The sequence below is a fragment of the Watersipora subatra genome, chromosome 1 (genome assembly GCF_963576615.1).
Source record: "Watersipora subatra chromosome 1, tzWatSuba1.1, whole genome shotgun sequence".
Taxonomy (NCBI): Eukaryota; Metazoa; Bryozoa; class Gymnolaemata; order Cheilostomatida; family Watersiporidae; genus Watersipora; species Watersipora subatra.
The window spans coordinates 70,593,803-70,712,715 of NC_088708.1; the positions used below are offsets into that span (position 1 = coordinate 70,593,803).

General features: G+C 38.3%; 2 protein-coding genes across 2 annotated transcripts; one reads left to right on the top strand and one right to left on the bottom strand.

The window, feature by feature from the left end:
* Positions 1-13,117: 13,117 nt before the first annotated feature.
* On the bottom strand, positions 13,118-13,933 carry LOC137390992 (uncharacterized). The gene has a single exon (XM_068077310.1). The coding sequence runs from the start codon at positions 13,931-13,933 to the stop codon at positions 13,118-13,120; it is 816 nt and encodes a 271-aa protein (XP_067933411.1).
* Positions 13,934-26,118: 12,185 nt separating this feature from the next.
* Positions 26,119-116,986, top strand: LOC137391010 (uncharacterized). The gene is made up of 9 exons (XM_068077346.1): positions 26,119-26,245; positions 27,735-27,899; positions 49,332-49,501; positions 81,904-82,111; positions 93,838-94,022; positions 94,234-94,333; positions 102,555-102,707; positions 107,079-107,150; positions 116,925-116,986. Exons 1-9 carry the CDS (start codon positions 26,119-26,121, stop codon positions 116,975-116,977), a joined length of 1,233 nt encoding a protein of 410 aa, XP_067933447.1. The 3' UTR covers positions 116,978-116,986.
* The last annotated feature ends 1,927 nt before the right edge of the window (positions 116,987-118,913 follow it).

The following is a 118,913-nucleotide window of genomic DNA, read 5'->3' on the forward strand; positions in this document are numbered from 1 at the left end:
TGTTACATTGCACTCACTTTTCGCTGGACCTGTACTGATTATTGGTCGACTGAGATATATGTTAACCTTCAGTCTTGATAAATCTGTGCAGTCAATCGAAAGTTGGCCACCGCAATCAACCTATCACACAACGAGCAATAATATTAACAAGGAAAAAGAGGGGTGGGTGTTTGGGATGTTGACAAAAATGTTTTGTAATATAATAACTAATTCTTATGATAACTAATTCTTATGATAACTAATTCTTATGATAACTAATTCTTATGATAACTAAAAACTAATAAACAAGAACACTACAAAGAAATCAGCTCACCAAAGAAGGAGAACATGAAGGTCACTAACATTTGTTGCTGAACTTTGTGTTCTCATTCTATGATATGATGGACTAGCCTGTATGCAAACCATGCAAGGGCTATGATACAGCCTAGCGATGCACTAATTGTTGTTGTTTCATCAATTTACAACAATGCTCCACCCAACAACTACTTATCTCAGGCTGGTGGCAAAATGATTATATAACTATACGCCACTCTATGTCAACAAAACACCAATCAAAGTTAACAATTTCCCAGTCAAAGTTAATAATGCACCACTGAAAGTTACCAATACACCACTCCAATGTCAACAATGCACCACTCAACATTGACAATACATCACTCAACGTTAACATTACACTACTCAACGTTAACAATATACCACTTAACGATAACAATATACCACTCAATGTTAACAATATACCACTCAAAGTTAACAATATACCGCTCAACGTTAACAATATACCGCTCAACGTTAACAATATATCACTTTTGATTATCAATGAAGATGATGCACTGGGTATTCTGAGTATTCCCAGTAAATGATCATTAGTTAGTTTTGTCTCAATCAAGTACCCGCAAGATAGCAACAAGAAAGAATTTTGTGAATTGTAGAAAGCGGAAAAGAGACTTTTAGGATGACAACGAAAATCTTCTACCGTATAAAAACTAAAATAAAACTCCCTGAAACTATTGGAATAGCAACTAGAAGTTTCCATAAAATAAACTACGTATGTATTGGCGGTAACGACACTATTGTAGTGAGGTTTTGCGCTTGCCTTTTGCTAGTATAGCGACTTACGGCACTTGCAATCACTACTATGTGGGATCTATTACAAGTTGGCTCATCTTACCAAGTGTGATAAAATAAATTTGGCAGTATTAGTGTACTATGTGCTTTGGTCAATGAATAGGTAACACCTATTATAAGATGTGAGTGCAAGAGTAAACCGAGCTGTGCACTGGGATGGATTTACTAAGCTGAGCAGCTTTAATTACCGTAAGTGTTCAGCTATTCTAAAATTAGCCCTGTAATTTAAAAGCCAGCTTGCGGGGAAAGCCGTAGATTAACACTAAGCCCTTACTATATAAGAAAATGTGCTCCAGTGTTAATGGGGTGGGGGAACAAAGAGCACAGAGCAAGTGATACAGACTACGAACAACAAAACTAAGGACTTAGAATTACGAAGAGTTACAAATCATTAAAACAGTGTGGTAACATTAACTTATCTCTGTGCAGCTTTGTGTATACATATAAATCTTGAAATTCTTACATTTACAAGAGTTACTGTTTGAGTATTTATTACTTGTGAACTCAATTCAGCATAACGCTTGATTGTATTAAATTGCATTTTAATTGTTTGTCTTTTCATGCTTATAGAGCATGTGTAATAAAGACCACAATTATTCACCAGTCACCTTGCTTGCAACAATTACAGTTGCGCATGAGAGAAATTATTCATTCGGTGTAAGACAACTTGTATGCACCGCCCACTTGCAAGTGGCTAGTCAGCACAGACTTTAACGACATTGGTGGCAGCAGTGGAATATCTGTAATCCTGTTGCTAGTGAAAGTTTAGCTGTACGCACAACCTAGTAATTGTTCTCTGGAACAGCTTTCTGGAAAGAGATGGCTCAGGGCAGAGACTCCTGAATGTCTATTAATCCATTTCTGCCGATCAGTAACCCATTTTTGGATGCAACTAATCCAGTTACTGATACTGCTGAGAAACGACCAAAGCAAGTTATGCACTCCGATACATCTGTACACATTGATGGGGCAACCTTCATTGACAATATGTACCGGAAATATGTGTTGGAACTGCAGGATAGAGTCTGCCAGCAATCGCATATCCTCTCCAGCAAATGATGGACTCAACGATTTGGCACGTTTTACTGTCTCCTCTCCCCGACCAATAGAGCAGCTGCATTCAACCAGGTTGGTCGAGCCTGCTTCAGAGAAGTGTGATAGTTGTTGGTCTACCCAAGATTTGTTGCGCACACTCACAAAACGACTAGACCAAGTCTCTAATAAGAAAGCTGAGATTCCAAACTCTACACTCAGTGGTCGAGTGGATCTCAGGTTACCACACTTTGGTGGGCATGGAGATGTAAACTTATTTATACAATTTACTGAAATTTGTGAAGTTAGCCGATGGGATGACCGAGCCGCACTAATACAGCTAAGATGCTGCTTAGAGCAAACAGCCAAAAACTGAGAGCTGACATGGTTGCTGAAGTAAATAGGAAGCTGCAACAGATGTTCGAACTGTCTGCGTCTGAAGCAAGAGAACAGCTGCACTATTATCTATCATTGGTTACAATGCTTAGTTGTAACCTACGGTTACAACAGGGTTGTCAACATTGGAGCTGGATCCATAATATATCTTTTATCGACGCTTGTGAGCCAATGATACAATACTGGCACTGCATCTAGGAGTGGAGAAGTGATGGATTCACTAAACTGAGCTGCTTTGATTACCATAAGTGTTCAGCTATTCTCAGATTAGCCCTGTAATTTAAAAGCCAACTTGAGGGGAACGCCCATAGATTTAACACTCAGCCCTTACTATATAAGCAAAGGTGCTCCAGTGTTAATGGGAGGGAGGGCGGAACAAAGAGTACAGAGTAAGCGATACAGACTACGAACGGCAAAACTAAAGACTGAGAATTATGAAGAGTAAAGAATCATTAAAGGTTGACTTGCAATAAAATTCACATTACAGTTATTTGGTATCAAAAGTGTTGTGTGTGTGCTCATTGTTGGTTGCTCGTAAGTATAGATTGGAAAAAAAGGAACACGCAGCGAGAAGAAATGGAACTTTATTAAACTTGTAACCGGAAGCAGGAGACAGGAAACTTTCAGTGTAATAATAACACGAATAGAAAATATTGCCGCATTACTTTTATGCAAATATAATATTGTAAACATAATATATTTTTGGATTATTATTCAACAGCCCCCTCAATCCAACATATATTTTCATGGCCATTATGTCGGTGAGGGTAGCATTGGTGTATCGAACATCTGTATTTTGTGTCAGGATACTGGTTTGGTCATAGAGTCCGCTGGATTACACTGGGTCGCAATATATTTGTAGGTGATATTCGTCTGTTCCTTTACGAAATGATAGCGTACATCTATGTGTTTTGTTCTCGAGTGTTTAGCACCGTCCTTTGTGAGTGCAATGGCTCCTTGGTTGTCGGTGTAGAGTGTTGTCTGTGCCGAGTGTCCGATACCTAGTGATGCACATAAACCTCGTAGAAATAGTGTTTCTTTAGTTGCTTCAGCTAGTCCCAAGTATTCTGCTTCACAAGAAGTTAGTGCTACTGTGTGCTGTTTTCTTGTCTTCCAGCTGATAGGTGCGCTTCCGAGGTCGAATACATATCCGGTTGTTGATCGTCTGTCGTTGATGTCTCCAGTCCAGTCCGAGTCCATATATCCTGTTAGCGTTCCAGATGTCTTGGTGAAATGAAGGTTGTGTGTGAGAGTTCCTTTGATGTATCTGAAAACCGGTTTAACAGCTGTGGTGTGTGCAGGTCCAGGGCGTTCCAGGAATTGTGACAATTTAGATACTACCCAACTTATATCGGGACGTGTTGCAGTCATCAAGTATATCAGGCTTTCTAGGGCTTGTCTGTAGAGGAATTTCGTGTCCAGGAAAGCGTTATGTTCCTCGTCGGTCGGGTTGGTAAGTTGAAGTCCCATTGCAGCTGGTGTTTCTGCTGGCTTACAGTCTCCCATTTTGAATCTTTGTAGGATAGATCTTGCATATCTTTCTTGGCTCATCTGATAAGTACCATCTGAGTGTCTAGTGAAGTCAATTCTCAGAAACCATGGTAATGGTCTTCGGTCGTCCATTTTGAATCGTGAGTTTAGCTTCTCCTTTACCTGTGCTATTGTGTCCTGATTGTCACTTGCAATGATTATGTCATCTACCCAAAATAGAATGAGTCGCTTGTCTGGTTTTGTGTAGGTGTAGATACACGGGTAAAGTTTGTTTGGTGTGAGTGGTCCTAGTGTTTCCAGATAGTCAGTCAGTGTTGTGCCAGTTTTTACCGCTCTGTTTAAGTCCATATAGTGACTTGTGAAGTCGGCATACCAGTTTCTTACTGTCTTGTTGTGTCTGTTCATATTCTGGGTGTTGTAGAATGTAGATCTCTTTGTCAATGTATGCGTTCAGGTAGGCTCCTTTGACATCCATTTGGTGCAGGAATAGTCCGTTGTTGCTAGCTTCCTGTAGAAGTGTTCTGATTGAGGTGAAGCGGGTAGTTGGTGAGAAGGTGTCTTCATAGTTTAGTCCGTGTATTTGAGAATACCCCTTTGCTACATATCGCGCTTTGTATTGGTTGTTGTTCTGGTCTTTGGATTGTTTGAGTGTGTATACCCATTTTCCTCCTATTGCCATCCTGTCATCTGGTAAGGTGGTGAGTTCCCATGTGTTGTTGTCGAGAAGTGTTGATATTTCTTTGTCCATAGCAGTACGCCATTTATCGGAGTCCTCCGAGTTTATTGCTTCATTGTATGTAGTGGGTATCTGCTGCGTTATGCTGTAGGCGTATTCCACAGTTGCTGTCTTAGTGTGGTAATCAGCTAGGTAGCTGGGTGGTCGAGTTACCCGCTTGGGTCTGCCTTGTGATATAGGTTGTAGCAGAGATGGTGTAGTGAGTGGAAATGATTCAGTTGAACCGTGAGTTGGCTCAGTTGAGTCAGTCTGTGGCTCAGTTGAACCGTGTGTGGCGTCAGTCGAGTCAGTCTGTGGCTCAGTTGAACCGTGTGTGGCCTCAGTTGAGTCAGTCTGTGTCTCAGTATTGTAGGAAAGCTCAGTAGTTTCGCAGTCATAATCAGGGTTGGTTGCAGTGTCGTGTACAATAATGTTTCTTGTGGTGACAACGCTGTGGTTTAGATTGTTCATTACGTAGAATCCTTTATTACGCAGGTTTACACCTAGGTAGGTGTCAAGTTGGCCTCGATTGTTAAGTTTAGATTTGTGACCTTCGATGTAGAATGTGCATTGTGATCCGAAACGATGTACGTTTCTCATGTCTGGTTGCTCGTCAGTGAACAGTTGATGAGCTGTGCTGTTGGTTCTGCGCTGGTATGCTGTTTCTAAGGTATTGAGGGTGTCTAACAGCGTAAGTCCAATAGTTCTTTGGTAATCCTGCGTCAGTGTTGAGACATCTGGCCATTTTCATGAGCATTCTCCATGAACTTTCAACTTTACCGTTTTGGTAAGGTGTGTATGGAGTGGATGTAGTGTGTTTTATTTCTCTTGCAAGTAGAATGTCCTGGAAACCCTTGCTCAGGTACTCTGTGCCATTGTCAGTGTGGATCTCCTTTACTTGTCCTATTGGTGCAATGTCACCCAGAAATGTTTGTAGTGTAAGAACAGTGCCGTCTTTGTTTCTCATGAAGTATGTAAATATCATGCTAGAATATTCGTCGATGTAATTGATGACATAGCGGTGTCCTTCGCGTGATTGTGGTTGCATGGGTCCGCATATATCAGAGTGAATCCTTTCTAGTGGCGTCGTGGCTAGTATTGCCCGTGTGTCTTGTGATTTTGGTTGTCTAGTTATCTTGTTTTGTGTACAGGTCGTGCATGTTGGTGGTGTAGAGTCCTTCTGTGTAATTGTCATTCCAGCCGTAACAGTCTCGAGTTTACGTATGTCCTCCGTAGTTCATGTGTCCTAGTCAGATATGCCAGTCTTGTAGTGTCTTGCTCATGTAAGAGCCCGTCTTCGTAGCATGTCCAGTTGGAGGTTTGGTAGTGCTGGATGTGGTAGTTGTTGTGGGTTGATGTAGGTAGTATAGCTGTCCTTCTTTGATGATGTTGAAGTGAACGCCGTGTGAAATGAGTTCGGAGTGTTTAGGTGTGAATGTGATCTTGGCGCCCGAGTCAGTTGCTGCCCATACAGAAAAGAGATTAGTAGGAAATGTCGGAGCAAGTAGGGTGTCTTTGAGTTTGATCTGTCGTTCAGTACCGTGGTTGTCAGTGACTGTGAACACAGCCACTCCTCGTGCAGTAGCCAGTTGGTTGCTCCTTCGTCCATCGGCTAGTTCGAGGTAGTGTTTGTCTGGTACAAAGTTGGTGTCAAATGTGATGAATTTGTCAGGATCGTTGACAATGTGTGAGGTTGTGCCACAGTTGACCAGTAGTTTGTCTGTCATGTGACTGGTCTTGTCAGTAGCAGTGCAGGTCTTAGTAATGAATGTGAAGTCAGGTTGATTGAATTGTGCATTAGCCGTTTTGTGATCAGTAGTAGGTTTGGAGTTGTCCCGCTTTTTTTTGAAGCAAACTTTAGCAATGTGCCCTATTAGATGGCAGTAGTTGCAGTGCAGTTTAGTCTTAGAGTAGCAGTCTTTTGTTGTGTGAGTAGTGTTGCCACAGGCCAAACACATTTTGTTGTTGTTGTTGTTGTTTGATGTAGGTCTGTTTGGTGGATGATGAGGTTGATGTCTTCTAGTATGAGATGTTGCTGTCTTTATGGCGGTAGTAGTAGTAGGTCGTAGATTGTCTGTATTGGCAAAGTTGTGTAGCGCTGCTTTAAAGTCCGATAGAGATTTGTGTTGGTTCAGTTGAGTGTGTACGACTACGAATGGTTTGAATGAGTCTGGTAGTCCTTTTAAAATCATAGCTATTAATAAGTTGTCAGAGATTTTCTCGCCTGCTGTTTTGAGTCCAGTTGATGCTCTTTCGGCCCTAATAATATAGTCAGTAATGTGTTCAGTCTAAGTCATTCTTAGTGTAGTCAGTTCTTCATATAGAGTTAGTACACATGGTGTTTCAGTGCTTACGTAGTGTCGTCGGAGTGTGGCCAGGGCAGCTCTGCCATTATTCTTTTTGTCATTCATTATTAGTTCTAGCGATTTTTCGTCTAGTACCTGAGTAAGTTCGGCATATGCTCTTCGGTTCCTGCTGGCGAAGTCCGTGTTGTCTTCTTCATTCTCTTCTTTTGGCTCGATGGTTTTAACCAGCTTTTCGTCTATGGTGTATAGGTAGTTGATGAATCTTGTCTCCCATACGTTGTATGAGTCACTATTACTGTCGAAAATTGCCCTCCTGGACCCATAACCTGTTGTGTGTGTGCTCATTGTTGGTTGCTCGTAAGTACAGATCGGAAAAAGGAAAGGGAACACGCAGCGAGAAAAAATGGAACTTTATTAAATTTGTAACCGGAAGCAGGAGACAGGAAACTTTCAGTGTAATAATAACACGAATAGAAAATATTGCCGCATTACTTCTACGCAAATATAATATTGTAAACATAATATATTTTTGGATTGTTATTCAGCAAAAAGATTCACCATGTCTTACTCTGTTGTGTTGTAGGCGCCAAATATGTGGAAATGTGGTTACAAGCTCTTAAAAGCTCAAAAATGAAAAGCCGCCGTAGATTGGAATCTTTTTATTTCTCTGACGTAACCATGAAATTTATTTATCGTCTTGTCCCGTGATGTTCTTTCGTGAACTGAAAGGGCAATAAAAAGCTCGATATAAAGGTGAAATTTATAAACAATAGACTTCGGCATAAATGACGTTTGGACGGCCTATTATTAAACAGAAAACAGTCATGTTGTTACTAGTGGCAAGTGATCCCAATATGATTTTCTGATTTAATTACTCTTCATTCCTTTGGTGTTGTGCAATAAAAAGTGACAGAAAGGATAAAATAATTGAAATAATGAAAGGCGATGTTTATTTTTGTATCAAGTAAAACTAAAATGCAATATCATAAATTAAATGCTTGATCATGTTTACTGATTAATCCACATATTATTATTATTATTATATATTATGTTATCATATTATTGATTATCAGTAGTAGCAGTGATGTCAGACTTTTTGCCCTACAGCCCATGAGATCGGGTCGTTTGTTGTTAGGATGATAAATGACATTGAAATTTACAACGCCCTGTGATTGGATGCCAAAATCTATTGTTTATAAATTTCACCCGATATAAAACTTGTAGCACTTGTTTACGACAAACACTTCGGGTTTTACCGAAGACCCCGTATCAAATATAGTTGCTTGCTACTTTACAGTTTGGTTTCGGTTGGGTCTAATCGACAAGTCGTAATCTGATCATGCAACCCAATAGGTCCCAATACTTCGCAAATAATTTCTGCAGCACTTTTCGATTATCACAAGTGACCAACAGACTCGTCATGATTATCAGACAATGATATGTACTCTTTCAATCTAAGGCTAGAAAATTAAACAAATTTTTATGGTAAGTTATAAGATATCAGTGCTTAAAGTGACAGCATTACAATGGCGATAAAACAGACACGTAAGAACAATAGACATGGTTTTATTGAATGAGTGAAGTATATATGTAAAAATATTTCGACGAATAAGGTTGCATGAAAGTGTAAACAGAAACCATCTCTCACAACTACGTCACATTTGAGCCGTTTTGGAAAGAGAATCCAAACTACGGCGGTCTTGTGTGGCTGCGATTAACTGTTCGTTTTTTAGCTTTTAAGAGCTTGTAATCACATTTCTACATATTTTGCACCTACAACACAACAGAGTAATATGGTGAACCTTTTCATATCAAATAACTGTAATGTGAATTTTGTTGCAAGTCAACCTTAAATTAAGAACAGCGTGGTAACATTAACTTATCTCTGTGCAGCTTTATGTATACATATTTATCTTAACATTCTTACATTTACAAGAGTAACTGCTTGAGTATTTATTTTTTGTGAACTCAATTCTGCGTTACGCTTGATTGTATTGAATTGCATTTTAACTGTTATTTTTTCATGCTTATAGAGTTTGTGTAATAAAGAACCACACTCATTCACCAGTCACCTTGCTTGCAACAATTACAGTTGAGCATAAGAGCTATTACTCATTCGGTGTAAGACAACTTATAAGTGAACCCACTTGCAAGTGGCTAGTCAGTGCTGAGTTCCACAACAGCACAAACAAGAGACCGTGTGCAGATTAATACAACGACAATATATTATCTAGCAAACTAATACTTGCCAAAATAAGTTAAGACAAACTCACGTAGTCAAACAATAATGTACTCAAAGAAACTTATCGACTATCAATCTCGATAACAATGATCAAAATAGCTGCTACAGTCTGTCGTATAAATCAACCGAATGACGAGACATGTCCAGTAAGATTTCTCTCTTTTTAACGTCTCTGCTTTTCCTAAAGAAGGAGAAAAGCAAGCAATTTTCTAGCCGGTATTCATAGAGAATAATGGTAACTTCATTGCTGAGTTTACGAATAAGAGTTTAGGCAATTATGTCATAGCTCGTTAGCTGTGGCAGCGGAAATGCCACCCATCCAATTGATAACGTATTACCGAGACTCTAACTTTAGCCCTCCAAAAACCTATTTCAAAAGTAGCTAGGGTTACTTGACCGCAACAATTCTACTTCTTCATTCTTTACTTTGTTGGTGACTACTATGTATTAGAAATTTTCCTTTCCTAGATGTTTAAAAAGATAACTCTAAAATTATATATAATATAATTGGTAAAACCCATTTATAAATAATAACTATTATTTTAATTATTATTAAAATTTAAAGTGTTTTTCTGTAGTTTAGACAGATATAAAAGTCCTCCAGTCGATATTTATTTTCAGCACTAGTTGTAATCTTTAAAAAGCGTAAAAAAAATTCAGCCCGGTGCAAATGTATGCAAATTTTCTGAACGCATGCCGCCACCAGAAGTGAGGCTCTGCATAAAACAATGCTTACACCATTGTTTATACTCTTCTAAGTTTTACTAAGGAGTAAGCGTTTCTGATAGTCCAAACTCAGGTAGAAGCTGAGTAGAAGAGTGACAACGATAGCCAATGCTAATGACAACGTGCATTTGGATTTTAAGCATAAAATCATTGCTCAGGTTCTAACATGTATTTAATAGAAATATAACTGTTCTGTAGCCAGGCTAGTACTTGCTGAAAGGTTAGGTTTTAATGTGGAGGTAGATAAAAAAATATAACTGTTTTGTAGTCCCTTTGTAGTCAGGCTGATACAGACCTGCTAACCCTGGAGTGGGGAAAGGAGTGAGTCTATTTTGGGAGCAATGAAAACGCGAGGATTTAATAAGTGGGGTAAATTTTCATAGCTTATACAAACACCACAACGAAAGATAGTACCTATAACTCCATATGGAAACCACATGTCGTGTAGGTTATTGATAGGTGAGAATACCACAAATAGGTTTATACATAGTTGTTTATTAGTAGTAAGTATATGATAACTACTTGAAGAATGGAGAAAAAACAGGTTTGCTTGGGTAAAAGGTGCAATTGCGTGACACGGGCGTGAGATGTGTGAGGCATGGAGCGATTGTGTGAGTCTCACGCTCAATGCGTGAGAGTTGGCAGGTATGGGCTGATTCTTGCTGCCAAGTCACAGACCTGCCAACCCTGGAGTGGGGAAAGGAGTGAGAGTCTATTTTGGGGGCAATGAAAACGTGAGGATTTGATGTGGGGTAAGTTTTCATAGCGTATAAAACACCACAGCGAAAGATAATATAACTCAATATGGAAACTACATGTCGTGGAGGTTATTGATAGATGAGAATGTTTCAAATAGGTTTATACATAGTTGTTTATTAGTAGTAAGTATATGATTATTACTTGAAGATTGGGGCAAAAAACAGGTTTGCTTGGGTAAAAGGGGCAATTGCGTGACAAGGGCGTGAGAAGCGTGAGGCAATTGCGTGAGTCTCACGCCCAATGCGTGAGAGTCGGAAGGTATGCCAAGTCAGGTACTAATTTGTATTGCAATTAGAAGAAAAAGTATAACTGTTTTGTAGGCAAGTTAAAACCTGCTGTAGTCCTATAAAATAACCGTTTTGTAATGTAGTACATACATAATAATTTGTAATAATAATTGTGAAGTAAATTCTGGTCATTGAGGATAGCCAACTCCCAACTCAAGAGCGAGTTCACGCAAACTCAATGAGTTGATGAACAGACTCGTGGGCGAGCCGATAAACAGACTCATGGGTGAGCTGATAAACAGACTCGATGGCGAGCCGATAAACAGACTCGTGGGTGAGCCGATAAACAGACTCATGGGTGAGCCGATAAACAGACTCGATGGCGAGCCGATAAACAGACTCGAGAGTGAGCCGATAAACAGACTCGTGGGTGAGCCGATAAACAGACTCGAGAGCGAGCCGATAAACAGACTCGTGGGTGAGCCGATAAACAGACTCAATGGCGAGCCGATAAACAGACTCGAGAGTGAGCCGATAAACAGACTCGTGGGTGAGCCGATAAACAGACTCGAGAGCAAGCCGATAAACAGACTCGTGGGTGAGCCGATAAACAGACTCAATGGCGAGCCGATAAACAGACTCGATGGTGAGCCGATAAACAGACTCGATGGCGAGCCGATAAACAGACTCGTGGGTGAGCCGATAAACAGACTCGAGGGCGAGCCGATAAACAGACTCGATGGTGAGCCGATAAGCAGACTTGATGGGGGAGCCAATAAACAGACTCGGGAGTGAGCCGATAAACAGACTCGATAGTGAGCCGATAAACAGACTCGATGGTGAGCCCATGAACAGACTCGATGGCGAGCCGATAAACAGACTCGTGGGTGAGCCGATAAACAGACTCGGGAGTGAGCCGATAAACAGACTCGATGGTGAGCCGATAAACAGACTCTATGGTGACTTCTCTCAACTGTTACACCCTAACAAGCCAAGCGCAATAATTCTTGATGTTCGGTCAATAGCATTTATTGTGAAAGCAGCTATAATACGCTGGCTAATATCACAATGCTAAAGGCAGAAACAGTGACAAGAATTTTATACCCTATTTGCTTTTGAAAATCAAGCAGAGCTTATTATAAAGAACGCAGTATCGTTATTGGTGTTATATCTCTCAGTACCAAGCAGTAACACACCAGCAATGATAAAACTGACAGGTTATATAGCAATTCCAAGAAAAAATCTACAGTTGATTGGCTGCACAGTAATTAGGTCAACCAATTCCACAATAACATATTTCGAATACAAAAACGATAACATTTGTCCCTAACTAATCACGCAATACGAGTATTAATAATTTTTAGTGTTTGTATAGTAACATACAAATCTTAGAACAATATGGTAATAAATGATTAACATAAAAAAATTGCTAGTATAACCCATACATATACACTACATTGGACAAGTGTTAAGCGTGCGCCTTATAAATGACTATTCAAATTTGTCTGAATTGCGACGAACGTAATATAGATCCATTGAGTCAGCAATTTGAAGCTGCCGGATTATAGGCTTAAAAAAGACGTCATCAATTCTCTTACGCATGCTGACTGTCTATAAATACGGGTACACACTGATTTACAGTTCATTCGCTTTTACAAGCATGAAGCACTCGTGCACCTTTTGCGATTTTTCTTGCCACAAGGAGCATGACCTACAGAGGCACGCTCGTGTACACAGACACCGCTGCTCCTCCTGTGATGAGGTGTTCACCACTCAGCCTCTCCTGCATGCGCACGTCTCTGCTGAGCACCGGAGAACACAGTCTACCCAGACTGAATCCCAGAGACCGAGGGCGTGTTCACCTCATCACCAACACTATCACCGAGGGCAACGCTACCAAAGGCCACGGCAGGACCGAAGGCCGTACTGGAGGCCAGCCCGTGATGCTTGCCCTACTCCACGGCATGAAGTGGAGTCCAAGTCGTCCGCCCATCGGTAGACTCCATCGGGGATGATAGTGACCCTCTCGGGCTACTGGACTCACCAGTCAAAATTGACTTCTGAGTGCCAGTAGTCCCACCAACCACCTCGGCCCTTCTCAGGGCCACCATTTCCATTTTAAGGGTTTTGTGCTGCGTCGACAATGGCGGAAACTCGGTGTCGTACTTATCATCCATTTTTTTATTACACTGTCCCCTCCTAAGACAGAACTCTGTCCCAGAATTGGTCTATCTGGTGGCGAAACACGCTTCATCCGATTTAGCCAATAATCAGAGAGATGTGCAGGCTGTTTGACATTCCGGCCAGAACGCCGTGCGGCCAAAGTTGCCCTCTCATCTACCGTTACTGGAGGGTTATTCTCCTCAGGGAGAGGATCCTGTTTGTCTTGCACTGATCCAGACACTGGCTCATTCAAGTCTCCTCGATAAAGCTTAATCCTGCCCTCGTGCTGAACTGTCAGTTTGCCTCTTCGCTCCATCTGGTAGGTCTGGAATGAGAGTACCTTAGTTATGGAATAGGGCCCAACATATTTAGGCTGTAACTTGGCTCCCCGACCCTTTCCTTCAAAGTATGACTTGAGCCAGACTCTGTTGCCAATCACAAACTTAGACTCTTCTTCACTGTCATCAGTTCTAGGGGCACGGAATTGTTGCTGTCGTAGTCTCTCATGCACTGTCTGTAGATCATTCTGCAGACGAACTGCGTACTCATTTTCAGAGCAGTCTACACCAGTCGGATAGTTGAGGAGTAGATCATGGGGCAGGCGTGTCTCTCTACCAAGCATGAGGTAGTTTGGAGTCTCACCAGTACTCGAATGGGGGGTGGCGCGCACTGCACGCATAATCTGGGGAACCAGTTGATCCCATTCCAAGTGTTCTGATTCGGCGAGCATAGCTCTCAGAGAGTTTCCCATTGTTCGGTTCAACCTCTCGACCACCGAGTTTCCTTGAGGGTGGTATGGAGCGGACTGTGTCTTGTCACAATTCCACAGCTTACAACATTCAGCAAGCAACTCCGATTAAACTGTGACCCCTGGTCTGTGTGGATGATTTCTGGTATGCAAAATAGCTGAAAATCCGCTCATCCAACACACGAGCCACTGTCCTGGCCTGTCCATCGGGAATGGAGATAGCATCATACCATCTTGTAAAGTGATCAGCCAGCACCAAAATTTCTGTATTCCCTCGTGTAATCTCCGGTAGCGGACCACACAGGTCTACAGCGATAATCTGCCAGGGTCTTCCTGCCCAGAGTTTGTTCCTGGTATTGTGGCTCTTATGAGAGACAGGCTTGGACTTCTGATATGGTAGGCAGGCTTGGATCCACTGCCTCACTTGACTTGTCATGCCTGGCCAATACCACCTTTGACACACTACCGCCAATGTTTTGTTGAAACCTAGATGAGCTTCTGCATGAGTGGCCTGTATAACTTCAGCCCTCATGCTCATAGGGCAGACTGTCCACGTCCGCGAGCTTCTCTGAGGCAGATTTACCTGTAGCACACCCTCCTCAGTCAATCTCAAATGCTCCCAAAGTCTGAGCAGCTTTTGTGCATGCCAACCAAGCTCTCTACCAGAAATGGTAGCCTGTTCCCTCACAGCCTGATAACCCTCTTTGATTTGCTCATCTATCTTCTGCGCCTGAGCAATATCAACGACATCAATCTTCCCCTGAGTAGCACACGCAGCTGTGGAACAATCCAAAGGTTGGCTGTCAACCTGTAGTTGTTGCATCATCGGTTTCTGATCGGGGAACATTCTTTGGCACTGCTGGCAATCATGGCAGACTTGCCGGCTGAGTCCATCAGCATTGCAGTGTTTCAAACCTTTGCGGTGCAGCAGTTGGAAGTTATACTCCGTCAATATCTCCAGCCACCGTGCTAGCTGACCTGCAGGATTGGGCATCCGGAGAAGCCAGGGTAGTGAGGCATGGTCGGTACGAATGGTGAATTCCCTTCCAAACAAAAGAGAACGAAAATGCTTCACAGCGTTAATGATGGCCAGAAGCTCCTGACGCGTGACACAGTAGTTCCTTTGTTCTTTAGTATACATTTTAGAAAAAATAGGCAATGACTCGCTTGTGGCCATCCTGGATTTGCGACAGTACTGCTCCAGTGCCAACCCCACTGGCATCTGTGTCCAAGAGAAAGGGCAGTGAATGGTTCGGGTAAGCAAGGATGGGTGCAGAGGTGAGTCTCTCCTTAAGCTCTTGGAACGCCAGCTTACATTTCTCTGTCCATTCAAACCTTGCATGTTTCGAACTGAGCTGGCTCAATGGTCGGCTGATGTCAAAGTAATTGTGGATAAACCTCCGATAATATCTGCAAGTGCCCAAAAAGGCCCTCACGTCCTTTTTGTGACGAGGTACTGGCCATTCCTTTACAGCAGTAACCTTGCTCTCTTCAGTCTCCACCCCGCTAGCACTTACTACATGCCCTAGGTAGTGGACTTTATCAGCAAACAATCTGCACTTTGCGGGCTTTAGCTTCAGCCCAGCTTCTTGTAGCCTTACAAATACCTCTTTTAGACGCTCCAAATGGCTATCTAAATCATTGGAGAACACAATAATGTCATCAAGGTAGATTAATAGTGTCTTCCAATGCAATCCTCTTAATACAGTCTCCATCAGCCTTTCAAAGGTAGACGGAGCTGAGGTCAAACCGAATGGGAGGACTTGCCACTCCCATAACCCTGATCGTGTGGCGAAGGCAGCCTTTTCCTTTGCATCATCTTCCATTTCGACTTGCCAGTAGCCGCTAGTGAGGTCCAGGGTGCTGAAAAGACGGCTGCTCCCCAAAGCATCAAGGGTGTCATCTATTCGGAGTAGCGGGTAGGCATCCTTGTGAGTGACCTCATTAAGCTTACGGTAGTCAACGCAAAATCGCCAGCTACCGTCCTTTTTTTGCACTAACACCACTGGGGAGCTCCAGGCACCATGCCCTTCCTGGATCAGGCCCTGCCCTTGCAATTCCTTGACTTGCTTTTCTATCTCGGCTTCCTGAGCCGTCCCATGTCGATAAGGTCGCTGTTTTAGTGGTTTTGCTCCTGGCACTAGCGGAATACCATGTTTAATCACATTAGTCTTGCCTAAGTCATATTGGGAGCTACTGAACGCACTCTGATGCTCTGTTATCAGTGCCTGAACTTTCTGCTTCTCCTCAAGGCTAAACCCTTGACAACTCTCTTCTACTAGCGTCTTGAGGTGTTCAGGCAGCTGGCCACGGCTAGCTGATTCCGTAGGGGCCGGTCTAGTTAGACTAGCAGCCATACACGTAGCCACTATTTTCCCCGCTGGAATTCGTATTTCCCGATCTGTGTAATTCATCAGTCTCAGGTGAACTTGTTGCTCATCAGGATCTTGAACAGTGGTGGCGACAAGCACCCCTGGAACCCTATCGGCTGATTCAATGCAAGCAGTCCATTGAACCCACTTAGTGCTAAGCCGTGCCATGCTAAACTTCTCTGTGCGGGGAGGCAACACTGGGTCCTGGCGGACCTGAACATTCACTTTCAATAGGTTTCCCTGGCTGTCACAGCACCTGACCGCTGAATCTCTGATCTTCAGCTGAGCATTTTGAAAATCTGAAAGGCACTGATAGTGCTCGAAGAAGTCCGTTCCAAGCAGAATAGCATTGTCGATATCCGCTATGACAAACTGGTGACTTATTTTCTGAGGTCCCAACTGAAACTGTATATAGCTTAAGCCCTGCAGTTGAATCTCGGTACCATCTGCCAAAATACCTTGCCTGAGTACGGGCTGGAGTTTGGTGCAGCTCTGGGCCAAAAGTTTTTGGAACTCTTTAAGTGGAAAGGCGGACTGGGTGCACCCGCTGTCCAACAGCATAACGTTCTTTCCCTGACCTATAGTGACAGGCACATAATAGGCAGTGGTCATATGGCCTCCATGTAATTGGCATTTGCCCAGGTTTAAAGGTATCTGTCCAGAGGGCTCTGGGCCTATGACCCCTGGACCTTGGAGTTTCCCTCTATTGAAGCCTTGTTGGAGCTTTTGGTAGGACAATTCCGAGCAATATGACCAATCTCCTGGCAAGTGTAGCACTTCCTATTATAAGGCTCTGAACGATTATTAGGGGGCCCATGTCGCTGCCTTTGTTGTACCAACATTTCCAGCATCTGCTTTTGCCCTTCAGCAATTTGCTTCTGTCCCTCTGCAAGTTGCTGCTCTAGGGTTTGCATGCTGGCCTGTGTGCCCTGCATCACGGCCATCATTTTGTCAGAAAGGTTCGACGATGACTCAGTCACTTCCAGTTGATTTATCTTTCGCTCAACGCTTGGATTAGCTTCATGAATCCTACGGACAGCCTCTTCCAAACTATGAGGTGGTTGCGCTTTAAACAGCCAAGCTTTTTGAGAGCTTGGAGGTAGCATAGCAATTAACTCTCTCATGGCATGTCGGTCCACCGACTCACGTTCCATTTCAGGGAATGCCTTACTTACGAGTTTACAAAGTTTGTCTGAGAAAGAGATTACATTATCCCCCGGCCTCAGCCGCAGCGTTTTAAGCGCAGCTATTGCGTTTTCCATGCTAATAGAGTGGTTGGCCACTAGTTTGTCCCTCAACTCTAAGTAGTTACTACCATGTAAATTTATACCGGCTGAGCCCATCACTGACAGACGGAGACGAATAGCCATTTCCCCAACAGACCAGCCATTATGCATGGCTATGTTCTCAAATAGCTCCAAAAAATCTTCCACATCAGTAGAGCCATCAAAAACAGGTGGAGCAATTGCCGGGGCGTGCCTGGTGTGCACTAATTCAGTCATGCCTCTGACTTCATTCATCATATGCCTCATGTCATCATTTTGAGGGCGCATGGCTGGGTGCCGCATGGCTACATCCTCCTGAGCAGCCATCCCAGCCTCTGCATCATTTAAGTTTGTCGCATATGGTGCTACAGGTGTGTTATCCTCCATGTTCGCTCTGATTTTGGACCAGAATATCCCACTGCTGCCACCAGTGAAGTAAATTCTGGTCGTTGAGGATAGCCAACTCCCAACTCAAGAGCGAGTTCACGCAAACTCAATGAGTTGATGAACAGACTCGTGGGCGAGCCGATAAACAGACTCGATGGCGAGCCGATAAACAGACTCAATGGTGAGCCGATAAACAGACTCGATGGCGAGCCGATAAACAGACTCGTGGGTGAGCCGATAAACAGACTCGGAAGTGAGCCGATAAACAGACTCGATGGCGAGCCGATAAACAGACTCGGGGGTAAGCCAGTGACATTGTGATGTGTCAATGTTGCCACCTTTCTATCATAAAACATCGAATACAAATACATTTTTGGAAGCAATAACTCTGTGAAAATGGTTTATGATAAGCATCTGCACGGTGTCATATGTTTGCAAGAGTTTGCAAAGAAACTGGTTGTCCAAGTCGTCTTTTCCAAGCCAGCAAGCTTTCATCTATAGATATGAATTTACCAGGCAGCGAAACAGAATATAACTGGTCGCATATCATGGCAAAAAGATCTTCTAACTTGAAAAATCTATTGCTAGCAGGCTGTTCAAAATTGTCAGCAAAATGCACAGTAGAAGATAAACTTGCTTCTATTTTTAATTTTATTAAAAATCAGCGTAGATAATAAAGGATTGTGGACCAGTAAGACAACAGAGTAGGCTTTTTGAAAATACTTATATGCAAAACTAAATAAATAACTCCCCAAATATCTTTACCATCAATAGGCTCCGAAGCATCGCAATGTTTTTGGAGGCCATATTTATTCGTTTCGTTAAATATGACATTTATAATGGCCGATGTTATAAAAAGCTTCAAATATTAAAAATACTTACCTGTTTAAAAATTCAAACTTACTCCTGCCAAGCTGTCAGCAAAATGTAATTTTTTTTGTTTCAAGTCAGCTCCTCTTTGAAATCCGTAAATACTTCCGGTTTCATCGCCGGCCGTTTCACTCTCACTTTCGCAATCCAATTCACCCTGTTGATCTTATTTTTCACTTTCATTGTCTACCCCACATTATTCCGACCTGATATCCTTTTCTTCATTTCCAAACCAGTCGATGTCTTCCTCTAAACAAACTTTTTTAGCAGAGCTTGAACAACCGCGTGCGTTCATAATGAATAGATTTCCATAAAAGATCACATCTTTGCAAAGTGTATTGCTTGCACATGCGTATTAGGTATTATTTATAACCTTAAAACAGTATTACAAAGCCAACGGAAATTGATCAAATTACTCATTTTAATGCTGTTTTTTTAATAAATAATATATTTTAAAAAAGGTCTATCGAAGGCCGAATTATTTCGAGAACCGTACGCTGAGACAATGCTCGTATTCCGGGCTTTTACGGATTTTGTAAGCAAAGGGTTAACTAGATCAAAACTTTGTGGAGTAGTCTGTAACGTTTTCTATTTATTTATTTGTGTAATAGCCAAGGAAGAATCCACCAGAGAAGGAGCAGTGAAATGTTTCACAACAACAGAAGATCATGAAGCTACCAACTGGAATGGCAAGGAGCTTACAGAAAACCCTGTGGAATTTCCTGCTATCTCACTAGATGCTCAGCTTATGTATTATAAAATCAAGTACCTGAAGTGCTATAAAACACATCATACTAGTTATGGTGTATTTAATGTAGTTCCAGCTGAAGATTACAAACATTGTCGACAGGATCATATATCTGGAACATATTATGGTATTCAGATGGTAAATGAGACCATTTTATATTATCTTAAAGAGAGTAGCTCTGACTATCAGGTCATTAGTCGGCAACTTATTAGACTGAGTCCAGCTGTGCTAGAAGCTTACGAGTCATGGTGTAAGAAGTTGACTCCAGAAGATGACAATAGTAGGCCATCTCCAGCATATAATGGTATGGAAAAATCCATTACGCATAGCTAAACATATGTTTTCCTGTTATGCTTTCCAATGTACACATGTATGCGGCTAACTGGCATATCTTCAATATGTTTTAAAACAAAATTTTATTGTTTGTTCACACCGGACTATTATCGTGTATTACCTGTTATTTGATGCCCTGATTCAGTAGTAACTACTGTTTTATTGACTTTTATGTTGCATACATTTATATAGTTTAGCCATCCTGTATTTCTAGTCAGTTTGTTTGCATTAGTGGAATATGCATCAAGGCAGTGTGTACTCAGCTGTACTCAGTGTGTACTTTTTCTTTATACAATTTTGCAACTTGGTGTATTCAAATTTTTCAACGGTTTTTCTATTTGGTACATATTATATTTCGTTGAGAGATGCGATGTAAACCTAAATAATATATAACTTTTACTTACAACATACAATGATAATACCTTCTCGTAACTCTAAGCTTAAGTTTGTATGAAGTCATAAAACTTTTATGTAGCCAGGCTAATACTTGCTGTTCAAGCCCACGAAGTTGAAATAAGATAACTGTTATGTAGCTAGGCTAAAATTTGCTGAAAAGTCAGGCTCCAATATGTATTTAATAGAAATCTAACTGTTTTGTAGCTGGGCTAATAATTGCTGAAAAGTCAGGTTCTAACATGTATTTAATAGAAATATAACTGTTTTGTAGCTGGGCTAATAATTGCTGAAAAGTCAGGTTCTAGCATGTATTTAATAGAAAAATAACTGTTTTGTGGCTAGGCTAATATTTGCTGAAAAGTCAGGTTCCAATATGTATTTAATAGAAATACAACTGTTTTGTAGCTAGGCTTATAATTGCTGAAAAGTCAGGTTCTAATCTGTATTGTAATTAGAAGAAAAAGTATAACTGTTTTGTGGGCAAGCCAAAACCTGCTGTAGTCATATAAAATAACCGCTTTGCAATGTAGTACATACGTAATAGTTTGCAATAATATTATCAATGTACAAACTCTATTCAAGAGTATACTAAAAACCATTTACAACAACGGCCTACTACAACTACGCTGTACAACTAGCATTAGCAGTTTGTAGTTCCGTAGAAACGACCTTGTCAACGTGCAGTTATATTGTAGGCGCCAAAATTTATTTCTGTGTACATTCCGCAACCGAGTTAGGAATTGCAGCTAGAAACTCACAAATCGTTATTTTTTTTAGATCTGACCGAATCCCAGAGACCGAGGGCGTGTTCGCCACGTCGCCAACACCATCACCGAGGGCAACGCTACCAAAGGCCACGGCAGGACCGAAGGCCGTACTGGAGACCAGCCCGTGATGCTTGCCCTACTCCACGGCATGAAGTGGAGTCCAAGATCGTCCGCCCATCGGTAGACTCCATCGGGAATGATAGTGGCCCTCTCGGGCTACTGGACTCACCAGTCAAAATTGACTTCTGAGTGCCAGTAGTCCCACCAACCACCTCGGCCCTTCTCAGGGCCACCATTTCCATTTTAAGGGTTTTGTGCTGCGTCGACAATGGCGGAAACTCAGTGTCGTACTTATCATCCATTTTTTATTACAATTGTATCAATGAACAAGCCCTATTCAAGAGTATACAAAATAAACATTTACAACAACAGCATACTACAACTACCATCGTTTTTAGGTCATCAAGACGTTTGCACAAGCGCTCGTTCACGAAAAAACCGCCCTATTTGTATAGAATGATCGTTATTCTTTTATTTAATAGTACTTTTGGTGCGGTTTTGATACTACAATGAAAATTGCAAACAAACTCATCGTTTTCAAAAGTTCATTGCAAAAGCTTCGTGTTTTTAACGATGAAATTGTCAATAAATATGTCGATAAAATGACGTCACGAAAAAATAGGGTACAACTAGCATAAGTAGTTCCCGTAGAAACGACATTGTCAACATGCAGTTATATTTTAGGCGCCAAAATTTATTTTTGTGTACATTCCGCAACGGCGTTAAGAACTGCGATCTAGAAATTCACAAATCGTTATCTTTTTTAGATCTGACCACGTTGGACAAACAGCGTTATACCGATATTAAAGACTCGCTAATGCAAAGCCTGACAGCGTAATTTCAACACACTATTGTCCCATGAGTTGTTTGTTCTTGAAAGTATTTTATCGAAAATTTTATTCTCGTGACTTCATTCTATCGCTTTAACAAACGTGTGCTGTGCGTTTATTATATCAAGAGTTTGAAGTCTATGGTTTCCTTGTAACCAGGCTCGAGTAATGTTTCGTGTTGTTTTTTTTACTTTGGGCAGTTCAGTTATGTTAACCGACGTCATGTGAAATGTTCGCTCTCAGTCTAGCAGACGCATCTCTTCTAGTTGGTTTGTTAACGCGTTAGCTTTACCATTCATCAGTTTAAAATATTAGGGCCATGGAAAAAATAATGCGTTTTCAGCTCCTAACGAGACTGGTGTTGTTTTATCTACTACATGTTTTCATTATTGGCAAGTACTCAATACTCTCTTTACATTCTGTTTGTCAATCTTACTTAGTGAAGAGGATAAGCATTCAGCACTGAACAGTTCATACGACCAACTTACCCTATTAACCAATCCGAACCTCACATTCAAACTCGAGCAAACAGTAAAAGACTACCATCATCTGTACATGCAACTAAAGTGAATACTTTAACAGCTTTCTACATAGAACCATAAAAGACATTAAAAATCTTACAAATAAGCACTCAGCTAAAGCACTATAATATTATATAGCAAGTTAAGCCTGCACTACTCACTAACAGTAAACTCAATGACACGAAAATTGAAAACTACTGACAAAATAAACTAAATCATACGAGGCACACCACTTCCACGTTAAATGGTCTAATGTGAAGACAACTACGGGGTATTACGAGGTTATGGCGACACTGAACTACCGACGTCATCTTTAATATAAACGTCAATACTGCCGCAGTGTAATGTAGATGTTGATCATTATTTAGTGCTCCATGCCACTGCAAGATCTTGACCAACATGTTATCAACTTTACATAATCAACATTAACAAGTGTAATAAAAAAGGTTGGTGGTAATTATGACACGGAATTCCCACCATTGTCACCACAGGACAGAGCTTTTTAGATGGAATGGTGGCCCCGAGGAGAGCTGAGGTGGAAGAGGGGTACTAATGAAGTGACTATCAGTCGATACTCATATTTATAGGCTGCTAGCGTGTGTAATAGAGTTCTCTAAATTTATCGCCGTTTATTCAAATCTGAACAGTCAATTATAATGCGCTCGCTTAATACATGTTTGTTGTAGTATAATATTATATGTATATGTTTTATATTGGCAAATTTTTATGTTAACCATTTATTACCATATTGTTTTAAGATTTGCATGTTACTATATAAATATTCAAAAAATTATTAATACTCGTATTGCGTGATTAGTAGTAACAAATACTATCGTTTTTGTATCCGAAATATTTTATTGTGGAACGGTTGACCTAATTATTGTGCAGCCAATCAACTTTAGATTTTTCCTCTAGTTTGCGATATAACCTTTGAGTTTTGTCATTGCTGTTGTGTTACTGCTTGGTACTGTGAGATATAACACCAATAAAGATACTGCGTTCTTTACCATAGCTCTGCTTGATTCTTTCAAGCAAATAGTGTATAAAATTCTTGTCACTGTTTCTGACTTTAGCATTGTGATATTAGCCAGCGTATCATAGCTGCATTCACTATAAGTGCTATTGACCGAACATCAAGAATTATTGCGCTTGGCTTACTAGGGTGTGGTAGTTGAGAAAAGACACCATTGAGCCTGTTTATCGGCTTGCCCTTGAGTCTGTTTATCGGCTCACCATCGAGTCTGTTTATCAGCTCACCCACGAGTCTGTTTATCGGCTCACCCACGAGTCTGTTTATCGGCTCACTCTCGAGTCTGTTTATCGGCTCACCCACGGAGTCTGTTTATCGGCTCACAATCGAGGCTGCTTATCGGCTCACCCTCGAGTCTGTTTATCGGCTCACCCACGAGTCAGTTAATCGGCTCGCTCACGAGTCTGTTTATCGGCTCACCATTGAGTTTGTTTATCGGCTCACCCACGAGTCTGTTTATCGGCTCACCCACGAGCCTGTTCATCGACTCATCGAGTTTGCGTGAGCTCGCTCTTGAGTTGGGAGTCATCTATCCTTGTCTAGTACAATTTACTTCGCAACAGTTATTCTGAAATATTTTTTTTATATTACCAAGTTCAATTCTATGAATACTTAGCATAGATGTCAGCATCTTTTCATATATTTGAGCAGCTCTTGCATGATCGTAAAGGTCAAAATCGTCAAACAGTTTCAATCGTACGCTGACAAAGTGTCATATGAGAAATATTTTTAAAGGTTTGTTTTTTGATTTTATAGATAATTATTTAACTGGTTGAAGTAGGACATATTTATAATTAACTGTGAAAACGGCTCTACCCAATGTACGCCGTGCAGTATCATAAGGCTCGTTATAAATTTCATTGAGTCAAGCTACCAAGATACATGTCTATCGAAATTAGTTAGACAAAGTTTTCTCAAAAGCATTGCTTTTCTGATTAATTATAATTCTGCATATCATTAACATTCGTTTTGCTAAGCATAATGCTGTTGTTTAATTTGAGTTGTAAGCGTACCTTTACAAAAAGTTTTGTTGAATACTATTTGATTGTCCTATCCGAATTATATATAAGCAAAAAAATAGAAGCCTGTTGAAATGAGCGCTTCAAATTTTCCTTATCCTAAAGAATAGTTACTCGCTCTTTTGAAAACTGCAGCATGGAGCATAAATTGCTGAGGTTCCATTAACCTAGGAAACCTTTTTAAAGTTTGCTAGTTTTTTGTTTGTTTAGCTTTTGCTCAGTAATGATTACTTTTAGTGATCGGGGAAGATATCTCAATCACTGCTCGACATACCAGTGGAGAGCCTGTTTATGGTGGTAGCGTAAGAAAAGGGGACAACGTGATACTTATGTGTCAATTTGATTTGGAGCCAGTTTATTGTTCAATTAGTGTATTCGGAAAAAGGACTAATACATGGCTTCCTCAGGTAAGATTCCTTTATAATTTTGATGGTAAGTTCCCCTGGTCATTTTGTACATGAGTATGAAAAAAAACATTTTTTTGTTATCCCCTGACCGTCTGAGTTGCAGTTTTAAGCTCATATTAACGACTGACTTGCAACAAAATTCACATTACAGTTATTTGATAGTTATCTTATGATACATTACAATGGTATCATAAGATTCACCATGTCTTACTCTGCTGTGTTGTAGGTGTCAAATATGTGGAAATGTGATTACAAGCTCTTAAAAGCTAAAAAACGAACAGTTAATAGCTGCTATCACGAAACCGCCGTAGATTGGAATCAACTTATTTCTCTGACGTAATCAATCCATTTGGTTATTGTTTTGACACGTGATGTTTTTACGTGAATTAAAAAGTCAATAAAAGGCTCAATATAACACTTCGAGTCTTACGGAAGAGCCTGTAGCGGATATAGATGCTCGCTACATTACAGTTTTGTTTCGGTTTGGTCTAATGGTCTAGTTGCAATCTGATCATGTGACTCATACTTCCTGCTAAACAGCGCGAATAGTTTTTGCAGCATTTTTCTACTATTACAGGTGACCAACAGGCTTGTCATGTTTGTCAGTGAATGATATGCACTCCTTCGAGCTAAGGTTAAAAAATTAAACACATTTTTACGGTAGGTTTTAAGATATCAGTGCTTAAAGTGACAGCATTAAAATGATGATGAAGCAGGCGCGTAAGGACAGAAGACATGGTTTTATTGAATGCGTGAAGTATATTTGTGAAAATATTTTGACGAACGAGGTTGCATGAAAGTGTAAACAGAAGCCATCTTGTTCAATTACATCCCGTTTAAGCCGTTCTGGAAAGAGATCCTAATCTACGGCGGTTTCATGATAGCTGCTATTAACTGTTCGTTTTTGAGCTTTCAAGAGCCGGTAATCACATTTCCACATATTTTGCACCTACAACACAGCAGAGTAAGATATGGTGAATCTTTTGATACCAAATAGCTGTAATGTGAATTTTGTTGCAAGTCCACCTTTAAAGCCAAATACTTGACTGTCTTTTCATAAATACTTATCAGTTGATATAGTAAATAGTTAAAATGATTCACTGAAAAAGAGAAGATTTACACAAATTCCACTATTTTGAATTATACGGAATACAATTTAAGAGGTGCAATTGACCTCACCTAAATGAAGCAATGGAGTGAGCGATTGTCAAGACTAAATCGGGGTCACAGAGAGAAGCCGAATCCGAGGCGACCGACGACTGAGCTAAACCTCGACTCGGCAGACGTCATGGTCTTGAGTGATACTTCCGGTCAGCTGAGGGTCGGCTGCCAAGTAAACCATGCTACTGAAAGGCGGAGCCAAGCCCAAGTCAGGAGCTATAAAAGATGCCACAGAAATGACTAAAAGCAGAGCACCTGGAAGTCTGACTATATACATTTGCTTATAGAGTGCACCCTCGGGATATGATTACCTTATTATAAAATATTATTGCCTTACAAAGTCGAACATTTTGATTTTGCCATCTCACCATACAAATCTCATTTCACCATTCAAATTCAAGAAAATTGTTGTCCGAGTTCAAATTTAGCAGTCGATGTGGTTATTACGTTCGCCGAAAACATTTTACAAGGCATGAACGAGACACGATGACCAGTTGTTCTCAGTTCAGCATCTCAGTAGCAAAGTCAGAGTTGCGTTCTTTTCCGACATAAGGTCTGTGGTCAGACAACTTCTCTTGACCTGCTAACAAAAATCTACTTTATTACGTTTTAAACAGAACATTTTCGAGAACAGCATTGATCAGGCTTTCCTGGCGAATTAGGATGAAAAAGGTTGTAATGAGGTCGGCTAGAAGTCATTAAAAATGTCGCTGAAAACTGATAGCTGATAAAAATTTTAGCGATACAAAGTTGTAGTTCAGTGAAATAAATAAAGATACATGTATATACAAAAACTTACCTTTAAGTGTGTTTTTAGTAAGCTAAATTAATTTAAGTTTAATTAAAAGTCCAAGTTATACGTCTCTTAAAGGTAAGAACGTTCTACGGTATGTACTGCACATAGCACATTGTAATGTTACGTTTTAATGTGGATCATAGCCAATAAGTACTCTGAATGCACTTGGGTTACTGTAGGTAACTATAGTTACCAAGGTTAGCATACTATTTCGTTCCTAATTTTTAATATGTACATGTACATTACTTATGTAAAAGATGATTTTTTTTTCAAACAGGGGATGTTTGCGTTATACATGTATAATTGCTATGGTTTCTATACCCTTCCACACAATTTTTCCATCATACGATACCAACCCTGGAATGTATTAAAATTGTATCTCAAGGGTGCCTGTGCTTTTATGGCATATTTTACCGTATCATTATATATTTGCTAAGAAATACATACATTTTCCGTTTCAAACCTGAGATGCGGCTGTCTAGCCTATTAACAAAGAACAGGCAAAGAGTCTTGTAGTAGTGCAGGACTAGATCACCAGTCAGCTGGCGCTACTTATACAGTAGCTGATGAAGCAGTTTTGGCAACAACAGCAAGAAAAAAACAGGCCTAGGGAAGTCACACACAAATTGCTGGCTCGTGTGGAGGCCAGGGACAAGTCAGCAAGGACTGCAGTTACCAAAAGCTACTGAACTGGGAAATGAAAAAGGCCGCCACAATAGTACCAACTGCTAGTTGCACTGAGGCTCTGAACCGATCTGACAAAAGGCTTCAATAGACATTCTGGCAAGAGGAACTTCAGCCCTGAAGAGCCCGAGGAGGATTGGTGAGATGACACTGAGTAGGTCTGCCCTACCACTCCAGACAAGGTGGGGTGAAAAAGCCTTTGGCCATAGCTCTCCAAACTTACTGTGAGAGCTTTGAGAAGCTGGAGACCAGATACCTGGAGGATGGCACGGATGGAGTACAACTTGAGCCAGAGCGGGTCACACCAGACAGCGCTCCCATGAGTGCACTCTTAAACCAGCCTAAATGACCCTGATCAGCGCACAGTTGCACGCCTCCTTTAAAAACAGCAAAGCTTTCTCACTTTCCCCTCCCCCATGTTCTGGGTTGAAACAACACACCAAGATCTCACTCCAGGAGTGCTTCCCTAATGTCGTATGTTTTTCTCAAAAATTTGTGTTTTCTGAGGAACCGAGTCCCAAGGTTCAATGCCAGAGGTTCATTGCTGGTGGATAGTCAAATACCTGCCTTAAAATCGGAGTGGCTGACTCACTTTACCCCTCTATTTCGGTCTCAATAAACACCCCAGAAGGCTGCCTAGCATTTTTAGTTCAGTTTCAGAGGTCTTGACACTTGGCAAAGGTAGTAATGAGCCAATCAGGACAGAAGCTCTGGACCGGTCCCACTCTAGGAGGTACTTCCTCCCCTGGCAACTAAATAGGTGGTCCATTCAGTTCTTGATCGACACCGGGTGTACCATGAACTTACTTAAAGATTTGGTTGCGTCAAATTTGAGTTGATTTTGAAAAAGCATTTATTTTATTTATCAGTTGGTATGTTGTTTGTTGTGTTAGGCGATCTCATTCTCAAGATATTTGAAGATTAAAATCGAAAAAAGTTGATTGCGATTAAAACGCTCAGGCCAAAAAAACATGCCCAGACTTGCCCAAAATGATGTCACGCATGATTTATCTGTCAATAAATCTCGTATTCACATCGGCTATTTGCGATAAAAGTCTAGTCCTACGTGGCTCTATTGGCATATATTTTATTTTGTATTTGCTCATGTTGGTTAGAATTAAATTTTAAATCTAGTTACATATACATTATTATGAATGTCCCAAACGCCTCAAATAAGGAAAATTAAAAACTTGTCAGATTAGCTTTCTCTAAATGCTGTGTAAACATCTGAGTACCGACAACGATTCTGCCGGTCTATGGTAATTAGGTCGTCGAATTAACTTATTTCATCGCGGCCTTTGTATCAGCTAAGTTCTCAGTTACTACTCACACCGGAATCTAGCTACTACACAAAATAAGCACGTCACCATTTTTGAAAATGATATGTCCGAATATATGGCGAAACCAACTGCATCCCAAAAAGTCATGTGTAGTCAGCGTTATCTGGTCATTATCATCTGGTATCATTATAAATTTGTAAAAAAAATTTGTTAGTCACATTCGATTAGTTAATTCAAGTACAAAACGAATGGCTTTATGAGTTGACCGAAATAATGAATGCAAAACATCGTCAATTTCGTTGAAATAGATTAACCCACCTATTCTGGCAAAGGATTACCAAAGCCATTCTTGCACCTGGTTGGCGGTTTGTTGACTCACCTGTTTTCACTCAGTAGGGTGGAGCATAAACTTTTTTGAACTTAATATTTAATTTGTTGCAATTGAGTCGAGCTATGCAAAAGTACCTGCCAGTACAACTCGGATTACTTTTCATAAATATATCCATCAGAGAAGATTTAAGCACAGATGGCAACAGGGCTATGATGTATTCAATATGTTCTGCAAATCATATTTTGCATTGTCTTCAACAATATTATTTTATTACATTATTTTTACAAACCAAAACGTTTTGTCGCAGCATAAAGTTTTTATTAAACCATCCATCTAAGTCATGGCCATTCACATAGTTTCATCTCATTTAATAGGTCAATTTAATCTACTGCAGCAAACTCAAACAAAACATCATGGTTTGTGCAGCACATTCGTGTCTCTCATTCCCATTTATGGCAGTTTCCAGACCGACACGACTGCTCCCCTAGTGAACCACATGAACATCCTGTAACAATAAAACAAATTTCATTTGTATATACATCGTTCTAACACATATCTACTGAAAGCTTTCAATTTGAGAGTTAGATTGTGACTGTAATTTTCAAAATGAATAAATGTTTAACAAAAGCATAAATATGCAAAGCCAACAATTCGAAGCTTTGTTTGTGAGAGTTGAAGATGAGTATTGATCAATCGATGTTCCTCACTTTCTACAATTGGGAAATGAACATAAATTTTAATCATAAATCTAGTTTACTAGCTACAAATGCCAAAGAAATTTTAAGCAAATGTTATAGCTAGATGAAACGATAAAAAGTTGTGAAACGATGTTTCGTGATAGTAAAAAGTTATAATTCTATTTATTAGTAGGTAGATGGTATGCATGAGTAATAAAATTATTACCGTTAGTTTAGAATATATGCAAAGGATACTCATAGTTAAAGATAAACTTACCTCCATTCTCCTATCTTTCTCTGCAGCATAAGACTGTTGACGCCTGTCAGCTCTAACCATAACCTGTCTGCCCCAATCTTTAAGCACCTGACGCTCAGAAAACTTTGAGTCACCTTCGCTGAACTAAGCATTGTTACAATTCTGTTGTTCGTCAACACTTTTAAAAAGCTCACTTTCCAGCAGGTGGTTCATTCGTGACGTAACTAGTGATACATCTGAAAAGAGTTAACGAGCGATAAATACCCTACATGATGAATTTATTCGCGGAGTTATATTTCGCGAAAATTGCCATTTCATGCATATTCGCGGATTAATTTATTCGCGGCTGAAAACTGTCACTCTCTATGAAGAGTTAACTCTATTGCGTCTAGCAATAGAATTAACCCTACGCATGCGCGCATTGCGTGTTTTGTTTTCTATATAGCTTACAACTATGGGTCGATCATGCTAAGCTATAAATTTTTTGCTGCGTTCAAAGGTTTTCACAAATATTCATAGATTTGGAGGCCTTTGATGAACCAACAATTTGTGGTAAGTAATGAGTTTTTTCAAAACCATTCACTAAATTGATTGAATTTTACTTTGGTTCTTCGGTAAAACGCAATATTTATTTTTCCATCCCTACCGCTTCCTTGTTTGTTTTATTGTGAAAGAGATTTTTCATCATACACGCAAGCACATTGACTGCAAGGGTGGTATATGTCATTCTTAGAAGATCACCAATCATTCAGGGAGGTCTGAAAATTGAGGTAGAAGTGACCGCAGCTACTTACGAGGAGAATATATCTGTTTTTAAAAAGGGAACAAAAACGCTTTTACGAGCACAAATCTTTGGCCAACCGGCAGAACTTTGCAATAGTAAGCCACAAGGAGAGTTCTGATGATAACTTCCTTACCAGCCATGTAGTAGCGAGAGAATCGCCTTCAACATCTACCCAAGACAGTGACAGCAATATAGAGCTGCTATTACCAAAATAACTAGTCAGAGAGCACCATTACACTCTAGTATTCACTTATCAAGAGTCAGTTTAATTTTATTGCTTTAGACAAACTGCCATATAAACTAAAGTGTTTATATTTACACCATTGTTTGTAAAATTTTATTTGTATTTGAAATATTTTATTTGTACACTCAAGTTTGTAATAAATTATAATATATCTATACATGAAATAAAATATATAATTTTATCATGTTTGCTGCAGCGATATCAAGGAATTGTTGTCGATGAAGGGGTCTAAGTTGACTGGTTGCTTCTTTGCCAATATTTCTGCCTTGATGAATATTACTACTTGTCTCTAGTTTTCGTAATCGGGAGTAGGTTGTTTCATTCTCAATCTGCAGTAAACACAAAAAAGAAAAAAATATTAACAAGTGTCAAGGAAGTACAAAAACAATAGCTGAAGTATTTAATGAAAGCGATCGATTTTTAAACAAAAGAATTAACTAATGCAGTTAATTATGGAAAAGCGTATCTGCACTGCAAATCAAATACATACCATAATGTCCAGATCAGAATCATGATCGTCCTCAACTTCGGTATTAGAAATTGATGGAGTTGACTTCAATATAAAAAGATTAGGAGAGCTTTTTGCGATGATGAAGCCAAGCCGAACAACTTGTAAAAGCCTTGAATAATTTTGTAAAGTTTACTGCATTAGCAATAAAACTCGAAGCCTGGCGACGATTTTAAAGAAGTTTTGGAACTCGGCTACGTTTAGTACTTCTGCCTAGTGGCTTTTTTCGCTATGACGCCGTTCTGCATATCTTGCGACAACCTTGAATAATTTTGTAAATAAATGTGATGCAATGGTGTTAGCTCAAAGCCCAGGCAATGATTTTAAAAATGTTTTGAAACTCAACTACGTTTAGTATTTATATTAAAAACTAGCCAAGCGATTAGTTTTTCATTTGATGCACTAGTTATTCTCCCTTGTGATTAAAAATAGAACTAACTATTCACGGAATTTAATAATTCGCGGAATTGACTGTTCGCGAAATTGCAAATTTTATAACCAACGAATATTTTCATCCTGTAGGGTATAGGATTGCTTCATTAGCCAATCATCAGCACAAAATTTTTATATAGGTCGTAATAAATGTTATCACTCGTAAAACGCGTTGTCTGTGATCTCAACTAGAACTATCAGGATAGGCACGTGTTAGGATGTGTTAGGCAATCTCATTGTCAAGATATTTGAAGATTAAAATCGAAAAAAGTTGATCGCAGTAAAAACGCTCAGGCCAAAAAAATGCCCAGACTTGCCCAAAATGATGTAACGCGTGATACGATGTGTATTTTGTATTTGATCATATTGACTAAAATAAAATTTTTAATCCAGCTACAGATACATTATTATAAATGTTCCAAATGCCTCAAATAAGGAAACATTTTAACTTCCTCTAAATGCTGTGTAAACATTCGAGTACCGACTACCAATTCTACCGGTCTACGGTAATTAGGTCGTCGAGTTAGCTTATTTAATCACGGCCTTTGTATCAGCTAAGTTCTCAGTTGCTACACGCACACCGCAAACTAGCTAATAAACAAAATAAGCACGCCGCCATCTTTGGAAATAATATGTTAGAATATATGGCGAAACCAACTGTATCACAAAAAGTCATGTATAGTCTACGTTATTTAGTCATTATTAGTACCAATTTGTAAAAAATTTTACTGGCCCATTCGATTAGCTAATTCAAGTACAAAACGAATGGTTTTATGAGTTGACCAAAATAGTGAATGCAAAATGTCAAGTTCGTTGAAATCAATTAACCCACCGAGTCTGCCAAAGGATTGCTGAGGCCATTATTGCACCTTGTTGGCGGTTTGTGGTCTCACCTGTTTTTACTTAATAGGGTAGGGTGGAGCATAACATTTTCTAATTTAATATTTGGTTCGTTGGAATTGAGTCGAGTTATTCAAAGGTATCTGTCAATACAGCTCTGATCACACTTCATAAGTCCATTTATCAGAGAAGATTTCAGCACAGATGATAACAAGGCTATAATGTATTCCATATGTTCTGCAAATCATGTTTTGCATTATCTTCAACAATATTATTTTATTATACTGGAAATTCCCTTGTCATACAGCCCACGACCTGACATACCTCTGAACATGTCCTGTCTGACAGTACATTTTCTGATATGAATTCAAATTGGCCACCACGTGGAAGATGGAATATTGACATTGTAAAATTAACCTGAGCAATGAGTAACTGTTTTACATGTATAAGGGTAAAAGAAGATAAAAATTCAACAGATGGACCTTGGTCCATATTGTTGGCTGCACTGAATTTATTAACAGTGTCAGGTCTAACTTGTTGGCATGTATGACATAGTTGTATTTGAGCGTTGTATGTAACGAAATGTTTCTCATTACATCCAGTCCACGTGAGCTGTGATATGTTGTTATCAAGTCTGCCTAGAAAGTTGTTACGCAGTTCTTGAAAATCAGAACAATCTAAAGAATAAAAATGAGGAATGTGATGAACGGGGCAGCATTGGGAGGAGCAATATTGTTTTGTGCAATATTTTCTTGGTCAACAATGTCCATAAAATCATGATCATCTTCTGGAAACAAAGGGGCTGCCAAGTCCATGTCATTTACATCGCCTACGACATCTACTAAAGAATTCTCTAAATCAGATGAGTTGTTATTAATTTGAGTAGCGTGTTGTTGAACATTAGCATTTGATGTTGATGGTTGCTATGATGTTATGCAAAACAAAAGGTTGTAAAAAAATCACACCTAATCTACAGTCATTTGCAAAAGTTTAAGACCACCCTTGATTTTTCCAAAAAATTAAGATTTTTGGTATTACACCAAATTTTTGCTTTTTTGTTTACGCTATGATACAAGTTGGAGAATACATAGTCTATACTGTGCTTCAGTTACTCCAAATGCTGCTAATGTCAATAATTTGTATGTCGTCCCTCGTTTTCTATTACAGCTTTAAGTCTCCTTGGCGTGCTCTCAATAAGTTTTTTACAATAGTCATCGGTGATCTCAGTTATCAAACCGTCCTAACTGCTTCATGTACAGCTTAAGCATTTGGGGCTGCTCTTTTGTTACTTTGTCCTTGACTTTGTATCACAGATTCTCAACTAGGTTGAGATCTGGGCTGTTACCTGGCCAAGTAAGAACTTTGACTTTCATCTTTTTCAGATAAACTATCACCTTGTTCAATTTGTGGCAAGGTGCTCCATCGTGCATAAAGACAATGCATTCATGTACCTCATATATAAAGCTATATTGTGTTCAAAGAGTGTTTTTTCTTTTTCACCATTCATGGTGATGTTTTTATCTAAAAAGTACCAGCCTGCAGTCCTTTTGACGAACATTGTCTTCCATACCATATGACTCGGTGAGTGTTTTATTCTTATGACAGCTTTATCTGTCATCAAAGCAAGTTACTACTGGTCTACAAACGTGTCTCTTGCGTAATTTAAGCTACAACAAATTAGACTTACATGTATCTTAGAATAACACGTTTGACCAGTCTTGAATGGTCCAGTGGCTATACCTCTTGGTGACAAATATTTTGGCTCTAGCAGTCGGTGCCAAGGCCTGTTTTAACCCATTTTCACCATGTTGTTTAAACTAATATTTGCCACAAAACTGAGCCAAAAATTGAGTAAAGCATTAATCTTTATGCTCGACAATAATGAACCGACTTAAGGAGCGACTGATAGGGTTACAAGAACAACTGAGGAGATTAACTGAAGCCAGAAGCTAGTAACATTATTTGATAGAAAATTTCTTCAAATTTACCATGTGGTCTTAAACTTTTGCAAATGACTGTACTACTATCTCAAACCTATGTTTTACAACACTAAAATAAATATTAATTAAAGCTGTAGGCCTAACCTACTGTAATTTATGTAATTTAACAACAGCAATAACGAAATATGTTTATTATAACTCTAAAATGCAATATTAGAAGTAAAATGGCAAGCAGCTGTGTAATATCCACAGTTTGAAAGTTGGTTGTGTTGAATGTAGAATGGTTTTGATAGCGATCTTTAACAGAAAGCAAGTATGAGCGTTCACAGGTCTGGAAGTCTTTTGCAAACTGGAGCAAAATAAAGAAATGGGTCATGTCACAGAAATCATGGTTAAGTTGGGTGCGTGGGATTTAGAGTTATCTACACTAGCAGAAAGAGAAAACTCTGTTATTTTGCAAAAAAAGTTTGATTCCAGCTTAATTACAGCAGATTTTATGGTCAATAAACTGAATGCATGTTTACTATTAGTGCGAAAACATAGCTTTGAGAAAACTGGTGTTAAAGTTTGAGAAACGAAAACCAATGCACAATTTTGTTTACATTTCAAAACGTCATAGCAACCAATATCAAGAAGTTGTGATATTTATCTAGGTTTCTGTATTTATATCCAAAAGATTATGCTGAATTTAAAAATCTAAACAGATTTTAGCTGTTTGTCATAGAAATAGCTGTATATTTATGAGAAAACGCAGGCCTATTACTTAATTTTGCAAATATTAAAAATGGCTTGGCAGTACCGCGATATTGGGCACAGCCGTACTATCATCAACAAAATCTTTACAAAATAATAACAGTAACATATTGCACATCATCGGCCACTATATACTTCGATTTTGTAAATCTGAATGATTATTCTTATAACTAAATCTTATAATAGTCTTATAAAATCAAATAATTATTCTTATAATTAAATATTGTAATAATCTTATAAGAATCGTTAGAAAATTATATTCGTCATTTCCTTTACTTTTACTGCTTTGGAAATCAGTTGGAATACCAAAGTACTCATTATATGTGTCCAAAATGTCAGAGTTATCTTTAAAATTTGCAAAAGAGAAGCAATTACTTTTCAGTACTTCTACGTTTATTACATAAATCTTCGGCAATTGGACAATGCCCTAGACTGGTGAAATGTGCACGGTTTTCTCGTGAAATGCGCGCGGCTTTATGGTTCTATCATCTGTCGCATGCCGTTATGGGCGTTTTGTTGGCCGGCCTCAATTTTGATTAAAAAAGGCTTGTCAGGTTTTAATGGCAATTTTAGGCCAAATTAACCTTTTTATTTATGTATAACCCAATCAGATGGGTATGTTTTAGGATATTGTCGACACTTTTCAAAGACTTGGCAGCATATTTAAATAGGTTTATATGTGTTTTGTATTATTATGATACTTCAACGATTCCACAGAAAAATGGTTAAATTTTTTGATGGGATTTTGGTACAAGGGTTTGGGTATGGCCCATGATGGATAATTTTCGGGAGATGTGTGCACATATGCATTTATCATAAAGCTCCCAAACACTTGCTTCGCTCGTGTTTGATCGTGGGATTAGTAAGTGTATTCATGAGCACTAAATCTAATATCTTTAGTGTATTCATCAATCTAATCCATTGTATTGCTATATGTTATGGATTAAAAAGAAGCCGTCAAGAACTCATTGTGCATCCGTATCTCGCACACGCGCGCAGGAAATTACATTATAGCCTCAAACAGGGAAATATAATCTGAATGTAAACGCAACAGTATATTTATAGGAGACTCAAAGTAAAAGATAAATTTACCTCAATTCTCCTATCTTCCTCTGTAGCATAACGGTGCTGATGCCTGTCAGCTTTAAATATAAGCTGCCTGCCACAAACGTTGACCACTTGATGCTCAGAAAATTCAGAGTCACCTTCGCAGGAACTGGAAGCATTTTTGCAATTCTGTTGTTCGTCAATAAAATGTGTTGATCGAGTAATTCATTAGAGTAACGATGTTAATTATTTTAGTAGATATCGATGTCGATGCGATCTAATAATAGAGTAAAATCCTTAAATTTGAGATCACAGACAACCCGTTTACGAGTTATAACATTTATTATGACCTATAAAAAAATTCGTGCTGATGATTGGCTAATAACGCGATCTTATATTTATCATTCGTGGATTCTTTTCATATGTATCAATTGTTACGTCACGAATGAAGCACCCGCTGGAATATGTCATAAAAATGACGTCTGAGCTTTTTAAGAGATGGCCTCATTCAAACGCCTATATCTCTGGACAGGGTTAGTCTACAAAGACAAAAATGAAATCAAATTGTAGCTGATGTTTTAGCCTTTTATAGGTCTTAATTTTATTAAATCGACCTTTTTGATGCAACCACATCTTTAAATAGTTATTTTCAACCTCAATCATCTTATTTGAATATAGTTACCGGTACTCATAAATACAGCTAGTCTTATCTAAATAGAGATACTCATATACAACTTTACAATGGGAAAGGTATGATCTAATTGTCTTTCATCAACGCTTGGTCGCTAAGAGCCAGTCAGGCATACAAACATTAGTTAACATTTTTGGTTGTTTGATTTGTGACACCTCACTCGCATAACCTTCACCAACCGCAATTGTATAACAAGATGAATTGCTACTCAGCTACAGTGCAAGATACTCTACTGCAAACAAATATGCAGATCATAAAATTGTAATGAAAACACCAGCCATTTGTAATCCTTAAAGCTACTTCCCTCTATCTCAGTAATATTAAGTTGATGTTCTGCCAAAATATAGATTATTGAATCTAGCGAGTGACGTAGTGATTTACTCTGTACATTATTATTATTGTAGCAAGTAATAAAAACATAAGGTTTACTCTAACTTACACTAATTATAGTTTGAATGAATTAAATATATATTTCTATTAATTCTTTGTTATAATTGTAATTTTTAGCAGCGGTTTTTATTTTTATCTACTCGCATAAGTGCTTATCTTTATGATCATAATCTACTATATAAACGGCAATCATTGTCTTTCTATCTGTCTGTCCGCTTTATAGAGTATCGTACTTTTCGGACGATTACCCGCTACTAGGTATCTAGGGCGCATTAATGGGAATCGACGGTTAATACACGCCTCTATACATAACCTATTCATCGGTTTTACACAAAAACACGTCATCTCCGGTTAGCGCACACCTTTTTACGGCGCCACATGACACTGGTGCGTTTGAAACAGAAAAATTGTTGCCGTGTTAAAAAGCACCGTCCTCAGTTCGGCAGCCTATACAGCTATACAAATGTACTAATCATTAAATAAAATAAATTAATGAATAGTAATTTGCATGCGATTAATTTTTACTGCCAACGTGTACCGAGAAGGTCACGCGAACGTTGGTTTCTTGCGGTCACTGGAAAACGCAGTTCTCTCCTACTAAATTTCTACATAAAAAAGGTAAGTATTTCTTAATCAATGTTGTATTGTCTATGAATTGCCACACTTCCACTACATAACCCTTTCACTTGCGTTCGTGTACAAATTTAGCTATCGACCTACTGCCAGCCATTTTGCCAATATTGCTTAATATGTATACATTATTTTTTCAATTTCAAACTCGATCTAGAACGTTTGTTTTGGTTATATATTTCATTTTGCCAACATGTTAACAAACACTGCTATACAAAAAATTCGTTGTGTCTATACTTTGTGCGTTTAATTATCTGTGTAATCACAAAAATCTGAATCGTCTATAATTTCATCAACATAAGTAGTGATTTGTTTTTTTAACTCCGACGCATTTAATGAACTCGCACAAAAATCTTCATTTTTAAGTTGGAAATTCTCAAACGGAGATTTAAAATTAAATTTTGGGATAATTTTATAGAGAAATCTTTGGACAACGCTGTCACTACTATAGAAGTCTTAAAGATTGTTGGTTATGTTATCAACGAATAATAAAATTCAGTTGCTAGCAATTGCTGGGAAAGTCGCAAATATGCGTCTACGGCGGTCGACCATAGAAAACGCATAAATGAGTCTACTTCGGTGAAAGGGTTAAAAACGTTGGATTTGCCACTGTTTGTGATAGTAAACATGTTGATTTCCTTCCGCCGCTGAGTTACTTTTACTTATTTTCTAGCTACGAGTACTACAGAACTACAGCTACTACAGAACTTGCACGGGCACTCCTAGCGTTGCGCTAGGCAACGGTGAGAAGAAAGCGAGCAGTGTATATTGCAAAAAAAGCACACCATCTCATTCAATTTTGAAATGCTTGAAGCAGTGCAATGCCTTCCAAAAAGCCTACTGCCCAAACGCAAGAACAGATTGATTCCCGTAGAGAAAGAGACCGAATTCGCAAAGCAGCAGCTAGACGAGCAGAAACTGCAGAGCAAACACAGCTACGCCCACAACGAAGCGGAACTGCTACTGCAGCTGCTAGAAGTGCAGAAACTGCAGAGCAAACACAGCTACGCCTGCAACGAAACAGAATAGCTACTGCATCTGCTAGAAGTGCAGAAACTGCAGAGCAAACACAGCTACGCCTACAACGAAACAGGATAGCAGCTGCTAGAAGAGCAGAAACCGCTGAACAAACACAGGTACATCGATAGCAGGCCAGAATAGATGCTGCAGCCGCTAGAAGTGCAGAGACTACTGAACCGACCCAGCAGTGACTCAAACGGCTCAGAGCAGCCGCTACTTCGGCCAGACGTGCAGAAACCTCCGAGCAGATGCAGCGGCGACAAGAACATGATCACTAGCTACAACAGCTGCTCGGCGAGCTGCATTTTCTGAGCAGATGAAACGGCGACAACAGCGAGCTGCACTAACTACAACAGCTGCTACCAGGCGCCGCGTATGGACAGAACACTTCGCACTTGACTACAGTCCTGCAACGCAGTATAGGGCTGAATTTTTCTATGGGACGAATGTCCAAAAATGCTCCAGATGTAATGCCTTACGTTGGAAAGGCGAGAGGCCATGTATGTAGTTTATATAATAGATTTTATTGATAATAAATTTTATCAACAACCGCATTACTGCTGCACAGTTTGTATATACCATGTCAAAACACAGGCTATACACGAAGAACTGGTGAGTCATGATTAGTTTTTCAAGCATGTAGAAGTCTCAATTCAATAAATTCTGGTGATAGCTAAGCAGTGCAATAGCAAAATATTTTCTAGAATTTCTTAAAATATGTAAAACTTTTCAATACTGCCAGTTTGAAGAACCTCAGTTTGCCTAGCAATGTCAATTTCATTATTAGTTCTGTGTACAAAATTAGGACAATTCCGATTTGATTGGTTCGAGACTGATGCATTGTAGATTAGCTGTAAAACCCATTGCATATTTCCATTGGTCTTTCCAACATTATTGACATGTACAACTGCATATGTGTATGCAGTCAGATCAGCACAAAAATTTCAGTAGGTTGCAGATTTGGAGTTGTTTTACAGTGTGAAAGACAACTCTCAATAAAACTATTGCTTTACGTAAATCTGTTCCCGAACACGGGTAATGCAGCTAGTATTCATATAAATGGCTGTTGGTTTATCATAAGATTACACATCAGTTATTGTCTACGCTTAAAGTAACCCTAAATTCAAGTTCAGACAAAATAATCATATACCTATGTTAAGTGTATCACTACACTGTGTGTTTGTAGGTTGTTTGTTATAACCAAGTGATCAGTAATGAACATGAACCTGACGATGAAATAATTTTCTCTAAGCAAGATGCTGTCTGCACTGCAGAAGTGTTTGAAGTTACTTTTACTGTTACCCCAAGCTCTCCCGCTCTATACCGGTGCTCAGCTCGCTTCATCGGAAGAGGAGGAAACACACATTTTGTAGAGTACCCACTACACATTTACAATAGTAAGTAAAGGGCTAGTGTATATAAGTTCCTTACTATTTTAATGATATATATTTTCTGAGTCTTTTCAGCATATTTATGCTATGCACACATTTCCACACATTTGCCACCCTTAGTTGTATCAGAAAATTAAAAGCGTTTTTAAGGTATTCATGCTAAATAGCATTTCAATGCCTTGTCAACAAGTCTAAATGCTCCCAGATTATAACATACCGTGAAACCTCTAAATGAACGCAATGGCATTCTATTTTTCAACCTTTCCTCTTTGGTGGCAGTCAATTGGAGGCGACGTTCAAAGAGAGGCTGGTGGTCTATTTTTTAAATGGCTCATCAGAATTTCCGGAGGATAAATTTAGCCCTATTACGGGCGAAGCGGATGTTGCCTATATTTTGCCCCCTTTTTCCCGTGGACCAATATTAAACATTTTGAATGCAATAAATCTGCCAATTTACCTCTAACTTGTCAAAGATCCCTTAATAAATGTGCATCAAGAAACTGAGAAATAGCTTTACCAGTTGATATCTATTGCTTGCAATCGACCTGCGATTATATTATAACCTCTGTACTTTGCAATTTGTTGGCATTCTCAATTTTTATTTCATTCTCAAGTTGAAGATATATTTTTATTTTGTATCTATATTAAACTAGAAATTCTCTTGTCATATTGGCCACGACCTGATAATGGAATAAGTGATAATGGAAAAAAAGGTAGTGCTGGTTGTTGAAAAAGTAGTTGTCAGCAGGAATTGACAGAGTATAGTGTAAATGAGAGTTGTTCGAGATGATATAAAATAAATTTGAGAGAGCACGATTTCAAAAAGGAAATTCTAGTAATCTAGGAATTTGACAGGGGAACTTTTTGGCACATATGACATAAATGTAGTTGTATTTGAGCATTGTATGTAATGGAATGTTTCTCATTACATCCAGTACATGTGAGCTGTGATATTTTGTTGTCAAGTCTGCCTAGAAAGTTGTTACGCAGTTCTTGAACATCAGGACAATCTAAAGATTGAAAATGAGGAATGTGATGAAGGGGGGCAGCATTAGGAGGAGCAATATTGTTTTGTGCAATATTTTCATGGTCAATGATGTCCATAAAATCATGATCATCATCTGGAAACAAATGGGCTGCCAAGTCCATATCATTTACATCGCCTACAACATCTACTAAAGAATTCTCTGAATCAGATGATTTGTTGTTATTAATTTGTGTAGCGTGTTGTTGAACATTAGCATTTGATGTTGATGGTTGCTGAGAGGACCTTCTATTTATTCTCCTATTGAGCTGTAATAATTGAGAGACATGTAGACGGCCACTGCGTCGGCCACGACATGGTGTTCTGGAAAGTTTTATGTCCATGGTAGTTGTCAAGTTGTTTTGAAATAAAATTCAAAAAGCCAATTATGCCAAACAAAAGGTTGTAAAAAATTCACACATAATCTACTACTATCTCAAACCTATGTTTTACAACACTAAAATAAATATTAATTAAAGCTGTACGCCTAACCTACTGTAATGTATGTAATTTAACAACAGCAATGAGAAAATATGTTTATTATAACTCTGAAATGCAATATTAGAAGTAAAATGGCAAGCTGCAGTGTAATATACACAGTTTGAAAGTTGATTGTGTTGAATGTAGAATGGTTTTGATAGCAATCTAGCAAAAAGCAAGTATGAGCATTCACACATCTGGAAGTTTTCTGCAAACTGGAGCAAAATAAAAAAATGTTTTCGTCATAAAGGGGCGTTGTAGTTCGGCCCTAGCTTGTACATGAGATGTAAAGAATTTTGGCTAACGTTTTAAATAATTTAAGCCACTCATTTTTTATTTTTAGGTTCACAGATTTTTTAAACACATTTTAGAGTATGTCGGTCGAAATACAAATAAAAATAAAAGTGTCAATGTCTGTTGTTTCTTTTTTTTAATGGCAAATTTTCGGTCGAAATTAAAAAATAAAATAGACATACACACGCACACACACACACACATATATATATATATATGTGTGTGTGTGCGTGTGTGTGTGTGCACACACGCACAGATATATAGTGAATGTTTTTGATTTGATATACTGATTAGAATCTAGCATTCCAATGCAGTACTTTCTTCTGTGGAGGCAGGTGGTTGTATGAGCGTGATGCTGTCATGAGCACATCGAGTGCTGACGGGTGTCTGACGTCCGGTTCACATTTGATAGCGTCTGTGCTGTATCCGTCTTCAAGCTCAACAATGATATAGTGGCAGTCAAAGTCTCTGACTATGGTTACCACTGGCATGTCGAGCACTGGTCTAGTACCGGATCGACCCTCCTTCATGAAAGCGAACACAGATTTTATATTTTCTTTGTCCACATTTAGTTCTTGCGATATATAGTCGCCGATGTTCTGTGAATTTGAAAAACCGACTCCATGAAATGATTACTTACCGCTGCAAGAAATGTTGACATAACAGTCCAAAGCCATTTTGCCATCACGGCGGATTCGTTTGTGGTTTATGTTGAGGTAAAGCGGTCGCAATCACATGGAATGTCGTAAAAGATTTCCGTGGTTGAAAGTCAACATGAGTACACACTCAATCGTTTGCATTTACGTTTTTCCTTGACAGATAAGTTGGTGAATTGGATAAGCAACTTCTCAATGGTAATTGCCAGTATCCCAGTCGGAAATTTACAACAAACAGTGTTTACGACATGTTATTCCCCAGTGTTAACTGGGAAAGTCATTTTTTCCGATACCAAGTTTGACCCTTTGTAAATCATCTGTGGTTAGATTGTTGCACATCGTGACCAAACGCAAATGTATACTCGTAATACCAGTGGGAATTTCCTAACCGAATTCGACCGAATGCAGTAGATCTGTTTAATAGTACTGTGTATATAATGCTGTTACAAGCAGGGCTGTATTGTTCATTTTTAGGATGCCTCTGCCAATATCTTGAGCGGCCCCCTTAGGCGACTTGTGAGAGCTGCAGGCCTACGCGGCCGGCGGGGTGGGTTCGGGAGGGGTGCAACGTCCTCCCGAATATTGAAAAAAATTTACAGAACACACACAAGAAACCCTATCTGAGTGCAGTTTTTATTGTATTATTGCAACTTATACAAGCAAGCATACTACTAAAAAAATTTCTTAAAAATCATGAAGATTGCTGTGTATCACCTTCTGTACGAATTATTGAATACATGTCATGTGGTATGTAAACTTGTGCCAGGGGTAAGAAAGAAAAATTTTATGATTATTGATTAAGATTTGATAATAAACTCTAAACAGCAAATCTATAAATAAAAGACTAAAGATTATTTAAAATTGAACATTAGAAGGTTTGTAATTCTGCTGAGAAAAAATAACGGTAGAACAATGAAACTAACTTAAGCTATTTAAATCTACATTATAATAAGAGCACCAGTCACTGAGTGACTCAAAGTTCAATGTGATATCAGAGTTTATTCCTAAAGATTATTTAAATTTGAATATGGTAAATTTTGAGTTTAAAAAAGTTAGAGATTCCCTTACCCTTACCCATGGATAAACAGGGTCAACGAGTGAGCATAAAATAAAAACTATACAAAAAATATTTCCATGCAAATATAGATAATAACATAGCTCACTAAACAAACAAATTATAGACATATACTACGTGACTAGAGCTTGTCAAGCAGATATTAAAAAAGAAACACAAAATTACAAAAAGTTTAAACCAGCTGTTACATGTATGCAGCCCCAGAAAATCCTGAGTTGATTTCCTTGCAATGAAGTAGATGTTTTTTTCACGTAAAGATAGTGTGAAGAAATTAGCAAGCATACTCGATATATGAGCAATAAGAAGAAAGCTCGCAACAAATTTCTTTTTTTCTTGAAAGTTTCAAGATAGTTCTAAACATGGCTGCTTCGCGCAGCGTCGATATAACAATAATAGTAATGATAACGAAAACATTTCAAATACACTTTGCAAATTGTAATCAGTCAAGTGACTATCGTCAGAATAATTCGTCAAACTGCAATAAGGCTAGTAAAGCCAACCAAGAATTATTCTACATTATCCCGTAATTGGCTTCCCATAATTATCAAAATATTCATCTTAAGTGGAAGTAAATGTTTTAAAAGTCCAGAATTTATGGCAGTCGTTAAAATCAAAACTCTTCGTCAGTTCAACAGCGTCTAGCACATTTAAACTTAATCATTATCATTAAATATGTGAATCCAGAACAGACAAAACCGAAAAGTCCGTTTTCCACTCCTTTCTTAGCAGTAAAAATAGTGTCGAAATGGATTCGCTAGGTTTGCAACCACTAGTAATATCCTGAAAACGGGCTCTGCACGATACCTTCACACCTTTCGTCCGAGCATTGTCGACACTAAACAACAAGAAAATCACCGTTTGGCCGTTCTGGGTGCTGAAATTTTGCCTCTGCACAGCAGAGGCCGCCTCATAGAACAATACGGCCCTGGTTACAAGAAAGCTAACGTTACGTTTTCAAAAAAAACATTAATCAGCAAATTGCAAGTTTCGGCAGTTCAAATAAAAATAAAAGTACACATACACTTTTTTTTCAGCGGTAGTTTTTATCTCGCGTCGGCGGATCCGTGAACCTAATAATCAAAAATGAGTGGCCTAATGAAACCTTCGGTAATTGGGAAAAACCTATAGGCTGATCAAACATCAATATGGGTTTCAAAAAAGGAAAGGCACACATCAAGCTCTAATACATTTTTCAAATCAGTCTTTTTCTGCTTTAAATGGAAAAAACATTGTCCTAGGTATTTTTATTGACTTCTTAAAAGCTTTCGACACCATAAATCACTCTAATTTGCTTCAACAACTCACAGCTTATAATTTTTCATGTAGCACTGTCGAACTATTTAAAGTCGTTTGCTGATGATACAAATCTGTTTTTTACTGACAAAAAATTAAATGATAATATCCATGAAATCAGTTCAGCTTTAGGTAGAGCTCAAAATTTGTGTACTGCAAACAAACTAACTTTTAACATTGATAAAACAAATTTTATAGTAATCAAAAATCATCAAAATAAATTCGAACTTAGCCAAAATATAAGTATCAACGGTAATCCAATAAATAATGTGACAAATGTGAAATTCTTAAAAGTAGTTATTAACAACTCATTAAACTGGTCTTCTCATATTGATTATTTAAGAAGTCAACTGCATAAAAGTTTCGGTATAATTTTCAAAGCCTCAGAAATTTTTCTAACTGACATTTTGATATTGCTTTATAGCAGTTTAATAAACAGTAAACTAATTTATTGTTTAGAAGCATTCGGCAATGCTGCAGAGTATCATTTGAATAAAATATTTCTGATTCAGAAGCGTCTAATGCGAATAATCCTCCATAAAAAATTCAAAGACCACACAGTTGATCTGTTCAAAAAGGCTAATGTTCTTCCAATTAAAGAGTTATACAAACTCTGTTTAGGTATTCTCGCTCATTCATCATTCTACTCTGACACTCATGTTCTGCAACACTCTTATGCTACTCGTTATTGTTCCTATGCCTTACTTTACCTTAAGTCTACATCTACAGCTGTACATCGACAGGTAACTTACCAGTTGTCCAGTATTTGGAATGACTTACCAATATCGACCAGGTACATTGAAAATTCAAATAGTTTTAGGATTGCTTTAAAAAGGCATCTGATTGACTCATTGGGATGGCTTTAGGTCTTAATATGTTAACATTTTTACATTAAGAAAATTGTCAACTCGGCCCTGCACATTGATTAGCCCTGCTACTGTGCACATGGGCCTTCATCACTCCCTATTGTATTATGATTGCTTATTCATTATATGTATATTTATTTAGTTTATGTCTCTGTGTGCATCTATTTTTATGACGAAAATAAACTATAACAACAGAAACAACAATAATTATGGAAGAACATACCTGCACTGCAAATCAACTCCATACCATAATGTCCAGATCAGAATCATTATCGTTATCAACTTTGGTATTTGATGTTGATGGAGTTGATGTCAATGTAAAAAGACTGTAGGAGAGATTTGTGCGATGACGACGCCATGCCGAATAACTGGTGAAAACCTTGAATAATTTTGTAAAAAAGTGTGATGCATTGACAATGGAGTTAACTCGAAGCCCTGGCGATGATTTTTAAAAAGTTTTGGAACTCTGCTATGTTTAATATTTCTGCTTAGTGACTAGTTTTTAATTTGAGGCAGTAGTTATTCTTCTTTGTGTTTAAAAATATAACTAATTATTCACGGATTTTATAGTTCGCGAATTTAATTATTCGCGGAATTGACTGTTCACGAAATTGCGAATTTCTACATCCGTTGTATATTTTCATTCTGTAGGGTATTTCTACGGCGTTGCTTTTCAAGTTCCACCTACTAACGTAAATTTAAACCGTTTTTTATATATGTAGGCTACTTCAAAGTAGAAAGACCACGTTAAACAGAGAGCTACTACTAGCCTGAGACCGTTATTGATTATTGCTCGGGGTTGCTTTCCAAGTTTCAACGAAAAAAATGAAAAGCTTTGGAATTCGACAACGGGAGAATTAACTGTTAATGATATAAATGATTCATTATTAATAATTAATGATAATATGTGCTCGAAAAGATCAAATAATGTCAAAGTAGAGGTCAATTGGAGGTGACGTTCAATTGGAGAGTGGTGCTCTATGATTGGAGGTGGCGTTCAAATAGAGGTGGCGTTCAAATTGAGGTTTTACGGTAATTGTTCATTGCCCGGGATTTCTTTCATTATCAATTGGATAGCCCTCAGGTGAGTGTTTAAGAGGCTGGTTCACAGGAGCCAGATGAAGTTTTGAAACCCAATACTTTTAGCGACCTGACAGGATCCACGGAGCATATGTGTGTGAAGTTTGAATAAAATCGCCCAGAAAATGTTGAAATGCGTCACATTCAGGCAGACTAGCAGAAAGGCACGAGACAAAGTGGGATATATTAATCTAGATTTTAATTTAATGGATCAATGCCTTTCGAATACAGGGGAAGTAGCATTCTCGTACGCTTCGGTTCTCGAACGCTTCGGTTTGACCGACTCGGTTTTCAACAAAAAATTTGAAATTTGTTCGTCTCGGATCTCTAACATAAATTCAGTTCTTGACCAAAGCATGCGCATTGGATTTAAACGTTCGGAGCAGCTCCGTAAACAGCATGGAAACATTTGTTTTCATAGAAAACATGGAATCATATGCTTCATAAATTCTTTACAAAAAGGAAGGAACCATCTGGGATGACGTTTACTCTACCGTAAAGATCTGTTAGGGAGACAACTCCTCCAATCGAGTTGCCGTAAATTGCTTTGGAAAAAGATTATTCTTCAAAGATGTAAAGTAAGCCCGCCATTGCTGCTTACATTTTCTTTTTTTACATGTTTTTGATGTAACTGATCTGTTGCATTTTTTGCTGTTTCATTATCAATTTCCGCAGTTTTTGGTATTGCATCTTAATCTTTAATGTTTTTGATGATTTAAGAGCAAAACATACGAAATGTACATTTTTTGTTTTCTATTTTTATCATCATAGATAGAAAATATTCTACTAAAGTTCAACACAATCTTTATCTACCCGTTTTTATCTATAGCTTGCAGTATGCAGTACAGTTTATGGTTAAAAATGTTCAAAATTACTTTACCGAAATTGTTTTCTTGACTTGGAACAGGTTAAAACTTACATACGTTAATTCTAATGGGAAAAGTTGTTTCAAATCTCGAACAACTCCGTTTTCAAAAAACCTTCGGGAACCGATTATCAACATGTGATCAACATTGCAAACAGCTATCTTGAAATACTTTTTATATCACCGGGTTCAATTTTATGAGTACTTAGCATAGATGTCCTTAAGTCAGCAGCTTTTCGTCTATCCGAGCTGTTCTTGCATGATCGTAAAGATCAAAATTGTCAAACAGTATCCATCCTACGCTGACAAAGTGTCATACAAGGAATACTCTAGAAGCTTTGTGTTTTGATTTTGTAGATAACTATTAAACTGGTTGAAGTTGCACATATTTATAATTAACTATGAAAACGGCTCCACCCAATGTACACAGTGCAGTATCATAAGGCTCGTTACAAATTTTATAGAGCTAAGCTACCAAGATACCTATCTATCAAAATTAGTTAGACTAAGTACTGTCAAAAACATTGGCTTTTATAATGCCTATAATTCTGCATGTCATTAACATCCATTTTGCTAAGCATAATGCTGTTGTTTAATTTGAGTCGTAAGCGTACCTTTACAAAATGTTTTGTTGAAGACTATTTGATTGCCCTATTCGAATTACAGATAAGCAGCGCTTTTTTGTAAAGCAAAAACAAAATACAATGGCGCTTTCTTTCAGTGAAATGTGTAGGGCCCGTTGAAATGAACGCTTCAAGTTTTGCTTATCCCAAAGAATAGTTACTCCGCTATTTTGAACACTGCAGCATGGAGCATTGATTGCTGAGGTTCCATTAACCTAGAGAACCTGTTTAAGGTTTGTTAACTTATCTTTTGCTTACCTTTTGCTCAGTGATGATTACTTTTAGCAATCGGGGAAGAACTCTCAATAACTGCTCGACATACCAGTGGAGAGCCTGTTATTGATGGTAGCGTGAAAGAAGGGGAAGACGTGATACTTATGTGTCAATTCAATTCGGAGCCAGTTTATTGTTCAATTAGTGTCTTCCAAGAAAGAACTGATGCATGGAATCCTCAGGTAAGGTTCTTTTACTGTTTCGATGGTAAGTTCCACTGGTCATTTTGTACATAAGCATAAAAAAGCATTTTTTTCTTGTTATCACTCGACTGAGTTGCAGTTTGTGAGCTCATATAAAATCCAAATACAGTCAAACTCGGATAACTCGCATTCGTATAGCTCGAACACATGGTTAACTCGAATTGATTTGTTTGGTTCATTTCCACGCAATGATAAATTGCTTTAGATAACTCGACCTCAACTTCATTAACTCAAATATTTTTTGCCCAACGGCTACCGAGACGGTTTTTATCGCTTTAGAATATCACTTTATTCCAAGCCATAGAGAGAAACCTCAACTTTTAGTACTTCTTCGGCATTGTTATTTGTTGTTATATTGTTGTATATTTTCTTTAACCACTTTTCTAAAAGTTTGCAAAACATCAAATTTTACCAAACATCCGCTTAGTGATAGCTCTTTGGAAGCAAGGAAAAGCGAGGTAACCTTCAGATAAACTAAAAGATAAATCGGCAAAATTGATCTTGGTTAAAACGTTCCAAAAAAGATATCTTTTCTTCTGAGCATTTTAACAGCGATCAAGTTTTGCCAATTTTAATCAGAAAACGTCCTAGCAGTCACATCACCTAAAACAACCAACAAATTTCAAGTGATAAAAAAGTATCTATACTTTGGGATGAAATCTTTTTAAAGTTTACATTAAAAGCATTTTATTTGCAACAAGCCATCTACGCTTGTGACTTATATAAAGTTTGTATATGTACATGTATCTACTAATAAATATATGGACTTGGGACAGTCCTCTGGTAACTTGAACACTCTGATAACTCGAACACTTTCGCTCGGTCCCGTGAAGTTTGAGTTTGCCTGTACTTGACTGCCTCTCCATAAATACTCATCAGTTCATATAGTAATTAGAATAGATCACTGAAAAAGAGAAGACATGAACAATTTTCTTTATTCTGAATAATCCGCAATAAAACTTGAGAGGTGCAACTGACCTCACTCAAATTAAGCAGCGTGGGGAACGATTGGTCTCCAATCTAGACCTTGGGAGAGAGCTTATGGTAGCCACTCGGCAGACCTCCTCCTCTCAGGGTTCTGTGCAGGTCCTCATCATCTGTTTCGGAGACAGCTTCTTTGGGGCAGCTCGTGCTGGCCTCGACAGTCGCCTCCTCCTGATCTCTCTTGGGCGCTGCCACAACTACTGGCTCCGGTGCACCCAGTGCTTCTCCAGCTTCTTTCAAGCTAGTTGTGACCAAAGTCAATAAATCCTGTAAGGAGGTGTTACCTTCGCAGTCCATCTTCTCGAGTGCTCTAACATCGTCCAGAGAAAATGAGTTTTTTAAAAGGAACGCTTTGGTCGCGTCCGTGAGGACCGTTATGCTGCCTTCCTGTACGACCTCCTGACCGTTTTCCGACAATTCCATGGAGTAGCATACCCCATCCCCGTTCCGGCTTCCTGGTGGTCCGGGCCGGCCTCGAATTGTGCCGGACCGGAGTTGATTGGATTGCGGGGTTGATAGGATCTGGTATTGTAGTCTCTTCGGTCTCCACCGGGCTTGCTTCAGGTTCTCCCGGAACTTATTCCTGTGTGTCCGGATTGATTTCCTCGGAACTTGGAGGGCGTTTTTAGCTTTCTCCTTCCTCCGGTCTGGCCTGATTTTCTCCCACAGTTATCTCCTGCCCTCGTTTTTCTGCAGCCTCTAGCAGCAACTTCTCCCAGCTGGGAGCGGCATTAAGGGTACAGAGTTTATTTTGACATCTTCCTGACTCCTCTCCCGCCTGTTGGGTCGAGCGTCTTTCATGTTAAGACCTCTCCTTGGCTCCAGGGTGGCCGGGGCATGCCCCAACCTTTCTGGGCAAGCATGATAAGGTTTCAGCCTTCCTTCGCTCTGAATGGAAAACTGGCCCTGTCGTTCCACCAGATCTGTGTGGTTTCCCCAGGCTTTCAGGACCTGGTATGGTCCCACGAACTTCACCTGTGGCTTGGGGTTTTCTCCCCGTCTCCAGTGTTTATTTGTGAGCCATACCCAGTGGCCTGGGGCGTACAGCGGTGGCTCTTCCCGGGCTTCTTGTCTCACCTCCATTTGAGTTTGTCGTAGCACCTCGTGCACCATCTACAGCCTCCGCTACACCTTAAGGGCGTGCTCGTGAGCAGGAAAGAACTCGGTCGGTGGTGGGTGGCTTTCCAGCTGGTCCGGCAACCTCAGCTCCTGTCCCAACATCCACATGTTGGCTGTCTCTCTGGTTGCGGAGGGGGGGGGGGTGCCTCGGTATGCCTCCATCAGCTGGGGCAGCAACAGGTCCCACTCGTCCTGTCCCTGGGCCAAGAGTAGTGCCCTCAAGAAGTCTCTGATTCCCCGATTGTTCCGTTCAACGATTCCGTTGGCCTGTGGGTAATAAAGAGTCGTATGGGTTTTCTCCACGTTCCAGAGTGTGCACAGTTCGACCATCAGTTGGCTCTCAAACTGCGCCCCTGGTTGGTGTGGATCTGCTCGGGTAACCCCAGGTAGCAGAAGACCCGCTCATCCAGTGCGTTTGCGACCACTGAGGCTGTGGCGTCAGGTAGCGCCAGTGCATCCTGCTATCGGGTGAAGTTGTCGGTGAGGACCAGCACCCACTTGCTCCCCTAGGCTTGACCGGAAATGGCCTCACCAGGTCCACGGCCTCTTTCTGCCAAAGTCGTTCGGCGTAGAGCCTTTTCCCTCCGACCGCCTTTGTTCCTCCATGCTTTGCAGCCTGGCACACCTCACAACTCTTGATGAGCCGTCTGACTGTGGCTGTCAGTCCGGGCTAGTACCAAGTCAGCTGGAGGCGGCTTATCGTTCTTCCCACCCCAGAGTGAGCCAGGGCGTGCGTTTGCCACACCATGGTCTCACGCGTGGCCGGGGAATAGATGGCGCACCATCTGGCGTGGCCCTGCGGGGCCACGCGTGCTTCTAGCACGCCATCCTGTCATATGCGCAGAGAGCCTCAGATGTGATTCAGGATATCCAGCTCCCTGTTCCTGACTTCCAGGTGTTCCGCTAGCACCTCTTCCCCTGTGGCGATGGCACGATACATGATGGCCACTGGTCCTTGTCCGGTGGCCTGTGTCCTTGCCAGCTCGCCCTTTTATCCTGTTATCCCTATCCCTTGTCCTGTTGTCCTGTTGTCCTTATCCCTGGCAACCTGACACCTTAAGACCCTTTTTCGCTAAAAATAGACATAGAGAGCTGAAATTTTGCACACTGTTTGGAAGCTAGGTACTTATTAACCACACAAAAAATCATTGTGTTTGATGCAGTAGTTTTAGAGATATGGCCATCAATAAAAAATTTTAGAGGTCTACCCATTCAGATTTTGTGAATCAGCTGCTACACCAAAATGCTTTTTCTTGGTGTCAAATTGAAGCTCAGAATGTGCTTCTAAAAGTCATCGAAACAGAATTTTGATATCGATTACAAAACTAATTTTTGAGCAAAAAAAATTATACCGATCGATATGACACAACTGCGACAGATGATTTACAGAATAACAAGACGGGTAATGGTTTTAGCCAAAATCTGTTTTGACCACTTTTTTCTACACAAGATTTTAAATATGCAAGCAAAATCTCATGACAATATATCATTTCTTCTTCTTTTTATCGTCTTGTGTAGCACCAGGAATCCCAGAAAAGGCCATTCTGAGAAAAACGACTTTGAAAGTCGGTCATCCAGTCTAAAACCTCTTTTGGCTCAAAATGGACATAGAGAGCTGAAATTTTGCACACTGTTTAGAAGATAGGTGCTTATTAACCACACAAAGAATCATTGTGTTTGATGCAGTAGTTTTCAAGATTAACCACCTAAAAATCATTGTGTTTGATGCAGCAGTTTTAGAGATATGGCCATCAATAAAAAGTTTTAGACCTCCACCCATTTAGATTTTGTGAATCAGCTGCTACACCAAAATGCTTGTTCTTGGTGTCAAATTGAAGCTCAGAATGTGCTTCTAAAAGTCATCTAAACAGAATTTTGATATCGATTACAAAACTAATTTTTGAGCAAAAAAAATGATACCGATCGATATGACAACGAACCGATGACCAACGGTGAGCTGTGACCGATGAATTACAGAATAACACGACGGGTAATGGTTTTAACCAAAATCTGTTTCTATGACTTTTTTCTACACAAAATTCTGAATATACAAGCAAAATCTCATGACAATATGTCGTTTCTTCTTTTCATATTCTTGTGTAGCACCTGAAATCCCAGAAAAAGCCATTCTGAGAAAAACGACTTTGCAAGTCTGTCATCCAATCTAAAACTGCTAAACAGCTGCTACACCAAAATGCTTGTTCTTGGTGTCAAATTGAAGCTCAGAATGAGCTTCTAAAAGTCATCGAAACAGAATTTTGATATCGATTACAAAACTAATTTTTGAGCAAAAAAATGATACCGATCGATATGACAAAACTGCGACAGATGATTTACAGAATAACAAAAAAGGTACTGATTTCAAGCAAGCAAGCAAAGTTTCTCAACTCTTTCTAGAGAATGTTCCCAACCAGCTGCAAGAGAAAGTCAACCTTACCAATCCTATCCTCAACTGCTTGTTTGTAGTTGCTGTTGACTTACTTCAGCAGTGAGCTAATTCGCTACTCAACCTTTTCAAGAGTATGAAACTGAGCCACTGCGAAAGAAAGTAAACCTTACCGATTCCCTCTTCAACTTCTGCTCTTTATGCCGCTGTCTCTGTTGCTCAGTAGTTCTGCGACATGCTGTTGACTTACTGCTACAAGCAATTGGCTTTTTCCTCGAATCTTTCAAAAGGAAAAAGCTAATGACTTGCAGGAAAAAGTAAACTTTACCACGATGTTGACTTATTCTGTATTTACTGATGCTCCTCTTCAATCTCTGCTCATCTTGCATGCAACTATTTCTTCTTACCTACAACCAAACCAAAATATGTTTGCATTCTAAATACTTCTGTCTAACTACTATTGAATACTACTATGTATAATACTCTAACTAACATTTCGCTATACCTCTGAATTGGGCACCAAATCTTCTAGCCGCATAGGTTACCCCTTTATGTCGCTGTCTTTGTTGTTCAGTAGTTCTGCGACGTACTTTCGACTTCCTCTGGCTGCTACTGACAATCTTTCTCTTCAATCTGTCCTCATCTTTGGCTTTTGCATGATGTAATGACTTCTCGCCTACAAGCAAACCAAAATACTTTTGTACCCTAAATACTTCAGTTCTACCACCATTGAAGACCATCACAGCCATCGTCGCACCCACTGTCACAACACGTTTACCACACCACTGTGTCTTCGAGCAACGTCGCCAGATTTCTCCATTCAAGCATTCATTCGCATTCTGCGTAGTCACATTCGCACACCGCTCCAACAATCGCTCATCTGACAATCGCTCGTACACCGGCAAGATCATACTCAACATCGCATTCGGCAAGTCAGGTTTCGAAGGCAACATGCTGGGATCTTTAAACCAGCACCAGCTATCACGATGGCAATAATCATGCTGCGGATGCGTGTCATCAGACGTGATGTGATACGGCGCGGCCAAAATTGCTTTTTTCATGCCATCAATGTCGCCCCGATTCTGAGTAATGGCGTTGCGATAATAAGACTGCAAATCTCGCATCAAGGCTTCTGTAAGCTTGCCTTTACCGGAAATAGGCGTCGACGTCTTGCTATAGGAAGCTTTGAGGTTTTTCAAGTGAGTCGTCAAACGCTTAGCAACATGATTTATACACTCTTCCTTCTTGACACTGACATCACCGTACACGTTCAGCCTACGCACCGCATCATACGCTACACTGTCACCATTACCAAGAAAAACAGTATATTGTAAAGGCCCTGTTGTAGCTCTCTGCCAGATGATCTTTGCTGCGTCTCTCTCCATAGCACCGCTCGAGCCGTCATGGTTCTTCTGGCAATCATCTTGGTGTTTCTTCCAGAACTCGTTGTAATCGCTGTCCTCTTTCTTTGGTCCTTTCTCACACACCTGGCAGTAGTTTGACATCACTTCAAAATCTACAACATATCCAGTAAGAACATCTATAGCAACAAATACACCATTGTGTGCACTATGTCCACGCTTCTGCCATGCACCGTCATAACTTACAGCTATATCTACAGTATCTACATTAACATCAGTCCTACGTTCCGCAAGCTTCAGGTGCTCTTCCTTTACAATATTCCTAATGATTCTAAAGTGATCCTCTAAAGCTGTAGTGCATGTAGTAGCTAACTTATCTAACTTAGTGTAGTATGCACGAGAAGCAATAGGCTGAGGTAAATTTAGATCTGCAATAAAACTACACGCCTGTTCGTATCCTACCCCGTTACTTTTACAGGAATAAACAAACCTATCATTGATATCGTATGCCCTACCATTTACCACACCCGGGGATGTGTGCTGCGACATAATCGTGGTCTCACAATCACGACAAACTACTTCAAATAAACTAGACATACCATAGACATTAGCGCTCTCAACTAACCCTACATTCCTACTAGAACAGGCGTAACAAACTATACAAGATACTAAGCTATTTAAAAATTCCAAACTAACTACCCTATAGCCTGCACAGACACTGCTTGCGGCAGCATCATCAGAAGGAATGTCGGCACCAGCAAAAATAGGGTCGCTAGCAGAATACTTCCTGAATGTCTCCAGCTTGCGCTTGGACGCAGAAACTGGAACAGCAACAGAAACTGGAACAGCAACAGAATCTGTAGCAGCAGCAGAATCTGAAGCAGCAGCAGAATCTGCATCAGATGAGATGTTGATGGTGCTGATGTAAGAAGAGATGAGCTCGGCGGTGTTGTGGCAGCATCAATTTTCTACAAATAAAAAATAATTTATGATGCTTAGGAATTATTGGTTACAGATAATTATTTGCTGAGACTTCATATTTATCTTGGGTTCATATTCTGCGATGCATACAACATAAACAGCATACTGAAGCACCATAGCTAACTTTACCACTGATAGAAGGGCTAATAGGAAATCTTCAACACGAATGCTTCGCAGCGAATAGCATAACACCAACTAGGTATTATCGATACATGACCAACATTTTATAATTGATACTGTTGAATTTTTTGGTTTAGCCTAATGAAATAAATAGAAGCTGAAAAGATATTTGGTAATTAATTAAAACTAGTCATAGCGACTAAAAATTGAGTCGAAATAAATCAAAAATAGCGAGACGATAATACTAACATCATCAGCAGTCTTTTTAGATTGAAAGAATCCTTTCCTTTTCTTCTTGCCGTATGAACTGGGTGTATATCTCGTTGCCATCTTGTAATAATGTGAGAGTGAGTAATAAGTGAGTGAGAAGAGAGAGTGAATAATGTGTGAAAGTTTTTGAAACGCGTGTGGTTGAGTCTTCGGTCAGAGACAAAAGGAATGAGCTCAACAATCGCTTCGCAATGTTTACAATCTTTACAACCGCGGCATTTCATTGGTCAATTTCAATTATGCGTTGATTTCATTTGATAAGAAAAAAGCAGCTCCGACGCAAATCAAACCAGCAGGTTTTATTTGCTTCAAGGTTATCCTTTTGGCGGGAATAAAAAGGCTCTCACTCGTTATTGGTTGATTGAAAGTGAATATTATCAGTACGATTGAAAAGATCACGTGTTGAGCTTTTGCTTGGTATATAGATTTCAGTTGATATCGGCCGACAAGGAGCCATTTATTATGCAAATAAAGAGGTCGTAAGGGTTGCATTCTTGCGGTTTTCTTGCGGTTTGGTTTATTACAGGGTCGCAATAAAAGGCTCATTTGTATAGTTTACATTAGTTTCTTTCAATAAAAGCATACCTGTTGAAAGAGCACGTTCTACTGCTTACAGTGCTTCATAAATCTGCAATTTAGAAAAATTTGACAAAAATTCAAAATTTTTGTACATCATGGCCTTATCCCTGGTGTGGCCAGTAGCCCCTTAGAAGAACCTCTAGCTCTCAGGTTCAATCCCGCCACTGTGGGGGCAGAAGTCCCGTGCGAGTTGCCGGCCGGCCCTCCGGGGTATGCGACGTTGCCCGGGGTCGATCTTGCCCTGTCGAGAGCGGGAGTCCCATCCAGGCAACTGGTCAGTACCCACGCGGCTAACGGCCCTTGTTCCCTTGCCAACTTCTTCCGTGAGGGCCCCCGTCCCTCTGCTCAATGCTCGCGCATTGCCGGCAGTCCTCACAGGTTTGCCTGCCCAACCCATATGCGTTCTCGTGGCAAGTCTTTGACCAATGCTCTAGAACGTAGCGGAACTCAGCCAGGATCTTTAGCCAAGTTAGAAGGTTCCCTCCTCCTGCATAGCCACCGCAGTGACGTGTGACAGGCCTTAGGAGGAACTCCTGGCCATACAAATACGGTCGAAAGTGCTTCACCGCAAACAGCTCCCGTCGAGTGACGCAGTAATTGCGTTCCGACGGAGTGAGGATCTTGCTGTAGTAGGCAATGACTCTCTCGCAGCCCTCCTGTACTTGAGACAGCATGGCCCCCACTCCACATCCGCTGGCGTCTGTGTCCAGGATGTACTGCCTCGGGGGATCCGGGTAGCCCAAGATCGGGGCGGTGCTGATACTATCCTTCAGTGCATTGAAGGCGATCTTTTCCCCTTCTGTCCATCTCTAGGGCTCTCCTTTCGCAGTCAGTCGATGCAAGGGGTGCGCTTTAGTGGCAAACTCCGGGATATGTTGTGGGTAGTAGCCGACCGTCCCGAGGAATCCTTGGAGTTCTTTCACTCTACTTGGGTTCAGCCATTCCGTGACTGCCTTCACCTTGTCGGGGTCTGTAGAGACTCCATTCTGGCTTACTATGTGACCCAGGTAGCGGACCTGGGGTTGCAATAGTTTACACTTAGACTGCTTTAACTTCAGTTCGGCCTTGTGGAGTCTCTGGAAGACCTCCTCTAGCCAATGCAGATGTGTATCGAAGTCTGGGGCGATGACTATAATATCATCTAGATATAGTAGCAGCGTTCTCCAGTGGAGGCCGTGTAGCACACACTTTATGAGTCTTTGGAAGGTGGTGGGGGCGGTTGGCAGTCCGAAAGGCAACACCTTCCATTTCTATAATCCAGACCGTGTCAAGAAGGCCGACATATCCTGCGCTTCTGTATCCAGGGGTACCTGCCAGTACCCGCTCACCAGGTCGAGCGTGCTGAAATAGCGGCTGCCGGACAGAGCGTCCAGGCTGCCGTTGATCCGGGTTAGAGGGTAGGAACCCTTCTCGGTGACGGCGTTTAGACGCCAGTAGTCAATGCAGAAGCGCCACTTCCCATCCTTTTTCCAGACTAACACCATGGGGGAGCTCCTCCGGCTGGATTGATAAGCCCCTGCTTGAGCAGATCCTGGACCTGTCTTTCGGCCTCCTTCTCCAGTCCGAGTTTGTGGGGTGGTTGCCGGATTGGCAGGGTGCCCTCCTTAAACGGAATGAAATGTTCCACCTCGGTGGTCCTTCCTACATCGTCGTCACCCGCACCGACCAGGGTGGCATATCGACTCAACAAGGAAGCCAACCTTGCCGTTTGACCCATCCCCTCACAGTTTGGCCGAGCCGCCTGGAACAATTCCTTAAGGTGAGCTGGCACTCCATTGATTGAAGTCGGACTGGTTTCACACAGTAAGGGGTCATCCTCTTTGACCTGCGGGGTCTCCACTCCCGTGTAAGTGCCGATAGTGGTTCCGGACCGGAAAGTAAATGGCCGCTCTGTAGCATCCATGCAACGGGTGATGACCTGCCTTTTGGGTCTCGGCCGATTCAAGCTACTTGCTATCGGAGGTTCGTCGGGAACTCCTTCGATCAGTCCCATGGGGCAGTAATTTTGCGTGGTGATGTGCCAGTGCATTGCCATCTCTGTCCGGGCGGAAACCACTACCCTTATCACCTGTATTTTGCTCTGAAGCAACCGCCCATGTCAATCCGTGCAGACTAGCTGTCTGCCATCCACTCAGACCACCAGTTGCTCAAATTCGAGAGAGCACTGATGGGCCATGAAAAATGGCATTCCGAGTATGGCATCCTCGCTCAGGCGGCTAACCAAACAGACTTCCTCTGTATTCACATCCCTCAGGCGGATGGCCAGACGGATTATCCTGTAGAAGGGGAGCCGTGTTCCGTCAGCCAATAGTCCATGGCTGTCACTCTCCTCGAGTTGGTCCCGTAAGCCTCCTGGCAATCGGTCAAAGACCTACTTATTGATCAGGTTTCTGGTGCATCCTGTGTCTAAAAGAAACTGGATGGACTGCCCCTCCACTTTTCTTCGAAGGAAATAGCTGGTGGAGTGAGGTCGGCTGAGGCCTGGGAGCTTTCCTTTCTGCTGTGGGGCGGGGTCGGTCTTTCGGGCTGTCCCACATCCAGAGTAGACCCGCGGCTCCTGTGATTGCCATCCTCAAGGCGGAGAAGGGGTCGGCCCTGCCGCCTTTAAGGCAGGCTTCCAACCATCCGGTCCAGTGGGGATGATTCTTGCTGTCTAGGGTGGAGAGGATTTGGGGGTCACCCTCCTTCGTTTCGGGCTACATCCCTGCCATTCGCACAAAGGGACGTAGGCTGTATTCGGGACAGTGGGAATGTCCAGATTGGCTTCACTCAAAGACTGGTAGTAGTTTCGTTTTTCCACAGGCCTTTCCTGCGCACGAATTTTTCTTGACCTATTCCTTGCTGGTTGAGACCAACCGTCGGCTGTCACTGAGTCTCGTGTAATCCTATTGTGTTTCCGGGGTTGTTTGTCCTTGGTACAGCCAGTAGTCGGAGCTACTGCTGTGGCCGTTCTTCGTTTCCCAAAGCCGGTTTTGTGTAGCGAGGGCAATTTTTCCGTACGAGCCTCGGTTGCCCACATCCTCAGCAAAGGGTGGCTGGCTGGCTCCTCCTTTTGGTTGGAGTGCAAACCTGGAGCTGTTCCACCTTTTCCGTGAGGGTTTCGACTAGCCGGGCTAGTCGTCCTATAACAACGGTTTTGTCAGAGTTCACCTGGTCGGAGGTTCTTCCCTCCAGGGTTCGTACCAAAGATCCGGTGGATTTACACTCGCCTCCTTGGATCTGGAGGTAGTCGTTTCCGGCCCATACAGCATCAGCCAGCATGGGCGTATGTACGGCCAACAGCCAACAGATGTCGCTGCAGGGCAGCGTCCCTTAGTGAGCTGCAGAAGGTCTCCATAGCCATACTATCTCAGTGTCGATTTGGCAGGTCCCCGTACGCAATGCGTACCAACCTCTCGACCTCCATAGCATGTTCCTGAGGTGTCGTCCTTTCCTCTCACTTAAGGGCGTTGAGCTGGCTTAGCGCCTGCCTGGCGGATAGCCTGAATCTTGCTCGGAGGGCATTGAAAATGGCCTCCTGGTCCTCGGTCCGTCCGCAGTCTTCAGCCTGTTCACCCAGTGCTTCCCGAAGGTGCAATAGGGTTGCTCTTTTCGTCCACTGGTTGGCATCGGTTACCTCCGTGAAGCGAACAATGAAGTACTCCACATCTCCCTTTTCAGTGTACTGGGTAGTCCTACAACGTGGTGCCGGTTCCTGAGCCCTTGGCATCAGTAGTACCCGTTCTAGTGCCTCGACAAGTCAGTCGGGTCTCGGGTCAGCACTTCTTGCTCTCCTATTGGCCATGTCTGCCCTTCAGTAGGTTTCTGCTCTCCTCCCAGAGAAGTGCCTGTACTGTGTCCGTGGCTGTCGGCTCCTTTCCGGGTTTCTTCCTGCAGGAAGTTCTTCCCATCGGAGCTCGCTGCCTTCTCAGGCAAGTCCTGTCGGAGCCTTTCTATTAGGTTTCTGCTCTCGGAGCAGTGCATCTACTGGGTCCGATACCGCAGGGCTTTCCACAGCTCTCTCTGGGTTTCTTCCTGTTGTCTGAAGTTCTTCCAGTAGGAGCAATGTTGCCGTTTTTCAGGCAGCCCAGCTCATCCAGAGTTCAGTAATCCTCCCAGTGTCCAGTGATCCTGATGTGAGTCCTGTGGTAGAGTTCTTGGATCGTCAGTGATCCCACTGCTGCCACCAGGGCAAAGGTTTTATGCGACCTTCACTTTCTTCCACTAGTACAAGACTCGATGCATGAGTTTATACATATATTTTGTGCTTAGCTCGTAAGTTGTACAATAATGCTCAAGTAACAGGCAATGAACAGGCCCAGAACAGCTCCGCTGTTCTACACAGATGTTCGAGCTTATATAACTAGTAAGCTCCGCCTCCATTCTACTTGGCTGGACCCGGCACGACTCGGTCTTGACTTGGCTTGACTTGGTTTTGGCTTGGCTAAACTCTGACCTCGTTATTCTGTCTGATTGAGCACAGCCCGGCTCGGCTTAGTTCAGCTCTAGGCTCAGCTCTCAGTGGATCACATTCCACAACAATATATGTTCATTGCCTTGCGCTAGAGTGGTTTGTTTCCTTGTGGAGCAAGTGAAGGAACTCGGAAGGTCTCACATCATTGGTGGCAGTGGTGGTATCGCGAGTACATACTCCACTGGAAGTAGCAGACCTTTACATTTTTTGATCGAGGCTATACTAGTGGTAATTAAAAGAGAACTCAAAAGAAAATGAGTGCTCCGAGTCAAGACTGCCTTCTGTCACGGAGAGCCTTAGCTGCCCAAAGGGCACTTTGCCTCCAAGGGCCTAAGTGGTACTTTCGTAAGAGTTGGCAACAAGATGGCTTCCAGATGCGGTCAAAACGCGGACAGTGATACGGATCAACTTGCTGAGGTACTGGAGAAGATGATGGTACCCCGGCTTGTTAGTTCTGATCACCTCAGTTTTCCAACTGGCGAAATTTGGAGTACTTCATCAGCCGAATCTAGAAAGTGGCATAGGCAGAAGCATAGACCGAAGCCACCAGCCTATTCCACTTTCAAGAAGCTTTGCAAGAGGTAGCAGAAAACTGGTCAAGCTGACCAAGTGGAAGTCATCTTTGAGCTCGGTTCAGTCTCTACCTTACGCATCAGTCACACCGAACCTAGTCTGTGATCAGTTCAATGGGATGGACTAGTCATTGACCAGGTCTAATGTGACTGATGCAGATGCTTTAGTCTCAGTGACTAGATCATCTTCATCACAAGAGAAGGTGGCATTTGCAAATCGCTCCGGCCTGTGGAAGGTCTTGCCATCCGGGCTCACCTCCATACCGACAACTTTCCAAAAGCTGATGGGCACATGATGTACGTCTTGCACCAGGAGACGCCGCTGCTTTACCTGGATGACATAATCTTCATTGCTCCCAACTACAACAAACCTACGTACATTTATTGGAAGAGACATTCCACCAACTGAAAGGCACTGGACTTATGTTGAAACTAATCAAGTGTAAGTTGTTCCAGTCACAGGTGCGCTAACTAAAGCCTGGTTCCCATATACGTCGCAAAGCAACGGCGGTAATATCTCGCAGCAAAACACTTGCGGTGCTCGGCGCAGTTTAATGTTCACATAAAAGCAACATCGTTAATAATATCGTAAACATAATTGCGTAATTAAATAAAATGTTCGCTCGCCATGCCGTTCTTATAATGGTGACCTTTACCCGTACAGTGCATTTCGGGAAGGTTTTGCCTGCGGCCGTTTGCGAAATTTGAACAGCGCTAAACTATTGCGATGCCACCGGCGACCCTCGGCGCATACGTTCCCATTTCATCGCTAATATCCTGCGGCGTGTCGCCGGTGCTTTGTGACGTATATGGGAACCCGGCTTTAGCCATGTGGTCAGCGTTGAAGGGGTAGCTACTGACCATGGAAAAACAAGAGCTGTCCGAGAATGGCCAACTCCAAGAACCATTGCAGCTCCCTGATATGACCGTCAGCACATTTAGAGCCTCGCTACCACAGCACGGCCTTAGTACTCGCTGACAGAAAAAAAAAAGTGGACATAGGGCAAAAAGGTGCAGACGGCTTTTGAAGAGTTGAAGAGGCAGCCGCTGTAGGCTATCTTAATCCGAGTCAGCCATACATTCTGAACACGGATGCAAGCAGATGTGGAGTGGGCGCAGTGCTATTACAAGGCGGGGCCGAGATGGTCAGGTGGATAGGATATAGGTGTCATAAGTGGAGAGGAACTGCAGTGTTAGCTGAAGGCAGCTGTTGGCCGTGAAGCACTTTCGGCCTTGCCTTTATTAACACTTTCACTGCCGTTGACGCATTTATGCATTTTCTATGGTCGACTGCCATAAACTCATTTTTGTAACTTTCCTAACAATTGCGTAGTAACTTAATTTTATTATTCGTTGACAGCATAACCTAGTCTTGAGGACTTTTATGATATTGACACTGTTTTCCAAAGACTTCTTTATAAATTAGCCTAAAATAACAAAGCAATTTAAAAAAAATTCTATGAGAATTTCCAACCTAAAAGCGAACATTTTTTGTGTAAGCTTTGTTAAGTACAGCGCGAGTCAGAAAACAGGTAATTACTTATGTTGATGACATTATAGCCAATTGAGATTTAGATTCTCGTAATTATACAAATAATTAAAGTAGCAGCACTGACTCTGATAGTGGTGAAAGTAATAGTTTCTAAGAGTAAGGAATAATGTGAAGAATTGTTTTAGTTTCGTAGCGATCGTAGCTTCACATAGCTTTATCATCGCCCAAAGTATAGATACATTGAATTTTTTGCATAGCAGTGTTGGTTAAAATGTTAGCAAAATAAAACATGTAACAAAAATGTTCCAGATAATTTGTAATTGAAAAAAATATTGTATGCATATCATGAAGCAATATCGGTAGTTTTCGGTAAAATGGCTGGCTGTAGGCCGATAGCTAAATTTGTACATGGATGGCAGTGAAAGGGTGAATGGCAGTTTTTTTACTCCGCCATGACCATGTCTCTTTTCAATGGCTGTGTAGAGAAAAAACCTGGAGCTAGTGGGCCAGGTGGTTAGAAATTCTAGACAAGTTCCACTACACCTTGGAGTACCAATCCAAAATTTGGAACGGAAATGCCGATGGACTCAATAGACAAACCTGTGAAGACTGCCAGCAGACCAAACTTGGTAATTTGAGGAATGGTAGACTAACTAGAACGGAGCCCGCCATAGAAATCCAGGCCTTGTCGGGTAGACTCGAGAGAAGCTCAACAGCCGTGTCAGGGGATCATCAGGACCTCGTGCAAAGTTAGTGATTGCATGGGCCAGCCCACTGCATTTACAACTGACAGTTGGTCCGGGGCAGTTGACCCAGGACCAACCGAGGCCACTCCGTGACTAGGCAACATGGCTCGAGATTACAATGACAAAAGCTGGTCTAGATGCAGGCAACAGGGGGAGGATCAGTGGCAACAGTATACTGACCCATTCCTCGACCGAAGGAATTGACCATGGATCAGCTAGATCTTGGAGACCACAAGCTCCAGCAGCTATGCAGAATCCATCCATTTCTATGACTACAACTGGATGGAATATGGGAGGCTTGGATATCTCCGTGTCCAACCTTGGTAATGTGCAGTCTGCCCACCAGCCATCAGGAAGGCAACCTACAATGCACCCTCGAGATACGATTACCCTGATATACGATTTTTTCGCCTTGCGATGTCGAACATTGTGAGATCTTCACCTCACTATACAAGTTTTATTTCACCATACGATTTTAAGAAGAGTTTCGCCCGAGTTAAAATTTGGCGGTCGGTGTGCTTATAACGCACGTCGAAATAAAAAAGACACCAAAATATAGTTTGCCAAAACATTTTCAGAAAGTTTAGAAGTGACAATGATCGACTACCCTCATCTCAGCATTCCGCGTGGAAAAATTCATGTAAAATACGCAAGCGAGAGCAAATATTCATTTTTAGCGTTATAACATATTTTACTATAAGCTTTTAAGACAGCATACGTTTATAACTACAAGTATCTACATTTAATTCATTAGCTATGGAATCTGAGACCGATACAAACGTTACAAAACGAAGGAAAAATGATTTCTACGTCAACAAAGTTGGATGTCGTAAATAAGAAGAAGGCACCCGTATTATTAACCTTGTCAAGAATTATGATTGCAACCAATCAGCATTTGCAATTATTTTCAAAACAAGAACTCCATCAAAGCAAGCACAAGAAGGAGCTTACGACTAAAGATTTGAAAGAGTTAGAAGGCCATGCACGCGATCAGCATTCAAAAGGAGCAACCATTTAGTGAGGGCGAGGAAGTTGACGATACAGAAAACCCCACATAGGCAGAAATATTTCAAGTGTTTAATTTACTGATGTGGACTGGTACATTAAAACAATGCATGTATAATATATATTATTTATCTCTTGTGTGGCATGTTTTTCATATTTTATTTGTTTCCTTTTGATTTTATGTTTTCTTTTCTTGTTTAACCATGTCTTTGCAAGGTTGGCTTGTTATCCCTTACGTGAATACAATTCATTGTATGTATGTCACTCATATTACTAGCTAGTCAAGATAGTTGACGCATTCACATTACTTTCTGAAACTTATTAAAGCCCTGTCATCTAGGGTATCAATACGTACAAACTTTGTACGTATGTTTACATTGATTCTTGTTCACATTTCATACAAGAAAAACTACTGTAGCACCTTTTCTGGATCCTTCTACAAGCGCTAGCTAGCAGTTTTCTGCATTGCATCAGCATTTTTTTCCTTCAAACCAGATGAAAAATTGGACAGGACTAGACAACTTTCTTTCGCCTGCTAAAAATTCCATTTCATTACGTATTAAATTAATCTTCAAGTGTAAGCAACATAATTAGCATTGATACGTATTTGCCTCCTCTCTGCTTTATTTGCCACATGTACCAGCTAAAGCCACGTTACTCCAAAGGTATGTACGTCCTGTAAATAAATTTCATTTTTCTTTTCGGTAGCCGTTAAATGGTCAGGTGTGTGAGAGGCCGCTTTCGATAACTGCATCGCTCAGCCTTTCTGATTGAATTCTGGTTGAAAAAGGTTTCAACCAGACACGCTAAATTTTATAATGAAAGTGAAGACAAACTTATGAAGAATAAGATTTCGGGATAAAAAGTTGAAATTCATTAAAATAGTTCAAACTACATACTAAAACTTAGTTTAAAGAGTGAGTTTCAAGTTTAAAAGGTAAATTTTTTCAATATGTACAGCATTTTTATAAAATTTTGGACGATTTTTACCATTTTATTTTCATTGTACTATTACAATGGTTTCTATACCGCACATATGATTTTTTCGCCATACGATGCCAGCCTTGGAACGGATCATCATCGTATCTCGAGGGTGCACTGCATGTGGCAAACACATGCTCTTGCTTTCTTTAGAGTAAGAAGGATGATCAGCTGATAATCATCCTAGCACTGGCCAGGAATTACAGTCACTGTAAGTAGACTAATTAAGAGCTCAGAAGTGTGTTTGGCAGCAAAGCACAAAAATGGTTAGCACTGGACAACGGTTGTATCCAGGACGCCGTTGGCAAAAGGTGGCCATGGTTCTGGTGGACCCCATGACACTAAGATGGAACAAATGGATACTGATGGCAAGATGCATTGGCCTTCTTAGAAGCCTTGGCTTCAGTGCAGGCCTGTCCACTGGACCAACAGATATTCTGCTAAATTGGCTTGTCGGAGCTGATTCTCACAGACCAAAGGGCACAGTTTGAGAGTCAGTTAATGACCGACCTGTGGCAGATCTGGCATGTGAAAAAGACTCACACCCTCAAGCCACCACCCTCAAGCTACCACCCTCAAGCCAACGGAATAATCAGCAGTTGGGTGATTCACTCCGAGCTCTGCTTGTGACGCGAGGCCAGGAAGAATTGGACATGCTGTTCTCCCAATTGATGAGTTCATACAGAAGCACACCCTGCTCAACAACCAGATAGACGCCAAATCTGTTGGTACTCGACCAAGAATTATGCCAGCTGGGCCAAGTCGAGTTCCATCCACCACCCACGGACGCTTAACCAACACATGAGTATGAGGTGGAGACACTCAAGCGACTGAAGGAGGTGCATGTCACCCTCAGAGAAAGGCAATTGGCTATCTAACAAGAAGACAAGAAGCTTTTACTCTCTGCCTTACAGGATTTGGTTTTGCTTATAAAAAGGAAAAGGTGGCAATCCTACCTAAGCTACAAGTCGGGTTTGAGAGAGTGTACCAGGTCATAAAAGCCTGGTCTAGCCACACTTGATTGATAGAATGAAAAGGACAATACTAGGAGTAGGCTCAAACTATTTTAGGTTTGTCTGGAGGAGCTAGGACAAACATCAGCCACTCCCAAGCCCCGCAAAAGACCTAATATAAAAAGGGTCAAGGCCAGAAAGAAGGAAGTCAAAGCTTAGTTGAAAGCAAAGCTGAAATGGCCAAGCTGAGGCTTCAACAATTTAGAGTTCAGCTCAAGCTTGGTTGAAAGAACTCCAAAAAAGACTAGGTGAAAAAAAACCTGCTACTCCGGAATATTTAACTAGACCTCAAAACCAGCAGCACTAGTTATCGTTTGGCACAACCCTTGGCAAGATCGGACTGCTCGGCAGCCGGAGCTGTATGGAGAGTTGGCGTGACTATCAGCCATGACAGCCAATCTCTAGCGATCCTCGCCCAGGAATACAGACGGTGAGAAAAGGCAGTGATCCCGGGAGTTGAGTAGCTCATAGCCCTTTGCACTCGCACATCACAAAGAGCAAGTACTCTGCAGGACATTCCGATATTCGCTTACTAAACACTATTCAGCATTTTTTACTAACCTGTTGACAAACCTAAGACATAAGAATTGATTCTCTCACAGAAATGTTGAACCAGTTAGAGCCTTTGGAAACAGGAGAGAAGAATGCTTGGCATGCCTCCCAGACTTGAACAAAAAGTCCTTGTGTGAAAGCACGAGCGCACCAGACTTGCACAAGGCATTGAGGCTCTCCAGAAATGAGGAAAGAGAGTGTCTCGATCAGGCCTGCCTCCATGAGCAATTCTTTTTCAAACAGAGACTCATGTCAAGCCACACCTGGTTGACTTTCTGCCTGCCAGCAATCAGCCAAAGGCAGCTTGAATTGTGCCACTCAAATAGATGACGATCAGCCAGCATAGCAAAGAAAAACCTTTTGAACTTCATGAGGGACTAGACGTAGTAAAAAAAGTCAAGGGAGCGCAGTTCGCCAAGGTAGTTCTGATATCTTACCCGATCGAGGCCAAGCCGGCTGGATAACCGTCAATGGCTCAAACTTTGACTAGACCCTGAAAGGCGTTGTGGACCTAGAGAAGCAGCCTGCCAAGCCGACAAAGGATATTATTTGGAAAGAGCATTTAGTTAGTGATGCCACCTAGACGAAGGTTACCGAGGCTATGAAAGACAAGCCTGGCACCTGCAGACTGTGTGATGTCATCACCAACATCCTTAAGAGCAGACAGTTCATATTACCATCTTCACAATTTTCATGTGTTCATGCGGATGGCACCACGTTTCACGTGACCAGGTGATGTCACATCGAATGACACGTGAAGGTGGCTAATGCGGGAGTGTTGTGTACTTTGTTGATGAGACCAAGTTGAGCACCTTGCAGGAAAGAGGATAGCCTGCCAACTTTCCAATGAAACTGTTTAGCCATTTGCTAACCGTCGCATACTGGCCCCCTAAAGCCAAAAGCCAAGTCGGTCAGTGTCGACAAGCATGTGCCTAAGGGAGCGAGCCAACCCACAAAGCAGATTGAGTTACTGAAGTCGATTTGGTGATCCATGGTTGTTTCTATGCAGCCAAGCCAGCCTGGATCAGCCAAGGAGCCAGCAACAGCCTGCCTGTCCAGCACAGAAGACATGCCAAGAAACCCGAACCGAGTCGTGCTCAAAGCGACTAGCTCACGTCTTTGGCTGTTCAACAGCCAATGAACCTCTCTATTGTCGACAGGAAAAATTGGCTCACTAACTGTCGAAAAATACCACTGACAAGAACTAGCTCTGAGCTCTGCCAGCCTGATACTGGAAAAAAGTTAACACAAGAAGACCGCACTTTCGCAGACTCAGAGCTTTGTTGTTTGGAGTATGGCTCACGGCAGCGCTTGCTCTGGTTCTAACTGATCTTTCTTCCCGATGCTGAGAGGCTAAGAAAAATATATCGCTATAAAATTTTCAGGATTTCCTGGTCTCCTTCTACTAGGGGAGAGAGTGGTGAACCATCGCCGATTCCTAAGCTGTGATCAAAAAAGGAAACTGACCATGAATCGATCGATGCCGCGACTGGGTTGAGTCCCAACACGGCAAATGTCACGGCCCCGGTGATACTTTCAGTCACCCGAAGGTCACAGTGCTACCGAGGGGCACAGGTGAATCAAAATACCGATATCAACGGATCGATATACAGATATATCTGCGGCTATAAATGCGCCGCAGAAGCTACCAAAAGCAGAGCATCTGTTTGTCTCATCATATGCAGTTAGTTACTTACATGTTTATTGCATATTTATCTGTATCATCATATATTTGCTGAAAAATAAATGCAATCCTTGCTTTGCACTCTAGTGATTTGTTTTCTTGTGGAGCAAGTAGAGAAACTCAGTCAGTTCCTTTACAGTAGGAAAAATAATTATGATCATTTTTAACACTTTTAGGGTAAATAAAATATTGCTATAAGTTATTGCGAAAAAAACCATTGAGCCGTCATCTTGATTGGATGACATGATTAACTCACAGGAAAAAGTTCAGTATTCATGTGAGGTTGATGAGTAGTTGATCAATTGTTTAAAAAACACTTTGTGACAAAAAAGTCCAATGATGTTTTCTTCACAACATTTCAGGTTTGGTCACAACTGGTGGCATATATTCCACAACTGTTGAGCTATTACTAATGTTTATGCATCATTTGAGAGCTCCAGATCTTTGCTGTAACTTGAATATAGACATGTATAGCTTTCTTTTGCAAGCCCCTAAGATCAATCCATTCTATAGAGACACTATCTGCCCCAAAAATCTTTTTAACTGTAATTTCTAAGAATAGTTAAATGCAAAAAAAATATATTGATACGGAATGTTTAAGATTTATTTATACAGTAGGCACTCTTGTTACTTATACCTCCTATAATGTTAATTCCACATAATGTATTGAATTTATGTAATTTTTTGCTACGTACTTCATAAACCATTCTATATAAAGTAAAGCGTTAAGTCAGTAGAAGTTCTCAAATTCAATTTGAATAATGAGAATCTCGTAGTTAGCTTTAAAAATATTGCCTTCTATCTGACCGCACTTGGGAGAGAAAACAACGTACATCTCTATTTTTATACACACACACTGACAGTCTAGTCGCCGTTGGATGACATTCAATGAGCAACAGAAAATCAATAGCCGCGCTGTTATCATTCAAAATTAATGCATTGTTGGAGTGTCGGTCAACTAATCTGAATGTCTCAAATTGTAGTATCATCTAAAGTTATTTTATATCTTAACCTTGAACCCTGGAGACGGACTAGACAGATTGACATTTAGACTGATTTTATTATAGTAAAATATATTTTTGTTTTGCTTTATTGTAGCCATAAAAATATTTTCATCATTTTCTTGTGCAGAATAGACTTCGCTGTTTAGAAATAAATGAGCCAATTGTTGTAAATTGAGATTAGAGGTATCAACTTTCATAATGTCTTGTAAAATTACAGCAATTGATGACCATAAACAGTGAAAGTGATAAGAATAAGGAGAAAATTTGTTGATATAATTCACTAATACTACAGTTACAGTGCAGCCCACAAATTACAAAGTTGAGTCTAATTTTTTTTTGAAAGTCCAAATGGGTGAGTTTTGAAAGATCTTCGAACAAATTAGGCAGATTACGGGTATTTTACTGTTTGCATAGTGTAGAATCCCTATTTGTCCGTAATTCCTGGAACGAATTATATGTGTTGTAGGAGTGTCTACTGTAATTACAATCTACAAGAATAATTTTGGTTTATTTTAATATAAACGTCATTATTATGATATACTAATATACAAAGTAGATTAATATGTTATAATAATTCATAAATTTACAAAGTAAACTAGGATGAATAATAATATTAATATATTTTCCTGTTTTATATTAACCATTAAAATTAATAAATGTTGGCAAGATTCATATCTACTGAGTAACAGCAAATAGTGTATAACACTCATTCATACACCTGATCAGCCATCTCAATTAGTACATTGATGGTTGTCATTGTAATAGCCTAGTTACGTGCAGCTACTATTTTAACCGCAAACACTTTTATCTATTAATTAGTTTCTATCTGTTTTTTTAAAATCATTGAACATTTATTCACTTTTATGTCAGTGTTCCTCATCTAATTCAATCTTTGGAACATTAACTAATTAATTATGGGTTGCATATCTTATTTATATTCTGTGAATCTTTATTATTATGCTTTTTATTCTCCCAAGTTAGCTCTGAGGCACCATCACTGCGCTCTAGATAGGCACTGTTATACAATTGCTACAGACCTTTATTGTGGGCTTGAATAGTAATTGTTAACCCCAGTCATCTACTATATGAACGGCAATCGTTGTGTGTGTATCCATCTTATAGAGCGGTCTTTCCTTTTTTCGTAGTACGACTTTCGGTCGTACGAAGCGAAATGAATTAATATGTGTAGTAACAGTAAATAAATTATAGAGCGATCTTTATTTTTCCATTCGGTCGTATGAAGCCAAATGAATTAATATGAGTAGTAAATACTGTACTTTCGGACTATTAGTCGCTATTGTTTTCTGATGATTTGAGCCAAGCGGTTTATAAAGGTGCGGCGATTCTGTGGGTTTTTTTACCGTTAGGACGCATCAACTGAAATCTCCGGTTAGTGCGCCTCTTTACAGTTCCCAACGGCACTGTTCCATTTTAAACAGCAAAGTTGCTGCCGTGTTTAAAGATGTGGTTGCGTCAAAAAAGTCGATTTAATGAAATTAAGACCCATAAAAGGCTAACACATCAGCTACAATTTGATGCCATTTTTGTTTTTGTAGACCAACCCTGTCCAGAGATATATGCGTTTGAATGAGGCCCTCTTTTAAAAAGCTCACGTTCCAGCGGGTGCTTCTTTCATGACGTCACTAGTGATACATCTGAAAAGAAACCACGAGTGATAAATATAAGGTCGCTTCATTAGCCAATCATCAGCGCGAAATTTCTATATAGGTCGTAACGAATGTTATTACTCGTCACTTGTCTGTAATCTCAAATTTAGGGATTTTACTCTATTATTAAATCGCATGGACATCGATATTTACTAAATTAATTAACATCGTTACTTTGACGAATTACTCGATCGACACATTTTATTGGCGAACAACATAATTGTAAAAATTGCTGTGAAATTACTGCGAAGGTGACTCCGAGTTTTCTAGGCATCAGGTGGTTAAAGTTCTACGGAGGAAGAAAGGAGAATGGAGGTAAATTTATCTTTTACTTTGAGTCTCCTATAGAGTTTCCTGTTGAGTTTACATTCAGATTATATTTCCCTGTTTGAGGCTAAAATGTAGTTTCCTGCGCGTGCGAGATACGTACCCTACAGGATGAAAATATCCGATGGATATAGAAATTCGCGATTTCGCGAGCAGACAACTCCGCGAATTATTAAATTCCGTGAATAATTAGTTCTATTTTTAAACACAAGAGATAACAACTACTGCCTCAAATTAAAAACTAGTCGCTAGGCAGAAGTACTAAACGTAGCCGAGTTCTAAAACTGTTTTAAAATTATCGCCGGGGCTTCGAAATAACCCCATTGCTAATGCATCACATTTATTTACAAAATTTTTCAAGGTTTTCACAAGTTATGCACAATGGCGACATCGCAAAATAGCCGTTAGACAGAAGTACTAAACTTAGCCGGGTTCCAAAAATTTTTTTAAAGCATTGCCGGGGCTTCGAGTTAACCCCATTGCTAATGCATCACACTTCTTTACAGAATTAGTCAATGTTGTCACATGTTATGCAGAATGGCTTCGCAAAAATCTATATTACAGTTTTTTACATTAAAATCGACTGCATCAACTTCTAAAACTGAAGTTGATGACTCTAGTGATTCTGATCTGGATATCATGGTATGTATTTGATTTTTAGAATCGTTTTTTCCATAATTACCTAACTGCGTTAGTTCATTATCTTGTTTAAAACCAATCGCTTTTATTTGATACTTCAGCTATTGTTTTTGTATTTCTTGTACATTTGTTAATATTTTTCTCTTTTGTGTTTACTGCAGATTAAGAATGAAACAGCATCTATTCCTGTCACGAAAACCAGAGACAAATATTCCAACTACACCGATAGTGAACGCCTTACCATTTGCCAACATGCGTGTACCTATGGCACAGCATCTACTTTGCGAAAATTTCCAAATATTAAAAACGAATCGACTGTACGAACGTGGCTGAAAATCTACAAGGAGAAAGTTGACACATTAAAAAATAAATTCAAGGAAGAATATGATCCCAAAATCCATGTAGTGTCATGTTTATATGACAAGTTTGATAAGCGTGGACGCCCTAAGAAATTAGGAAACATAATGGACAATCTTGTTATTAAAAAACTTGAACAAATTCGCACAGCTGGTGGCGTGATTAATCGGCGGATTGCTCAGTGCGTGGCAAAAGCAGTTATTAGCAAAGGAAACCCAGGTCTTCTTAAGGAAAATGGAGGTAGCATTGAGCTGACTGAGGGCTGGGCGAAGTCACTGTTCAAGAGAATGGGACACACACAAAGGAAAGCCACTACTGGAAAACTTCAGCTTCCTACGAACTACATAGAGGAAATGTCGCTAACTTTTACACGTGAGATTTCCCAGCATGTGATGGCAAAAAACATTCCTTTGTGTTTGATCCTTAATTGGGACCAAATACCACTCAAGTATGTGCCAGTCTCAGATAAAACCATGGCCCCCAAGGGCTCGGCAAAGGTAGCCATTAACGGCCTTAGCGACAAAAGAGGGGTTACTGTTGTATTAGCAGTGTCTATGGACGGTACAATGCTTCCCTATCAAGTTATTTACCCAGGTAAAACTGCTAAAAGTTTGCCACAGCACAAAATGCCTGAAGGCTTTGATTTACAAGCAAACCCTAGCCACTGGGCCAATGAGGAGACAATGATCAAATATGTGGAGAATGTCATTCGGCCATACTTAGATGAAACGAGGAGTCGACTTGGCAAACCAGATACGCCAGCTCTTCTTCTTTATGACGCCTTTCGAGCACACAATACTGATAATTTCAAAAGCAAACTCAGCTCCATGAATGTGATCTGCGTGCAGGTAAGCCTAGACTTTAAATTGATACTTTCCTAAATTTGTATATCAGTTTTATAACATAGCCAAATCCTGTTCTTCGTTTCATTGTTTGCAGGGCATAGTTATATATATATATATATAGTACTTTATTGAAAATAATTTCATTTCACAAATAGAAATGTTGTTCAAATTAGGCCATACAACATAGTTCAGACCAATCAATATTTAACTGCAATTTGTTTTATAGATACCGAAGAACATGACTGACATCTTGCAGCCATTAGACCTCTCAGTCAATAAACCGTTCAAAGACTTCATCAAATCACAATTCTCCCAATGGTAAGCATATAAATTTAAAATGAGCCTGGCTGCGAAGCCATAAAAAATTGTCTAAACGAAGACATTGTAAAGCCTCTGCAAACGCTCTTTGCAATGTTGAAGCATTGGATGCAAAAAGAATTTGTTTGGAAAACCTGTTTTGCATCAATTGTAACTGTTTATAAAATGGCAGAATGTTTGATCTGAGCATAATTTTTTGATTCACAGGTACACAGAACAAATCATGGAGGTCGGCCATGAGTATGAGAAGGTTGCGTCACTGATGAAAAACATAACCAAGCTCAGAGAGATACATGCCAAATGGTTGTGTGAATCATACAGGTACTTTTTATTACCATCGCAGAGGGTGACCATACGGAATGGATTCACCAAGGCAGGGATATTGGAACCATGATTGCATTATATATATTCAGAGATGTGTAGAATGTAGAGATATTTTACATGTATAAATTCATATTTTACTACCCTAACTAGAGTGTTGGAATAGGTTCATGTTACTTATCTTTTTTCCAGATTGATGTTTTACTCTGGGGTCACGACAGGTCTGTTTCGTGCTGGTGCTCTCTTAAGGTAAAATGTGTTAAAACCCAGAATTTAACACAAGTTACCTGAAGAGTGCACCAGCACGAAGCAGACCTGTCGTGACCCCAGAGTAAAATCAATCTGGAAAAAAGATAAGTAACATTGACCTATTCCAACACTCAAGTTAGTTATAACACTCAACGCTTTTCAGAGCGTAGAGTGCTGTTAGCGGTAGTGCTGACCACTCACTATAATTACATATTTTATAGAACATTAGATATATTATATATATATATATATATTTGAAATAAATCCATAGATATTTCTCAAGGATTTTTAGAGATATTTCTCAAGGATTTTTAAAGATATTTTTATGTATAAATATATCATAATTAATTACAAACTTGAGTGTACAAATAATGTATTTCAAATACAAATAAAATTTTACAAACAATGAATGGAGTAAATAAAAAGTTTTGCCCATATGGTGGTTGTCTCGCAATAAAATTAAACTGATACATTTGCTAAGTAAATACTGGCGTAGAATGGTGCTCTCTGACTAGTTATTTTGGTAATAGCAGCGGTATATCACTGTCTTGGGTAGATGTTAGAGGCAATTATCTCACTACTACGTGGCTGGTAAGTCAGTTATCATCAGAAATCTCCTCATGGCTTACTATTGCAACATTCTGCTGGTTGGCCAAAAGTTTGTGATCGTAAAGGCGTTCTTGTTCCTTTTTTAAACAGACAAATTCTCTTCGTTAGCAGCTGCGGTCACTTCAATTTCAAGACATCCCTGAATGATTGGCAATCTTTTAGGAATAACATCCACCACCCTTGCAGTCATTGTACCTCCGGATATGATGAAAAGCTGCTTACTATACTTATTTCACGGGGTAGATGACCAACCATTGCGCAGTCTGCGTTTATTAGCTTTACTCCCAATGGTTTGTGTAGATTATTGGGCTTTTCTCACACTAAAACGAATAACAAAGCGGTAGGGGTGAAAAAATAAATATTGAGTTTTACTAAAGTAAAATTCAATTAATAATTTAGTAAATGATTTAAAAAAAGAACTCAGTACTTACCACAAGTTGTTGGCTTATCAAAGGCTTCCAAAGCGATGAATATTCGTGAAAACCTCTGGACGCAGCAAAAATTGTTTACCGCAATTTAGCACGATCGCCTCGCAGTTGTAAGCTAAATATAAACCGGAACACGCGGTGTGCGCATGCGTAAGGATAACTCTATTGCTAGCCGCAATAGAGTTAACTTTTCCTAGAGAGTGGCAGTTGTCAGCCGCGAATAAATTCATCCGCGAATATGCATGAAAAGACAATTTTCGCGAAATATAACTCCGTGAATGAATTCATCCTGTAGGGTATGTACAGTGAGTTCTTGACGGCTTCTCTTTAATCCATAGCATCTAGCAATACATTGGCTTAGATTGATGAATATACTAAAGGTAATATTTTAGTACTCATTAATACATGTATTAATTAATAAAATTATAACTTTTTGCTATCACTAATCATCGTTTTATATTTTTTTATCGGTTCACCTAGCTACATTTGCTTCAAATTTTCTGTGGCAGTTTTATCTAGTAAATTAGATTTATGATTTGACATTAGATGTTCACTTCTCACTTGTAGAAAGTGAAGAAAATCGATTGATCAATGCAAATCTTTAACTTCCAGAACCAAAGCTTCGAATCGTTGGCTCGGCGAATCGTCGGCTCGGCCTTTGCCTCATTTATACATTTTTAAAATTACACTCGCAATATATCTAACTCCCAATTTGAAAGCTTTCAGTGGATACGCGTTAGAATGACATATTTATGAATGACATATATTTATTGCATTTGTTTTACTGATTACAGGATGTTTATGTGGTCCCACCCGCCGAAGCAGCTTTGTCAGTGTAGAAACTGCCATAAATGAGAAAAGCTTTATGCCGAGATGAAAATATTTTTGCTTGTAAAAATTATATAATAAAATTATATTGTTGAAGATAATGCAAAACATGATTTGCAGAATATTGTAGTGAATTGGACACGGTATATGGATGTCTGCAGAACTGGAGAATTTGAGTTCAAATCCAGTTTGCAGGAGATTTCTCATCCTTAAAACTCTATCCCTATGTATATTCTTTTCAAAGACGCAGCTTGCTTGTTTTACTTACGGTAGTAAGAAACTAGTTTTTGGTGTGGGCAATGATATACAGTCTCGCCCCAAGGATAGGCGACGGGCATAATGTGGGCGGGGCTTTTGGGAGGCTGTATATCGTTAGTGTGGGTAGCGGCGGAACTGTGCCGATACAAAGACCTTATTCTACATAGTTTGCTTGACAGACTTACCGTAGACCGGTAGAATTGGTAGTCGGTACTCAAATGTTTACACAGCATTTGGAGAAAGTGAGTAAGACAAATTTTCAATTTTCATTATTTGAAGCCTTTGAAGCATTCATAATAATGTATCTGTAGCGGGATTTAAAATTTTATTCTAGCCAACATGAGCAAATAAGAAATAAAATATATGCCAATAGAGCCGCGTAGGACTAGACTTTTATCGCAAATAGCCGATGTGAATACGAGATATATTGACAGATATATCACGCGTGACATCATTTTGGGCAAGACTGGGCATGTTTCTTTGGCCTGAGCGTTTTTACCGTGATCAGATTTTTTCCATTTTAATCTTCAAATATCTTGGCAATGAAATTGCCTAACACAACAAACAAAATATCAACTGATAGAGGGAAAAAATGCTTTCTTTTAAGATCAACTCAAGTTTGATGCAACCACATCTCTAAAAGCACCATCCTGAGTTCTGCGGCCTGTACAAAGGTGCCTATACAGCTATACAAATGTACTACTCATTAAATAAAATAAATTACTGAGTAGTAATTTACATGTAATTAATATTTACTGCCAACGTGTACCGAGAAGGTCACGTGAACGTTTGTTTCATGCGGCCACTGGAAAAAACGCTGTTTTCAGCTACTAAATTTCCACATCAAAAAGGTGAGTACTTCTTATTTAATGTTGTATTGTCTATGAATTGCCACACCTCTACTACATAACCCTTTCACTTGTGTTCATGTACAAATTTAGCTCTCGGCCTACTGCCAGCCATTTTTGCCAATATTGCTTCATGATATGTATACAATATTTTTCAATTTCAAACTCCATCGAGAACGTTTGTTCTGGTTATATATTTTATTTTGCCAATATGTTAATAAACACTGCTATGCAAAAAATTCATTGTACCTATACTTTTGCATTGATAGTGCAATGTGAAGCTACGAAGCTAAAATGATCCTCTACAATGTTCATTATTCTTACAAAACCATTACTTTCACCACCATCAGAGTCAGTGCTGCTATTGCTATTTTAATTTACTGTGTAATCACAAAAATCTGAATCGTCTATAATGTCATCATCATAAGTAGTTATTTGTTTTCTAACTCAGACACGTGTAAAGAACTCACACAAAAAATGTTCCTTTTCAAGTTGGAAATTCCCAAACAAAGATTAAAATATCAAACTTTAGGCTAATTTTATAGAGAAATCTTAGGACAACACTGTCACTACCATAAAAATCCTAAAGACCGTTGGTTATGTTTTCAACGAATAATAAAGTTCAGTTACTAGCAATTGCTGGTAATGTCGCAAAAATGCTTCTATGCGGTCGACCTTAGAAAACACATAAATGAGTCTACTTCAGCGAAAGGGTTAAAAACGTTGGATTTGCCACTGTTTGTGATTGTAAACATGTTCATTTCCTTCCGCAGCTGAGTTACTTTTACTTTTTTCCTTGCTGCAAGTACTACAGCTGCTACAGAACTTGCACGAGTACTGCTACTGTGTTTTACCTACTAAATTTCTACTTCAAAAAGGTAAGTACTTCTCATTCGATGTTGTATTGTCTATGAATTGCCATTCCACCACTACTTAATACCATTAAATTTGCCACCGTTCGGGATAGTGGGACATTTCCTTCAGCAACTGAGTTACTAATTTTTTTCCAGCTACGAGTAGCCCTACTGTAACTTACTACTACAGAACTTGCACGAGTACTCCGAGGGTTGCAATAGGCGATGGTGAAAAGGAAGAGAGCAGCTGGTATTGACTTACTGTCACCCTGCTTTAGCCATGACCAGCTGTACCTCGCCTGCTCAAAAGTAGGCACAAGCGGAAAATTGTTTGTTCATACACCCGACAAAAAAACAAAAAATGTTGTCTATCCGCAAGTGTTGCGCTGAACTAACATTGTGTTATTGTTATGTCATGCTATGTTCTCCATGTTCTGCTATAGCACATGCAGCATCTTCTAACATATTTTCAGTATATATATTTTTTCATGTAATTGTTTTCCTTATTGTATCTCATAAAAAGGCTATCATTTTGGCGTTATGTTTTATTATTGTAAGGTGCTAATGCTGTATCTGCCTTGACATCATACTTTCTGTGCTGTTATACATATAATTTTTATCGACACAACCTCATTACTGTTTGTAATGAGGTTGTGTCGAAACACCATGTCAAAACACAGGCTATAGACAAAGAACTGGTGAGCCATGATTAGTGTTTTAAGCATGTAGAAGTCTCCATTCAATAATTGCTGGCGATGGCAATATATTTTAGTATAACTTTTTGATAGATGAAAAGTTTTTCAACACTGCCAGTTTAAAGAACTTCAGTTTGCCCAATGTCAATTTCATTATCAGTTCTCTGTGCACAAATAGGACAACTCCGTTTTGAGTGGTTTGAGACTGATGCACTGTAGACTAGTTGTAAAACGTATTGCAGATTTCCATTGTTCTCCCCAACATTATTGACATGTATGAATGCATATGTGTATGCAGTCTGATCAGGGCAAAAAATTTCAGTAGACTGCATATTTGGAGCTATTTTACAGAATGAAGGACAACTCTCAATAAACCTCTTGCTGTACATGAATCTGTTCCCGTGGTCGGGTAATGCAGCTAGCGGTTTGGGGCCGTGGCGTCACTCGGGGATGCGCGGGAGACCTTTTCCGCCCCGATTGCAGCGAGAATCTCCAGGCGCGACGCTCCGGATGAATGAGTTTGCGGATGCGAGGCAATTGATTGCGAAGCAATTGAGTGCTAGGCAATTGATTGTGACGTGATTGATTGCGAGTGCGAGGCGATTGGTTGCGAGGTTATTAGTTGCGAGTGCGAGGCGATTGATTGCAAGGCGAGTGCAAGGCAATTGATTACGAGGCGAGTGTGGGTCGATTGATTGCCAGTGCGAAGCGATTGATTGCGAGGTGAGTGCAAGATTGATTGGAACGCAAGTGCAAGGCGATTGATTGCGAGGCGAGTGTGGGCCGATTGATTGCGAGTGCAAAGCGATTGATTGCAAGGCAAGTGCAAGAGCGCGATTGTCAACTGCTCGGCGGGTAAAAACTGGTCGGCCGAGGCGGGGGCTCGGCAGCAAAAGTGCGCGATCGTCAACTGCAAATATAGACGGGTATGAACAGATGCATGAATCTAGACACATGAGTCTAGAATATTTACTAGATTATACACACATCAAGCTGTAAAACACATTGCAGATTTCCATTGTTCTCCCCTTCATTATTGACATGTATATGTGTATGCATACTCTGATCAAAGCAACAATTTCAGTAGACTGCATATTTGGAATTGCTGCTCGTCAATCTGTTCCTGTAGGCGGGTAATGCAGCTAGTCTTATCTAAATAGAGATACTCATATACAAATTTACAATGGGAATGGCATGATCTAATTATCTTTCATCAACACTTGGTCGCTAAGAGCAAGTCAGGAATACAAACATTAGTTAAAATTTTTGGTTGTTTGATTTGTGACGCCTCACTCGCATAACCTTTACCAACCGCCATTGTATAACAAGATGAATTGCTACTCAGCTACAGTTCAAGATACTCTACTGCAAACAAATATGCAGATCATAAAATTGTAATGAAAACACCAGCCATTTGTAATCCTTAAAACTACTTCCCTCTATCTCAGTAATATTAAGTTGATGTTCTGCCAAAATTAGATTATTGAATCCAGTGAGTGACGTAGTGATTTACTCTATACATTATTATTATTATTGTAGCAAGTAATAAAAACATAAAGCTTACTATAACTTACACTAATTATAGTTTCAATGAATTAAATATATATTTATAAAAATTCTTTGTTATAATTGTAATTTCTATCAGCGGTTTTTATTTTTATCTACTCGCATAAGTGCTTATCTTTATGGTCATATAAATGTTCATATAAATGGCTGTGGGTTTGTCATAAGATTACAAATTAGTAATTATCTACGCGTAAGGTAACCTTAAATTCAGGTTCAGACAAAATAATCATATACCTATGTTAAGTGTATCGCTAAACTGTGTGTTTGTAGGTTGTTTGTGTAAACAGAGTGATCAGTAATGAACATAAATCTGACGATGAAATAATTTTCTCTAAGCAAGATGCTGTCTGCACTGCAGAAATGTTTGAAGTTACTTTTACTGTTACCACAAATTCTCCTACTCGATACCAGTGCTTAGCTCGCTTCATCGGAAGAGGAGGAGACAGTGATATAGCAGAGTACCCACTACGCATTCACTGTAAGTCAGGGCATAAGCAATAGCTACCCTACAGGATGAAAATATTTGTTGGTTATAAAAATTCGCGATTTCGCGAACAGTCAATTCCGTGAATTTTAAATTCCGTGAATAATTAGTTCTATTTTTAATCACAAGGAAGAATAACAACTGCATCAAATTAAAAACTAGCCGCTAGGCATAAATACTAAACGTAATTGAGTTCTAAAACATTTTTAAAATCATTGCCTGGGCTTTGAGCTAACACCATTGCCAATGCATCACATTTCTTTACAAAATTATTCAAGGTTGTCACAAGATATGCAGAATGGCGTCATCACAAAAATAGCCGCTAGGCAGAAGTACTAAATGTAGCCGAGTTCCAAAACTTCTTTAAAATCGTCACCGGTGCTTCCGAGTTTTATTGCCATAGCATCAAACTTTACAAAATTATTCAAGGTTTTCACAAGTTATTCGGCATGGCTTGGTCATCACAAAAAATTCTCTCCTAGTCTTTTTACATTGAAATCAACTCCATCAATATCTAATACCAAAGTTGAGGACAATCATGATTATGATCTGGACACATGGTATGTACTTGATTTGCAGTGCAGATACGTTTTTCCATAATTAACTGTATTAGCTAATTCTTTTGTTTATAAACTGATCACGTTCATTAAATACTTCAGCTATTGTTTTTGCACTTCTGCACCACAGCACGTTTTTGCACTTATTAATATGTTTTCTTCTTTGTGTTTACTGCAGATTGAGAATGAATTAACCTACTCTGATTACAAAAACTAGAGACAACTAGTAATATTCATCAAGGCAGAAATATTGGCAGAGAAGTAACCAGTCAACCTAGACCCATTCATCGACAACAAGTCCTTGATATCACTGCAACAAACACGACTATATTATATATTTTATTTCGTGTATAGATATAATATAATTTATTACAAACTTGAGTGTACTAATAAAATATGTCAAATACAAATAAAATTTTACAAACGATCAATGGAGAAAATTTAAACAGTTTAGTCCATATGGCGGTTGTCTAACAATAAAATTAAACTGGTATTCTTGATAAGTGAATACTAGCGTGTAATGGTGCTCTCTGACTAGTTATTTTGGTAATAGCAGCTCTATATTGGTGTTACTGTCTTGGGTAGATGTTAAAGGTAATTCTATCGCTACTGCATGACTGGTAAAGAAGTTATCATCAGAACTCTCCTCGTGGCTTACTATTGCAAAGTTCTGCCGGTTGGCCAAAAATTTGTGCTCGTAAAGGCGTTTTTGTTCTTTTTTTAAAACAGATATATTCTTCTCGTTAGCAGCTACAGTCACTTCTACCTAATTTCAAGACCTCTCTGAATGATCGGTGATCTTTTAAGAATGACATTTACCACCCTTGTAGTCATAGTGCCTCCGTGTATGATGAAAATTCTCTCTCACACTAAAATAAATAACGAAGCGGTAGGGATGGAAAAAATAAATATTGCGTTTTATCGAAGAACCAAGGTAAAATTCAACTAATTTAGTAAATGGTTTTGAAAAACTCATTACTTTCCACAAATCGTTGGTTCATCAAAGGCCTTCAAATCGATAAATATTCGTGAAAACCTCTGAGCGCAGCAAAAAAATTATAACTAAGCATGATCGACTCGTAGTTGCAAGCTGTTGTGTATAGTGTATACCGCGTTTCGGTGTATGCGCACACAGAAACACGCAATGTGCGCATGCGTAGGATTAACTCTATTGGAAGACGCAATAGAGTTAACTCTTCATAGAGAGTGACAGTTTTCAGCTGCGAATAAATTAATCCGCGAATATGCATGAAATGGCAATTTTCGCGAAATATAACTCCGCGAATAAATTCATCCTGTAGGGTATATGTATATAAGTTCCTTATTAATTTTACTATTCTATGTTCACTGAGAGTCTTCACAGCATATTTATGCTATGCATGCATTTCCTTAGTTTTATATGGAAATTAAAACCACTTTTAGGGGATTAATAATAAATAGCATTTCAATGCCTTTTCAACAAGCCTAGATACGCACAGATTATAACAATTGTTCAATGCCCAGTATTTACTTCATGTTCAATCAGATTCCTCGCTGGAGGGCATTTTATAGGCTGGTTCACAGAAACCAGGTAGAGTTTTGAAACCCAAAACTTTTAGTGACCTGACAGGATCCACGGAGTATATGTGTATGAAGTTTGAATCAAATCGCCCAGGAAATGTTGAAGTGCGTCACATTTAGGCAGACTAACAGACACACACAATTATAAAATAGCATTTATTAATATAGATTGTAATTTAATAAATAAATGCTTTTCAAATAACACAACGTCTGCTTGGTTTTCAGTATTTTACAAAAGAATTATTATGGTATTTTTAATATACTAGGTCTTTTCAATATTAGATTCCACGTACTTGTCTAGTTATGCATTGCTAGTTATGTTATGTGTGTTATGTTAAGTGCTAGTTATAGTTATGTTTTGCTGAAGTATTGCTTGTTAGGGAGGCTATGTATAATTGTTGAAAGTAATTGTGATTAATTTTTCGAAATGTGGAATGAATTAAATGGCACAAAACACATTTTTTATGATTTTTATGACAATTTATCTGAGTACTTTATTAAATTTAAGTAATTTAAGTTATAAAAATTGAATCATTGAAATTTAATTGTAAATACTTTAGACAGTTGCATATAACTTTGTATTTTATTTTATTTGTTTTAGAGCCTACAAAATGACCCAAGCAAGCAATTAAATGCAGAAAGCTAAATTAGATATAAATGTTAAATGTACCATATTATAAAATCCTGATCTAATCTTGCTTGAAACTATAGCAATGAAGAAACAAATACAGTCGATAATTTAAGTGCTTCATAAAAGGTAGTTTTGTAAGGGTCTTCGACTCGATCCTTTTAATTTATTAGATTGACACCCTACTAACTGAGCTAATGCGTCACCTTCTCTAGTTACCTATAGACCAATCTATGCTATAATAAAAACAAGATCCCATGTCATTAAAAAAGGTTTTAAGAGCAGACTAAAAGGGCTCCACGTCTCAAGGCTTATTTAATCAGAAACAGCAGGTCCACTTCAAGCATTATCGGGCTCAATTAGCAAACTTTTTACATTAGATTTTTTTTATAAATACACCATGATTACCATGAATACGCCTCCATGTGGAGGACTGATAAGTGCCTTGAATGAACACATTCACGGATTGCTGTCATGAAAGCAGTCTAGCATTTTGCATTAGAAACGACTCAAATCCCAAGCAACGCCAGGTTTACTGCTAGTAACTAACAAAAAGAGGTTTTTATTCTTTTTTCAAAGGTGGGTAAAATGAGGTTTAGCTCTCGTTAGATGTGTCTAGATAGGAGACAGTGATGCGGTGCGTCAGCAGAGCTGGTCTAAAGGTGCAAACACACTTAACGATTTAGCGCGTGTGTCGTAAGCAGCGCGGAGATATCGCTGACGTCTGCCTAACCATGCTTGTGTGATTCACCAGCAAACGATAACGCGGGCACTCTCACAAACTGCCAATAACATTTCGTATTATCAATTTCTTCAGAGTTGTTAATAAATCTAAGTCAATATGGCGCTTTCTAGACAATGATGTGAACAACATCCACTTTTGTTATTAGGCCCATCTCACTTCCATGGATTGTACACTACAATTCATGGATTGTACACTACAAAAAGACATGAGAAAAAACTATTCTTGTATTTTTAACAGTAATATTTTACGATTTTTATATATAGTTTGCTTTGTAGTAGTTGTATATTTCTAATATAATAAATATTTACCATTCTCAAGATGGTCAACCTGCTCAACGATTGATTCCCAAATGTTGGTTTTCAACTGGGTTTCTTCTTAATTTTTGAGTGTGGTGTCGTACAGGACTGGGTGTTCTCTTATTAAATCTATGAACAATTCAGTGTTCATTTTGATGAGGTTTCAATCGTAACTAAATAACAAAATGTTTTTGCTCTACATTGGTGAACATTGATACGAAAAATTTAGCAGTCATAGAATTGCATTCTGAGAAAAACCAACCAATCAAAATGCTTCTCGCGTGTAATAAAGTTGTGATAGAGAATGTCTAGCGCTATCGCTCTGCATGAGCATGCTGAGAGAGTTCTAGAATAGATTAATTTCTGCAACGCGATATCGCACTAAATATCGCCCAGTGCGTTTGCACCTGTAGAGATCAAAGGCTGATTTCAAATAAGACCATGTGAACTATAAATTCATATAGCTGCTATATATTTTTACATTGGATATTTTTACACGCATCTTGAAATACCACACTCTGCCTTTTTAATGGCACTAGTTTCAAGCTTTCACACTACTTTCACTTTCTTCCAATCAATAACTACTTGACGACTTTGTATATATTTTTAAAAATTTATTCGAAGTTTTTGCTCCTGTTTTCTGTTTTATTTCAATTTTAAAACAAGTTTTAATTACTATTTTAGTTTTTGCCATTACTGCTACTATAACTCACACTAATCTTATTGGTATTCATTATTTTATAGAACTCTCAGTAAATATTTAAGTTTCATTATTTTTTCTTCAAAATCATTTTATAATACGGAACCCATTTTAGTTTTAAAATTTTTATTGAAGATCTTGTGTCCATATGGTAGATGTATATATATGGTAAATTTTATGTTTTAATGGTAATAAACAGATATCTCTAACACTGTCCTCTAGCTGTGCCCACCGGGGTTAAAATCCAACAAGTACCAACCATACCAGACTAACTGAGGGAACTTTAGTAAATTATACATGCCAATCAACTGCCAGGCTTCCTCCAAAACTTCAATTTATGTATAAAGACAAGATTGTTCAAGATGGAATCTACCACAATCCTGATCCTTCTATTATATCTATAGATGATTTTTCAGCCACGAGTACTCTTTTTTGATCTACTGCACTTGATTCTGAAATGAGTGGAGAAAACTTGCTGTCTCATCAGCGGCCATCCAGCTTTTGAACGGCAGACCCTAGGTCAATATTTAATGTCTGTATACTGTGAGTGTTACCTTGACATTTAAAGTCATCTCTGCTAATCAACTTCAGTCATACCTCGACATACAAGTTTAAAGGTGTGATTGCATCAAAAAAGTCGATCAAATGATTCTAAGGCCAATAAAAGGGTCAAACATCACCTACACTCTGATGTCATTTTTGTCTTTGTAGACTAACCCTGTTCAGAGATATAAGCGTTTGAATGAGGTCATCTTTTAAAATGCTCAGATTTAAGCGGGCGCTTCATTCGTGACGTAACGAGTTATGCATGTGAAACGAGTCCACGAGCGATAAATATAAGATCTCTTCTTTAGCCAATCATTAGCACAAAATTTTTATATAGGTAATATTAAATGTTATCGCTCGTAAAATGGGTTGCCTGGGATTTCGAAAATTCTTGCTGTTAGGGATTTTACTCTATTACTAGTTAATTATGTGTATCAACTAGTAGTAGATTCTAGTAGCTACGGCATGGACATGGATATTTAATTTACTGAATTAATTGACATCGTTAATTTACTGAACTACTGCACCGACACGCTTTATTGACGAACAACAGAATTGTAACAATGCTCAGTTCAGCGAAAGTGACTCAAAGTTTTTTGAGCGTCAGGAGATTAAAGATTGGGGCAGACAGGTTATGATTAGAGCTGACAGGCGTCAACAGCGTTAAGCTGCAGAGGAAGATAGGAGAATGGAGGTAAATTTTTCTTCAACTTCTGGTATCATATACATATATTGTTATATAATAATTTTAGTACTCATGAATACATCTACTAATAAGTAAAGTTATAACATTTTGCTATCATCATTGTTTCATAACTCTTTAATTGTTTTACAACTTTTCATCAAGCTATAACATTTGTTAAAATTTTCCTTGGCAGTTTTAGCTAGTAAATTAGATTTATGATTAGAATTTATGTTCATTTCTCATTTGTAGAAAGTGAGGAACATCGATTGATCAATGCTCATCTTTAAAGGCTGACTTGCAACAAAATTCACATTATCGTTATTTGATATGAAAAGATTCACCATGTCTTATTTTGTTGTGTTGTAGGTGCAAAATATATGGAAAGGTGATTACAAGCTTTTAAAAGCTCAAAAACGAACAGAAAATCGCAGCCACATGAGACCGCCGCAGTTTGGATTCCCTTTCCAAAACGGCTCAAATGTGATGTACATGTAGGGTTGAGAGATGGTTTCTGTTTACACTTTCTTGCAACCTTATTCGTCGAAATATTTTCACAAATATACTTCACGCATTCAATAAAACTATGTCTATTGTTCTTACGCGTCTGTTTTATCGTCATCGTAATGCTGTCACTTTTAGCAATGATATCTTATAACTTACCAAAAAAATTCGTTTAATTCTTTAGCCTTTGCTTGAAGGAGTACATATCATTGTTTGATAATCATGACGAGCCTGTTGGTCATCTGTGATAATCGAAAAGTGCTGCAGAAATTATTTGTGAAGTATTAGATCACATGATCAGATTACGACTTGATGATTGAATAATGCCGAAACAAAACTGTAAAGTAGCGAGCATCTACATGTATATTTAATACGGGGTCTTCGGTAAAACCCGAAGTGTTTGTCATAAACTAGTACTATATATGATAAGTTTTATATTGAGCTTTTTATTGGCCTTTCAATTCACGTGAGAACATACGATCAAAAGGAAACAAAATGAATAAAATATGATAAACATGCCACACAAGAGATAAATAATATATATACATGCATTGTTTTAAAGCACTAGTCCACATCAGTAAATTAAACCCTTGAAATATTTCTGCCAATGTAGGGTTTTCTGTACCTTCTACTTCCTTGCCCTTACTAAATGGTAGCTCCTTTTGAATGCTGATCGCGTGCATGGCCTTCTAACTCTTTCAAATCTTCAGTCATAAGCTTCTTCTAGTGCTTGCTTTAAAAAGAGTTCTTGTATTAATAATAATTGCAAATACTGATTGGTTGAGATCATATTCCTTGACAATGTTAATAATACGGGTGCCTTCTTCTTATTTACGACATCCAACTTTGTTAACATAGAAATCGTTTTTCCTTCGTTTTGTAACGTTTGTATCGGTCTCAGATTCCATAGCTAACGAATTAAATGTAAATACTTGTAGTTATATACATATGCTGACTTAAAAGTTTATAGTAAAAGATATTATAATGCTACAAATGAATATTTGCTCTTGTTTGTGTATTTTATACAAAATTTTCCACGCAGAATGCTGATATGAGAGAAGTCGATCATCGTGTCTCTGCTAAACGTTCTGAAATTGTTTTCGGCAAACTATATTTCGTTGTCTTTTTTATTTCGACGTGCGTTATAAGCACACCGACCGTCAAATTTTAACTCGGGCGAAACTCTTCTCAAAATCGTATGGTGAAATAAAATTTGTATAGCGAGGTGAAGATCTCACAATGTTCGGCTTCGTAAAGTGAAAAAATCGTATATCAGGGTAATCGTATCTCGAGGGTGCACTGTATTAGTCTGCTGCGCTTTTATCTACAACGGGGCGCATAATTTATATCGCGGCTGGCATTCCTAAAATGCGTCTAATGTCAATGTCAAAGCGTAAGAATGAATGGCGTAATTTTAATGGCTGACTGTTGCTTTTTTCCCTTTTTTTTGTTTTACTATTGTTGTATGGCCTAATTTGAAAAACATTTTTATTTGTGAAATGAAATTATTGCCAATAAAGTACTATATATAAGACGGAGTTAGTATTTTTAAGATAGATATTTTAGATAGATCTTATTTATAAGACAGATAGTATTTTTAAAACACGTGCTTTAAAAAGCAGACACGCTGTAAAGACGTCACTAATGAAGACGATGAAAATCCCACCTCTGATCGCAAAAGTTTGTGCAATAATACGAATATCGATATTTACATGATACGCAGTACTTTGTGGTTGATACGATGTTTTCAAAAATCTCCCCTTGAGACGAAGGTTTGAATCGCTTCAGAGGTTTAAAGATTCGATGTTTTGAACCATTTACATGCTAGGAAGATGAAAAATACAACAAAACTTCGTAGCATGTAACACTAGTGAATGAATAGCATGCAACATGAAATGATCAAGCGCAGAACAGCTTTGTCTTCTCATCTGAATGCGCGCTGTTATATAGCAAGATGCTCTGCTTCCCAATTCACTTGGCTGGCCTAGACTCGGCTTGGCTCGCACAGTCCACCGCAGTATTATAAGAACAACGAGGTTTTTATTGTTGTAAGAATAATGATGACCATGATTTTACAATATGATAATGACCAGAGTATTATAAGAACAATGAAGTTATGTAGAATTAATTAGCCTGCAAACTCTTTTAATTAGTAGAAAGGAAAATACTCCATTTATTGTCATAAATTTTTTCAGCAGGCGACTAGCTGATCATGAGATACAAACTTTTACAGTACCACGGTAGTTAAAACATAGCAGTTTGAGTAATGACTTTTACTCTAGCAAAACTTGTAGTTGTATGAACATGTTCCAATCTTTTCTTTCATTGTAGCTATCAATGCTAATATAACTAATGCTAATACGCTACTATCATAATTAACAAAGTGCATAACGCTCTAGCTCTTACACCTGGCACAAATATGTTTGCTTCATTCTTAGTAACACCAAAAGACTAGCAACTACCTACTCATGGTTCTACACGTATTATACCAGGCATAGTACGAGTGGGTAATGATGCGGTATTTCTAGTTGACAGCAATGATTAAATATTGTGCTTATCTCTCTTCAAATAGATTTTTAAGTTATAACAGTTAAGTTTCATGAGCTATATCAATTATATTTACTCTGTGTGCTTCAACGAATTAAAGCGATGCACTGTTGTAAACCTGTACCCATCTGTCATTATATAGCCAGCCAACCTGTTCTCAGCTCTTACGCTATTTAAAGATTTTCAAAACCGTAAGCAATACTTCATGAAAATTTCAACAACTCATGATGTGATGTGGTGGATCGACCAAGTTGGCAGTGTCTTTCATTAAATCATGTCAAGGCGCTGATGTCCCTTAATCTCTAGTCGCACCTTTATGTGGACATAATCCATTTGCTTGGTCCTACAATCGAAAAACCTACCTAACAATCAGTAATGCCAAACCAGGAATGTCATGTGTAGATCTACGTTAGAGGAGCGATGAAAGTATATAGATAAACGTCTTACAGCTTCAGAACTTTACAAACCTTGACATGAGCGCATCATAATTCATCTAATTTGTTCTACAATTGAAAAACCTAACGATCAGCACTCTAGGAAGTTATGTATAGCATTAAAACAAAACCAGGGATTTCATGTACAGATCTATTTTGGAGGAGCAAGGAATTGGTATATATCAAGGTCTCACAGCTTTTGTTAACACAATTTTGAATGAGCTTTCTCGAACTGTTACAAACCTTTACAAATCTATCTCATATAGTTTCGATGCAATCAGAATACTCATATATAAAATATTAGAGAAACAAACCAGCTGCTAGCTTGATTTTCAGTTTGTCACTGTGCTATGATACTTTAATAATTATTCTACTGACAGCAATAATGAAGAGCCAGATTTATGTTTTACTTTTAGTAAATTTGCTATGGAAAAAGTTATAATATGGTTGGTGATTAAGAGCCACAGAATTTAATATTTTTCGCACTCGACTAAACAACTTTGCGGGTTTAATATTTTTTTGTTTTTCTCAAGTTCATTGTTTATTTTAGATGGGTTTTAAATAATACTGGGCACTGGGAATATGTATTGTTACTCTCATTATCAAATGTAAAACTCTTTGTATATACTAATGTTTTGGTTGCTGCCTTCTTTTGGAAATGTAGTTTTATCTTAAAATGTTTCCTCAGCTAGTATTTTGCTAATTTTCTAGCATGTATAGTTTATTTTTCAGATGCAATTCTTACATCTTACATAAATTTTCTCAATAGTAAATGCATATGTTGTCTGATAACAGAGTGGAGTTAGTGTATCATGATCATTCTTCTGTCTAACTTATTCAATTATGCTTAGCTTGTTTTATCAATTTCACCATTATTTTGTTTTAATGTAATTTTGTTTTATTATATTTACGGAATTAATTCCTTTTAATCTTTTGTGTTTTGACTAGTTTAATATAGTTTTATTAAAGTCAAAATCATTGTGTATTCGCTTACATATGTTGCAAGATGGCCACCCTATGCTGCAAGCCAGTGGATTTAAAAAAGCAAATGTTGGTGTGTTCATAGCCATGTTTCCTAAAATTACATTTATAACAGGCTATTTCGGTAGAAGTTGTGGACAACGACTTTGATATTTTGTTGCAGCCATGATTGTGGAAGATGAAAACAGTGCGGTTGAGCCAAAAAGCATTTTATGAAAAATTTGGTAGAACTTGTTATATATAAGACAAAATGGCAAAAGTAGAACTATAAAAAATTACTCGTAAAGCTAAACAATTGTTTCTATCATTATTTTCAATCTCCAAATTTAACAGTAATACTCATTTTCCCACTTTTTTTATTTCATTTAATGGAGTTGAGCTAGCAAGTATAAAAGCCAAAATGAAAAATGAATATTAGGTATTTAGGGAATAGTTTAAAATGCAATGGTTATAATTTCCTAATTTTCTTGATTTTATCGTAGAATGTCTCAAATGTAAAACATTAACAATGTTTATAAAAAACTAATTTAATGCTAAAACTAGGTAGCTATTACTTTACTTTAGATTTCAAAAAGGAGAAAACAGGTTAGCAGGGCATAGGGAGGGTGTAGGTGAGGAAAGGTGTGGGTGAGGAAAGGTGTAGGTGAAGAGAGGTGTAGGTGAGGAGAAGTGTAGGTGAGGCGAAGTGTAGGTGAGGAGAGGTGTAGGTAAGGAAAGGTGTAAGTGAGAAGAGGTGTAGGAGAGGAGAGGTGTAGGTGAGGAGAGGTGTAGGTGAGGAGAGGTGTAGGTAAGGAAAGGTGTAAGTGAGAAGAGGTGTAGGAGAGGTGTAGGTGAGGAGAGGTGTAGAGATATGAATTGCAATAGAGCATCACATAACTTACTCTACTTTGAACTAGCAGAAATCTACATTAATTTATTTATGTATATGTATATTTTTTCTACTTTTCATCAGCCTTTCCACTTTTACTTACACAAACTGCATTTTTTATGAAACTCTAAAGATCACAAGCTGATAATAACTTTGGGTAATGAGTTAAATGATTGCTCAAACTTTGCGTTGAATAAAAATAAACTGGCGTGTTAAGGTGAGTACTGATTATGCTGACAACTATGAATAATATTAACCTAACTTTATTATTATTATTAACCTAATGAATAAGGAAGTCGATAACAATAAAATAACCTATAGATACACAAACTATAATATGGAGTTATTTTATTATAGTTGTTGTGTCAATACTCTTAATTGCATTTATGTTATTTTAGTATAGTTATTATTTTAATGGATTATGAACAAATATGTCACATGGTTATGCAGAGACATGTCTTATAAACTGGAAGACAGCTTATTAAAAGAGCTGTAGATTATATACTTGTTAACTATAGACTATTGATTCCAAACTATATATGAGTTATTGTAAAGTATATACTATGGTTCATTGATTCTTCATTCTCAACTACCAGAGCTCTACTCGTATGTAGCTGCTCTACTTTTAACACTAAACTACATGGCTAAGTTGTAGAACTTTGCCTGTTGTAGATGGGCCATCTGATGAAGATTTGCAACGATTAACTTGGGATCTTCAAAGTGGAAATTTGAATTTGAATTGCTTTTTCGATTACAATGGAGCTTTTGATGTTGTCTGGTACAAAATTACGGGAAATAGTCGATTAAAGGTATCCGAAAGAAAAACTCTCACTCTTAAGGCAGCAGATTATGTTGATGTAAGTTTTTGTCAACTCATTTTTTTATTTGTTCATAAGTAAGAACTGAAATACATTTATGTTATGCATTTATATTATTTATACTCTATTTTAACAAAATGCCACTAACAATCAGCATTGGTTGCTTTTTAGATTTCGGAAGTGTGTTAAAACCTACATGTATCTATTTTGGTATTAGCATGTCTGCACTATTTGGTCTTATATGTTTTAGAAAAGTTTACCGACCGCATACCAGTTTGTGTGCATAGGAACAAATACCCTAAACAGAAATCAGCAAGGCGAAGCAAGATTTGATGTTTTGATTACTTCTGGTAAGTTTACATTACCTGCATTTACCTCAATGGTGTACTAGTAAACTAGGAGTAGACTATTTTCAATCCCAACAAGACATTACACAGATTCTCTCAAGTGCTAAATTATATCTGACATGTAGTATATCAGCGAGCTGCTGTCATACACTAAATAAACAGCAAGGAATAGTATTTATGCTGCACCTGCTACTTCAGAATTGTAACTTTACTTAAATGGAGCCAGATTTCAGCTGGCATTCTACCAAAAATATTTTTGCATATAGTAATTATGTTGAATATGCAAATAAACTAATTTTGGAGACATTATTTACTAAACTTGTTGGTTTATGATGCGTTGGTTTCTCATAATTCTCACTCATCAGATAAAGGAATAAGAATCTCATAAGTAAGCCACAATTTATGAGGCTAAATGAGTCACTCTGCTTGTCTTCTATTAATGCCTAGCTGAGTCAGTAGATAAACATTACTAGTTGTGACTCACTAATACATTTTAAACTCACCAAGCTATGAATAATTATGCAGAAATGCGGATTAGAATGTTAGACATCGAAATGACAGTTTCCTGCAGCTAGCTTTTTATCGTTTGACTATAGCATCTTTAATTTTACCATTTTGTTGGCTATCAAACATCCTGTTTCAATCATGACTAGGTGGATAATATTTCCAAACGGTTTTAAAAAGCAAGAGCTACTGCAGCAAGCAGTGTTCCTTGTTCAAATAAGTGGATTACTAAAAATGTGCCGGCTTAAAAAATTGTAGCAAAGATCATTACAGCGGTGCCTTAGAACAAATTGATTCTAAAATGGTAGTCAGTGGCTTGCGATAATCTAATGCAGTGCGCCCTCGGGTTACGATGACCCTGTTTTATGATTTTTTGCCCTTTGAAGTAGAACACGATGAACCTTTTTCCTTCTCCATATGAAACGTTTTTTCGCCATGTCAACAGAGATTTCACTCGAAATTCAAGTTTGGCATTCGGTGGGCTCAATAAGTCGGAATAACAAATTTATTCCGCCGAAATCTACACTCAAATCTATCTACTAAAATCCCTCACATTACGCATAAAAAAGATACGATGCTCGATCTCGCTCAGTTCGGTGTTATTAGTTGTTGTGAAAACAAAACTGGAAACGAATAGGTGGTAAAATTTTAAACAGTGAAAAAGTTGAAGTTCACTAAAATAGTTGATAATACATAGTAAAACATAGCTTTTAGTATGTATTTAGTAAGCTAAATTCATTTAAGTTAAATTCGACGTTTATGTTATACATATGCCTCGAAGGTAAGAATTATCTACGGCGCGTACCGCACATAGTGCATCGTAATGTAACATTTTATTGCAGATCTTAGCCACTAACACACTAAAGTTCTTGTTGGTAACTATAGTTACTAAAGTTAACATCGCTATGTTATTAAGAGGTTTTGAGAGTCTAAAAGGCAGCATCTCCTATGCACCCATCTCGGGATATCCTGATCTAAGTTAGCTGCACATACTGAATGCGAATGCCATCGGACGTGGGATTGGGGTGTTGTCTCAGATGCAGGATGGAGCTGCAACAGTGTTTGTTTTCACTAGACTCCCGGCACCACCAGAAAAACTACTGCATTACCCAGACGGTGTTTTTGGTGGTGATTAAGACTGTCAAACACTTTTGACTGTACCTGTACGCCGACAGCTTTTGCTCAGAACAAACCACACCTCACTTCTTTGGCTGCGCATGAGAGAGAGAGCCGTCAAACCAGGAAGCTCGATGGCTAGAGATCCTGGCTGAATTCACCTACACCCTATAGGACCAGGTAGGACTACACCACTGCAACGCAGTTAGGCTGAGCCAGCAAACCTGGGAGAACTGCTGGCAGTGCGAGTTCATTAAGCTGAGAGATGAGCTAGCCGGTAAAGACCTGTCTTTACCGTACAAACTCCAGCTAAGCAATAAGACCCATGTCAAGCGTTATCAAGACCGTGCTCGACTGACTGCCGTTTGGGTCAACTCTCTGCCTTAGTTATAGTGGTAGTTGAAGTGGTTCTCCGAGGCCACCCTGAGATCTTTCGACATGACTTGAGTGAAGACTTGATGTGCCACGAAAAGAGAGCTGGTGGACCTATAGGCTACTGGCTAGGGACCAATGGCAATCATATACCAAGTGCTCTCAAATAACGAATATCTGATCTAGGAACAGTTGAACCTATGGGCAGGAGCTTTGGAAGCTGCTTATGATTTTGCAATTTCTTAGGACACAGCTACATGTAGATAGATTTACTTCCATACCATATCCTATGGCCAACCCAGATGGTGCGTCATTTGCCCAGCCGGCTTTCCGAGAAATGCATGTTTTGACCCACTCTGTGGTGGGTAGGGCTACCAGCTTCCTCTATCTGACTCGGTATCGGCGAGGTCTGACAGCAACAGTGAGGAACCTGGAGTTGCAAGGCATACCAAGCCGCGAAGCACGGTGGTACAAACACAGCTTGAGGGAGGCAGAAGATGTATGCCTGCTAACCATACACTTACAACTTACAGGTACCTTCCCACTTATAAAGCCCGATGTTTTTTGGCTCTTTGGAGCAAATCTCCTGGTCAGAAGTGTGGAGGGAAACCCATCGGTGCTGGTTTTAGAGATACTGAGAGATTCAGTTCGGCCAATGAGTCCAGGAAAGATGGCGCCAATATATGTTCGGCACAACCTGTGGGTCGCTAAGGAGATTTGCCATGCCTGGAAATTGTACAAAGGCACAAGGCTCCAGAAGAGATCACCACCCAAGCTGAAAGAGCACATAGTACCATAGAAACTGGTAAATCTGCTTTGCCTGCCAATCCCTTGTGTCGGCCCATTAGCCAGATACTAGGAAACAGACAACAGGCAGGGTCAGCCTGTGTCTGATAGATAGTAACCACCGGGCAGATGCAACCATTGTTATGGTTGATGTTGCGTCTGACACACAACTGAGTCAACTGGAGAAGATGACCCTACAGCAGGAGATACATCAGCTGGAGTATAAGCCTGACAATATCAGTTCTGAGTCCAGTTGATTGCATCTCCAGGTTATATATTAGAGCCCCCACAGTCAACAATCTCATCCTGTCTCTGCCTTCAAAGTTTATTCTTGATACACTTCATCCTATTTAATGATATATTTTTCTGTGAACTTTGGTCATGCCATCAGTGTCTAAAACATGAAATTTATATTTTGGCTAATGTTGTGCATCACATATACCAAGTTGTGTTTGGCAAAGTTTATCCTTTGACGTCAATCATGCTGTCACAGTTTTTGTATAAAACAACCATTTTTAGCTGTATATCAGCAGTTCTTTACATGTGATTGCTATGGGCACAGTGTATCTGACTCAAATATAATATCTCACTTAACGATTAGAGTGAGCGTCTTGTTTCACACCGAACCCATAAGTGTGAGGTCAGCACACCCTCACATAAAAAGTTACTGCTGTAGCAGAAGTTTGCTGTATTCAAAGTTTCCATGGTTGATACTGGTACCTCTGAATACTGGTACAAACATAAAAATGAGATACATGTATCAGACAGTCTTTGTCTGATACCCTGCAGGATGAAAATATTTGATGGATTTAATAATTCGCGATTTTGCGAACAGTCTACTCCGCGAATATTCAGTATTATTTTTAAACACAAGGGAGAATAACTACTGCCTCAAATTAACAACTAGCCGCTAGGCAAAAGTAGTAAATGTATAGCTGTTTTTTAAATTTTTTTTTAAATCTTCGTCGGGGCTTCGAGTTAAGCCCATTGCCAATGCATCACACTTCTTTACCAAATTATTCAAGGTTGTCACAAGTTATTCTGCATGGCGTCGTCATCGCAAAAATCTCTTTTACATTTTTTTACATTAAAATCGACTCTATCAACTTCTAATACCAAAGTTGATGACGATAATAATTATAATCTGGACATTATGGTATGTATTTGATTTTCAGTGCAGATACCTTTTTTACATAATTAACTGCATTAGTTCATTCTATTGTTTAAAAACTGATCGCTTTCATTCAATACTTCAGCTATTGATACTTAGCATGATCGACTCGTAGTTGTCAGCTAAATAGAAACCTAAATACGGACCTAGTGTACACATGTGAAGGGTTAACTCTATTGCTAGCTGCAATAGAGTTAACCCTTACTTAATAGAGAGTGATTGTGTTCATCCGTGAATAAATTAATCTGCGAATATGCATGAAAAAGGCAATTTGCGCGAAACTTAACTCCGCGAATGTTTTCATTATGTAGGGTACTTTATCTGAGTGTAGAGGTAATTCTTACTTGATATAATCCATTTGTTCACATGGAAAGTAATCTGAAACAGCCCATGTGAAAATTACAAATGATTAAAATGGGTAATAGTAAATAAAGCTCTTAAAAAAATTTACAAAGAAAATAAGCGCAATCTTAATTAATCATAAAAATACATGCTTAGCTGATGCAATTTTGATAAGGATAGATGAAGAGTTCAGAATGTTAAGAATGGTTTGCCTAGTAGTTACACAAGCTAATTAGTAGACTTGCCGTCTGAATGTCGTGAGTTAAAATCCGGTACAAAAGAAATTTTTCGTTACTAAAACTTGATCGCTATAACTGGACAGACGACTGACAAACACTGAGATTTATAGATATGTATATAGATCTATGTATATAGATAGATCAAACACAGATCTATGTATATAGATAGATCAAACACAGATCTACGTATATAGATAGATCTATGTACATGTATATATACCAGCTGAATGCCTGGCATTGCCCGGGTTATAAAAAAGTTTTGGCACAGAAAATTTGTTTTTATTGAACTTATAACAACAATTACCATTCTAACTTTTAAACTTCATATCATGAGAAAAGCATTTTGAGCAGTTTAAATTATGAAAAAAGTATAACAACTGTAAAGCTTCATTAACTTTTTCAAATAACTGTAACTTTTAAATTTCACACGATAAAAAAGTGTTTTTTTGAAATATATTATAAGAAAAAATAAAACAGCTTTAAAGGTTTTTAAAGGTGACTGTGTAATAATTAGCAAGTAATGGCTAAATAAAGTCTGTTTTGCAACGACTACAATGGAACATTATTTGGTATGCGATTTTAATTCGTTTCAGTGTTGGCATCATAAGGCAAAAATATCGTACAGAGTAGTATAGAACCATATAGTAATTATCTAATTCAAACACATCCTGATAAAAATCATCAAATTTTATATGCATAATGTACGTATTAAAAATTAGTAGCAAACAATATGTTAACCTTGGTTACTATAGTTACTTACAGTAACTTTAGTGCATTTAGTGGTTATGATCTGCAAGAAAATTTAACATTACAATGTACATCATGCAGTATGTACCGTAGGGAGTTCACAACTTTATCACTTGTCTGTTGGGGAATCCGTTTTTACTATAACGAATAACACTGAATTGTGCTAGCGATTCAGGCGTTGTGGGAGGTATTTCGGCGAGTGCCATATCAACAATTTTGTTATTTCGCTGTAATCAGTACGCCAACCGCCAAATTTCAAGTTTAAGAAAAATTTTCAATTGATATTGTATGTTGGAAAATAAATTTGCCCTAGTATGGCAAGGATGAAAAAGCATTGTGTTTGATAAATTGAGGCAAAAAAAATCTTATCACAGGAGCATCGTAACCCGTGAGCGCATTATATTGGTTAATACCGTCATTTAGTGTGTGCAACCGGGAAAAGGGTATACAGTATATAGTAAGAGCAATGTACATAATATTTTTAGACATAGGGTAATAAAAATAACACCAACCATATTGTCATTATTTAAAAAATGAAGACAATAGATTTAGAGTATGATGATGACCAGAGTATTATAGGAACAATGAAGTTTTTATTGCTGTGAAAATAATGATGACCATCATTTTCTAAAAATAATGTTGTCTATATAATTATAAAGACTAAAGGTTTTGTAATAACATAAGAATAGGTAAGGTTGTTACAAGAACAATACTTAAGATATTATGTAGTAGCCACATGTGTATGCAATGTGATAAGTAAAACACTCTTTTAGCTTAGGTTTTGTTTTCAAGAATTATTTATTATAATATATTCTTAGTATCGTATTGTCAGTTCAGTTATGTTACAGCCAACAAACACACTGATAAACTATTTTGACAACAGACATATTCACATGCTATATGGGAGCTACTAAAGGTCTCATTGTTCCAACTTATGATTAACACTATTTGTTACTGACTAACCTGTGTGTAGTTCTCTGAGACTACCCTAGGACACTTATGTATTCGCGGCATCTAACTTTCGCATTTTCGCGGTGTCATCCTCTCGCGAAAGTTTTATGAGCAAAACTAAATTATCATAACGAACAACGAGCGAAAACGGGCAAAGTTAAATAGCTTTGTTCGTTGATATCCACAATAAAATTGTCATATTAGAAATGTAGGCAATTTTTGTCTGTGGTTGAGCTCAATGGGAAATTTCTGGTAAACTCATTTTAGCTAATACACTGACTGAGCAGCATGGCAAAGCAAATTAAGATGATATTAGTTTAGTCACCGAATTTGTAACTGATGAGGATGAAAGTCTGGTAGGTGAAGTCATAAAATTGAAGAATAACTATTGTTGTGATGAATTTTATTACCAACCAAAAACAATATCAACCCTCATCAGGTCCAACCACATTATCTCTTTCACTGCCAACCATGTACAAATTTGCTATCGGCCTAGTGCCGGCCATTTTACCGAAATTCCCGATATTGCTTCATGATATGTATACAGTATTTTTTCAAGTTCAGCCTCTACCTAGAACATTTTTGTTACATATTTTATTTTGCCAAAATTTCAACCAATATTGCTATGCAAAAATTCTATGTATCTCTACTTGTGCGCGATGATAAAGCTATGTGAAGCTACGATCGCTCCGAAGCTAAAACGATCCTCCACAATGTTCCTTACTCTTACAAAACTGTTACTTTCACCACTATCAGAGACAGTGCTGCTACTTTAATTATCTGTATAATCATGAAAATCTAAATCTTAATTGGCTATACTGTCATCATCAACTAGTTACCTGTTTTATGACTCGCGCGTGGTAGTTAATGAACTCACAAAAATGTTCGTTTTTAGATTAGAAATTCTCAAACAAAAGTTTAAAATTGCTTTGTTGTTTTAAGCTGATTTTATAGAGAAATCTTCGGACAACACTGTCAATTTCATAAAACTCTTTTAAAGACCGTGGGTTATGTGGTCAACGAATAATAAACTCAGGTTACCACGCAATTGCTGAGAAAGTCTAAAAATGAGTTTATGTTAATGGTCCCACATTCATGGTTAAAACGCATAAATGCGTTTATGGCAGCGAAAGGGTTATACAGTTTTGGTTGTGAAGTTGGTTGTTACCTATCTATTTTCTTTTTCATGGAACTCCAGTGTGAAAGTCACGGCGGGAGGGACCTATACGCCATTGATAGTCCAAGACACAAATGGCTGCAAGTGATCAAATTGAATTATCGATCTCACCCACTCATTTCAACCTGCGGTTTACAAACACGAACTAGTCCTAAATTGAATTTTTTTCTTATTAGCGAACTGGACCTGAGGAATGTAATCTGTTTTTTCCACTGCATTTATTTTCACATCACTATATTTTCGCACTCATCAGAGCCGCAAAATTAAGTTGCAGAGAAATTTTACTCTGTGTGCTACTCACGAAACTAAATATTAGCGAAACAAAAGTGTACTAGGGCAGTCAAATAGTTGAGCATATTCAGGTTTACCCATAGATATAATAAGGTTTATTATATCTATGGGTTTAGCAGAGAGCATTATTATCATTAATCTCTTTAATTAGTTTATATAAATATATTCAAAACTTTTTCCATAATAATATGTTTATTATGAACTTTTGTAATAGCCAATTGAAAGCATTAGGTGAGCTTTGGGCTAAACTAAAGATGTCGAGAATGTGTTTCATCTTTTTTATTTTCATATTTTATATATACATGTACATGTATAATATCAAGATCGCGGTGGCTAATTAATTTTTAAATGAAATTTTAGTCTTTAATGTTCACATCAGTATATTACACCTTAAGTTTAAATATCTTCCTAAAGTAAAAAATATTAGAAAAAATAAATGTCAAATCTTATTTCATGTATTTACTCCATTACGTAACGTTTATTATAGCCTTAAAATTTAATATTATAGCCTTTAATTTTCTCTTATAGGTAAGAAAGGGATATCAGCAAAGAAGGTTGCACTGTATGCTATGATCCCATTGTTTATTGTGGCAGCCACCGTAGTTGCAGTTGGTGTTGCAAAACAATATGCTCATCGCAAAACAACGGTAAATGTGAAAAATCAGAAACAAATTGAAAAAGGTGAGTTCGTGTTAATTGAACATCTTATTTGTATTTTAGCACAGTCTATTAATAAATGTCTCAGAAGTCGAAATAACTGCAAGCTTTTCTATTGTAAAGTGAATCATATATGTATTGTAGTGAATCAATTTTACATACTTTAAAAAAGGTCTTTATAAAATATCCTTGTGATTCTTAAGAAAGAAAACTTTACATTTTATGGTAATTTTTGTTTAACTTCATATTTATTTTTTAATTTGCCTTTTGTATAATAAACCCTTGAAACACTCTTATTTCATCATTAACCAGTGAAGGAATAGAGTAGTACATATAAAGTAATAGAGTACTTATCTTGGTTAGCTATTGGCAGAATCGACATACAGGCGTAATGTATGTATATAATGTATGTATATAATGTATGTATACATATACAATAGTATATCTATAGAAACCTCAGAGTTTGTCTGCATGTACTTCGGAATGTCTAGCTATAGCTATTAAAATATGGGAATGAAATATCTGTTTCATACTCAATTTGAACTCACAGAGATTGTAAACACAAGTTTCTAACTACGCATTTAACCCCTGAGCTATACAGTCTTCAGCATTCTATGGCTGTTACCGCATACCGTAATACTGTATGCACATGCTAAATGTGCACGTTTGATTATTGACTAATATTACCTTTTGCATTTGTTATTTTTTGAAATTGTTCAAATGCTAATTTTTACCTATTCTTTTAGTTTGTAATTTTTAAATGTGCCGTTTCATTTTTAAATATGCCGTTACTCTTCTATTTCCGGTTTTTTGTAAGGTTCTATTGCTAAATTTGCAAAGGCTAATACTTTTCACGTTAACAATTGTATTATCTCGACTCGGAATTCCCTCTGTTTGGTCAGACCAAGTACCAAACAAAGACAATCCGATATTTCATTTTTACATCGGCACCACTATCATCATATTCAAAGTTTTGATGGATAGCGTCTGCTGAAACACTAACTTTTTTATAAACACACACACTTTTATGTACTAATTGTTATTATTAATCCAACATATTCAGGATTTTGGTTTTCTCAGTTCGTATTAATTGTATCATTAGTCATTGTACCATTACCAAATCATCTTTTATTGTAAATATTGTAGCAAAATAGACTTAATTCAGCTACTACTTGCTAATTATTTCACATTTATATCTAAACCTTTTTATGGTTGTTCTACTTTGTTTCTTATATAATTTGACCTGCATAAAACATTTTCCTCGTTATTTGAAGTTTGAATGTTACAGTTGTTTGACAAAGTTTGAAAACCCCTACATTTGTTTTATTTTTCTCCTAATTTATTTGAACTGCATGAAACACTTTCCTCATGATATGAAGTTTTTAAGTTAGAATGGTAACTGTTGTTATATGTTAAATACAAATCAATTTTCTGTGCAAAGACTTTTATTACCTAGGCAACTCCGGCCATTCACCTAGTAAATTCCTGGCATTCCACGGGTATTAAAAATCAGCTTACCAACAGTGACAGGTAATCTAATTGCCTGCCATTAGCCTGGCACATTGCCAATGGTTAATTTGACCAAGCTTGTTAGTAAACTTCTTAGTTAACTTACTAATAAGATTCGGGAGAGCAAGCTTAAAGGTTGACTTGCAACAAAATTCACATTACAGTTATTTGGTATCAAAAGATTCACCATGTCTTACTCTGTTGTGTTGTAGGTGTCAAATACGTGGAAATGTGATTACCAGCTCTTAAAAGCTCAAAAACGAAAAGCCGCCGTAGATTGGAATCTGTTTATTTATCTGACGTAGTCATTCCAGTTTGGTTATCGTCTTGTCACGTATGTTCTCACGTGAATTGAAAGGCCAATAAAAAGCTTAATGTAAAACTTCTCATAGCACTAGTTTATGACAAACACTTCGGGTTTTACCGAAGACCCCGTATCAATTATAGATGCTCGCTACTTTACAGTTTTCTTTCGGCATTATTCAATTGTCAAGTCGTAATCTGATCACGTGACCCAATACTTCGCAAATAATTTTTGCAGCTCTTTTCGATTACCACAGGTAACCAACAGGCTCGTCATGATTATCAGACAATGATATATACTCCTTCGAGGTAAGATTAAAAAGTTTAACGATTTTTTACGGTAAGTTATAAGATATCAGTGCTAAAAGTGACAGCATTACAATGACGATAAAACAGACACGTAAAAACAATAGACATGGTTTTATTGAATGCGTGAAGTATATTTGTGAAAATATTTCGACGAATGAGGTTGCATGAAAGTGTAAACAGAAACCATCCTGTAACAACTACATCCCATTTGAGCCGTTTCGAAAAACGAATCCAAACTAGGGCGGTCTCGTGTGGCTGCGATTAACTGTTCGTTTTTGAGCTTTTAAGAGCTTGTAATCACATTTCCATATATTTTGCACCTACAACACAACAGAGTAAGACATGGTGAATCTTATGATACTAAATAACTGTAATGTGAATTTTGTTGCAAGTCAACCTTTAAATAACTTGCGTAACGCAGCGCAGTATGCGTGTTTTTAGCCAAATAGCCACATATATCGCCCACTGAAGCCATCAATCTTGTGTAGCTGAATTGGTAAAATATTTGCTTGGTGAAAGGGAGGTTCCGAGATCGAATCCAGCATGAAACGGATAATTCATCCCAAATCTTTTATAGCTATAGCTGGACAAACCGAAACACATAGACACAAACTTTGAGATTTATATATGAAAAGATTTCTACAACGGCGTCGTATAAGTTTTTTTATTTTCTGTACCGATAGATCTCTTAGGTTTCTGCTATTTAGCATTTTTATATTTCTTTCAGCTTTTAGTATGTTTAAGTCAGTACTGGTTTGAGCGACACTTATTATTTGCTATCTGACGTTGCCGATAGATGACTGTCAGCAGGGTGCCAGTTATTTCCTGTTTGTAAGAGTTATATTGGGCTCAATGATAAGAAGTAAAACTGTTGGTTTTTTTTGTCAGTTTACCACACGTTTTACATAGATTTTAGCTGGTGAGAATGGCTCAGTTTGATTAATTGAATTAGGCAATTCTTTAAAAATAGATGTTTGGTCTTAAGCAATTTAAACCAAGCTAAATAGTTCATCAAAAATGCTATTAAAAGATGAGGTGAATTAGAATATTTGGATACCGTGAGCATAAATTTCTGTGAATAAATGTGGTGACTGAAATCATTTATACAAATTAATGTGAGTATTAACATAACAACCACTATTCTTAACAAAATATGTACATCTCACATACATTCATCATACAGCCATCATATGTACATCTCACATATATTCATCATACAGCCATCATATGTACATCTCACATATATTCATCATACAGCCATCATATATGTACATCTCACATACATTCATCATACAGCCATCATATGTACATCTCACATACATTCATCATACAACCATCATATGTACACCTCACATACATTCATCATACAGCCATCATATGTACACCTCACATACATTCATCATACAACCATCATATGTACACCTCACATACATTCATCATACAGCCATCATATGTACACCTCACATACAATCATCAGACAGCCATCATATGTACATCTCACATATATTCATCATACAGCCATCATATGTACATCTCACATATATTCATCATACAGCCATCATATATGTACATCTCACATACATTCATCATACAGCCATCATATATGTACATCTCACATACATTCATCATACAGCCATCATATGTACATCTCACATACATTCATCATACAGCCATCATATATGTACATCTCACATACATTCATCATACAGCCATCATATGTACATCTCACATACATTCATCATACAGCCATCATATGTACACCTCACATACATTCATCATACAGCCATCATATGTACACCTCACATACATTCATCATACAGCCATCATATGTACACCTCACATACATTCATCAGACAGCCATCATATGTACACCTCACATACATTCATCATACAGCCATCATATGTACACCTCACATACATTCATCATACAGCCATCATATGTACACCTCACATACATTCATCAGACAGCCATCATATGTACACCTCACATACATTCATCATACAGCCATCATATGTACACCTCACATACATTCATCAGACAGCCATCATATGTACACCTCACATACATTCATCATACAGCCATCATATGTACACCTCACATACATTCATCATACAGCCATCATATGTACACCTCACATACATTCATCAGACAGCCATCATATTGGTATAGAAATAATAGTTGGAAAGTAGAACCAAATATGTTTAGTAATCAAGCTGGAATGTCCTATCCTATTGCATTATTATTAAATCATTCATTATTTCCTATGTTTAAAGGCCGGAGATCAACTGCTGTGGCCATTTCCGCAGCAACATTAGGCGGCCAAGGTAGAAAGATAACGATAAAAGGTGAGTAGGTGTTCATTTAGGATATTATTTGGTGTTTAAAGGTAGACTTGCAACAAAATTCACATTACAGTTATTTGATATGAAAAGATTCACCATGTCTTACTCTGTTGTGTGGTAGGTGCAAAATATGTCGGAGTGTGATTACCAGCTCTTAAAAGCTCAAAAACGAACAGTTAATCGCAGCCACATAAGACCGCCGTAGTTGGATTCTCTTTCCAAAACGGCTCAAATGTGACGTAGTTGTTACAGGATGGTTTCTGTTTACACTTTCATGCAACCTTATTCGTCGAAATATTTTCACAAAAATACTTCACGCATTCAGTAAAACCATGTCTATTATTCTTACGCGTCTGTTTTATCGTCATTTTAATGCTGTTTATTTAAGCAGCGATATCTTATAACTTACCGTAAAAATTCGTTTAATGTTTTAACCTTACCTCGAAGGAGTACATATCATTGTCTGATAATTATGACGAGCCTGTTGGTCACCTGTAATAATTGAAAAGCGCTGCAAAAATTATTTGCGAAGCATTGGGTCACATGATCAGATTACGACTAGACGATTAGACCAAACCGAAACAAAACTGTAAAGTAGCGAGCATCTTTATTTGATACGGGGTCTTCGGTAAAACCCGAAGTGTTTGTCATAAACTAGTACTACGATAAGTTTTATATTGAGCTTTTTATTGGCCTTTCAATTCACGTGAGAACATCATGTGAAAAGACAATAACCAAACTGTAATGAATACGTCAAATAAATAAAGAGATTCCAATCTACGGCGGCTTTTCATTTTTGAGCTTTTAAGAGCTTGTAATCGCTTTTCCACATATTTGGCACCTACAACACATCAGAGTAAAACATGGTGAATCTTTTGATAACAAATAACTGTAATGTGAATTTTGTTGCAAGTCAACCTTTAACATAGTCTAGAAATAGATCTGTTATAAGCTGATATAACTGCATACTACTATATCGTGTAATAATTCTTGTATTTGTTGTAGAGCATCACCTTTGCTTGCCTTATGAAGGTCCTTATAAAATTTATTCGTGATTTTTATGAAGAAAAGTTTAGATCCTATAATACATGAAGTAACTTTGTATTGAATTTTTCTCAACTTGCCCTTTTTAAAATCAAAGATCTGCTGCCACCTAATCAATGGACATTTTGCCAACCAGTGTTCTATATGAGCCTGCATAGCAAATAACTAATCTGTTTTGAAATCGGTTAACGGAAAAAATTTAGTTTTTGTATAGTGCAATGTTTAAGCTTTTATTGAAAAACCTAAAAACTGGTAAATTGCAGTTTTTGTTGACTTGTAAAATGCTTAGAAATGTATCAATGTGATACATCATTTGGAGCTACAGTGGTAAAGCATATCAAGTGTAAGTATTGATCAATACACAGACATTTGCCTCAACTTGATCGTTTGGTAATATTCAGTAATTAAGATGTCAAATCATAGAAATAACTGTACACTAGAAATTCCTCTGTCATACAGCTCACAACCAAAGTGATATTGAAAAAAGAAAGGGTACTGCTGGCTGAAAAATGCAATATTAACAGTCAAATTTCACTGCAGTGCAATAGGAGAACTGCAATGGTAGCTGCAATGGTAGCTGTAATGTACTGGGTGTTATTATGTACAACAAACAGCAATAATGAAAGGAAAGGATTATATGGTTATATCTCTCCCTTGCAATAGGAGAAATGCAATATTAGAAGTAAAATGGCAAACTGCTGTGTAATATACACAGTTTGAAAGTTGGTTGTGTTGAATGTAGAATGGTTTTGACAGCGATCTGTAACCAAAGTGAAGAAATGGGTCATGATCACAGAAACCATGGTTAAGGTGGGTGTGTGAGATTTAGAGTTATCTACACTAGCAGAAAGAGAAAGTTCTGTTATTTTGCAAAAAAATTTGATTCCAGCTTAAATACAGCAGATTTTATGGTCAATAAACTGAACGCATTACCATTAGTGCGAAAACATAGTTCTGAGAAAACTGGTGTTAAAGTGTGAAAATCGATAACCAATGCACAATTTCGTTTACATTTCACAACGTCATAGCAACCAATATCAAGAAGTTGTGATATTTATCTAGATTTCTGTATTTATATACAAAAAAATATGCTGAATTTAAAAATCTAAACAGATTTTAGTTGGTTGTCATAGAAATAGCGGTAGGATATATCTATAAGAAAGTGTAGGCCTATAACTTAATTTTGCAGATATAAAAAACGGCTTGGCAGTACTGACGATATTGGGCACAGCCAGAGTATCATCAACAAAATCTTTAGAAAAATAATAACAGTAACATATTGCACACCATCGGTCACTATATACTTCGATCTTATAAAATCGAATAATTATTCTTATAATTAAATATTTTTGCAAGATATTAAAAACAGCTTGGCAGTACCACGATATTGGGCACAGTCGTAGTATCATCAACAAAATCTGATGACAATGACGATTACTTTTCAGTACTTCTATGTTAATTATAGAAACCTTTGGCAATTCGACAATGCCATAGACTGGTGAAATGTGCACGTTTTTCTCGTAAAATGCGCACGACTTAATGGTTCTACTCTCTGTCACACGACTTTATCAGCGTTTCTTTGACCAGTCTTAATTTTGATTAAAAAAGGCTTGTCAGGTTTTAATGGTAATTTTAGACCAAATTAATCTGTCTAGTTATGTATTATCCGATCAGATGGGTAAGTTTTAGGATATTGTCTACACTTTTCACAGACTTGGTAACATATTTAAATAGGTTTACAACTCCATAGCAAAATGGTTAAATTTGTTGATGAGATTTCGGTACAAGGGTTTGGCACGGCAGTTGATGAATAATTTGCGTGAGTTGGGTTGGGTGCACATATGCATTTATCATAAAGTTCCCAAACACTCGTTTTGCTTGTCTTTGGTCTTGGGTTTAATTTTTTGAAGTCATAGTTTCCTGATACTCAGTTAATAATTGCCAAAGCCCACCTGATATCCTACATGCCACCACAATATAAGCTATTCAACCTAGTATATCTAGATAAAACTAGGTGTGGGTGGACAACTCTCAGTTTCTTCCTAGAGATTCAGTTTTAGGAATGCAACACTATAAACAATTAGTACATAAGTTGAGGCACTCACATAAGTGTTAAAAATATATCGCACTTGTATCTTCCTTCAAAATAAAACAGCAGTCTATGCTTCAATTTGTGGAGAGTTGAACCGATGTTTGAAATATTAACAACAGAATATTACAGATAAATGTTTTTTTATTTTTTCGTATGATGACAAAATCATATGTAGGGATGTAGAAGCCATTGTAATTACATAATGCACATATCCCCTAGTCAAAATCGTCCAAATTTTTATATAAGTACTATATATACTGTACATATTAAAAATTAGTAACAAAATACGTAGTATGTTAATTGTAGTAACTAAAGTTACTTGCAGTAACTTTAGTGTATTTAGTGGTCATGATCTACAGTAAAATGTAATGCAGTACGTATGGTAGGGAGTTCTTACTTTCAAGACAGATGTACGTATAACAAAAACTTCAAATTTACCTCAAATAGTTTTAGCTTACTTTACCCACCTACTTACAGCTAAGTTTTAATATGTTTTCTTAATTATTTTACTAAATTTCAACTTTTGATTACTAAAATTTTATCACTTTCTGTCTTCGTTTTCACTATAACTTTTAGTGGACCTGTTTAAAGCCTTTGTCAACTTAACTCTGCAAAAAAACCCAACGATGTCACAAAGTCCGTAATGAAGTGAATTTTTGTAGGTTTTGCAGGTTAAGAGAAGTTATCTAATCACTGACCCGTTTGAAGGGATTTCAACTCCAACTTTGCTACTGGTTCCCAAGGGAAAATATCATCATTTTACATACAAGAATAAGAGAAATCATTCATCTTTCGAGTGTTGTGAAAATAATTTTGGCGAACAGCATTTCGGTGTCTTTGTTAATCATGCGTATACGCAATAATCTCGTCGACTGCCAAATTTGAACTCGAGCGAAAATGTTGTTGAATTCGTATGGTGAAACAAGATTTGTATGGTGAGGTGAAAAATCATCATGTTGCACGTCGTATGGTGGAAAGATTCGTATAAAATTTGTATATCATGGTAGTCGTATTCCGAGCACTGTATTCAGTAATTAAAGTGTAGAATCATAGGAATAATTGTACATCAATTTGGTGAATTCCTAGTTTCTTGATATTTAGGTAATTATTGCCAATGACCGCCTGATATCCTACACGACAGCACAATATAAGCTATTCAATCTAGATATATCTAGATAAAACAAGGCGTGGGTGGACAACTCTCGGTTTCTACATAGAAACCCAGTTTCAGGAATGTACTACTATAAACAATTAGTACATAAGTTAAGGGACTCAAGCTAAACCTTAAAGGTTGACTTGCAACAAAATTCACATTACAGTTATTTGGTATCAAAAGATTCGCCATGTTTTATTCTGTTGTGTGGTAGGTGCCAAATATGTGGAAATGTGATTAAAAGCTCTTAAAAGCTCAAAAACAAAAAGCCGCCGTAGATTGGAATCTCTTTATTTCGATGACGTAACCACGAAATTTGGTTATCGTCTTGTCACGTATGTTCTCACGTGAGTTGAAAGGCCAGTACAAAGCTCAATATAAAACTTATCGTAGTACTAGTTTATGACAAACACTTCGGGTTTTACCGAAGACCCCGTATAAAATATAGATGCTCGCTACTTTACAGCTTTGCTTCGGCATTATTCAATCGTCAAGTCGTTCTCTGATCATGTGACCCAATACTTCGCAAATAATTTTTGCAACACTTTTCGATTATCACAGGTGACCAACAGGCTCATCATGATTATCAAACAATGATATGTACTCTTTCGAGCTAAGGTTAAAAAGTTTAACGATTTTTTACAGTAAGTTATAAGATATCAGTGCTAAAAGTGACAGCATTACAATGACGATAAAACAGACGCGTAAGAACAATAGACATAGTTTTATTGATTGCGTGAAGTATATTTGTCAAAATATTTCGACGAATAAGGTGGCAAGAAAGTGGGAACAGAGACCATCTCTCACAACTACATCACACGTATCCGCGCTGTATGGTTATTGTCTTGTCACGTGATGTTCTCGCGTGAATTGAAAGGCCAATGAAAAGCTCAATATCAAACTTATCGTAGCAATAGTTTATGATAATCACTTCGGGTTTTACCTAAGACCCCGTATCAAATATAGATGCTCGCTACTTTACAGTTTCGGCTTGGCCATTCCGTTCGACTATTCATGTCTGAGTTGCGATCATAAAAAATGTCAAATTCTGAAGAGTTAAGACCCTGGCGTTTCGAGCCTGACGCTCTATCTGAAGAAGATCCTCAACAGAATCAAACCTCCCAGCAAGTAAGCACCGCCACTAGCCAGCTCTTATGTGCCAAGCTAGCTAGTAGTAATAGTTTTAGCTTGAGAGTGATAGAACGAATATTATTATATATGATTTTAATGATGATAATTATCGCTTCAATATTGCGAAAAAATAATTACAGATTTTTCTCGAATGACAACATTAACAATTTTAATATTTAAATCTAGTGCTGCATTGATATACTGTTGGATAACATCGACCTGATGTATTAGCTATGGTTGCATAGACATATCTGTTCATTTCTTTAGGAGCTAATACCACCGGCTACAGAGTGGTGTGCCTGCGAGCGTTGTCAAGACATGCCATCTCTTCCTGAATGTTTGTGCTGCCATTATGCTGAGTTTGCGCATTGTCTCCTTGACCGAGGGGAGCATGAATGCCTGCGTATGCATCCTGGTGTAAACGAATTTGTGGCGTCTGCACCCCTTGAGTTGAGGTGGAATAATTACCTGCGATATCATAGTGAGTTGGATATTCATTTAATGCCAACAACACCAAGGCTATGCTAATGTGTCAAGCATTATCTACAATTCTTGTGTTACACATTTAATGCATCAGTTGAACACACATATTCTGAACTCGTGGAACACAAGGAGAACTGGTATATTTGGCTTGTTTTTGTTACAAAAACAAGCCAAATATACCAGTTCTCCTTGGGTTCCACGAGTTCAGAATATGTGTGTTCAACTGATGCATTAAATGTGTAACACAAGAATTTGTAAACACAGTACACTTACTACAGTAGAGAGTGTATTAGTTTTATGATTTTATTATATAAAGATCGAGATTATTTTGATGATCAGCAATTATTGTTTTTCAATAGTTGTTTTGGTAGATAATCTATTCCCATTTGGAGAGCCATCGCCAAATGCTCGGAAAAGGTTGTGTGCATACCGCAATCTTGTGTTTTGGTTTATGCCGCAAATCTTGTTTGCAAGTCTGCAAACTCTTCTTCATCATCCGTTGGTGGGAAAAGAGCCCGAATCTTAGACACCAAGCATGCAGGTAGAGGCCGTCGCTCACGGCGACAAATTTGCGGCATAAGCCAAAACACAAGCTTGCAGTATGCACACAACCTTTGTAACAACATCCGTTGTAATGGATCTCACTCTCAGGCCGTGGGAAATTAGATCGGACTGGCATCGCTTGAAGCCTTTCAGCTCCATGGTGTTAGAGCTGATGGTCTCTGTTGACTGCAAAGTAAAGACCAACAATTACTTTCACATTATTTGAATGAACTATTTAGCTAGATGAGCAACTTCATGTTTATGTATTGATAACTACTAAAAAATTTGGGTTTTTGTCAGGCTGTGAAGTAAAAACTGTCAAAGTTTTACCTTGACAAGATGGCTGCTGACTATTAAACCGCAGCTCTGATCCATCATAGTGTAGGCTCTGTATAGTGCGCAATGCCCCGGACTATCGCATCTACCGTCACCTGCCAAATCAAGCTCTCAATCGATTGCTGCCATCAATCCCTCGTTATGCAGGGTGTACTGCTCAGCAATACACTGTAAAATATTGTAAAACTTCATTATACAAGATTAATTTGTATCATTATCATTAGTCTAAGAATGTAGAATCCTCTTCCCCTTTTTGTGCTATATTATGATGAAGAATCAGAATTTTGAATTATAATATATTTTGCTTGAAGGATGACATATTTTCATTTAAAAAAAATTGTTTCTAAATGTTGTTATTCAATTAGTGTGCCAAGCTTTTACTCACATTTTCCAAGTTTATGAGTAAATATTAACACTCATACCATGTAAGTATTCTCTTTGTTGGTAGAGGCAAACGCTGTGGCTTGGTATTGCGATGTTCAGGAGCGACAGAAAACGGAGGTTCTGCGTAAGGCATCCGCCAGAAAAGAGTGATGCAGCTGCCAGCAGGGGATTAATGACGTGAGCTCTGTTCACTCTGGCAGTTGTTTCCCAAGTGTATGATCGGTGACAGGAGGCACATGTAACCTTGAACTCTACCCATCCACCTTCTCGCACCATCGTGAATGAGCAGGGGAGGGCGCAGGTGTGACAGTGAAATAGTCGCTGGAGTGCTGTCACACTAACTATTATTTTCTCCTCTTTGAAGGAGGATTCGGTTCTGAAATCACAACACAATAGTTGACTTGCAATAAGATTTGTACAACATCATTTCCTGTTATTATATCATATTTGCTTGATCAGAAAAAGAATAAATATATAGCCATGCAATCATGACACAGATTTTACAAAACCCTATCAGAATCCATGATATTGTAAAGATAAAATGTGAGTAATAACTCTATGGATATTTTTTATATTTTGTCAAGTTTGGTTTAGTTCAGCTCTATCTTACATGTAATTGGAGAGCGTTTGACGCTGGCCAACATAGCGCTCAAACTCTTCCCAGTCTTCAGTGATTGGCACAAACTCTTCATCTAATACTAATAATAATCAACTAATAATATTAATACGCTATTAACGATGATACCAGAAAATGACAATAACTATTTTATATAACATATCTATAAGTGAGTGGGGTTAAGAAATTTGGCGAAATTAATCGTGAAACAACATTATTTTATCAATTATATATTAATATATTACGTTTTACAGATAGATATGCAGTATGAATTAGTTTTGTTATTATAATAAGAATAATACACGTAATTAAAAAGATAAAATACTAATAATATAATATTACAATTAAATGACATTAATATTGTTATATTAAATATAGATTAATACAGTACTATTAGGAGAATACTAGATAATAACCCGAGTTACAACTACTAATACAAGTAGTTCATAAAATAAATTACTCACGTGCTTTGGTGATATGTGGAGTATGCAAACAGGTTAGAAAACATGTCGTCTTTGAACTGGCGAAAACAAAGGTAAGAGTAAGCAGGCGAATAAATAAAGTTTGTCACATCCAGCTTCACCCAGTTGCTCCACGCCCGGTGAAGGTCTGGTCTTTTCTCAGCTCTTGGCCAAAAAAAGGTGCTTCTCAGCTTGGCAGCTGCACAAACACTATGTGGCGCGTTAGACATTATGACGAATTGAAATAAACAAGTTTAATATGAGAAAGCGTGTTTGCTATTTGCGATAGATCAAACTTGAACTGAAACTAACATTATCTGATCATGTGACTTACACTTCCCGCTATATGGCGCGAAAAATTTCTACAGCATTTTTCAACCATCATAGCGGACCAAAAGGCTCATCATTTTTATCAGAGAATGATGTGCAATCGTTCAAGCTAAGCTTAAAAAATTAAACATATTTTTATGCTATGTTTTGAGATATCAGTGCTCAAAGTTGCAGCATTACGATGCCGATAAAATAGACGCGTAAAAACAATAGACATGGTTTTTATCGCAAGCGTGAAGTATATTTGTGAAAATAGTTCGACGAATAAGGATGCATGAAAGTGTAAACATAAACTATCTCGCACACATTTTAGCCGTTTTAGCACATATACGTCACATTTTAGCCGTTTTGGAAAACGAATCCAAACTAGGGCGGTCTCGTGTGGCTGCGATTTTCTGTTCGTTTTTTAGCTTTTACGAGCTTTTAATCACATTCCCACATATTTGGCACTTACAACACAATAGAGTAAGACATGGCGAATCTTTTGATACCAAATAACTGTAATGTGAATTTTGTTGCAAGTCAACCTTTAAACATATATCTCTCTTGTATATCTATTCAAAATACAGCAAATAATGACAGCCCATCACCGTATGCTCCGATTGTGGGGAGTTTGGCTAGTGTTTAAAATAGTAACAATTGAACATTTTAGCTTATTTTATGAATATAAAAAGAATACTTTTTTGTTGCTCAAAGATTTAGTTGGTTACATTTTTTTGGTGTTTGGCTACTCAAACTGCCACCAATATCTACCCGATCCTTGCAAGACGTTCTCTTAGATAATGCAACTCAAAATAAAACCTTTAGTTTTACATGCGCTGTAAGTAATAGGCTGTCAGGAAGTTGCTCACTTCCTGTTAATAGCAGTTAGTTTAGGCTACATAATAATCTGCAAAAACAATGATATCTATAGAATTCTCGGCGACTTTGCCACGTTTTTAAGTACCGCTGAAGTAACTCAAAGCCTGATGTCACCATTTTGAAAGGCTCACTTCAGGGCAATAGTCGTCGTCTCGCAGCAAGCCCAATAACTCTAGATATCAACTAGCAAATAGGCTATGGTCAGCTGTAATAAGCTTCGGAACATACATGTACATACATGTATATTTCTGAAACACTCAGTTATCACTCCAGTCTCAAGTTTTATTTTTACTGGTGTGATAATGGTTAGTGGGCTAATTGTGTTCTATTTCTATACTTTAAGGTTCACAAAAAATTCGCCGAAGCCATCTCAACAAGAATGTCTCCCATCAATAAACTTTGAACCAGAGAGTGCTACAGCTGCACTAGGAACTGTAGCTATTATTATTGTTATGTTGTCATTCAATTACCATGTCTAAACAGTTTTGTTGTCTTCTGTCTCATATCTTATGATTGTCATCTATTTTAAATGTAAAATATAATATACTCTACAAAATGCTCAAAGGATTGTTTCATAATCTAATAGTTGTTAACATTCTTGTTAGAAATGCAACAGTTAATAACTGAGCAGTGTTACTATTTGATGTTATTACGTAGTATTATTCTATATCTTGACCGTATACACTTACTGGAAATAGCTTGTATGTGCAATCATTATGCATATATTATCAGACTGTGGAGCTATAAATAATACATATCATATGCTAATTTTTATTAGATTCAAACTATGTTACCAGCAGCAGTTAATTATAAGGGCTAAGAAGATGTTTTAGTGAAACTGTCAAGCTCATTGTAGTTCCCATAAAAGCTAACCAAGTTTAATAGGAAATTATGAAAGATTTAGCCCTGCTAGACCCACTTAAAAAAATATTTTTCCTAAAATTATATATAGCCGTTTCTGAGTTAGTATAAATAATTTGAACTACATTTTACAGAAAGATTGACAAAATTATATTTAGTTTTTATTGATGTAGCACATATGCTACATTGGGAGCTCACCGCAGAACAATCGACCCTAAAATAATAATTATATTACTTAAATTTATACATTTTATTGGAATTTATATTCATAAGGTATGATTATTCTAAGATTATTAACCTCGATATAGCTCTAATCTACATTTATCTAATTTTTATGAAAGTTTAATAAGCAATTTCAGCCCTCAACAAAGCAAATGCAAACATCACACTTAGTGCATATAGTTTTTGTAATATTTGACCTTGAAACGCAATATCTGCATCATCCACACTATTCTATTTTTGCTTCTATAATTTAAGAATAAGCTTCCTTAATAGTCGTTCCTAATTGGTCAGCTTTCTTATCCTCCTCAGCAGTCTCTCAATTGTTGAAAACATGTAGTTTTGTCAAAATGTCTCTAAACCAATGGCGACCCATTCCCGAGCCTACTGGACTGTAAGCAGCCTCAGTCTCCCAATACTGTTTTACACTTGACATCCTTACTAAACCCATGTGATAGAGCATGCCTATAATTTTTTCAATCTCATTTTTGTTGGTTCAAGTTGATTTCATGGTTAAATTTATTCAAATCAACAGAAAAGAAGTTAAAATTGATTTCATGGTGAAGTTTCATGGCTTGATTACTCTGTCATCACTGAAGCTATCAATGGCGCTCAAATCATGATCTATAGTATCTAAGATATTTTTACAGTCATACGCAGTGGTCTGGAGGTAGATGCTATTATTAGATAACTAAAGCACACATTATTTTACATAAATGATTTATTGATGATAATAATGATAAAGCATGACCATCGGATTACAAATTGATAGTAAAGCAAAATCAAACAGGTGAAACTGCTAAACACTCAAAATTAAATAATATTTTAAAATACTTTGTTAATTTTGACAACTTGTATCGGTTGTCACACAAGGCTACTACTGCTAGTACTACTATTAATAATGCAAAAAATGGAATTGAATGAAAAAAACAGTGGTTTTTAGTTAAATAGGTGACTAGTATTAAAAGTGATGTATAATATTCTCAATATATATATTTATGAAATAGAAATAGAAATCAACACATCGTTGCAGCCAGTAGTGAATATGAAAATATACAGGATGATAAGAAGTACTCATGAAAAGCTTTATGTAGTGTTGGTGCTACATGGAGGTTTGATAGCAATAAAATCCCCATCAAAACGATTTTTTCTTTAAATGTCAATTTGAATGTGTTTTGATGATATATCTATATTTTGACCTCAAAATAAAGTAGTTTCTTACCTTCTATAGTTTCAAATTCAGCCTAGACAA

Coding starts and splice junctions, on each gene's coding strand:
- LOC137390992 (XM_068077310.1), bottom strand. CDS start 13,933: ATGGGAAACTCTCTGAGAGCTATGCTCGCCGAATCAGAACACTTGGAA.
- LOC137391010 (XM_068077346.1), top strand. CDS start 26,119: ATGAAGCAATGGAGTGAGCGATTGTCAAGACTAAATCGGGGTCACAGA. Junction 94,023..94,233: donor AGGCAGCAGATTATGTTGAT/GTAAGTTTTTGT, acceptor TATATGTTTTAG/AAAAGTTTACCGACCGCATA. Junction 102,708..107,078: donor TCAGAAACAAATTGAAAAAG/GTGAGTTCGTGT, acceptor CTATGTTTAAAG/GCCGGAGATCAACTGCTGTG.